Here is a 118,998-nt window from a genome sequence, read left to right as displayed (position 1 = left end):
ATTGTTGGGTACAATAATTGTCCATGTTTGGTAGAGCAATTGCAACGTGGTGGTTGAGTTGTTGTATTGTTTAAAAGATTTGAGTTGCAGCATTACCACTAGCTATAGTTTTTGATAAAACATGTAAACGCTCGGTAGTAACTAAGTGTACTTATGTTATTTAACAATTGCAATCGCATTAACAAACTGTGAAATACTATAGCTTTCGATTTTCGGTCTATGACTATCAACATATAACAAACCTCGTATGTCTATGAAAGTTGTACATCTATGAATTATGTTACCTATATTGTCATAAAATATTCTTCAGATGTCTATTATAACATAAAAATTAACTCGAAGTTGATCACGCTCCAAATATAAAATAAAAGCACAATAACAATATAAAGTATGCTTAAAAACCAAATTCAACCTTCAAAAAGAAATCAAAACATAGACATTTGGTATAAGATCCCCTTAATCTCATCAAATATAGAAGAGAAAAGAAAACGCTTGTGAAGTTCTTGTTCTTCAGTTGAGTTATTTTGCTCTCCTTCTTCTCCTTGCTTGCGACTACTTCTTGTCTCCAATCCGACAATCTCTTTTTTTTTTTTTGTATTGGGGCATCCATATATATAGCAAATGGCCAAGACTCTAAAATAGTAGAGAATTTGTATATGAAAATTTTCATATTGAGGTGTGTTGGGTGAGCAAAAATACCCACCTCAGCGCAAGTTGCAAATAAAATCTTTTTTTCTTCATTCGGACACGTTGGGATGATCGATTTTCTCCACCCTAGGGCGGTCTCCTTGCAACTCATGATTTGCTTTCTTCATTACGTATTGGGGCGAGCAAAAATGTCCGCCCTAGCGCGGTTTGCTCGCAAATTTAACCAATAATTTTATTCTTTTTGATCAAGTACACATATAAATTAACCGAACATGTTAGAGATATACAATATGTATAAATTAGGAATAAAATAGATAAAATGCAGAATTGATGCATACACTTATATAATAATTGATTAAAAATAACATAATAAAATATGCAAAAACGGCCCTTATCACTTTTCATGGTTACTTGATCCGTCGATATGAAAAAAAAACATAGAAGAAAATCTTCTAAAACAATTTTTACCACATTGTCTATTACACCAATAATGAGTTACCACATATATCAGATTTCAACTAATTTGATAACTATATCATAATTTACATCAATAAAATAAATGTCAATACTGTAGGAAGTGTTACAAATGATATTTTCCGTTAATAATGCTTTGTTCAGCATTGACAAATAATGCATTTTGTATAAAGTTGTTGAATCTTGTTAATATCATTATTTCCAATTTTTCTAATAATAATAATATTATAATATAATTTCACATTATTTTATATTATGATATTTTTAAAAAAGAAAGAAATAAAAATTATTGTTTACATTTTGAGTCAAATTTAAAAATTAAACAGTAGAGAAAATGTACATTTATTTGGGGAAAATTGATAAATTAGTCGTATAAGTTTACCATTTTTTTTTGGTCTCTTAGAGCACCCGCATTGGTGGGTGTTATAACACCCACCACCTCATCAAAAATCGTAGGGTCCACATGCCACATACATTACATTAACACATCTATTCTCCCACATTCATTTTAACATTCACACTCATTATTTGTAGGTCCCGCTGTCCACTCATTTATCTTATTCTTACTTTAAATTAAATATATTCAATTTCAAATTTTTTAAGAAATTTGAATTATTATTATTTTAAACTTCATCACGTGTGTGGGGCCCGCGTTCAGTGACGGTTTGTGAAAATCCGTCACAAATAGTGACGGTTTTTCACAAACCGTCGCTAATTATCCAATTTTTTTTAAAAAAAAACTGACACATGGGAGTTCAATTTGAACGCCACACACCCTCTCTCATGTGAGTGGGAGTTATAACGCCCACTCACATCACCCATTTAACACCCATTGTGGGTGCCCTTATCATTGCCACATTTGGTTTGCATATGTTATATTTTTATTATTTAGACATTTGACCATTGTTTTTACCCAATTTCCACCATGGTTGCTGAATTGACATTTTTTCTTGGTGACATGTAAATTTTGTATTACGAATTTTTGTCACATCACACGTAATATGAAATTTAATATAAACATCACATTTTATATCTCATATCCATCGGCATCTACTTTTATTTAGAAGAAGCAAATCTCTAAATTTATAAGAAGAATAAAAATTATTTTACACGAGATTATGATATCATCTGTATATGTAAATGTGGAAAAGAGCACAATTAAGGGTTTTTGAACAAGTGATAATTCAGGTAGAAGAAACTATGGCAGCTGAAATTGGAAGGTGAATGTCTTGTTTTTCAATTATTTGATTTTATAGCTTTCTCGTACTTTTGATTTTTATAGTGTTAAACTAATTTGTTTGATGAAACATGTTACTTTCTATGACAGAGTGGTAAGTGTAGTTTTTTCGCATGAGAATATCCACTAATGTGTCGTAGGTCGATGACTATAATTCACGACTTGAAATAAAAATCGGTTTTGCTCGAAGTTTAAAAAAAAAACTGAAAAAAAGAATAAAAATTCGAAGTTCTTGCTTATTAGATAATTGTTGCTTTTTATTTTTGTTTGTATGAAAATAAGACACAACTCGAATCCGCATTTCTTGTAAAATATTTCTTTTATCGCATAAATTTAGGGATTTGTTTAAGAAAAACATATAATTTTCTATTTATAAGTAAGAGTAGTTCTCATGTGAGATGATCTCACGAATATTTATCTGTGAGACGAGTCAATCTTATCATTATTCACAATAAAAAGTAATACATTTTCATAAAATACGACCCGTGAGATCGTCTCACACAAGTTTTTGGTCTTCAAATATATGTTGATTAATATGAGAGAGAAGAAGTATTCACTTTCGACAAAAATTTGTGTGAGACGGTCTCACGAGTCGTATTTTGTGAGACAAATCTCTTATTTGGGTCATACATGAAAAAATATTACTTTTTATGCTAAGAATATTACTTTTTATTGTGAATATCGGTGGAGTTGACCCGTCTCACAGATAAAAATTCGTGAGACCGTCTCACAAGAGACCTACTCTTCATTTTCTATTCAATAAAAGTTGATATGTATATTAAATTCTATATTATACATTATATCGCAAAAATGCAAAGTTTAAATGTTACAAAGAAAAAATATTACTCATAGAAAATTGGGTAAAAAAAAAAACAAATATATAAGATAATGGACGTGAACCAAAATTAATAACAACATCGAACCGAAAACAAAGAAGTAACAAACATATATAGCAATTTATAAAATTTCCACTTTATTTTGCCGAAATATCCACCACAGTATTTTCGTAAAAACCGAAGGGGGTGCCTTGATTCTAGGTGAACGAGATTCAACACAACTCAATCGTAGTCAAAGGTAGCCCTCTCCTCTGCCGTCCGCCTTGTACGGTGACCTCGGGGTACAACTATCATATCATCCCCTGTTACAGGAAAAGAAAGAGACCCGCCTGGGGAGTTTCGAGTTTCATCCCAAATTCATGCGCGTGAAGTTATAGTTGTTGGTTTTGTGGAGTATATATCGTGTATCTCGTATACATGGATAAGGTGTACGGCAAGCTGCGGAATTTGGATGCGTACCCGAAAATCAATGAAGATTTCTTCAGCCGTACGCTCTCCGGTGGTGTTATCACACTCGTCTCATCTATCATCATCCTCGTACTTTTTGTTTCTGAATTCAGTATGTCTTCTCGAACTTGTCTAATTCAATGTTCTTATTTTATTTCTTTTTCTTTCATCCTGTTGATGTTTGAGCTTCCAAGGTCTGAATATTTCTGGGTTGCGGTCGTATTATGTTTTACTGTTCAGTTTCTTGGTGTATATTGAATTTTGTTGGGTGGTGGTGGAAGGCATTTAAATGAAGCGTGGAGTGGGAGAAGCCAGGGTTAATTTTATGGAAAAAAGGGATTTTGGGTGACTGGTATGTGTTTAGAAATTGTTAGCTATGAAGTAGATCCCTTTTATTTTTCTTAATTTTAGCAAGAAAACTCGTGTACTCGACCCATGAAATTACTTTACAAGAAGTAGAAGATGCTAGTTTTAAGTTACTGTATATACTTGCCGTTTTCTTTTATTTTGTAACATGTCAATTTGTATTGAGTTGACACAGGCGTGCTTGAGTTGTATAATTTTATCTTATTATCAGTGCTTAATTATAGGATGTTACCCATTCCATCTATTTCAGGGTCTCCATGTATTTCAACCTATTCCATTGCAGCTAAATTAAGTGTGTGAATGAAGATGCTAAATCCGTTGTTTGCTTATAAAACTAGCAATGGGGTGGTGTACAGTGCAACTGAAATTATTTGGGGAGTGACTCGAACAGATAGCAATTTAGACAGCTCTTTAGTAATTGGGTAATAAACATATGAGTTATATGATGATAGACGCTATGAAGTTTGGCCGGCTGCTTCTAATACAAAGTGATTAACTTGTTTATTAGCTTGATGGGAAGAGGTGTTTCTGGCTCTTGGTAGCGCATAAAATGCTATTTAGGTCAATGAAGAGACAAATGATCTTTGCGATCCATGTGACTCTGGAGTGTGGGATCAAATATCGTGTGGATTTACCATCAGTTGATTCTGTTTGAGCTACACCATTATGCGGACAGGGCAAGACATTAATTTATTTTTCATAAGAAGGCATATTAAGACACCTTTATTGGTTAAGAAAAATACGATCTAACAAATGATTCTTCGTCGTAAACTACCATAATTCATGAAGATTCTTGTGCTATGCTTTTTTGTAAAAATTTTTACCTTCAAATTTTGTTAAGATCATTGCTCGTGGAAAACCCATTAATTTTTTGATTGGCTTTTCATGCATATGAGCTTTCTATGGTTTGTGTTTGCATAATACCGAGATCATACTATCGTGCATATTTCTTACAGAATCCACTTACCTTGATCGCAAGCTTGGAATCAATTCTTTCAAAAGTTTCATTATTGCTTCTATACTCTCACGTATACAGCATATCTATTGGTTTCTTATTGCAGGATTGTACCTTCACACGGTTACAAATACAAAGCTAGTAGTTGACACATCCAGAGGAGGAAAATTGCATATTAATGTAAGATAACCGTGTAATGGCTAACATTATAGAAACTTAATCCCCAAAATTGAACACTATTCTTGAGTTTATTTCTGTACTTGTAGCATAATTTTGTCTATTTAAGTGCTACGAGGTAGTTAAGTCACCTTAAGATTTTTCTATTACTCTGTTATGGAACTAAAAGACTAAGTTATTTGTTGACTTTATACCACTCCTTCCCTTTATTTAAGCCATGGACATTAGCTTCATACCTATCAATAATATTTATTGATGTACCGCTTAATTTAACTGCAGTTCGATGTCACTTTTCCTGCCATTCCATGTACATTGCTGAGTGTTGATGCCATGGATATCAGTGGGGAGCGACATCTAGACATAGTATGTATGCGTATGGTTCTTTCCAGTTTGTTTTCAATGTCTGTGTATCTTGTTTATAGTGTCAAGCTAACTTTCTTGGCTTTTATTTTAATCTCAAAACATTTCTGCTAACCTCCTGCCAGCTCCCTGTTATTTCCATATATTGGTTGCATAATGTGCTTCACTGAACCTGCAGAGACACGATATTTTCAAGAAAAGAATTGATTCTCATGGCAATGTGGTAGGGGTGAGACAAGATGGCATTGGTGCACCACAGGTTAGTGAAAACATAAAATGCATCCTTCATTTATCCAAGTCACGATCTTGTTTCTCTCTTTTATTGCACTTTTTTTCTTCGGTGTGCTCGTAATTCCTTGTGTTATGATTTATTTATCCTGTCATGGTTTTTGTATCAGTTGATGGATTAGAGTCCTGTACATGTTACTTACCATGGGGAGGAATTATGAATGTCATTTAACTCGGCATAATTGGTGTGTCCTGCACTGAATGTTGATTAGTAACATTTTCTCATCGGAGTTTCTGTGTAGGACTTGTAAGCCTTGTGGCTACGTGCCAATTATCAGTCCCAAGGGAAATTGAAGACAATTAATTTCTGATCCAGCTAGTCAGAAAATAATCGACTCTGCAAGTTTTTGTCAATTATCGGTCATAATTGGTGTTTCCTGTACTGAATGTTGATTAGTAACATTTTCTCATGGGAGTTCCTGTGTAGGACTTGTAAGCCTTGTGGCTACGTGCCAATTATCATCCCGAGGGGGATTGAAGACAATTAATTTCTCATCCAGCTAGTCAGAAAATAATTGACTCTGCAAGTTTATGCCAATTATCATTTCGGTGGGGCGTCAGAAGTAACTATTTTCTCATCCGGTGGAATGTAGAAGTATTTTATTGGACTACTTAGCTTTCTTTTTCCACTCATAAGAATTTCTGTGAAAGCTTCACCATAACAATGTTGTTAGAACTTCAAATGTTTTACAGAGGCATCCGGAATCTTTGCATTTGTCCTGTTCGCTTAGCCTCTACTTGTGTTATCTAAACATATATTAAGATCGAGAGGTCTTTGAATAGACAGTGCTCTCTCTCTCAGTCTTTGAATAGACAGTGCTCTCTCTCTCTCCATATAATGTTATCTCTCTCTCTCTCCATATAATGTTATCTCTCTCTCTCTCCATATAATGTTATCTCTCTCTCTCTCTCCATATAATGTTATATCTTTGCAGATCGAGAAGCCTTTGCAGAAACATGGTGGTAGGCTTGAGCACAATGAGAAATATTGTGGATCATGTTTTGGTGCAGAAACGGTATTTCTACATGATCTGTTTATTTATATTTATGTTATTTACTTAGCCAGGGGACTGTATGTAGGATATTACGCAATTGGGCAGAATTCTGGAGCTCTGATGTCAGAAACTAAATCTTGACCATACTTTTGGGTCCTCATCATTTAAAAAAAATTCGTAATCATTTATTAAAAAAGGCAACTAACTTCTGATAGGGAAATAATTACATTTTCATGCTTCAGCGTGTCTGGTAATCAAGTGAGAAAGCAAACCAAAGAGCTTAATGAAATTTAATAGTTAATACATGTTCTCTGTTTTCGTTTTTGATGATTGTTGAGACACCGAGGAGATTCAAATTTTATTCAAATGTTTCTGTTTTTCTTTCTTAAAAAAAAAAAAACTGTTCCAGGCAGTGTAAACATAGGTGCACTGAACTATACAGATGTAAATCTTAATTATCATTATTATTTTTTTCTTTTTGCAGTCAGATGATGAATGTTGTAATTCATGTGAAGAAGTTCGTGACGCATATCGAAAGAAAGGCTGGGCAATAACAAATACAGATTTGATTGATCAGGTTGGAGGAACACCAGATTTGATGTTAACTTTTTCTAATTGAGTCATTGACAATTTTTTTCGTCTTTTTAAATAAGTTGGAAACTGCAATTTTTTTTTCAAATAAATGCTGTAATGAAAAAAACGAACATGGCATAATGGAATCTAATTCAGACAGGATGCTAAATCAGTGTAATTGATATTAAATTTACCAGAATACTCGCCATTGGATTTTCTCGTTGGCTGTCCGAGAGAACTGTCATGTAGTTGTCATGAGCGTTATTTCACTTTTCAAACGCTTGGGCTCTAAGTTATATGTTGATTGAGTGTCTTTTTTCAATTGTCTTTTATCACTGTCAAACGATGAAACACGTTGGATCAGTAATCACCATATTCTATCTATATGGAAGTGCCTTATGCTGTTTAGATTTAATCCGAGGCTAAACCTAAAGATGATCATGTGTAGTTGCATTTGTGGAACTAACTTGAAAGCCCAACCATTCTTATATTCTTATCGATTCCTCCAATTTTTCTCATAAGAGGTCATTTTTCGATTATGTGATATTATTTTAACGTATATAGTGCAAAAGAGAAGGCTTCGTTGATAAAGTAAAAGAGGAACATGGTGAAGGATGCAATATTCATGGATCTCTGGAAGTTAATAAAGTGGCAGGGAATTTTCACTTTGCCCCTGGTAAAAGCTTTCACCAATTGAACTTCCAGCTACTAGATCTCCTCGCTTTTCAAATAGAAAATTATAATGTAAGGAACTGCCTAATTTTTTTGTTTAGTTTATTATGCTCTCATTTCAACTTTTCTTCCTCTCCGACCTCCATGTCATAGACATTGAATTACTCGCTTTTAGTTTCTTTTCAAATTTGATCATAATACAGATCAATTCACTGCTTTCATGGCATTCCATGCAGATAAGCCACAAGATCAACAAGTTAACTTTTGGAGATTCCATTCCTGGAATTGTTAATCCACTAGATGGGTAATCGAACTTACATGCAGGCCTTTATCTAGAATCTGAAATTTTTGACAATGCGTTAGCGTTTTGAATTGAGCTCAAGAAGGATTAATATTTGACCTGAATTTCTCAGTTTTATGGTCTTTCACTTTTATATAATTTATAATTGATAATTCATTTGTTTCATGTGTTTTTGCATGTCTTTTGGTGTGGAGAAATGTCTTTTGATGTGAAAACTACAGAGACAAGAACATTTTTCCCACCTAGAACCCTTACTAACACCATGAAAACCTTTATTGATACGGATGGTTGTTAAGGTATTGTGTACTTAATATTTTTTTTGTAATCATTAATCATTTCTGTGAATATTCAGTGTGCAGTGGCTACAAGAAACCCCGAGTGGAGTGTACCAGTATTTTATCAAGGTCAGTGACCCGACCTCGACCCGAACCCGGCCTCTTATATGTTACTCCCACCGAATGAGATCACACACTCTTACACGTCCTTGAAACATGTATCAACGTTTTGTTTGCATGTTTGTTGACAAGAAGTGATTTTAATTGCTCTCTTAGATTTCTGATGACCTTGATCCCTTGAACAGATCTGCTGACTATTTTGGTTAAGGATACCCATGATTGCCTCATTGTAAACCAATCACTATCATGAAATAATATCAATTTTACTCTAATTAATTGGACATTTCATAGTTCATGATCCCCCTTCTCCATTACACTCCTAAATTAAGGCTTATTAGAACATTTATTAAATCTTCTGTGGTAGGGATTGGTTGTGAATATAACTTGTCAAACCATTCTAGTTTCCCATCCCTCTTCCTTTTCGTTCTCAGCGAAATTTGGTGCTGGAAAGAAAAGTGGGATGTATTTTTTACTTTTGCTGCTTTGGAATTTGCAAGAGTTCAAATGCTTGTAACATCCCTTATCTGAAGGATTTAAGAGCTTGCATGTCTAAGTTTCTTGTGGGCTTTGCAGGTGGTTCCGAGCATACACACTAATATTAGAGGTCATACTATTCAGTCAAATCAGGTACTAAACTTTTCAACAATTCAACTCTTATTCGATATTTAAGTCAATGTCTTTCATGTCATGGGACTGTTTGTATGCATTCAGTTTTCTGTGACCGAGCACTTCAAGAATACTGAAATGGAGCTGACCAGGTCTGTACCTGGGGTTTTCTTCTTCTATGACCTGTCTCCCATAAAGGTAAGCTTTATTACATAACTACAAAAATTTAATTAGAAATCTAGGCATTATTTTGTAGAAACTTGATTCTGTTCCTGTACAATGCGCCATTCTTGCCCAGGATGAAGCACTGTGTAGACCCTGAAAGGTTATGTATTCTCATCCATTCTGAGAAACTATTTTTGTGATTTATTATGCTGCTGAGCGTGATGCATAATGACTAGATAGCACACATATATTTGGATTTAATAAATATAAATTATGTTGCTCTTGGTGTTTTTTATAGCTGAAACTAAGATCCTTTAAGGTATACTTCTTAACTAACTAATATACTTTATCATAACCGTGTATATTATTGCAGGTTACTTTCACAGAAGAGCATACATCATTCTTGCACTTCCTAACACATATCTGTGCCATAATGGGAGGTATTTATATCAGTTTATTGCTTGATTTGCATCTCTTTTCTGCTCTATCTAGAGATAATTGGTTTGACGACTTTTGACCAACAGCTACCTTGTCTGGTTAACTTTAAGTTTACTCCCTGTTTGTGTGAGTTGTAGGAGTATTAATAGCCTCTTTATAGAACACAGTTGTACACCGTATCTCTCGTCTTCTGATCTGAACATGGAGCTTGCAACTCTTCTCCCCCACATGTTCTTTCCTCGAACTATGCCCATACACTTTTTATGTTCCTCTAAGATCAGTTTAAGTGTTTTGTAGATACACTCCACTTCCTATGAACAAGCAAATTCCGTCTCCATACCTATTTTAGAGGTTAACAAAAGCAGAACTTTAGCCCTTATCTATTAAATTCAATAGCTCATTGAAATGTGAGGAAAAATAGCTTCCTCCTGTTTTTATCATCTTAACGAAATTCTGATACTTAAAGCCATCAAGTCTCCAGCTTAGGACATACTTAATGAATTCTTGAAAGGATGAAGATTTATTTCCCTGGCCATGTATCTTAATTGATTCTTGAGACAACCTAGTGTTGTAATTCCTTGTATCGTCATTTTTCCAGGTGTATTCACGGTTGCCGGAATACTGGATTCTTTCATTTACCATGGTAAGAAGGCACTGCGGAAGAAACAAGAACTTGGTAAACTCAGGTGAATGCTAAACATGAGATTTCATTGAACAAAGAAAATGTGCAGCTAAGAACACCACATGGCTTCAATTGTGTCAGTTGTTGAAAGAGGTCTGTACCCTCATGCTCAAAAAGCAGAGCATGAAGGCTTACTCGAGTAGGAGTCTGAATTTTTTTAGGTGTTTTAATTACGTCTGTTTTGGTCTTAAAATATCTGCTTATTTTATTGACGCTGCAGTTTGTAAAATTTGCCTTATGGCATATGCCAATATGAGTTATCAGTTATCTATATTAGTCGGACACTACTGACTAGCTTTCTGGTATGCAAGACACAACTAATTGATTGGAAAATAGTTCTAAGCTTTGTTTAATCTTGGTGAATAGTTGCAAAAAAAAAGTTCCATATATTTGGGCTCGAACTCGAAATCAGTTTTATGATATAAATTGATGGGTTAGGAAGTCAATTCAATATGTTAAAAAATTTTTTGTTTGATCAATTGATATCTGAATGGATCGATTCACTATCCTTGATAAATATACATGTACATCCTTAATATTTTAACAAGGTACATTGTACTCATTATAAACACGAAAGATGGATACTACAAAATCAGAAGTGTAGAATTCAAGATGCCAATATCTTCTTAGGCAATGGCTGCAGGACGATATAAAGGAAAATGACAAATATATACATAAAATTATCCCCACATAGACGTTAAAATTACGAGTGCATTTTACTTTTTTCCCATCCAAAAATTAGTGAAAATCACAATTTCTATGTGTTTTTTTTCTCTCCGGAATCATTGAGGTTGTATGTACGAAGTGTTTACCTAGAATTTTTATGACTTAATCATAATGTGGTGATAGGCTGTAGCATGTAGATTATTTTCTCCATTATGGAAGACGATAATTTCTACAACACTGAATTATATATTTGTAAAGAATTCCCGGCATCCCTAAAACCGCTCGCCTGAGATTTTCTGGATCCATCCCTCCCATGAATTATTTCTCACTTCCTATCATGTTTTTCTTGAAGAGAACTACAAAATTCACAGAATACTAAAGCGGGAACAATCTTCATTCCAAGATTGAATTCTTGGGGAAATTAACTGAAAGAATGATAAGAAAATCCATGAGTTTTTTTTCTCTACATCACATAATCTTTTTACATAACATTACGCAAGATTGAAGAAATTACAAGCCAAGTGCGCCAAGGGGTGTTTTCCCTTGTCCTGCCTCAAAATAGAAGATCAGCATAGCCAACATTGCAATCCTAGCATGCTTAATCTCAGCAAGCTTCAATCTTTCGAGCTTTTCGCCATCCGGGATGTAGACTCCATCCTTCAATGTACCAGCAACGCCCAACGGGTCGAAGAATTTACCACCAGGGTAGCCCTGTTCCCCGGTAGAATTGGAGAAGTTCTCGGCAGTTCTCGACCATGGTGTCGCCCATTCGACGGATTGGGACTCGGGGTTGAAGAAGTCGACCCATCTTTTGCTCTCAACCCACCCCATGAGGAGAAGCTGGGTACCGAGCAGGGTGCCGAAAGAGAAGGGCGCCACCGCGCCAGGGGCGGCTCCAGCCTCGAACCAGGGGATGCCGCTCCATGCTTGGCCAACGAAGATGCCGACTACAGCCACCATTGCCCACCTTCCATGGATGAGCTCAGCTTCTCTGTACCATTTCAAGAATGCTGGATCCTTCCCTAGACCCAACGGGTCGAATCCATAGTCTCCAGCAAGCCTGCAAATCAATTCATTCATAAGAATCAATTTCATCTGAAGCACAAAATAAGACCAGTGGCATCTCAAACAAAGCACTTACGAGCCATCAAGCCATTCGGGGTCAACGAAGTTGCCGCCGCCTCTAACACCGGGTAGCCAAGACTTCTTAGCAGGGGCTGCAGCCACTACACTGAGTCTCTTGGGAGCTGCCACAGCACCGCCGCCAACTCTGGCGGATACGGGAGCAGAAAACAAGGCCTGGCTCTTCTTGCCACCGGTGAGGAAGGTAGATCCTAAGCCATTAACCAATGCTGCTGAAGTAGAAGTCATTTCTGTCTCTGATCTCCTCCTCCTCTAGGTTTGGTGTGCGGTTGAGAAATAAAGTTTCAAGAATGGAGTAAAGACTTAAAGGGATGTTATCTGCAGAGGGAAATCAAAAGAAGCGTGGCAAGAGCAGCCAACTAGGATAGAGGATAGATATCTGACCAATCACATGAGATGAACAACTATTGTTTCATCCGACCTATGAAGTAGTGGACCTGACCATTCTTCCTTCTCTCTTGGGGGATTGCTATTAGTATTTCCTACCCACACCAATCAAATTCCACAAATATTTTCAAATTGGGAATATTATTGATCCTAAAAAATGTCTCAAACTTATGTGATTTCATTTACAAATATTTGTAAATTTAAGTTCAAGATCTATTTTTTAATCTTATGCTCAACAATGAGATCTTTTGTCACACAATATGGGATTATTTTATATCATGCCTGAAATATTTCTTCTCCAATAATGTGGTTATATATTAGTCTTTAGATCATCAACGTATATATCAACTTTCTTAAATATGGGAATGATCCACGTGATCTAATAATATTGAAATAGGGAAAGAAATATTTCCGATCTAAATCTAATAGGTGTAGCATAAGATGTAAATTATTATATAACAGACTCTTAGACATATTATAGTGAAATTGTGATTATGTTAAAAAAAACTAAATTATTAAAAGTTTAAAGAAAGTTAAGTGTATTTATTCCATATATATGAAGCATCATGCATATGTTAAAATTGTTTTTGTTCTTGTTCTAGTTCTTGTTTTATTTGGAACCTCTTTTTTTTTCCTCCTTTTTTGACAAGAAAATTAGTTGCGGGTTCTTAAAATTTTCAAATGGCTAAGGTACAAAATTAAAATTTATGAGAAATGATTTTTTTAAAAAAAATAGTTTAGTGTCTTTTAAGTACTCATAGTATTTCTAATTTCAAGTTTCTAAGTGATTGGAATGTCTTTAAATTATTGATATTTGACTTCTGCTCTTTGAATTTGAATCTCTCGAAAAAAATAATGTGTGTATATCTATATATATATAAAATATATATAAAGAATTACTAGCTCTCTTATTCTTTATTTTTGAAAATATCCCTAAGTTTGCGTTTGAGGCTATGAATTTCAAATCAATGGATTTCGATCATAGTTTTGTTATTTACAATGAGATAATAGATTAAATCTTAAATATATATATATTTGTTTACACATTATAATTATTATTATAAAGTAGAATGGATTTCAAATGACATCAAAATTGACTGAACTTGAAATACATCTTAATTAACACGATACTATAAAAATATTCAATTAATGAATTCGAAATTCACGTTATTATTTATCTAAACAATAAAAATATGAAATTCATAGATCCAAAGGCTAATTAATATATAACAGGTGGAAAGTAAAAAACAAACACAGAAGTCCACTTATGGTTATGGGCTAAAGCAACCGAAAGTTGGTGGACAAAGCGTGCTTCCTGGCTCTTCACCAAATACACGCTTTTAACCTCATCATTTCATCTACTTAAGATACGCTTCATGCTTCCCATCACATCTCCGCAAATCATGACATATGCTTGCCCTATATTCTTAAGATGACTGTCCTCGAATTTCTCTTCTTTAAAACTCACAAATGACCTTACCAATAAGGATGATTTGCAGTAACAGAAATGCACAATTTTTTATATATTTTTTTAAAAAAATAGATGATGCAATATGACCTCATAGTTATGTATAAAGGTGAAATGAGATCTATTTTTTTTAAAAAAATTAATTCTTGGAAATGACTCTTACTAATAAGTGGTGCTGTAATATGATCTCATAATTATATTGCATACTTAAAAAATGACAACTATAAAAAAAGGGGTGGCACGGCAAGAAAGTAGGAATCTTGCATTTGCTCTTTTCATAAATCTAATTAATTTTGCAACATTGATTAATAAGTACTGCCATCATTATCCCACAAAAGCATATGTATTACATGTGATACTAACAAAGTTGGAACTTTTGGTTAAGCACATCGTCAAAGTCTAATAATAACGATGTTGAAATAACACAAGTTATTAATTAATGTCATGTCGATATTTTGAAATGAATCCGAGTTACCATAAACTAGATGATATTCTAAACTTAATTCTGATGAACCGTGTGTTGTCACATCGACACTTGTCACATTAATATTACGCATAAGTTATGAATTCTTGAGTATATGATTACGTATTGCCCTAACAGGTCGCGTTCCCATAAAATGGACCAATTTGAAAGCTTTACTTTCCTTTTGAAAAGTTAAAAACCAATTGCCCCAAGGCCTACTAATCATTTGCCGCACACTCATTCCCTCCACGTTCAACTTTTTTCACATCTTAAAATTGACAGTCAAAGAGCAATGCGCACAAATTATTTTTAAAAACTAAAACTTTATATATAATTATTGATAAGAATGGAGAAAAACATATCTTTTCATGCCCTAATCTTAATTAGGTCTAAACATGTCTCGAATAAGAGATAAAATATGAAGTACTTTTTTTAAAAAAAGTGCCATTTATGATTTGATTTAAAAAAAATTTCGATTCCCTTCTCAAATTCAATATCTGATCTTGGGGTATTGGAGAGATGGCACATGCAATTATGGTGCTCATAAAATATTCCCACTTCATGCAGCTAAATAATTAGTCCAAATGACATGCATGTGTAACTTTTATTCTCTCTGTAAATGTGAAATTTTTTTGCATTTTTAACAAGAAATCCATACATAAATTGCACGCAAATCACGCGATTTGGCTACTTTCCTTTCACCTTTAATTCAACTTCCATTTTCTCGCATACACAAATCAAGAATGGCAGCAAGCAGCAGCGTTCCCTTCTTCTGCATGCTGTCTCTGTTCGCACTATTCTCCGTAGTCTGTTCCGCGGCACAGGTGGCACCGCCGCCTGCTGTGGACTGCACGAGTTTGGTGTTGAACATGGCCGACTGTTTATCCTTCGTGATGGCCGGAAGCACCCTCAAGAAGCCGGAGGGAACATGCTGTTCTGGACTAAAAATGGTGCTCAAGACAGACGCTGATTGTCTGTGCGAGACGTTCAGAAACAGCGCACAGCTTGGGGTGACTCTTGATGTGAAAAAGGCCTTCACCTTGCCCGATGCTTGTCACGTCTCTGCTCCCTCTGTCGGTAACTGTGGCCGTAAGTTTCATCACCTTCTCAAGAATTCAGTGTATTTTAATTTGCATAGAAATTTACATGTATTTTTGTATCGAAGTAACTCAGCTTCGTACATATTTCAACATCCGTCACTAAAGAATAAAAAAACACGAAGTACCCTTCAAAATCACAATATAAAATCTTCAGCCAATTCCAAATAGCTCGGTATAATTGTATTTATCACTTAAAATCGGGGTCATATGTAGTTTCTATCGATCTGTTTATGTAGCCACAGATTCATTCATGCATGCATTATATTCTTTTTCACGAATTAAAAAAACAACAGTTTCTTGCTTGCCACTTGATATTTTCTTGTCTTCCGCTCCACAGTGAGTAACGACACTGCCAGCGGTGGTGCTGCTCCAGGTATACACGATGTCTATGGAATCCCTTTTCGGGTTTCTTCTTATCCATCATTATATATATTCATGTACAAGGTCTTAACTAAACCTTCTGCCACAGCTCTTTCTCCGTCGGCATCGCCGTTGTCTCCTAGTTTCAGTGGCAGTCTTGGAGCAAATGATGTTTCTCCTACGCCGGTTCCCGCAAGCTCGGGTTGGTCAACGGCCAGATCCTCCGTCATGTTTCTCATCCTACTCAAGATAACCGTGCTTCTTGCTTTGTTCTGATTCCATATTTGATTCCTTTTGTTTTTCAGAACGAGAGAGATTTCATATATCCGTTATTGTGATGTTTGTTGATTAATTCATGACATGTTCCCTAAAATATTATTTTTTGCTTTCATTTTTTTTAATGTTCCGTGAACTTGACAATTATATATTCGGAGGTATTTTTAGAAGTTGACGTGAGGTACACTTGAATTGATATTTGTGAGAATAATGATGAGCAAGGCAAGAAAATACTTTAAAATATTATGAAATTATAAATCAACTATTGATACGTTGAAAATTGTTAAAATGAAAAAAAAAAGATAGAACGGAAACAAGACATGATTTGATTGATATGACAACGTACGTGATTTCATTTTAGAAAATAGGAAAAATAAGCTTTAAAAAAAAAAGTAAACAGGGAAAAATATATTTCCACAATGAAACCAAACTCTACGTGTGAATGTCGAAATCTCAAATTAATTGCGGATCTCAATTAAGTTTTTTAATATATGAGCAAAAGGAGCTATGCCTCCTGTTTTTAAAGTAAATATATATATAAAATATATATCCAAAAAGCAAAAAGAAAGATACAATTATGCAAATAACCATATTTACATATCATTTATAAGAAAATTTTCATAATGCTCTGAAGTAGGACCAGGCTACAAAAAGGCCAAACCTTTCAACTTTGAATTTGAAAAAACTATGAGTCAAATTCTCTTCTTGAAATTATAATATCAAAAATAATAATAATAAACTCAAAACAGTGACACTGTAACACATGTTTTGCTAATATAGAACAAGAACTGAATAGGACAAAGTCAACGTGGGGGGAGACCAATGCCCGAAACTGGGGCCGCTGGGCAGCCATTTTTGCTTTCACACCAGCTAATTTATGACCCATTTTTCGTTGAAACTTCTTTTACCAGTTCTGTTCTTGAATTTTTCAGTTCTCTTAAGAGCTTCTTTGTGTAAATTTATTTATTGTATTCATCGGACGATTTTCTTGGAGGATATAGTTTAGCGTGATTCTTGGATTCATTTATTCAGTTTCCACGTACTTTGTTTTCTTGGTTTGGAGAGAGGTGGATCGGTGAGTAGAATCTATGTTTGGGAATTCCCATGTTGTTTTCTTGATTCCTGAACGGTATATGTCGATTCTTGATTGTTATTATTTTTCTCTTTATTTTGGGTGTGTCTGGTTATGGATCAAAATGTCTTTAAACATCTCGCAGGTTGTGGATTTTCTGCGGTGTCATTACATGGTAGAGATTTGGTCTTGATAGGGGAAGGTCGAGGTGTTCTTTGATATGGATATTTTCTGCTGTTTCAACTCACAGGTAAGGCCTTTTTTCTCTGCTGTCTGTTTTTAAGGTTTATTATGTTTCATTTGTACTTTTGAGATTCATATAATCGGCTTTTGGGTGCTTGCATGATGTGGAATCGGATGAGAAATTACTTAATTTTGCATTTTAAGATTTAATTTTGTGGGATTGCCTCCTATCATGTGTGTCTTGTTTTCGGTGATACTAGTTTGTTATGGAATCTTCGATCATACTTGTAATTTGTTTTCCTATGCGTCTAGATTAGGCAAAAACTCGTGCATGGGTCGTATTTTGTGAGACGGATCTCTTATTTACTTTTTATGCTAGAGTGTTATTTTTATTATGAATATCGATAGAGTTGACCGTCTCACAGCTAAAGATTCGTGAGACCGTCTCATAAGAGACATACTCTCTAGATTAAACTTGCATTTTCTTTCTGTTCTTTTTAATCCCCTTTAGCTATTATATTTTATGTTATTTCAGTCCGAAGAATGAATGATTTTCTCTCATTTCTGTAAAAAAATTTGAATCGGTTCTTTTTTCTCTATTCAACAGGGTTCTAAATATGGCTCGGGCAAGGGAAGAAGCAACGTCGGGCATGCGAAGTATGGGTTCTGTTTAGTAAAAGGGAAGGCAAATCATCCCATGGAGGATTACCATGTGGCTAAATTTGTACAGTTTCAAGGTCGTGAGCTCGGTTTATTTGCTATTTATGATGGCCATCTGGGAGATAGTGTGCCAGCATACTTACAGAAGCATTTGTTTCCCAATATTTTAAAGCAGGTTAGTTCCTTGTTTGAATAATTTATGGAGTGATTGGTGTTGCCATCCATAGAAATAAGTATTACTTGGGCTTGACTTTGCTGAAAACTCGATTTTAAAAAAGCTTGATTCAGCCATGCTCGAGTTGAGCTTGCCCGGTGGGCGTGTGACATTCTTAGTTTGAGAGGTGCCTATTCTGTGGACCTTGCATTCGGTTTCCAACTGTTGTATCTATACTGATGTCTTAAATAGTTGGTTCTCATCAACTTATCCGGCTGTATAAGACGCGGTTAATGGTTGTACTTCCACATTCTTGAATGATTCCAGGAGGAGTTTTGAGTTGACCCTAGCAGGTCTGTAGCAAAAGCATACGAGAGAACGGATCAGGCGATTCTCTCACACAATCCCGAGCTGGGTAGAGGTGGGTCCACTGCGGTCAATGCGATTCTTATCGACTGCAGACGGCTTTGGGTGGCCAATGTTGGAGATTCACGAGCAGTGCTTTCCAGGAGGGGACAAGCTATACAGATGAGTATTGATCACGAGCCGAACACAGAGAGGGACGACATTGAGAACAGAGGCGGATTTGTCTCTAACATACCTGGTACTACTGGTTACCTACGACTTGAAAGAAGAAATGGTTTATATTATACATTTCTTTTTTGTTGGCTGGTTATCTATTTCTCCATCGTGTTAGCGGAGTGGAAAGAAGGGGAAAGGAGGATATTGGAAAGCAAATCTTGATTTGAAAATTTTCTTTTCCGTCAGTTCTCCAAACCTTCGATTTTCCTACCTAAATTTCTTATTTCAACGAGTACATGTAGAACTACTATTTTCTGGTTTCCCCGAAATTTAAATTTCCTTGTGAAGAAAATTTATTATTGGGTTTCAGCAGAATTTTACAGATCTTGTTGGGCGTGTTCCATTTCTTTATGCTCCATGTCACTGGTGTGGATTGTCTTGAAAGTTGGATGCTGTCACCGTAGATATAGTCACGAAACTTGTACTGATAACATTTTGTAACAGGAGATGTTGCTAGAGTGGACGGTCAGTTAGCAGTTTCTTGTGCGTTTGGAGACAAGAACATAAAATTGCACCTACGATCCGATCCAGATGTCACCAATGCTGATATTGATAATGAAACTGATCTCCTTATTCTTGCCAGCGATGGCTTGTGGAAGGTCTTATCCTCCACCCCTGGAGTCTATTATCCTCTTCCAAACTTTAGATTTATCAATCCTAAGACTCATATTCAATCCATTTCCAGGTGATGTCGAATCAAGAAGCTGTAGATGTAGCAAAAAAGATCAAGGATCCACAGAAGGCAGCCAAGCAATTAGCCACAGAAGCATTGAACAGAGAGAGTAAAGATGATATCTCATGCATTGTCGTACGCTTCTAAATGGAGTCTTTTGTACATAATTATAGTTACTGGAGATGCAAGATGGTAGGCTACAGGTGTTTCAAATGCCAGAAACCAACCCTTTTAGGCATCGAATTCGAAAAATACTGCCGACAGCACTGTCAAGTCTTGTCTGCTTAACGATTTGACGTAAACGCTCGTATTATTATGCTTGGTTCAAGCCATTCTTTGCTTCAGTGTGTCGTTGGATTGTGAAGCTGTTTGATCGACCTTTGTAATAAAGTAGTTGTGATGTTGTTTCACTCCTCTGTGTAGATTTCAACATTATTTATCTGTAATTTGCTTGAAGAATATGAAATTTGGGTGTATTTTCTGTCATAATCTAAATAGGATGAGATCTCGATCAGGGATTACAATTTTCTCTACGGGATTGGAGCTCAATGGGAAAAACCCGAAACGGGGACGGATATCCTCGATTTTTTCGGGTTTGGGTTCGGGTATTTAAAATAAATCCTCGATATAATTGGGACGAGTATGAGATTACTATCTTCGTCTTGAATCCGTTCCGAAAATAATATCAATAGTAAAATAATAGTAACATTAGTATTAATAATATAATAATATTATTATTTTTTAAAATATTAATAATAATAATAATAATATTAATATTAATATTAATATTTAATAATAGATAATCTTAAGTTTTGGTTTGAGAAAATTTTATTTGTCATTGTTTTGTCATATTAATATTTTTGAAACGAGGATGGAGGCGGGGATTGAAAGTTGATCTCCGAAGTTTCGGGTTTGGGAATTCTCCGAACTCAAAAAGGCGGGGATCGAGACAGGTATGAGGATGATGATGAAATTCGGGGATGGAGATGGAGATGGCAAACTCGCCTCCGTCTCGTCCTATTGTTATCCCTAATCCCGATTGTTTGTTTTATTAAATATTATGTGCTTTTTAATTTGCTTATGCAAGAAGATGTGAGCAATGCAGTGTTATTGAGAATTTCTTTGAATCAGAAAATTAATCTTCACATATATTTTGCTTTATAATGTTGGAGAAGTCCGCATGTATTTTTATGTTCCACAATTTATATGGAAATAAACCAACCCAAATGTATTTGAACATATGCGGCATGTCTGTTATATACATGCTTATATTATTACTCACGTGTTTGTCGCAAAAAAATTTAAGAAAATTCCGATCATTTATAGCTCATCCGACACCAAGATCCTGAATTTGAAGTGATATTTAGGATTCGAGATCAATCGTGACAACTAACAATCCCTCCGCAACTCTCCAAAAAAAATTAATAATAATAAATAATATTGTGAAAATTCGGCAAGTGTTGGATCTAACACTGCGTGGGCTTCATTTTAATGGGCTTTTTTTAAAGCCCAAACAAAAAATTAAAAAACAGAAATTCCGACCTGCCGGATACGAACCAGCGACCTAAGGATTGCATTGACAACTACAGTCCTCCGCTCTACCAACTGAGCTAAGGTCGGTTACTGCTGACTTCTGATCTCTTTATTATTAATAAATATAGTAATATTTATGTTATAACCGTCGGTTAACAAAAAAAAAAAAGAGGAAACTTGAAATTCATATTTTTGGATTTAATTTGCAAGTTTATATGTGTTATCATAGTTATAAAAAGAACATAAACGTTTTTATTTTAAAATTTAAGATTAAAAAAACATTGAATATTTGTATGGTAACAATAGGAAAATTTGACGTGTCTGAATTTTAATTTTAATTTTATTAAATTAAATATACCCAAATATATTATTTCGTCCCTCTAGATTTTTCAAGTTTTGATTAGTTTATCCATATATGCAATTTCTGATTCAATAAAGAGGTAACCAAAATTAATTATCAACTGCTTCGTAATCATTCATAAAAAGACAAAAACTTGTGTGAGACGATCTCACGGGTCATATTTTGTAAGACGGATCTCTTATTTGGGTCATCCATGAAAAAATATTATCTTTTATTGTGAATATCGGTATGATTGACCTGTCTCACAAGAGACATACTCTCATAAAAGTTAAAAAGGTCAAGCCACAAAAAAATTTATATGTAAAATTTTACAAAATGAATTCTTATCAGAATGATAAATAATTATTATGTGTTCTGGAAGTCAATTATTATTATGAAAATAAATAAATTATTATTATTAATTATTAATGGGAAAAATTTTAATGGGGTGAGAGAGGCTCGAACTCTCGACCTCAGGATAACTCAGAAGCTATGAGACCTACGCGCTAGCCAACTGCGCCACCACCCCGTTGTGATTCTTTTATGATCCATTTTTTTCTTTATATTAGTATTAGAAGCTTTTAGATTCACTCTTATATGACTTTCAAGATATAAATATTTCCTAAAACATATTGTAATTTTAAGAATTTTGTATTTAACTGATTCACAAAATAATAAAATAAACAAGAATTTATTTAAGTGACGAATCTCGACTTCAAAATCTAACGTTTCTCTGAGGAATGTATAAAACACTACTACACGTATACTCTCATCAAAGAACAACCTGAATCTCCAACGGCTCCCAACTATCCTTAGTCACGTTCACTAGCCGCGTCACGTTCCGATCGCTACAAGGATGGGTGAACGTCAAAGTATAGTCTCCATGAAACACCAGAGGCTGATAAACTCCTTTCTTGTTTGTTGCCCCCTTCATATTTGTAGTTCTCCATTCTCTAATCAATCTATCGACCATATCGCCTAATGGGAAGTTCTTGAAGTTGTTGTCGGTGAAGCACATACGAGCGCACCCTTTTGCCAACTTGTTGAAATTCTTGTCTTCTAAGCAAGTTTTGTTACACCCTGTAGGTTTCCATCCTGCCCACAGAACAATACCTTCAACAGCTGGATGTGAGAAGACCTCCCGTAGGACCTCTTCCAACTCCATGATCTATAATCAAGTTAGCAACTGGAAATTATCAGAAAGAACCACTTTGATCCTTGTTTTGTTTGTTATTAGCTACATACATATTCAGGTTTCAAGTTCTTTTTGGAAGAAATATGAATGAAATCAATGTAGGTTAAGATCAGGAGTCACCTGATCAGGGCCTCTTTCGGTGTCGAGTTCTGTGAGCCATATTGGCATTTTGGTGGCACCAAGCACGTCCAAGGCAGCACGTACATAAGATATGTTTAATCTGTCATATGTAAAATGACCTTGCTGTCCCAGCCCCACCACCATGTTCTCATTTCCGGGGAAGGATCTAATGCTTCTAAGCATTTCCACATACATGGATGGACTGACCTCCATATCCAAAGGATATTCAAGCGTAGCATACTCGTTTAGGTACATCATAGTCCCTGGATCCAACGCCTGAGCGAGCTTGAAAAACATAGCCGACGCGTTCGGCCTCATCTTATCTTCATAAAACGAGAAGTGAATATTCTCATTTATTACATCCCATGATGCTAGTTTGCCAGCATATCTAGACATAACAGATCCCATCCGATGAACAGCTGCATTGAGGAGTTGTCGTGGAGAAAGCTCGTGAATCCATGGGCTGTTCATCATTGGCTTATCCCAGAGAATGGTATGCCCACGAATAGGAATTTCGTGTTTCCTAAAGAAAGAAATCATGGCATCTGGGACCGTGTAGTTTTCTTTCCCGTTTTCTTTTTCCGTATAGTACCATTTGAGCTCGTTGTTGAATGACGTTACGGTGAAACGGCGAATAAACCATTTCTGATAAGCTTTGTTGTCAATAATAGCCTCGGTTGTGGATGCACCTAGCAGAAAATGAGGCTTGATTTGGTTTAAGGTGACGTGTGCACCTACAAGCTTTTCACCTTCCTCGTTGGTAACACTGATTCTGAGTTCCCTCTTCCGATTCTGCACATAGAGTAGCATTTTATCAAACAGGTGGAACAATAAAAAGAACAGAAAACCATGAAGGCTTTTTCACATCAAACTCATTAAATTACCCACCCTGTCGATGCTTTTACGCTGATGATCTCTCCACTGTTTCCTGGAAAAATCTTTTAAAGAAACATTGTCTACCCATAATTCAACACGCGTATTGTTGCTCTGTTTAAACACAAAAATCGCCAAACTAAATGGGGAAAGAGTCCAACATAAAATTAAAAAACATCATCATTCAAAGCGCGAAATTCGAATTCCAATCATGCATACCAGAAAATAAAGCTCTGCATTATAATCTTGATAAACTTGGAACCCTCCCTTCAGCATAGACCAGCACCCGGCTCGAGCTAGAACTGATCCCACAACTACACTTTCTTGATCTGAGACTTTCATAAAAGCCGCAACCTTCTCTCTTCCTTTACTAATTTGTATCCAGGCTGTAACTTATTCGACGAAAAAAAAATAAAAACTATGAACACCAATTGAACTAATGAATCAAATTAAAACAAAATTTTCCAAAAAAAAAAATCACCACTAAAAGAGTAGAGAACATCTTTCTTGAGCTCAAAAGTCTGCGAGAAACTATCACGAGGATCATGTCTATTGGACGCCACCAAGTAATCATTCCCCGACTCGGTTTGCATGATTTCCACCTTCGTCCCCTCTCCGGACACGTTCCACCCCTGCATTCCGAAATCCATCTTCGGATTCTCGACAAACCCTCCTCCATATTGAGGACTCAATGGTTCCTTCAAGCACTGAAAAACCCAAAAAAAAAAAAAAATCCACCGTGTTTACTGTTTTAGCGGTTCTTGATTTCAATTTCGAATCGGGAATTCTTACATCGATGCTGGCAGTGTAATCGTATTCCCAATCCGCTGACACTGAGCCTGAATCGAGGGGGATTATATGTATGAAATGGGATCATGAGCAAATTTCGCCATTAGAAATGGAAAAAATGGAAAATTTAAATTTAGTTTCTCACAAGGAATTGATGTCTTTGGAGCGCACGAATTTTTATCTGTGAGACAGTTCAATCTTACGGATATTTACAATAAAAAATAATAATTTTTTATGGATGATCCAAATAAGATATTTGTCTTTTAAAATACGATCCGTGAGACCGTCTCACACAAGTTTTTGCTTTTGTAAGACAATCTCACACAAGTTTTTGTCTTTATTGGCAAAAACTTGTGTAAGACGGTCTTACGGATCATATTTGTGAGACAGATATTTTATTTGGGTCATCCATGAAAAATTATTACTTTTTATGCTAAAAATATTACTTTTATTGTGAATATCGGTAGAGTTGACCCGTCTCACGAATAAAGATCCGTGAGACCGTCTTACAAGAGATCTACGAACTTATAAATCAATTTTTTTTTATGCGGACTCTATATCAGTATCACATCAAAAATTAAAAAAAAATTCAATTTCTATAAAACTTTCTTCAAAATTACAAACCTATCGAACAATTATTTTGTCATATCCAACCAAATAATACATCAATTCACAATAAAACAAAAATTACTCGGATATTATTAGATTTTTTATTTCAAACCTATAATTATATATTATATTAAAACATATATATGCGCTTATACAGATTCTTACCCAAAAAATAAACTTTTATATAAAATATGATGTTAATACAAACAAACCTGCAACGAGCAATGAACAAAAGATGACAAGTTTTACGTATTGAAGGAAGACTCCCATTTTGCCCATTTACAAGTGTGTTTCGATTGATTCTATTATAATAATAAAGAATGTAAAAAGTAAAAGATGAAATGGGTTAATAAATATTTTTTTTAAAAAATAGAGTAACGGCGAAATTAAGAATTTAATTAATTGGTTCATTTAATTAAGTCTTTTTTAGTATCAAACAAAAGGTTATATACAATGAACGGTCCGGATCACTCCACATGAGTGATCCGGGCCCACCTCCCTGTAAAAAAAAAAAAAATTGGCTCGAAAAAATCCGAGCCGTTGGATCGACCCCTGCAGGCAGTGCCCGCAGGGGTAGGGTCGAGCGAACCCTTTGTTAGCCTTCTCATTTTTTCTTTCAAAATTTTTAGACAAAAACTTGTGTGAGACGGTCTCACATGTCGTATTTTGTGAGACATATAAAGATTCGTGAAAGCGCTCGAAATAAACCTATTCAAATCTTTATTGGCCCACAATTCAAAAATTTAAATATTCATCATGATTTTATTTACATGCTAAATATTAATTATTTAATTAAGTTATATTTTATTGATATTTTCACAAGGGTTATGAATTCGAGATGGATTATCGGATAAAGATGATAAAAGTTTATTTTTGAATTTTTTGGGAACATTTTTTTAAGTGCATAGACTCTTTCATTAATCCTTATTTCTTGGGTTAATTCTTCAGCAAACTTGAAAAGCACGTTTGAAAAGGGGTTTAGCACTATTCGTACAATACTAGACTTGGTATTTTTATATAAACTAGTTTTCACCCGTGCGATGTGGAAAATTATTTTATTTGATAGATTATTAAAATTAATATGTATGATAATTTGTTTATTTTCTGTGACTTTTTATCAAACTGAAATGTTTATTTTCCATATACATATAGATCGTAATAATAAAATACTGAATAAAAAAGTTTTTTTTATATTTTGGCTGAAAATTAATATCATGCTTGTATTAGACAATGAATGACATGATGTGTTTATCAATTATATTGCATTCACATAGAGATGTCAATGGGGCGGGTATGGCTAAACCCAAGACCCGTCCCCATGAAAAAAACTTTGACCCATTACCCACCCCACCCCAGTTAAATATTCTTCGGACCCGGCCCACCTCGAATACGAAACGGGGCCGGGTAGACATGGAAGACCCGAATTTTTTTAAAATAAAAAAAGTAACCTTTCTTCTCACATAGCTTAATTATGAAACAGATAAATCTTTAAATACAACATTGTGGAAAATTAAGTCATGTATTCGACCACACTTAATAATAACAAACAAAGTATTTTCACGACTTAAAGAATTACATAAAAAAAGAGTTACTAGCTCTCCAAAAAAATCTTGACATCCCCAAAAATAAGTCATAACATAACTTAAACAAATCAATATAAAATCAGCGAGTAGGCAATATTTCAGACACATTCTTCGGGATCATCTTCCTCTTCATCAAGAATGATAGGACAAGTTGGTAAACTATTAGAAGAATTAACTACAAAATTAAAGAGAGAAAGTACATTGAAAAAATAAAAATGTAATTACATTTCAAACTGTAAAAAATGTAATTTAAAGAGAAAAAATACAATAAAAAAATTAAAATGAAAATACAATAAAAAAATTAAAATAAAACCGTGATTTATTTATCTTTCACCTCACCCCACGACAATCTTCGTGAGCACATCAATGCCTCCAAAGTCGTTGAATTAAGTCTACTAAGATGAAGACCAACTATTCTTCCACAATTGCTAAAAGCAGATTCAAATGCAACAGTTGACATAGGAATTGCTAAGACTGTTATGGTTGAGGCGGGCTACTAAAAAAATGAAAATTAATAAAACTAAAATCCCAAAGTATTTATATTCACATATATGGGACGGGTATGAGACGGGTATTATAGGACCCATGACCCGTCCCATACTCGGATGAGTCTGAAAAGTTGGACCCCAGACCCGCCCTATGACCCATTTAGTATGCCCAAACCCGCCCCATCCGCGCGGGTCCATTGCGAGTCTGGGTAAAACCCGGACCCATTGACATCCCTATATTCACATATAAATTTATGTACTATGTACAAAACATTAACTGTAACAAAATAAAATGATAAACAAGATACAAACTTTTAATGTGGTTTTAATTTCAATAAATAATTTAAATTAAAATATAAATAAACTAAATGGATTATAGATCATATAATATGAAAACAAAAACAAATTACAAATTTTGAAAAAAATTCCTCAAATACAACATTTGTCATTGAATTTTTCGCGTTGCTATTACTATCACATATCAAAATTTTTAGACCATTAGGATTCGTAACTCTGAATACAACAATGTACAACTGACCACGACTAAAAGCAGGGTTCTTCAAAAAATTTCTACATGAGACAATAATTGCCCCTGATTTTTGTTGATTGTAATTGCACATGATAAATCAAATGATACTCTCTTCGTTGGAATTTAAAAGAAAGCTTTAGATCAGAAGGCGTCAATGACATTCTTGGAATAATCACTTTATGACATGCATTACTTCCAGTAAGAATTTTTCCTTCCAAAACATGGTTTCCGAGCATTATCACGATCAATCTACCATTGCATGATCCAAGAGAATGATTTATGTTCCGCATCAACAAACCGAAGTTCCAACATTCAAATTTAACTCGTGATTGGGTACTCCAGAACATTTTATTCCATTTAAGAATTCAGGAGTATGCACATCATTCAGTAGATCAACATTTCTATCTGAGTGACACATCGTATCAGAACTTAAATACAACATTCAATCTGAATGGTTATAGATATCGTGTATTCATTTATGGACTGAACGGCATCAAGTGTTGTTGCCAAAATAGCTCTTTGTTGAAAATATGCAGTATTGTTGATATTATTGTCTAAAGACGGATACATGCTCTCAATTATTGCTGCAATAAAATCATTGCAATCTTTGATAAAAAATTCATCAGGAATATCTCTTGTCGCATAACCATTATTTCGTCCTCCAATTTTTCCATCTCCTAAATTAGCAATCCAATTATGAACTTAAATTTTGTAATATAAATAGGGCAAAAACTTATGTGAGACGATATCACGGGTCGTATTTTGTGAGACATATATCTTATTTGGGTCATCCATGAAAAATTGTGACTTTTTATTGTGAATATCGGTAGAGTTGACCCGTCTCACGTATAAAAATTCGTGAGATCATCTCACAAAATTCCTCCTCTCCTCTATATATAGAGATTACTTGTTGCGTACAGAACAATTTGTCAATTGACGTTGAGAAAGACTGGCGAGGAAAGCGATCCGAGATGGAGACCACTTATCCACCCATTTTATTTACGTTTTGAGTTTACGAATTTAATTGATAAGATAAGATAGTACTTTCAATTTTCGTTTATGAATTGTCAAATATATTACTTTCAAGATTTTTATTATGACGGTGACGACGAGATATCTATATATAGCAATGCACTGAAAATTTTGGTGCAAAATTCTATACATCAAATTCCTAAAGTTTCGGTCATTAATTTTTTTAAATATATATATATATATATATATATATATATATATATATATATTAGGACGTTTGATATTCATAATATTTATTTATGACTAAATAAAATATTATAATTTCATTTATAAAAATCCAATAAAATATTAAATTTTGTTTATTTATGAATGTCAGGATTTAATTGCCTCACATGTAGGGATGTAAACGAACCAAACCGTTTGTGAGCTATTCGAAGTTCGATTCGATAAAAGCTCGTTTGAGCTCGTTTAATGAGGCTCGTTAAGATAAACAAATCAAACTCAAGCTTTACAGTATTCGGCTCGTTAGCTCGTGAACATGTTCGTTGGTAAGTTAATAAGTAATCTTTTAGATGAAAAAATGATAGTTTTGATATTTGATTTATTGATTTTGCATATTATTTATGAAATATATAGAAAAATCTATTAAATTTATTTATTATAATAAATTTACAAATTTTAATAAGAATAATATATTTTTCTTTAAATATATAATTTATTTTTTAATTAATTTAATAAAAATTTAAATGTATAATTAATATTTATTAAGCTTGTTTAAGCTCGATAAAGGCTTGAATAAGCTTGTGAGCCATGTATATATTCGTTAAATAAAGCTCGAGCTCGACTCAATTATAAACGACAAAGCTCAAACATTCAAGAGTTCGGCTCGGCTCGACTCGATTATATCCCTACTCACATGGCGTTCTCCAATCATATCATGTGACTCTCTCTATATAAATAAAATATTTATATATACAAGCATAAATTTTTTAATTTATTTGGCAAAAACTTGTTTGAGACTATCTCACGAGTCGTATTTTATGAGACGGATTTCTTATTTGGGTCATCCATGAAAAAATATTAATTTTTATGCTAAGAATATTACTTTTTATTGTGAATATCGATAGGATTGACCCGTCTCACAGATAAAGATTCGTGAGACCGTCTCACAACAGACCTACTCTATTTATTTATATCAAAAACTTGAAACGAACAAGTTTTTTAATGTTTTAATTGATTTTAAAACCGATCCAAACACGTAATTTGGTTTAGCTTTAGAGTATGAACAAAATCCTAGATAATGTCAATTGGGAGAAAAATAAAAGGTGTACACAAAGGCTTGAACATTTTAAATACATGTTTTATTATAATTTCAAATCATCACACATGCACGATACAAAAAAAGGCTTGAAAATTAATTAAAATAAATCATTACATATAATCTCTGTGATTATTCTATTAATTTCATATAATTTATTTATTCTCTACATCATCTTTGCAGAGTGCAAAAACACGATTTTAAGCTCCCTACACAAGTTACGGCGAAAGCGCTTCTTTAATCAACTTGTCCAAATTCAAATAAGAAGAGCCTTCCGGTGCGGTTGCCTCCTCTGCTTTTCTCTTCCAATCCAACGCTTTCTCCTTCATCTTCCTCCCCTTCTCACCGCCCACCAGCTCTCTCACTAGCCGCTCCACTTCATCTCTCTTCACCTTGTTATCGATCTCCATCCCTATCCCCCATTCCTCGCAGCTGTACCTGCAGTTTGTTTGCTGCTCGGCGAAAAATGGCCAGCAGATCATGGGCACCCCGTACGAAACGCTTTCGATGGTGGAATTCCAGCCACTGTGGGTCAAAAACCCCCCGATTGAGGGGTGTTTCAACACCTTCTCTTGGGGGCACCAGCTGATTACCAAGCTTCTATCTTCTGTCTCCGTGGTGAACTCAGGCGGCAGAATGGCGGTGTCTCCTGCGATTATATCCGGGCGGATAACCCACAGAAACGGCTTCTTGCTATTCGCGAGCCCCCATGCGAATTCGCTCAGTTGTTCAGCTGTCATTACTGTTGTGCTTCCGAAATTTATGTAAACTACCGATTCGGGTTCTTTGGAATCCAGCCATTTGATGCCGTTCAAGTCTTCTTTCCATAAACTTGAGCTCATGGTATTTAGTCTTTCGTCGTGAATGTGATTCATCATCAGATGTAAAGGGCCGATGGAGTATATATTTGGTCTGTACATGCGGCGGAGTGCTGTGAGAACGTTTGCTTCGAAGGCTTCGAACGTGTTTAAGATCACTGCTTTGGCTTTTGGGATGGCTTGAAGTTCTTGGAATAAGAAATTAAGCATGATGTCTTTTGGATCGGTTGTTCTGATGAAGGAGGGGAAGTCTCTCAATCGGAAGTTTTCTGCCGCCGGAAACCAGTCGATTACTGTTTCCATGTAGCCGTTAGTTAGTTGCTCCACATCTGGAAATCGAACGCACATGAGTAATTTAGTAACCGAAAATATATAAAGTTCAAATCTTTGATAAACTGCAAATTACCTTTGAAGGGTACATATCCTTTCTCCACGAGTTGCGGATACTGAGAATACGCTAACAAACCACAAGCACTAGTGGTCCACAACATCACCTCCGGCAACCCGAACCTCTCCGCCGCCTTCATGGTGAAGCTCATAACCCCGTCGGAGACTATAACACTCACCGGCTGCCCTTCTCTGTTGAGCTCCGAAAGCAGGTTGCAGAAGGGTTCCAGACAAGTAGTTGAGGTGGACACACACAAGGACGGGATGTCCTGAATGGACTCAGCGTCGGAATGCGGGAGACCGTCTGGGATAGTAGCGAACTTGAATCCCGGCAGGCCGTCCAGCGCGGCGGGGCCTCCTGATTTAAGGAGGCGTCGGTGGTTGTACTCCGTGTTGACGAAGGTGATACGGAAGCCTTTGTGATAGAGGAGCTTGGCCAACTTGAGCATGGGGTTGATGTGTCCCTGTGCTGGGTAGGGTATGCACACGGCATGGCCTCTGCTTTCATCTCCCACCATTGAACCCATTCTTTCTAAGCATTTGAGATTGATGGTGGAGGCATTTCTTATTTATACTGGTGCTAGACGCATGTACCGTGTCTATTCGGTAAACTTTTGAAACTTATAAACGACAAATGTTTTTTCAAATGAGGTTGTGTAAATAATAACTACGATTTTGTTTGTCTGAATTTAAATATGAGTTGGTGGTGTGATGTGTTTGAACTTGTCAGAATTTCAAAAAAAGATACAAATCCAATTTGGACACTAATTTATCTAAGAGTCGATGAAAGTAAAACAACTGTCGTGATGAAGCGATGGCGGTGGGAAATTGCCGTCGAAGATTTAAGAATTTTGATTTTATTAGGTTCGATCTTTTACTTTTGTTGTAATATATAATAATATTCTATACGACAGATAAAATAATGTGGCTACCGCAATTTTGGAAGATTGACTCTTGAAGTTCTACTTCATTTGACCAACACATGTTTTGGATATTTCCGGGAGGATCTCTTTTAATAAAATAAGTCTTTTTAGAGCAATAATAATTTATTTATATTATTTACATGTTTTATTTTTGTGGAAACATGATTTAATCCGAATAACTTTAAGGAAAAAAGCTTTCTTTATGTGATTTATTTGGTCAATAGTACGTCAACATATTATTGGGTAGTCAAGTTGTACGTCTAGGAGTAACAATGACATCAATAATTTGCAAATTATTACCCATTTGACACATGGAATCTTATAAATATGACTAACTATTTTTGGCACGTGGATATATTAAATTTAATATAAAATAAAATCTTTTTTTTAAAATAAAGTCTATTTTTGTCCGTGTAATTTTTCCTTCACCTACACTTTTGTGATGTTTTTTCCCTCATTATACTATGAATAAGTATTATTATATTTTTTTTTGAGATTTTAAATACTAAAAATTAATTTGGTATATAAATAATTAAATGAAATAAATATTTGAGAAATCGGGGGAAAAAATCCTAATATTGATATGCGTGTCTTAATTTGTTGACGTGTTTTATTCATTTCGAACATCTATTACTTTAACGATAGAAGAACACATTCAAATTTTGATATTTAAGAATGCTATATATTTTAAGTAATTTATACGTAACAATTTTTCATACGCAGTTTTATATGACAAAATGACCGATACATGAAATTAAAACACACGGCGAACAACCAAAGAAGACGTTAGACCACAGCAAATTGCTTGTTGATAAGAGATTTGAGCTCCTTTCCATTGCGCAAAAACTTGTCTGATACGGTCTCACGGGTCATATTTTGTGAGACGTATCTCTTATTTGGATCATCCATGAAAAAATATTATTTTAAAATCTACTACATTTGTATTAAAACCGTCGCAATTTTTAAAATAATGACGGTTTTTGGCGACGATTTTCTGTTAACCGTCACTAATAGCGACAATTTTTGGTTAACCGTCGCTATTAGTAATAGCGACGATTTTAATTGTCTATAAATACTCGCATTTTCGGTCTATTTTCCTCCACATCTTCCACTTCTACAATACATTTTCCTATCTTGTACGATTTTAGTTTCGATTTAGGGTAATTTTTTTAAATTTCTAAGTGGTAATTAAGATTATGAATTTTATTAGCTTAGAAAGATTAAAAGTTTTTTTGATTAGATTTATTAAATTATAAAAGTAATTTTTTTATTTTACTTAAAAAATCAGCGACGGATTATGTCACATTAGTGACGGTGTTAATCTAAATAGTCGCTAATTAGCGAACAAAAACGTCGTTACTTAAACAGTCGCTAATCTCAAAAACCGCCGCTAATTAGAGCTACGACAACGGTTTTAAGTAACGAACATTCAACAACACTGTCAATTACAACAATTTTAAATAACCTACGACAACGGATTTTTTTCGTGTTTTTGTTGTAGTGTGACATTCCCGATTAATTTTCTTGATAAATTTGAAAGGAAGTGCATCGTCAAACCTGGTTCCTAATACAACACTCTGAGCTCGAAGGGCCGTAGCTGCAACCTAAACACGCTCGTCCACTATCCATCCACCAGCAACTACAGGAGTATCACGATCACGAACAAGATCGACTACTCTTGGTAGCAAAGTGATTAAGCCTTCCCGATGTGTTCCTGTCATAAGTAGGTGATAATTAGAAATGCAATGAAACATTGATAAGTAATCAAGAATGACGATCTGAATAAATTAGTTCATGCCACAAACTTTGCATCCACATACGTTTTTTATAGTAAAATGACAAAAACTTTTCATCCGCAAACTTTTAACACATATATATAGATATGTCCACAATGCATGCTCATCTTGTGGGAGAACACCAGGAAGCAATATGAGAGGAATCGATAGAACAGACGGGCTATCACTCCTATCCGGGAAAAAAATTCAAATTCTACTCATGCCCCTCCCTCCCCGATGTATATAAGATAACCCCTGACAACTCCCATAGCCCGTGAATTTTATATATGGGTCTATCCGACAATAGGAAACCATACTGCAAGTTCTTAACTTCATAAACTGATGCCATTTCTACGTTGACAAGGCAAAGTTTACATCGTCACAGCTTCCTAAGATGTGAGTTGCAGATGGAATCAAGCGGATGAATGTTTCAAATCTTCTAACAGAATCATATTAAATGGTTGAAAATAGTAACGAAATCTTTAGATTACATACATAACGAGAAAAAAACGCTCTAGTACCCGACCAATGATATGCCCTCCAACTTCCACTCCTTGAACAAGTATTATTCCATCTACACACCAATGTCAACAACTTTCTTTGCTTCTTCAAAGCTTGCAACCTTGACAATAATAGCAAACAAGGGCAAAATCTCGAAAAGAATTTTTAGAATCCAGTTATAATCACCACTGATTCAGACTGTTAAAGTGTGAAATAACATATTCAACTGAGATCAGCATATGTACATTAGAATCTAAGTGACAAAACGTGACTCAGACAAGAAAGCCTATCCACAGAAACCCCAACAAGCTCAAATGGATACAAAACAACATTTTGAACTGAGATCAAGATGCGCAGCCATGGATCCAGGTGCTGGGCATAGCCACGAGGTAAAACCAAGGAACACCGATAAATTGATAGTTGACGATTAAAGAAAGGCTATTTAAAATAACTTACTTGCGGTACAATCTTCACCCCAGCTTGATGAGCCCGAAGTACAAGATCTTGCGAACATTCACCCCAGTAAACCTGTAAAACTGCGACCTTTTCATCCAGTATGGCTCTTATGTTTTGTTTTCCTCATGAGGAAATGCTAGAACCTCGCCCACCCCAAATGGTTTATTTGTCACTATTCTAGTCTTCCAAATGAGCTGTGTCAAATGATCTGGTGCCTCCTTTTATTCAAATCAAATTTTAGACAAAGAAACTAATAATATCTAACCGGATGATAATCATAACCCATCAGAGGAAATCACAAGTAATTCGATGCTGAATATCACAAGTATATATTCACTCAAGGTTCTAGTCTTCCTACGATAATCTGGAGTGGTTCCTGCCTTTATGTAAATCAAACTAATAACCCACCAGTCAAGAACATTTAACCATCATTAAATTTACTGATAATTAGGAGCAGAAATTTCAAGCTGGAAAGAGACCATCTTTTTATTAAACGAACACTGGAAACTCTATGCTGAGACGAAAAGACATACACAATCGGGGTCCCGAAGGAAACCGAGGCAACCCGAATTAGCAACAAGTTCCGGGCCCGAAATATCCGGCCCTAATGGCGCCTGCACTATCCCAAAATCAAATCCAAGAATTCCTCTCCAAACCATGTCCGACATCAAGAATTAGTCTGCACTAAACAAAGCGAGACTGAATTGAACCATTTAAAATGTGATGGGCTAATTTCAGATACTCGATGGGTTGGCCCAATAGTGCAACAAGGCCCTTTCTTCTTTTTTAAAAATAAAGATTCACACTTGATGGGTTGGCCCAATAGTACAATCTTCGCCCCTAATTGATGAAATTCAAAATTTAGTAAATATCCAAAATGTACTCAGAATAATTCAAAATTGAAAAAATAGATTATAATATGATATTTGTGTATGATATAAATATCTAATTCTCCAATAAATATAAAAATTCATAATGAAAACCAAAAATATATAATTTTATTCTAGAAATGGCAATGAGACGAGACGGGGCGGGGGCGAGGTTGCCATCCCCGTCCCCGAATTCCATCCCAACCCTCATACCCGTCCTGATATCCACTTTTTTGGGTTCGAAGAATCTGCAAACCCGAAACTTCGGGGATCAACTTCCCATTTCCGTCCTCCTCCCCGTTTCAAAAATATGAATATGACAAGACAACGACGGATTCAAAGATTTTCTCAAGCCAAAACTTATTATTATCTATTATTATTATCAGTGGTAATATTATATTAATATTTAAAAAATATTATTATTATTATATTATTGATACTAATAATACTATTATTTTATTATTGATATTATTTTTGGGGCGAGTTCGAGGATGATGATAATAATCACATATCCGCCCGAATCCGTATCCAAATCCAAAAAAATCGGGGATTCCCATCTCCGTTTCGGATTTTTCCTATGGGACCCCAAATCCGTAGGAAAATCAAATCAATCGACGTTCATACACTGATGACAAATAGAAATTTTGAATACATACAAAATAAAAATAATCAACATTCAAACACATTTGACTGTTCCCATCTCTACACTCTCTCCCACAGCTGTCTCCCAAGATAAAAAGACACAAACTATGACTTTGATGTTCACATTTTCCAGGAGGGGCGATATTAGATTCTTTCGTGAAAAGGATATGTATAATAAAGTTGGGATATTTTCTTATTTAAAAGTATCCAATTTTTTTTTAAAAAATTAAACATATATAAAAATCTTTATTTTTATTTTTTTAAAAAAATCAATGTTTTGTGATTTTTAAGACTTTTAACTTAAATCTAGGAAAAACTATAAATAAGGTTAATTGATATTCATGTATTCGATTATTGATATTTGTTATCTTTTTTTAAAAGTAAAAACTTGTGTGAGACGATCTCACGGATCATATTTTGTGAGACGAATATCTTATTTAGATCATTCATGAAAAAATATTATTTTTATGCTAAAAGTATTACTTTTTATTGTGAATATCAGTAGGGTTGACTCGTCTCACATATAAAGATTCGTGATATCGTCTCACAAGAGACCTACTCTTTTTTTCATAATAAAAACATGGGGATTAATATTTTTACATGATTCGATATTGGCCAATAACATAGCTTTGAGATCGGCTTTATGTGATATTCTGCAAATAATTTTTATTTTTGATTGGGTGAATTGATTTGGTCAAACTAGGCCGACACAAATCGTGTCGCATTCGAATGATACTGTGGCGATTAAACAAAGCAAGTGGCTACCGATTTCTAACAAGGTTAAGTTTCATCTTTTTATTAGGATATAAAAAACAAAAATACTGAAATTTTATTGAGTAAATTATTAATTATAATTTTTTAATCAATATTTTACTTACACACATTACAAATAATGTTAAATATTTTTTACCAAAGACATCAATTTTTCTAAATATAAAATAAGTTTTATTTTTTAAATATTAAAAGTATAGCATTATTTTCACACAGATACACACATATATATAACTACTCATATTAACTCATAATATTATACTTTTTTTGATAATTTTTACAATAAAAATCTTATAATATCGACATCATCTTTATGTTGTTTAAAATAAGTTCATCCAAACACTTTAACAACTTATTTTTGAAATAAGATCTCACAACTTATATGTTCCTAAAAAACTTATAATATATAAAAGCTTATAAACTATTTTAAATAAGTTTAATCACCTTAAACTTGTAAACCGCACATATAAGATCGCTTCTTCCTTGGTTTTAATATTAAGACTTAGATCTAATTCAATTCCAAAAACTAACTCAACGAATGATGATTGTCCAAATCAATATATACAACTCTTATGGATTTTATCAATCGATATAGAACAACTAACAATTGGATGATATTTTCCTTCTGTTTTTTTTTTTTGTGCGGGTTTTAATATTAAATAATATGTATGATTCAATCCAACCATCTACATTATGCTAAAACAAAATGCAAATTGCAATATAATTATCATGTTAATCTTGATTGAATGGTCCACACCCTTGATTAGAAATATATTTAAAACACAAATTTGTCCCTCTTGGTAGTTTTACATGCCTAAACATAGCATTAACACGTCTAGGTGGAGGCAATTATTTGCAGAGAAAAGTAGATACCCAAACTTTTTACTATAAACGATACGTATATTGTTTTCCAATAAATAAATTTCATACTTAATTTCTATGCAATTTAATTAGCCTGAAAATTACTTTTTTAATTAAAAATAATGTATTTATGGAGAGCAACAGATCATGTACTATAATAGTGTACCTATAAATTTCTTAAATATAAATGATTCACCTCAAATTATTGAACGTTTAAAATTAAAAGTGTAAATCTCTTGTGAGATGGTATCACGAATCTTTATCTGTGAGACGGGTCAATCCTACTGATATTCACAATAAAAAGTAATACTCTTAGCATAAAAAGTAATATCTTTTCATATCAAAAAATAAAAATCGTGAGACCGTCTCACACAGATTTTTACAAAATTAAAATATCCCCAAATTCAAAGTCTTTATACAACAAAATCGGTTACGAGTCTCGGCCGAATCCGGAATTTGGGCTTTTTTTCCACCTCACGAATCAAATCAATTTATTTGTACAATAAATACGATTTATTGCTAAAAAAAAACTAAAGAAATGATTTTATTTTCATTTTACTTCTCAGAATATTTATTAATCTCTATCTCAAAATCATAAACCATCTTTACTCCCATAGAAATCTAAAATAAATAAAAATTATACCCAAAAAATATATTTCAATAGTGATAAAATTCAACATCACTGAACTCGTTACATATAAATATAAATATAAATTTAATGTAGATCACTGGCTTCCTACGAAAGGTAACAATGAATCTAATTTAAACAAAATTAATAATATTTGGTGGGGACCACTTCAAAATTGCCTCGAGGTACGCAACAAGCCTCTAGCTTTGCCTTGGGGGGGGGGGGGGGGGGGGTTTCATTACCAACCAAAGAGAGGCTTTGTCCTTGTTCATCAGTATTAGGTTCACCAATTTAGTATTTTTAGTTTAATTATTTTCATGCCCAATTTTTTTATTAAAAAAATAACCAATTTTGTATTTTGAAATTTTAGTTAACTCGGGAAAATAAATTTTCAAAATTAATTAATTATAAAAATGCATAAAACTAAAAATAAATAATTTCAAAAAATAGACTATCAAACGTATAAAAACATGACAAAAACTTGTGTGAGACGATCTTACGAATCGTATTTTGTAAGACGGATATTTATTTGGGTCATCCATGAAAAAATATTAATTTTTATGATAAGAGTATTACTTTTTATTGTGAATATCGGTAGAATTGATCTGTCTCACATATAAAGATTCGTGAGACTATCTCATAAAAGACCTGCTCAAAAGACATAGGATACAATACACAACACGCACACGATAGGCGACGGAGGTCAAAACCCGCCATTAATTAGATCACCACCGTTGACTCGCTACCTCATCTCCCATCCTGGCAACAACCCACTAAAGCCAATCAAATATATCCACGTGGCAGATCATAAATTGACGTCCCACACCTTACAGCTGTCCCCCCTCTGTAACACTCCTGGCTTTCCAGGTATAAATACCTACTCGTTTTTCCAATCAAGAACAAGATTGTTTCGGGAAGAAAATTAAGTATGGCTTCCAATTACAGCTTTGCCATTGGCGTCTACGCCGTGTTGTTTTTCTTTGTTTTGGCATCCTATTCCATGGCGGCGCTGGTACAGGAGGCGCCGCTTGTGTTGCAATATCATAAGGGGCCTTTGCTGAAAGGTATTGTAACTGTTAATCTCGTTTGGTATGGGAAATTCTCGCCTGTCCCACGATCGATTATCGTCGATTTTCTTCAATCCCTCGATGCCTCGACCGCTGTTCAGCCGTCCGTTTCTTCTTGGTGGAAGACGACGGAGAAGTACAAGAACGGTGGTGACAACACCGTAGTCGTCGGGAAGCAGATCCTCGAGGAGAACTATCCTCTGGGAAAGTCCCTTACGAATTCACAGATCGTCAACTTAGCTGCCAGAGGTGGGTATGGTAACGGAGTGGTGAACGTGGTTCTCACGGCGGCGGACGTAACCGTCGAAGGCTTCTGCATGAGCAGGTGCGGAACCCACGGGTCGACACGTGGCGCGACCCGGTTCGCGTACGCTTGGGTGGGTAACTCGGCCACACAGTGCCCGGGGTACTGCGCGTGGCCGTTCCACCAGCCGGTGTACGGCCCTCAAACGCCGCCGCTCGTGGCACCGAACGGGGACATCGGAGCTGATGGGATGGTTATTAACCTGGCCACAGTATTGGCGGGCACGGTCACGAACCCATTCAATAACGGGTATTTCCAGGGCCCGCCCACCGCGCCGCTGGAAGCGGTAACTGCTTGCACAGGGTTATTCGGTTCTGGCGCGTACCCGGGATACGCAGGCACTGTGTTGACGGATAAAACAAGCGGGGCCAGCTATAACGCGCATGGGGTGAAGGGTAGGAGGTACTTGTTGCCGGCGATGTGGGACCCTAAGACGTCGAGATGCTCCACGTTGGTTTGATGAACTGGGACAGTACCAGATTTGTCGTATATTTTGTGTGAAAATTTTGTATTTTTGTTACCAAGAGAATGTTAAGAAAATGAAATACCATAGAAAATAGAGTGATTTGTTATTTACGCGGATATGTTCTGTATTTATGAATATAGTTTTACATGTTTGTTATTTTATTATATATTTTTAAATAAAATCACATCACACACACACAATTATATAAACTCCGATCAAAGGGATGGTCACGTGAATTTCACCTCTTTCGGGTCGTCACGCAAAAGACCCTTCCGACGAGCTAGACCAAAGGCTCTCTTAAATTTTTCGTTGTATCGACTCATCTGGTTAGGGGTCTGATATTTTCTCTGTGAATATTTAAATATTGGTCCGGAGGAAGTACTTTTAAAAGGCAAGCAGTGTTGGGTCCTCGGGAGACCATTTTGTCGTCCTTTGGTGGGTGAGATTCTCCCTTATCGCTTACGAGGCCGATTCTATTTACTTATTTATCCATGCTATTGATTTCTAAAAAGTTCTCTAATGACAGAAATTTGTGTGAGACGGGTTCATGGGTCGTATTTATGAGACGGATTTTTTTATTTGGGTCATATATGAAAAGATATTACTTTTTATGCTAAGAGTATTACTTTTTATTGTGAATATCGTTAGTGTTGACTCGTTCCACAGATAAAGATCCGTGAAACCGTCTCACAAGAAATCTACTTATATATTATTGCTTAGTGTGGACAGCAGTTAATTATCTGATAAATATTCAATCTATTTTTAAAAAATGCATGTATTGTTTTCATATGGATTATATACCAATAATTGGCGGTGTGAATAAATAATTCGCATGGAAATCCAAAGTTTGGATAGTGATGTTTGGAGTTCAAAATTTAAAATACGCCCAATTATTTGAGCAACTTTCAATTCAAATATGAACGTCTCAACCAATAAAAATTATTTTCACTATTTTCGAAACAAGTACAAAAAACAAAGAATACGTGTCTTGTTAGACGGGCTCACGAATTTGTATATGTGAGACGTGCCAACCCTATCGAGATTCACAATAAGAAGTAATTATCTTAGCATAAAAAGTAATAATTTTTTCATGGATGACCCAAATAAGAGATCCGTCTTACAAAATACGACTCGTGAGACCGTCTCACGTAAGTTTTTGTCAAAAACAAATTCGTGGTGGGGTTTTCATTATTCAGTGATAATAAAAGTTGTACAGTTTTCAGTCGATCAAAGACTTGATTGTTTAGTTAGTATACATATCCACGGTTGATCCGGCTTCGAAAATGGTCAAGATTTCAAAGCAACACACATGATGTATGCTATATAGAAGGTGTGCAGACCAGAGGGGAAAAAGGTCGAAGATTTCAAAGCAAATTCACAACATACACTAAGCAACATGAGTAGTATCACCGAAAGCTTCATCTCTTTAAGACGGGAAGAAAGAATGAAAAACATCTGATGGTCGAGAACATATCCCTAGAGGATGGACTTTTGAGCATGTAAGGCTCAGAAGTAAGGGCTCTACCAATATCCGTAAGGAGATTGAACAAAAATATACGTCGATAGTTTTGCCAAAAGAACAAAAAGCAAAAAATTGGAGGAAATTACAGAAACAGTTAAGATGTCAGAGTAAAAGATGCAAGAAAGAATGGCTCTACCCATATCCGTAAGGAGAATAAACATAAGAGGAGCAGCAATGAATGGTGTCCTAGGTTGAAACCCTGTGTGAGGGTTGGAAAGTCCGGGGTGGAATTGCTTCATGCCAGGAACATTGGTCCTCTTGGCTGATACCTGAAACAGTATCAAAATACTTCAAGAACAAAAATGGATAACATATCAATCAAGAAATGATAGTAATACAATGTTTGGTGTTCAACGATATTGCTTTACGAGCCCATGGATTGAAAATGCCTAACAAACAAATGCAAGACGTGGCCTGACTTTCAACAGTCGGCCATGAAGTTCGGATTCATTAAGATGTAGAGCTTGTTCAACTGCTTCTGATATAAGAAACTCAGTATATGTAGATCCCTTCGGTTGCCTAAACTTGTTAGTCGAACAGTTACTCTATTCACATGCCCACAAGATTGGAAATGCTGCTGACCTTCCTATGGACTACATGCATAATCTACCTAGAAAATAATTTTCACCCATAGGTTTAGCATCCAGAAAGGAAGGGGAAAGAGGAATCAACCTAAAACAACAATAGAACTAGTAAGGACTATGTATTGAACCCTGTTAAAGCTGAAGCAGGCTGTAAGGTGTACAAAGATGGGACAAATCCAGTCACACAACTGCTGTCGGGTTAAGAGATAAGGAGTGAGACATTATTGTGCAATGCAAACAAACTCAGAAGTGGTTGTAGTTAGAGACCAACTTTCAGATCACTAAGCATATATATCAACATCTCTATGATGACAGGAACATAAGAAACAATTTGCAATCACGTAATTCCATAAACTGCAATAATCAATCATACTTTTTTATAAGTAAAACACCGAAAGGAAAAATTTAAAACTCCTGTCATAATGAGTTACTAATTCTAATACTATAGTAAAGTTGGTATTGTAAAGTATATCTACAAACATGAAAACGAATTGCCAACAAACACTGATCGAGAATGCACTTCTTCCTTATTTGTTTGACTGGCAGCGGCAGGATCTGTTTCAATAAAATCACCCGGATATGTATAAAAAAGAGGCTCTTGTGAAATACAGGAATAAAAAATTAGTTGGTAGTGTTCTTGTACTGCACAAAGCTTTCAATTACACATTTAATGTGGTCAGAAATCCGTCCCTCTTACAAAAAGTTACGGCAAAAATTTGTGTGAGACGGTCTCACGGATCGTATTTGTGAGATGGATATCTTATTTGGGTCATACATGAAAAAATATTACTTTTTGTCGTAAATATTAGTAGGGTTGACCGTCTCACGTATAAAGATCCGTGAGATCGTCTCGCAAGAGACCTACTCAAAAGTTACTGCTCTAAATCAAACAGTTTCCATTCGCATATGAATCTTGGCGTGAAAGTTTTAATATTCAGAACTCACAATTTGATCAGTCAATCCCAACCATTACATATTAGGGGAATTATTGTAAAACTAAACCATTGTTATTTATTATAATTATCCAAAACATTTTTTTACATGCTAATTTATATTCCACAAAAGTGCATAAAGAAAAATGCATTATTCTAATTAGATTTTTAATTTCTAAAAAATATATAATTGTTGTGAAAAAATAACATCCAAATAAATAATAAAAAATGTCATCAATTTAAAAAAATCTAAAAAAAATAATATTAGAATTTAAAATCATGTAAATAAATACAAATTTATTTTGAGATCGTGTCTAGATCAATTTTATGATATGAATTTGCAATCCAATTTGACTCATAAAAAATATATTTTATATTGACATGTATTTATTTATTTATTTTTAATGTAATATAGGCTCGTAAACTCTCATAAACAAATACCATTTCCCCCCGAACTCACTCCATCGATTCCTTTGCCACCTGCGAACAAATGGAAGACGAAAGTGAGCGCAGCAAAGAAATGGCGGGATTCTTGATCGAGCATCACTTGGACCAGCTGAAATCCATCATTCTCTCATTTGATCACCGCCTTCACTACCCTCTCTACGTTGAGTAAGTTAAGCTCAACTCATTTTACCCCTCGAATATCATTTTTTTATTACTACTAAGAACACGAAGGAACAGAGGGTGTGGAAATCTCCATTCAGAATGAATTTATGTTCTATGTCCCGTATTTACGGTACTTACCTATATAAAGGACGAATAAAGTTACTTGAGGTCAAGAAATTAACTTCCCAACTACTGGCAAATCGCCAACCAAGTGTAAAAATTTTACCGCGCGAAGAAATCTATTTTTCTTTCACAAACAGGTTAATGAGTGTTGATATCTGTGAACCAATCAGTTAATTTATCTTTTGGGCAGTTATGCTGAGTTGATGGATGAAAATCCACCCCTAGCACATCTCGTTTTCTCGCAGCCCGCTAAATACTTGGCCCTTTTCGATGAATCTGCTATCTGGGCTCAGGTATATTCGCAGTCTTATGTCGGAAAATCTTTGTACTGGTTTGCGGAGCTGAGAGTTTGAGATATTGACGAACATCCCCTAGTTATATTTGCAGCAACTGATCTAATATCTCTGTATCAGTCGTTTCCTGAAATTGCAGTCAGTTAATATTTGATATTTATTGTTGGTTGGTTCTTCATTGTCTGATAACAATAGCGGAGACTAGAATATTTGACTTCATATTTTGAAAAAGGCCCCATATTCATAGAGTTTGAGATATCGACGAGCATTTTCATATTGTCTAGTTATTATTTCCTATTTACTCGAGCTTTTAAAGCTAGTGGTGTTCTAACACTCATAAATTAATATTCGAAGGTAGAATTGTAGTTGGCTTACTTCTCCTATATGCTCGGCTTTCAAACTTTTTAGGCTTGTGATGTTGTAACGCACACAAATTATATTTACATAATGGGATGCCACTTATGTTGTATTTTTACTTTATGTGTTATTTTAAACCTGTAGAGAGTAGTTTTCGAGGATTTCCAGAAAATGGAAAATGCGAGTGTTAAGGATTTTGTACATATTCGTATCAATGTCTCTGGTTCTCCTCTAGAATACCCTGGTTAGTTTCTGATTTTGTTTTTAGCATGTTATAAATTTATATTGAAAATATCTCCACCAGATGTTAATCTTTCATGCGTTTATTTTCTTTCTTGGCTGTCTAGAAACTTTTCCTGGTATTGGACGTGTGAGAGTTAAGCACCAGGGGATTCTTCTTACTCTTGAAGGCACTGTAATTAGGTCCGGAGCAGTCAAGATGATTGAAGGAGAGAAGATTTTTGAGTGTCGAGTATGTAAACAAAGGTCTGATTTCGATACTTTCGCAATGCCTGATTTATTTAGACTATAATAGATCAAATTAATTGCTGACTCTCTTGAAACGTTTCTGCCATCAATCTGTACATCTCAACTAGTTTTCTTTTGCGTGAGGCCTAAATTTGGCAAACTGGTTGGCCTGAACCGATGAGAGATTAATTACAAATGGCTTCATTTGTATCGATGAAAAATATTTCTTGAAAGCATTATTCTCAAGTGGATAGTTACTAAATTTAATGGGGTCTCTTGTAGATTCAAAGTTTATCCAGAAGTGGAAACCAGAAATTCCATACCCAGGCCGACATTTTGCCCCTCCCAGGTCCGTCATACACACCATCAAATTGCACCTCACACATGCATTAGCTCAGAAAGCTGCAGAGATCCAGTATTTTATCTGCAGCTGGAGAACTGCTAGCTTTTGCGAGGTTACTATTGGTTGAAAGAAGTCATGTCTTCGTGTTTTGCAGTTTTCCTTCTTGATCGAACATAGTATTATATGTTACAGGCTTACTTCTGTTTCTTTTGATTTATTTCCCTGAATCAATCTCTAGTAGAAGGATCATTACAAATCTGAATATTTGTAAATGCCAAGCTGGACTGTGTTCATCAATGTTCTCTGTTGGTGCTCGAGCTTAGCTGTTCTCCTCATGCTTTCAAGAGTTAAATAGTTACTAGGAGTCTTGTAGCAACATTATGAGATTATTTAAAATTACATTATTTTACTTTGTAATGATATGATTTGTGTATCAGAAGTTGAGAAATTTTATGTGATAACCTTCCTTGGACTGAGCTAGCAAGATGAAATATTTGAGCTCTTAAAGCTTGGGAGAGAGATTTAACTAATTAGAGTCGGGATTTAGCTTACTTTGAAACGCTAACGTCCTAGATCAACTTGATTGCTTCTTATTGAATATGAGTTCGCCGGCAATGTTGGTTTGGATATCTAAATATATCATAATATCATGATTTTGTTCCATGTAGAATTGTGAAAGCTCACGGTTTCAGACGGTAGAAGATAACAAGACATGTCATGATTATCAAGAAATTAAAATTCAAGAAAGCACACAGGTTTTAGGCGTTGGAGCCATCCCACGTACAATACCCATTATCCTGAAAAATGATCTTGTTGACACAGTTAAAGCTGGAGGTATGGGTTGTGACAAATACTCCTTCCTTAAGTTTTGTTTCTCCTAGGATATATTGTAGCATTTAACTATACTATGCTTCAATTTGTTATTTATTGAGAAATACATGAACAACCCAGTTGCATGTACTATCCTTTTAAATAAAGGAAACTTGGTATTTACTGAGAAATACATGCACAACCCGTGTTTATGTTTTATCCATTTGAGTTAGAAGTGAGACAAATACTATACGCTCACATTGATCTTCACCAGATTAATCAGAAGTGGGATAACACTGTAGACAGTACATGGCTGAGATATTTATGGGGAAATATGTTTCAAAATTCTGACAGTGTGCGACATGTGTGCGTTATACAAATATGTATTTGTCTGAAGTAGCAGCACATGGAAGAAAAGTAAAGGTTCACATGCAGAAATTGAAGAACCTTAACTGTTTGGAAAGGTTTGCGGATGGGAGAAAATAGAAATAATTGAAAGTAGATTTGGCCTTAAGGATGTAAAAATGCAGCAAGTTATAAGCCGATATGGATGCTGTGAGTGGTAATATGAATGTTATGTTTAAGACGATTGGTAGCTTTTGTATTCTGGATGGTATTGGCTTTCTGTATGCTTGATTTATGGTGGCAATAATAATTAGATCGTGTACCTGAAAGAGAAGGTAAGAAAAACATTGCAGCATATAAACAGAGAAAAGGAGAATGAAGAGAAACATGATAGCCGGATAAATCACCTTGCGGAGATTGAAAGTCTTAATGATGATTGACTCTATCGAGGTGGACTATAAGAGGGATCATATTCTAAATGGGAAATTGCCATTTCATAAAAAAATGGGATCATATTTGAAGAAATAAGAGCATGACAAGAAGAATAAAAGAAAACTTTATTCTGTTTATTTTTTCATATCCAAGGCTATTGCAGAGTACACTTAAATAGCAAACACCACAAAATCATTTCTAAATAAAACCCCAATAAGTTGGGAGAATATCTTTTCTTACTAAGCTTAATTTAAATCAAATAAAATATTATCCTAATTTATTCCATAAAATCAGTTATGATTCTATCAAATCAACAATACTCACATTTGAGTACATGTATGTTTTCCTGCTTGTCATTTCAAAACTATGATTTGACTGGAGGTCTACATTTTATTGTAGAATAATTACATATTGTTTTCCATCTCAGATAATGTGACTGTTACTGGAGTTTTGACAGCAAAATGGTCATCAGACGTGAAAGATGTGCGATGTGACCTGGATCCTGTATTAATTGCTAATTATGTGAGGTAACTTGTTTGGCTCATCTTTTTTACTATTATCTTTTGGTTCAAATTTTACAAGATGTTTAACGTGGCTTCCATAGTTAGAGGAATGACTGACAAGCCTATCCTGTCTGATGGTTCTTGTTTAGATGAACTCAATTTCCCCATACTATCTCACAATGCATCGTGAATTCAAAGCTAATATTAATGACCGTGTATTATCTTCTTGATTCAAGCCATTCTTTTACTGAACTTAAGGTACAAATTATGCTTCCAACTTTGACCTCTTGGAATAGTTTGATGCAGCTGTCCTAATTTGAATACAAAACTCAAGAGTTGTAGGTCTGAGCAGTTTTGGCAGCCAAGTTATTAGTTACTGCCAAATTGTAAGAATATTAAGTGTCAAGTGGATGATTTTTTAGGTTTCCTGATTTCCATTTCTTATGTAATGTAACAATGCCTCTGGTTTTCCCATTTATCATAAATATGTTGATAGAACTGTTAACATCTTCCTGTTGGCCCTTCCATTTAGATTCCCCATATTTAGCTACTAGCTTTTGGAATTGTAATCGGTGAAGGATACACATGCAATATTTTGTAGAATTATGCCCTTCCGTAAGTCGTTATTATCACATTGTCTTATGAGTTGGATCTGCCTTGGTCTGAAATCTTTTCAAATTTTTTACGTCCGTTGCTAGGAGAATGAATGAGCTGAAGTCAGATATTGATATCCCGGATGATGTTATTGCAAGATTCAGGCAGTTCTGGTCAGACTTCAGAGATACTCCATTAAAAGGTAATACTCAATGAAGATCAAGTAAAAATAGAATCAGTTCAAACACTTAATGAAATTTTAATTGCTTTGTCTAGGTCTCTTTTTGACTGCATTCTCTTTATCCATTTCTAAATGGTTCAGGTAGGAATGCAGTCCTACGTGCCATCTGTCCCCAAGTTTTTGGACTCTTCACTGTGAAGCTTGCAGGTTTGTCTTGTTGATGGTTATTGTTGGAGGAGAGTTAAATTTTAAAATGAAAAGATATTTACTTACTTGACCTTGGCAATTTAAGATGACCTTTATTCATCTTTCTCTACTAAGTAGAACTCATTTTTAAAAAGTGTCAGCAATGATGTTTTCTCTTATATAGTTGCACTTACACTTATTGGAGGGGTTCAACATGCGGATGCTTCTGGAACTAAAGTCAGAGGGGAGTCTCATTTGCTTTTGGTTGGCGACCCTGGTAAAATTTAGAACTATAGTAAATGACATGCATTTGGGCAAACCCAACATGCCTTCCAAGCTTTTTGGTCATCATTCTAGTGTGAAACAAAAGTTGTGATGTCCTTTAGAACTTGTGTTGCGCCTCAGTTAGTCCTGAATTTGGAGTTGTGCTTGGATAGTCTCAGAGAAGTTTTTTTTTTTTTTTGGCAAACTTCCGTGTGTCTAATACATTTGATCAACTAGGCACCGGAAAGTCTCAGTTCTTGAAGTTTGCGGCTAAATTGAGCAAACGATCTGTTATCACTACCGGGTTAGGAAGCACCAGTGCCGGACTGACTGTCACTGCTGTCAAGGATGGAGGTACCACGGGCATGTCTTCTGTTAAATTTCTCTTGGAGCTTTATTTGGGATTTTTACCAGTATGGAAGCAGACTAGGAAAATTTGAGAATATCAATAAATTAGTAATTTTTCTTCTTTACACAATTTTGTTGAAGCACATTTGAAAACTTATTTTCAGGGGAATGGATGCTAGAAGCCGGTGCCCTTGTATTGGCAGATGGAGGTCTTTGTTGCATAGATGAATTTGATAGGTACAACCTCTCATTTTAAATTTATCTTCTTATAGATCCAAATGCTATTGATTTCACGTAACTTGGGAAAGATTTGTTGATGTTAGTAATTAGTACAAATGTGAAAAACAACAATTTCAAGTAATTAGATTTAAAGTTTCTAATGCCATTTCTGAAATTTCAATTTTAATGTTAGTATCTCCATTTAAACCGATTTCCACTGTTGACAATGTAACAAATTTCCTCTCTTTTTATTTGGTTTGATTAAATATCTATGCAGTATTTGTCACATTCTGTTGAATGTATTATGTTTCACAAGGGAATCACACTCGATGTTCTCACTAACACTTATTTGCTAGTATGAGGGAACATGATAGGGCAACCATTCATGAAGCTATGGAGCAGCAAACAATAAGTGTAGCCAAGGTATTTTTTAAGCTCCAGGCTGCTGCAAATGGGTCTTGGATAATATGTTTTTGTGACATCAAAAAATTATTATTCTATTTATCTTGATATATTTTTTAAAACAATTCTTTTTCAAGTAGGTATTATTGCAGCAAGGGAACATTATGTCCCTCAGTGTTTCAGTGTTTCTCAAATTTAGCCTCTTTAAGGGAGGGAAAAATATTTTAGACCTTCACTAGCTTTATAATCTACACATGTCTAAGCCAGAGAATTTAAATTACCAGGCTGGTCTTGTCACAACTCTCAGCACGAAGACAATTGTTTTCGGTGCAACAAATCCAAAGGGACAATATGATCCAGATCAATGTATCCTTCCTGTAAACCCTTGATATGATAATATAGAAGTCAGATAAACATAATGGTTTGTTCAAGTACTTTTGTCCTCCCAGTCACAAGATTTCAATCTTTAACGCATGCTAGCTCTGTCTGTCAACACCACCCTTTCTGGACCATTGCTCAGCAGATTCGATATAGTTTTAGTCCTCTTAGACACGAAGAATCCACAGTGGGATGAAGTTGTTTCATCTCATATTCTTTCTGAGGTAACATTTTCATGCAGTGGTCGATAATTTACCTATGCTTCAACATAGTATTAATTTGACGTATCTAAACTTTGCATGCTCTTCCATTGTCTCAGCATACGGAACCTAGTAAAGGTGACTGTGACCAAAACTTGTCCGAGATTTGGCCTCTCAACATGCTTAGGAGGTAATATTTATCGAAACCAATCAGCATTTTAAGGATCACACTGATATCGACCGTGTTGGTGCTTCCATTAGAATATAGCATCGAAATGTCATAAACATCTTAAATGCATCTGCTAACATGTTGATTTACTGTATCGCTCATGCTCATACTATCGGATCAACAATGTTATTTTTTCACCGTACTTCTTTACATTTAGTGCTTTTTGCTGATTGGTCATATCCAATTGCTGAATTCATATGATTGCATCTTAGTAATGAAAAAAAACATCTTGGGTATAAAAATAAGAACGCCTTTCTTGTATCTTTATGATGTTTTGGGGGGTTCAAATGAACAATTTCCTTTGATGCAGCACTGTTTTAAATTTGTTCACACACGGAAGAATTATAACATGACAATGGAGCATAATTGATATCCAGGTACATACAATTTGTGAAGGGTTACTTTAGGCCAGTCCTTACTAAGGAGGCTGAAAAGGTTATATCTAGCTACTATCAACTTCAAAGAAGATCAGCCACTCAGAATGCAGGTTTTGCATGTGCTAAACTGGACACTTCAAGACATTTTCATTTCTATTTTGTTGAGGTTGTTTACCTGAAATAATATCACAGCGAGGACAACTATTCGCATGTTGGAAAGTTTGATACGACTCGCTCAGGGTACCGTACTCAATCTAATAGATCTCTATTCCCAATCTGTGGTTCCATCTCTCTAACTTGTTAATTTGTTGAAGCGCATGCGAGATTGATGTTTAGAAATGAGGTTACTCGGCTGGATGCAATCACTGCCATCTTATGCGTTGAATCATCCATGACTACATCAGCTATTGTGGATAATGCTGGGAATGCATTGCACTCCAATTTCACAGAAAACCCTGATCAAGAATGTATCCTTTTGTCCTTCCAGATGGATTCTTAAAAGGACCGCACAAGATATAAAGCTCCAGGAATGTCAAATACTGAACGTTGAATATTTGAATAGTGCCATTATGTATGAGGTAGTTTATTCTTGACTTGAAGTGCTACAGACGCGAAGCAAGAGAAACTAATCCTCGAGAAGCTAAGCTGTCTCGACGAATTTCCTCACACAAAGATCACAGTGGGTTGAAGTTGCAGAAGAAACACGAGGCTGGTTGGTTTTCCTGGATTTTGTGCAAATGGTGATCCTCAAATAACTTTATCTACTACTCGACTAAATTGGCAAGTTCAACCGTTCTTTATCATACAACTTCTTTAATCTAGAAAACATCTTTTTTTATAAATCAACACCAGTGGGTTGTTCCAATTCAAAAACATTTTTTTCCATAAATTAGAGTCCAGATTACTTTGTTCGTGAATAGTATATTTCGAGCTTTTATTTTCAAGTAGCTCGCGAACATATTCAAATATTTTGAGATGAATTCGAGCATTGATTCGACTAGAAGTTGAGCAAAAATATTAAAAAATTTCGAGCTTTGATAACTCACTGTTTGGAATTCTGGTGCTAGTTTATTGTGATTTTTGTGAGATTGAAACTGTAAATTCGGAATTGATGGAACACAGCCCAGTTTTGATAACTTGTAAACCTAAGGATTTAAGCATATAGTAGTTATATGTATATTAACTTTGATCGTTTCAAATTCGAATTGCCTAACAGCAAAACTGTGTGACATTCGAAGACAAAGAGGCTCCACTCCAGTAACATCAAACTCGAGTTTCGATAAACTGACTGAGGAATACTCATATGGTATGTTTGGTATGAGTGATCAGTAAATGATAGATTATTAAACTCATGTTTGTCTTATTTTTTATGGTTCCAATTAATCAAGAAGCCCATGATAAAAAAAATCTATTTGGGTGAAAAGAAATCCCATTGTTTTGGGAGGATTTAGAATCCAATTCTATGTTAGGTATTTTTGTCTCAACAACAAAAAATGTAAAATTTATCATAGTCATTAAAATTTTACCAAACAAAACATTCTTCATCACTACACATTATATGTCCTTACCTTAAGTTTTATCATCAATCCAATTAGTTATTTTATCCTACACACCAAACATAGCCTGCATATAGACATGGCCTAAACATGAACGACATGTCTTCTGATCCTCCACTTCCAGTCTAAAATAGTGTTTCATCTCGAATTGGATTTAGTGGTTGGGATTGCCTTTGTGCATGGAACTTGCTGTTAGTATAGTTTGCAAGAAACAAAAGGATCCCTACCTGCATTTCACCAGTTGCTCCATTTCTCATAATATGGCACTTCACAGACATCCATCATCTTTGCTCGATCGCTCGTGCATAATGAAATTGTAGAAATATTCTGATTCAAATCATAATGGTGCATATTTATCTACATTATACTATAATTACAAAGAAAGAGACTCCTTGTGGTCTTATCAATTCTTATTCGCGAAACTATTACATAGTTCAATTTTGTGAGAGATATATTTTATTTGAGTCTCTCATGAAAAATATTATTTTTTTATATATAAATATGGACATGGTTGACATGTCTTACAAATAAAAATCCGTGAAACCGTCTCGAGACCTAATATTTAAATATATCTAGTTTTATATGATGTTCTATTAATAATCATCTATTCTGTATTATAATAGTTGAGGAGGTTAGAAAAATTGTTTGAGGAGGTCACCAAATTTTTTTCTTTTTTTATCCTCTTTTTCAACACAAAAAATTCTTTCTTTTTTCTACAATAATATTATTACATTTTTTTTATTGAAATTAAGTTCAATAGAAAAATATTTTTTTTGTCATACACAATAATATGTACAAACACACTAATTATAATATTAATTTCAAATTATAAATGTCCAATATTCATTCTTTAAATTGATTAAACAATATTTCAAATTATGTTACATGCAACACGTGTGCCTCAGTCGCTAGTATTTATTAAAAATTCAAGGATTCAAGAGTCAAACTTTGATGTTATCTTATTTGATTAACTAATTTATAATAAATATATAAAATAAATTCGAGCTTCTAATTGGCAAGTCAGGATGGCCGAGTGGTCTAAGGCGCCAGACTCAAGTTCTGGTCCTCTAACGAGGGCGTGGGTTCAAATCCCACTTCTGACATTTTCCTTTCTTTTTTTTTTTCTGATGCATCATTTTAAATTTGTATCCATTTTTTCTTTATCGATTTTCGGTAAAAGCTTAAACCTTTGCTTGGTTGATGCCGAATATCGTTTGAATCGTGTGCTGTTAACTATGGCAGCTGCAATCTTATTCTCCACTCTTTCTCGGTAAAACCTTCATTTGATTTACCATCATCATGATTTATTTCTACTGAATTGGCTTAAATTTCTCTGTAGAAATGCACGTGGATGCAGGAGAATGTCCTTCAGACCCTTTTCTTCAAGCACCGAAGCTATCATAATCCATGGAGAAAAAAACGCAGATGGTTGCGGGGAAGAAGAAAAAAAGGATGATTTGAGGAGTAGAATTTTCAGGGTTCGGCTCCCAAAGAGAAGTGCCACCTACGTTCTACAGAAATGGGTCAACGAAGGTCGCGAGATTACAGTTTCTGAACTCAGAAATATCTCCAGAGATCTCAGCAGATCACACCGCTACAAGCATGCCCTCGAGGTCTGTAATTGTTCTTCTATAAAAAAAAAAAAGGAGACTTTTGTGTGATATTAATTGCACGGGGTATGCTAAGGTGAAATGTGCTTTTGTTTGTTAATATTGATTCGGTTCCTCAAGAAAATCTCTTGTTGTCTTGATTTGTGTGGGCAATATGTTTGATAGAATGATTGACAGAACATGGTTCGGAAGGGTGTCTTGCTCTGAGTTTATAATATATTTGTAAGAATCTGGAGGATGGGGATTGAGCTAGTGCAATGTGTGGCTGTCACCCTAAAACAAATTTCAAAATTTTATTCTGTGAGTCTAGTACTTTAACTGGACGAGGAGAATCATCTTTCCTGGCAGATTTTTGTGATAATTTGATTGGTTTATCTGATGTAATCTCGTTATCTTTTGAGTTAGTGGAACAGAATTGTAAAATCGGTAGCTTCTTTTCAAATTGCTGTCGGGTGCATGTCTTTGTTCCAACATAAAATAAACTTCTGATATTTTATTGAGTACCTGCTCTTTAAGTTCAAGATGTGATGCCTTCTGCTGAAGCTTGAAAATATTAACTCATTTGATGTTAAGTGTTATATAATCTTGCAGGTATCTGAGTGGATGGTCAGTCACGAGGAGTTTCAGCTATCCGACTCAGACTACGCATTCCGTGTTGATCTGATGACCAAAGTCTTTGGCATCGAAGCTGCTGAACAGTACTTTGAGAGGCTGCCTCCATCGGCAAAAACTTGCGAAACCTACACTGCTCTCCTCCACTCTTATGCAGGATTGAAGCTGACTGAAAAGGCAGAGGAATTCTACAAAAGAATGACAGAGGAGGCAAATCTTTCCTTGAGTGCCATCACTTACAACGAACTAATGACTTTATATGTGTCAGTGGGACATTTTGAAAAGGTACCTCAGATTATTGAGGAAATGAAACGCCAGAACATTGCGCCTGATCTTTTCACCTACAATCTTTTGGTAAGTTCTTGTGCTGCATCTCTCAACATTGATGAGGTGAGAAGGGTTCTTGATGAGATGAGTCGAGTCTTGATCCAGGGTGTAACAAAAGTTGGCTTTGATACAGGAAACTTGCTGACATATACATCATATCTGGTCGTTTGACAAAACTGGATGCCAACGCTGTGGTTGAAAGTGAAAAGGATATTACACAAAGAGAACTGATATGTTATGATTTTTTACTCATTCTTCACGGTGGTTTGGGGAACAAAGATAAACTTGATCAAATTTGGAAACTTTCAGTATGACGAGGCAAAAGTTGACCGGCAGAAACTATGTTTGTGTTCTTTCTTCATATCTGATTCTTGGACATCTGAAAGAGGTGGGTGAGATAATTGATCAGTGGAAGAAATCTTCAACTCCCTCATTCAATAGCTCCATGTGCGGTAAACTTCTCGAGGCATTTAAGGACGTCGGGCTGACAGAGGAAGCGAAAAGTTTTCAGAAGTTGCTTGGTGAAAAGGGGTGTGTTCTAATGGATGAAATTCAATGAGGGTTGTGGAAAATTCCCAGCTTCATGTGGTTATTGCGGCATAATTTTAATAATGCTTGATATCCAAGAGGAATTATAACCTCAGATCTTGTGTTTTACGGTCGTAGTTCATTCTTATTCATGTCGAATGGGACTCGTATATTACAATCGTTTGCACCTGGGGTTGATGCCTTGGAGGTGGCAGGATCAAATCCATCACTTTCAGTTTCAGTTATCAAATGGACTGGCTTGATTTTTTTGGACACAAAGAACAACCTCCAGTCCCTCTCTTTTTGGCAAAGCACAATGAAGCAAAGACACATTACAGAAAGCACTTCGAGTTACCTTCTTGTAATTATGATGAGATTTATAGACTCTTTCTATTTTTTTTAATAAAAAAAATCATGGGTATCACCACTACCAAACTATTTTAGGTTCGATGTTGATGCAGGCTTTGATATTAGAAACAACAAATTTAGTGTTGGGACGGTGGTGCGTAATACATTGGGACATGTTTGTGGTGTGCAAGCTAGCTTTATCAGATGTCTAGGTTCAGTTACTTGTGCGGAGTTGTTGGCAATCAGAAGCGGGATGAACTTATGTCTCCGGATTGGGCTATCAAATGTTTGTATATTTTCTGACTCATTGGAAGCCGTTAGGATGGTCCTTTCACACGTAGAAGATCTTGGATCTGCTGGGGTTCTTGCCTTGGAAATCCAATCAATGTTAGAGCTTTCAAATTTTCATTCCATCAAACATGTGCGACGAAAGGCCGTCGAAGTGGCTCACATTTTAGTTCGCAAAGCTTTGTCTTGTAATAGCTCCATTAATTGTGTTAATGACGATGTATCATTGTGGCTTGTATACATTGTATCTCGGACTTCCCGAATTAATGTTATTATAGTTCATTTCAAAAAAAAAATTCCTCAACGTAAATTTCGTAACACCTACCCCCATTGAATTAGGATCCCAAAATTATACATGTCAAAACGGGCTGACGGGACGGGCTAGCCCGCAACCGCCGCAACCCGCCGTTAGGCGGGGCGGGGCGGGCCAGCCCGCCATTTTGGCGGGCCTCTAAATGGCCAACCCAGCCCAACCCACCTTGGGCCGCGGGTTATGCGGGCCAACCCGCTTATTATTTTTTTTAAAAAAAAATACTAAACAGTATTAAAATAAACATAGAAAAAAAATATATTTCAGTCAAATAGTTTCATAAAAAACTTAAAAACATTGAAATAAGACATTGAAAGCATACAACAATCAACATAATCCATAAAAAAATGAAGTGCTTATTCTAATTCACACAAGATTTCATCGTACACATGTACAAAAAATTAACTCATGTAATATCACCAACCGTAAATACAATGCAACCTTTAAATATGAATTCCAAATCTTTTTTTGTATACATTTTCTCCAGTTTCTTAAGGATTTATCCTCACAAGAAAACAAAAATTAACGATCTTAAGGGTTTGTCCGCACAAGGCACCTAGCTCTTACCATCCATATTTTCTTAAAAAGTGAGAAACATTGGAACATAACAGAAAGTCAAGGAAACAGACGGTTGTAAATTTCAAAAAATATTATGTGTTCAACAATACACATAATTACTTTATTTAATAAATTATTTCGATAATTCTGGATTAGTTCGAGTTAAACATTAAAAAAAGAGAGGTGACTGGAGAGTTAACATCTTAAAAAAAAATAGAAGTATAGAAATTTTACGAGAGTGATTGAAGTTAGGCACATGAGAAAAAATAAGAAAGAAATAGGAATTTTTATATAAAACTTAAAAATATAAAATTCTACCCTAATTTGACGGGCTTAGGCACATGAGAGAAAATAAAGAAGAAATATGAATTTTTATATAAAACTTAAAAATATAAAATTCTATTCTAATTTGGCGGGCAACCTAAACGGGCTCAACCAGTTTGGCTCGCCTCCAAACGAGCTGCTATTTTATCAACCCAACTCGCTCAATTTTTATGGCGGGGCAGGTCCGACCCGACGGGCCTGACCCAATTTGACAAGCCTACCCAAAATATGGACCATTCATATTTTTGTCCAAATTTGATTGGCCAAAGGCTCTAAAATCTGGGCCATCAAATATTTTATGGTCATAAAAGGGTTATCCGATGGTGGTAGTCCTACTAATTGGAACTATGATTTGTGATGAATTATTATAGCAAAAATATCAGACATAATGAATGATGACTATTCTTGACATATAATCTGACCGCTTCTTTTAACATAATGACAAATAATTGAATTATCAAAATTTAATATTTAGAGAAAAAATACAATAAAATTGAAAAGTTCTATTTTATGTGGATTTTTTTACTGTTTAATATACTAACTCGTTCAAAAGATTTGAAAATTTTATATTAGCATTAAATGAGAGGACCCGGATAAGATCCATTTCAAATTATTGCTTTTTTTAAAAAAACATAAATTTTTAAAAATTAAAAGCAAAATCTCAATGAAATATAATTGGTGTTAGATTCTGACTCCAACTTTACCAAGGCCATGTGGAGCTTTGTCACTTCAGATATCTCATCGAGACATATTGGTCCTCCGTTTATTGGCATAGGCATATTCCATAATAAAATTGACACCTAAGTTATTAGAAAAATCTTTAATCGAAATATAAACTGTGAGAGATTAAAAAAAAAAAAACTCATACTGATGGGCACAAGCACCCGCGCCATCCTTTCCGTTGGGTTGACATCCGCTATGACGATGCGACATAAATTATATTGGTACAACTTCTGTTATAAATTACATTTTAAAAAAATTTCATGGGTGGTTCTTATTTAAAATATATTTTAATGTATTTATAGTTATTTTGAATTTTTCTATTTAATTGCTTATATAAATATTTATTAGCTGATCATATATAGGATAAAATATAGTATTGAAATATTTAAATTGATTTCAATTTTTTTTTCTTGTGCAATCTAAAGTCAAGGTTTCAAGTTTTATTATCAATCTTATAAGTTATTTATATATATAAATATTTAATTTACTCTAATCTTAATTAATGTAAAGTAATTAACGTAATTATATATATATATATATATTTGAAATACACTAGGCTATGTTTAATAAAGTTATATGGTGATATAATTTCCAGAGTGAATGTTTGTCATACTGACAAAGAATCTGTGGAAAACATTAAAACTGGACATGTGATTGGAAGCTTCATATACTTTCTTTAAAATTTATTTTTGAAGAATGTCAAGGTGAAAAATATAAAAGAAATTACCATTTCAAGAAAGAATATGAAAAGCTTGCAGTTTTGGTTTGATACAGAGTATCTGAATTTGATGGCCCTCTTTTTTTCATCATTAGTGAAAAGATACAAAAACAGTGTTAGCCAGCCCATTACTCACAGCCTTGAAAATCAGTGCGAAACCCGACAATTTTCAGATAAATCCAATCAGATCATGTGGATTCTTCCCCTTCTACTTATCATCATCTACTAGTGGTGCTGTGCTCTCATTTTCCTCTGCACTTTTTGTAGGATAGGGGCATTTTCTTGAATAACTTCTGTTGGTCTTTAGTTTTAGTTCGAGTCTTCACTATGTGGGATTCAGAAAGTGAAGCTGGAGGGATTCGAGATTATAGCAATGGAGTCCTGCCATCAAGCAAGACTGGAGTCAAAACTGATGGGTTTGAGCAGAGAGGGCAATCTTGGTAAGTAACGCTAATTTTCTTCGATGTTGTGGTATATTTTTGTGTAAAACTTACAATTTTATGTAAAATTTGTGTGAAGGATTCTATGTCTCTTGGTGTAATTGATGTGTATATGGAAGTATTATGTTTTATATGAGTTTTTATAACATAACATATCTTTTGTTTTGGTGGGGTTGAGAAGTTAACTTATACTGAAAATATTAGAACTTGATGGCTTTTTAAAATGGGGTCTTTCTGTGATGTTGTTGACAATAGGTATGTTGCTACTGATATTCCAAGTGATCTTTTAGTTCAACTTGGAGATGTTAGTTTCCATTTGCACAAGGTAGATGTTAACTCTTTCATTTTCACATTTTAGTTTCCGTAACACTTTTATATAAGATTGAGTGATGTTCAATCTTTCTTCCTGAATAGTATCCTCTTCTTTCTCGATGTGGAAAGATGAATCGAATAATATATGAATCGCGGGACGAAGAGTTGAACAAGATAATCCTAGATGAGCTTCCAGGAGGTCCCGAGGCCCTCGAATTGGCAGCAAAATTCTGTTATGGAATAGCTGTTGATCTAACAGCAACGAATATCTCCGGTTTGAGATGTGCGGCGGAGTATCTTGAAATGACGGAGGATTTAGAAGAAGGGAATCTTATATTCAAAACAGAAGCTTTTCTGAGCTATGTAGTTTTATCTTCTTGGAGGGATTCTATTGTAGTGTTGAAAAGTTGCGAAAAATTGTCACCTTGGGCGGAAGATCTCCAGATTGTGAGGAGATGTAGCGAGTCTATTGCTTGGAAAGCTTGTGCAAATCCTAAAGGAATAAGGTGGCAGTATACAGGAAAACCCCCAAGAGTTTCTAGTCCGAAATGGAATGAAATGAAAGATTCTAGCCCGAGTAGAAACCAACAAGTGCCGCCGGACTGGTGGTTCGAAGATGTTTCCATTTTGCGCATCGATCATTTTGTTCGCGTTATCACTGCCATTAAGGTGAAGGGTATGAGGTATGAACTGGTTGGAGCTTCCATTATGCAGTATGCGACTAAGTGGCTCCCAGGGCTCTTAAAAGAAGCATCTGCATCAGGCTTTAGTTTGGGATTAGGTTCGGGATTTGGGTCTTCAGTCGAAGAGGGAAGTAATAGCACCGACGTAGATATAAGTAACAGCAGCTGGAAAGGGGGACTGCACATGATAGTGGCGGGAAATAAAGAGGATACACCAATAGTTCAGGCCAAGGATCAAAGAATGATCATTGAAAGCCTCATAAGTATAATCCCACCACAGAAAGATAGCGTTTCATGTAGTTTTCTTCTCCGGTTGCTGAGAATGGCAAACATGTTGAAAGTGGCTCCTGCTTTGGTTACTGAGCTTGAAAAACGAGTTGGGATGCAGTTCGAACAAGCCACATTGGGTGATCTACTCATGCCTTCTTACAACAAGAACGAAACCTTATATGATGTTGACTTAGTGCAGAGGCTTCTGGAGCATTTCCTGATTCAAGAACAGGTGGAGAGTTCGAGCCCCCACACGCAGTCATTTTCTGATATGAAAATGTATGATGGAGCTCAACGGGGGACGAATCCTAATGCGAAAATGAGAGTGGCAAGGCTTGTCGACAGCTATCTCACAGAAGTATCGAGGGACAGGAACCTGTCATTGACGAAATTCCAGGTCCTGGCTGAAGCCCTACCTGATTTTGCTAGAACTTGTGATGATGGATTGTACAGAGCTGTTGATTCCTACCTAAAGGTAATCATTTATATGTCAAAGTTCATGCATATTATGTTCAGCTCATATTTATCGTAAAATCTAGTACATTTCAACACACCGAAAGTAATTACCTGCAAAATTGCGACCTAAATAATTTAAACAGTATAACACCCCAAACAACATGTTTTGATTCACTATGCTCCATATGGCATGGACATTTGTTGTTAGCGGATATCATGTCAAATCGAATTTTTGTTTCTTGAATTTGCAAATGTTTAATCATAGAAACCAAATTTTATCAATATTTGCTGATAATTTTATAGGCGCATCCAACATTGACTGAACATGAAAGGAAGAGACTCTGCCGTGTAATGGATTGCCAAAAACTCTCAATCGACGCTTGTATGCATGCTGCACAAAATGAACGACTCCCTCTCAGAGTCGTCATCCAAGTCCTCTTTTCTGAGCAGGTGAAAATAAGCAACGCCATAGCCAACAACACTTTAAAAGAAACTGGTGAATCCCAGTATCAGCCCTTGATATCCAACAGAAAAACTCTACTCGAAGCAACGCCACAATCCTTCCAAGAAGGATGGACTGCAGCGAAAAAGGACATCAACACACTTAAATTCGAACTTGAGACTGTGAAGGCCAAGTACTTAGAACTACAAAACGACATGGAAATGTTGCAAAGGCAGTTCGATAAGGTGACAAAGCCAAAATCAAGCTCTCCATGGAGTAGCGGATGGAAGAAACTGAGCAAACTTGCAAAGATTGCAGAAAATGGTGATGATGGAACTGATCAGGGAACAAATCCAGAACAAAGAAAGGCACCAAGAAGGTGGAGGAATTCCATTTCTTGAAAAACCAGTCTTAAACTAAGACCTCAGCAGATAAATTAATAGTTCAGCTCTGTGTTGTAAAATTTTTGTGCTTCATTTTCATTTTTTCTTCTAAGACATTTGTTTCTAAGATAGGTGATTCAGAAACTAGTAACTATATTGTTACCATTGTTTGATGTGTGTTCTTTGATTCACCTCATTAAACTGTGTGGTTCGAAAGAAATATCGTTTGATGCACATATAACACTTGTAGCTACACACACACACACACACACATATATATATGTATATATATACATGTATATCCCAGACTTTGTTGTATAGAACATCACAAAGCCTGATTTTGTTATGAAAGTGGAGATGATTGGAAGTAGTTTTGGCGAATATGCCCCAAAAAAAATACACCACACATGCAAAGCAAACAGGTTAGCGAACCCACTGTCATGCTGTCTACTACAGCTATGTATCCTTGGCCTTATTCTGTTATCTTTTATGGAGCAAGGAATTGATATTAATTATATGTCACCCAATAATTGCACATTTCTTCTTTGGGGAAATAACATATGGTAAAAAGTAAGTTGAACAAATATACCTCAACATGTTTGAACTGAAACAATGGCTACAAGCTATACTCTTACTCCACACATGCTTTGAGTTGTTTGTGTCAGCAAAATTTGTCTAAAAACTGTCTGCAACTCTTTACATGATACAGACGATCGGAGTTGCACCATAATATGCTATGACATGTATAGTGTGCACGATTGTTGGAAGCACGGTTCTTCAGCATGTCCGAGTACCGTGGTGACTTATCGAACATAACGAACCGTTCTGATAGCTCGGTTCTACAGTTCAGGAGAATGACTTTAATATGTAAAAACGATTGTTTTATTCCAATAGTGTTAAAAAAACATGGCTTTAAATTTTGACAACATGCGTTTGGAAAGTAGTGGGAAAATGAGAAGAATGAAGTATGAAGAGACATGGCACTTGAGATTGTGTCTGAGACAGGTAAGGAGACAAAAGATGCGCAGCCCACAAGCCATGATTGCCTGTATAGGCTTGAAACTTTATTATTAAAACATATTGCAGAATGGGTTTTAATTATGAGGAATAGATGCACTTATTTCAGTTTCTTTTTCATTTCGATGCTAAATATTTTAATCTTGAGTATTTTAAATAAATTGATAATATCAATAAAAAAAATTGAAAATTTGAATAATTAATTGGTTTTATTATTATAATTTTTTTTTTTGTTTAATCATATATTTAAAATATGATTTTTTTTGGGGATTAAGTCAGATACCACTACAACAGACAAATGGCAGCTAGGTTGTGCTGACATGGTAGTTGTGATTGTCATTTTCATAATCATAATTTTTAATAATTAATAGTAATAATATTAATTCTTTTTTTTTCCCCCTTCAGAAATTATTACCTCTTAGCGTTCATATGCAGTTGTTGGAACAACCAGTTCATTTGCTAAACCTCTATGATTAAGAGAAGTAATATACAATTTTCCCCCTAAAATTGTAATAGTTAGAAGCTAATGATGATAATTCCCTTTTCAATCCCACCAATTATCCCAAGGCAAATAACCCAAACCAAACATAGCAATAATAGTCATTCATTCCTAGTCAAGATCTCCAATCCGCTCCTCTATGTGGAGAAAAGATTACATTGAGTCTATATATAACATTATCCCAACTAAATAAAAGTAATCAAAAAATTTCAAGAAAAGGCCACATGACAGCACACACCACAGAAAAAGGCCATTTAAAAAAAAAAAAAAGACCACAAGAATCAATAGAAACAGAAAAGCCAAAGAAAAGCAGAAGAGAAGTAAATAAACAGCTCAAACAAAGACTATATAATAAAGAACACTCCATAGTCAAATTTATACAACAAACACACAACATAACGATACAACAAGAAACAGGACAGATAATACATGCATGTCCCCTCGTAAATACTGCAACTTATACAACACAAACCTCACAAGTGGAAACCAACAAAAAGATTTGGTAATGGATCTCTATTCCACAAATTCATGATGAATCTTGGGGGCGCGGGTCCACCTTAGACTAATAGCTTGACTTAGTGATTGAAGACTAAAGATGCAATATTTTCAAGGGAAAACAGTATTAAAGCAGGAAACAATTGAAAATGGAAGGTGGGTCCCCTACTCACCAAACACGCATGCTCTTGATCCATGGAGTTATTTCTCAACAATCGAAGAAAGAGGCACCACACCACTATGCTTTCATATCTACCACACTTTGCTTTCACCCCTAAAAAGTTCCAAATACAATCATTCAAGTCAAGAGTGTGTATTATAGCCCCTTTTTTCTTCACCACCTCAAGAGTTAAAAAGCACAGATTTCATCCCATTAGGCTCCCCTTTTCTTGGCCCACACCACATACCAATGCACTAATAGGGTGAAAAGCATGGTAAATGCTGAAGTAGGGAGAATTCCCACCTTGCTACTTTCATTAAGTTTATTCGAACACACGTAGTAGTTTCTTCTTCCAGTCGTCTCTCTAAATAGAGTGTCAAGGAAAATAGGCAAGTTTGCCATTAAAGTTGGAGTGACCAAGAGATTCGGCCTCGAGTTTCATGAGTTTCAAGTGAGTAATAGCTTTGTCAATTATGAAAAGTGGATCCTTACTCTTCACCCCAGGGATGATACTCTCTAGGATCTTTAATGCCTCGCGGACTTTAATCTTCTTTTCTCTCTTGCTGGAGTAGATGTCATCAGAGCAGTTTCTCATACCGGCATTACTTGATTCCTCATCGTCCTCGTATCCATATGAACTATCCAGTTTCGTGGTACTTTCAGTACCCACCAATGATGGTTGCTTCAAGCCACCATCAAGCAATTTTCGCCTTTTAGGCAAGTAATCAGAACTCGCCACTTCTTCGTCAAGTTTCTCAAATAATTTGTCCTTCCCATGCACATCTTGAGTGATATATGGAGTATGCCCCGTGCTAGTAACTTCATCATTTTCACCATCATCATCATCCTCATACTCCTCTTCACCATCAGAGTAAAGCAAAGCATCGATTTCTTCGGAATCTTCAAGCATCTCATCTTCTCCATCAGTCAACTGATTTTCATCCCATTTTTCTTCCCTGGGATTCACCAAAAAATGCTCGACTACTTGAGCTGCTGGTTTTTCGTGCGAACCATTAGCACAAGCAGGAATCTTGGAGGCAACAATCTGATTTTGGTGAGAAAAGGGGGAGCTAAAAAACAATCTAGTTTTATTTCCAGATTGGTCGAAAATCAGAAACTTTTTTTGAGCGCAAGTGGCGTCAATCGGTTTAGCTGCGACCCCAAGCCTGTTAAGTAAGCCGCATTGGGAATTTTTGGAATACAGGTAACCAGTACCATGTGGCACATCACAATTCAGAGGTGGCAGTTTTCAAGAAAGCGTCAACTGCATCTTGATGCCCAGCATTTGAACCAGGTAAAATAGAAACTGAAAATTCTGGCAAAGAAACATTGGCAGTACATGTGGAAGGAGGGATGCACTGGTCCAGCTGTAAAAGGGGCAAGTGGTCCAAACCAGGGGAGTTCGAAGCAGAGAACTGCTGACAAGTATGAGACTCTTTGACCATAACCATCCAGTCAAAAGAGCAACCTGGCACACAAGATTTGTCAAAAGGCAAACCTGGTGGCATGATTGAAATAGTCATTACAAAGATAAAAAAAGAATAGCGATAACTTAAGTGCAATTACCATAAAAATATAGATAAACATACCAGGATAATACTTGAATTTAGTCTGCAAATACAACAATTTTGGGTAGGCTAACAAAAACAAGAAAAAGGAAAGTGTGGCTAGCTTGATGTGGACACGAAAGCTTGGAAGCAAAACTACGTTACAGGTTTCAGCAAGTGACGGAAGTACTCAGCCTGCAACAGTCAAAGAACCAAGCTCAGTTGAATAAGGCAGTATCGAAATAGAATTTCAAACACACGAGATCAAATATCATAGCCAGAACTATGAACTAATCATGAACGAACCTGACAATTCTGCAAATGTCGAAAGCATTCTATTACTCTAACTATGATGGTTGTTCTCCCAGCAATCCCATTTTCATGTTTCAGCGCCCTAAATCTCGTCCGGCCAGCAGCTTGGCACACCATAACTCCTTTTGACACTTTAGCTGACTTCAGAAGACAAATTTTGGATGCAAAAATGATGGCTACAATCTAGATATTGAGAAAGGGCAGGCTAAGCTGAAAACAAGCTTGAAGATGTCTAGTATTTGCTGTTTAATAATAAAACTGACTGAAATAAAACAAAAGCTTACAGAGTTAAAGAAGACAACTACAATTCAAAGTAAAGGTTACAATTGGCTCGTCTAAACAACTATTTGGCGTTTGAATCTTTTGGCTTCTGTTATAGGATAAAGAAAAAACAAGTAAAGAGAGGAAAGTGATTGGATCCCATGGATGACAAATTTGAAGGACTACGTAATAACGAGGATAAATTTGATAGAAAACTAGCAACTTATAGAACAACCCTGCAGTACAGATTCAATGAGATAAAATTGTGAAAAACATCAGTAGACAGACTCGGACCCCGCATAATGTCCAATTCCTAAATCAAATTGAGAAAACTGCAGTTGAATCATGAATGTTCAAATGTTGATACACCCCTAGCAACCTGAAATAACAGAAAATGGGAATATCTGTTAGGCACAATGAGAGTGCTTAGCATATGTAATAGGCACAAAAGAATTAGAGAGACTCATAGTAGAACATTTGTAAATCAAAAGGAGTAAAAAAAATTATAGAGACCACTTTAAGTATGTGAAAAACCGACCTTTGCAGAATTTTAAAAAGAGGAACTCAACAATTTATGAGGTGAGTAACTCCAAAATTTCTTACCGTTTTTCTTCCTCCCGAGATCAAATCTTAATCTTGCATTCTCATCCAAATTTAAAAGAGAACCGCATATCAAGTCATCTTAATTACTTGACATGACACCGAAATTATAGACATCACACCACTTTTTCAAGTATTCACACATTCATGAAAATGACAGCATAATCCGTCTATTCAAGAGAAAAAAAAAGAGCTTTAAGAACCAGTTACTTGAACTGGGATGAACGTCAACAAATCTGTGATATACTTTCACTGTGAGCTATGTCCTAACGTTTTTGCTTCAATTTACCGTAACTACCGACAAAATCAACATATATGGAAGATCTCGGAAAGATAAAAAAGGAAACCATAAAAATAAAACCAAGAAACAAAAAAAGACAACAACAAATCTTGACCAAAACGAGGAGAGATTTCCCAGATCTTATAGATCATCATGAAGAGATTATAAACAAACTGAAAGTGAAAGCCACAAAAAAAAAGTAAGTATATATCAAGAATCAAGAAAATCGATAAACGAAAAAAGACAAAACACAGAATCTTGAGAAGGGTCTTCAGACAACTTACAGATCGCCTAGCAGAGTCGAAGATCCTGAGATTTCTGAAGGGTTTCAGTTCATGTGACGAATGGGTAAGATGCAGAGGAAAGGGAGGAGAAGATAAACAGTGTTCAGTGGATAGCAGTTGACAGTAGGCAGCAATAATAAGGGGTTTGTTGTTATCATAAAGAAATATTATTCCCGCTTTGCCCTTTGCTTCCTAAATTGAATATAAACTCTTTTTAAAAATTAAAAAATATATATATTGAAAGGATATCTGGAAATGATTTAATTTTTTGTATTGAATTTTAATTTAAAATTATTAAAATAGATTATAAAATATATAAAAATTTAAACGGTGAAATTTATATGAATGGATTTTGAATTTTAAATACATAAAAATAATTAAATAAAATTAATAGTATGAAAAATAAAAACATAAAATGTATCTTTAAAAAATCAAATAAACAACCTATAAACAGGAAAAAAAAAGAAAAAAAAAGAGGGGGGCTAATATTTTTGTTAGTAAACTGGTTTAATTTTTTGAAATTTGTACTCTCAAATAGAATATTTTATGCCCTTTGTATTTACAACCTAAAAAATAAAAGACATATTTTTTTGGCATTATTAGACATGATCAAGAGCGTAAACGAATCAATTGAGCAGAATATCAGTAAAAACATAATGTTTGTATTCGTCTCAAATTGAGTATATTTAAATTTGAGTTCGATTCAAAACTCAAATTTTCTAAATTTTTTACTCGAACTCGACTCAAAGTAAAGTTCGAGAGTTTATTCGTTTAGAGCCCTACAGATGATGATCACATGATCAATATTTAAGGGAAACACACACACACACACTTAATACACTAATTAAGTTCAAGCAGGTCTAACGACCCCAGATTTAATGTGACATGATACATATAATAATGATAATAATAAATTATGGTGGTGTGAAAAATAATTTAATAACATAAATAAAATAATAATATCAGCATTAATTAGACACATGGAAGATGTATAATCCGATTTAATCATTGACTTCTGAAGCGAAATCACACAAGTTTGGTTGACAAATCTCGAAGCAAAAGTTAAATTTTAATATTTATACATACTTTTTTTTTTCCAAAATAAAAAATAAAAAATTGTTCATCTTCTTTATATTTCAATGTTGATAGGACGACTATTTTTAAACACAAAAGTTCGTGGCATGTTCTGATAATAATATCCAAAATAACATTTATTTTTAAATATGTTCATTTAAATTAAATATAGTTTTGCAATTTAAAAAAGTTGAGTCATTTTACGGATTATCTTACGATGTATTTGGAATCAAATGTTAGTTTTTGTATAATTAACATGTATGTCGATTTTCATAAAAATTTGAAATTAAAATAAAAAAGATGAACACCGTCTATGTAAAATAAATAACATCTATTTTGCACAAATTATTAAAACAAGACATGGCTGACTGACTAGAATCTAATTGAGGACACTGTTTCCCCACGGTTAAACCTCAGCCTCCCATGTTGGAAGAAACGAGAATTCATCATTTTTACCAGTAAAATGTTTTGGAGTTTTGGAGTTTTGGAGCATTCCTTGATTCCAGCAATCAAACATGAAACTAACACCACACACAAGTACAGCACCAAATCTTAAAGAAACCACCTTTGACGCCTTGCATGCATGCAAATCCGTGCGCTCCTCTATTCCCCACACCGTATATATTCACACCAATCACCTAATTTCTGTTCATTCATTCATGATTTGATTCGATCGATTCTTGTCTCTTCTCTCTGCCACCGTCTTCGCGTTGGCCAATCTTTCTGGTTGATGGTGGTTGAGTTTTTTTTTTTGAGGATGTGATTTCTTGATTGTATGAAGAGGTAGACCCTTTGATTTCGCAGAAGAACGCATCGAGAAAAATAATGGAAATTGCGAGGATTAGAGAATTGTTGCTCCTGTGGTGTAGAATCCGAAGTTCCCGTGTCGCTCTCGTGGGTGGAAATCACACAGCTGCCAGATTTAGTACTCGCTAGAAGTTTTCTCCATTGCCGCGCTTGATTTTCTTTCTCTTTCATAATTGATTTGTTTTCACTCCTGGTGTTAAAATAAAAAAAAAGGAAAAGTAGGCTATTTTCACAGCGATTCGGATCTAGGATCTTTTTTTATTATTATTTGTTTTGGGGTTGAAGATGGGGTATTTGGCTCGTGGGTGCCGAGCCAGGATTGGCGTGAATGAAATGAGTAATGTGGGGAAAATTGGGTTGAATTCTCAGACTCTTTTGGTGATTAAGTTTCCTGATTCATGGGTTTTGCGTATCTTGTCGAGATCTCTGTTCTTGGCGCTGGTTTTGATGGCATTGCCTTCGCTTGGCTATGTGATGAGAACTTCCACTTCCAATTCGGACACTACAACTGCCAACAGCTTCAAGATTTTACCGGTTCTTTTACGCGATTTAGTGGACGAAGGGCTTATCATGAAAGGCCAGAAAGGTCTTGTTTTAGGCGCTGGAATTGGCGAGATTGATAAAGATTTCGAGTTCCTGAGAAATCGTGGCATTGATTTGGTTGCCGATTATGACATAAAAGCTGCGAGCCAGGTGTTTGATTTTTTATTTGTGAGGAGCCTCAGCGGAATTGAGTTGATCGATCGATCTCTTAAAGAGGGTAGCATCGTGATCTCGCAATTTGGGAATGATCCCTCCAACGAACTGCAATTTCTTGGAAATTATAAAATTGTATACCTCAGGAGATTCGAGTACACTGTGGTGGCAATGAAGAAAGTCGGGGTGTCACCGAATGGTTCTGCATTTCCCCCAACGAGACAAGTTTCTTACGATGATGACACAGCGTCGGAGGAGGAGAAGAAAGCTGCACTGAAGGGATTGGAGGACGCTTTTCTTGAGCCGCCTACAAGAGCGCTGTTGAGGAAAAGACCACGCTTCACATCAAGAAAGATCAAGTTTCTACCTGATCTGTTGAAAGATTCTTTGGAGGTGTATCCCCGGCGAATGTTCATATCCGATGACACAAGTGCATTAGACTGGTTTTACAAGAACTATCCCATGAGGGATCAAGAATTCGAGGTCTATGACATGGAGATCGTTGGCCACAAACACAAGAATGACAATGGTGGGATCCTGCCTCAAGAAACAGGAGTGTCGGCTTGGTTAACGAAGAACGTAAGGCAGAAAGACTACGTCGTGATGAAAGCCGAGGCGGAAGCCGTGGAGGAGATGCTCAAGGATAAGACCATATCTCTTGTGGATGAGTTGTTTCTGGAATGCAAGAACCAATGGCAGCATGGAAATAACAAGAATAAAGGAAGTAAAAGAGCTTATTGGCAGTGTTTGGCATTGTATGGAAAAGTAAGAGATGAAGGAATTGCTGTCCACCAGTGGTGGAATTGATTTATTTGAAACACTTGCAGATTGTTCCAATATTTTTTCCTCAATTTTTTTATGGTTTTGAGTTGTGTTTCTCCTGATTTTAGAATGCTTGCTTGGTGATGTAAATTATAGAAAGAAAGAAATTAAGAGTGTTAATGTCTTGTTTCTTCTGGTTTTCGATTCTTGGTAGTGAAAACTGTTTATTTTCAAGTTTAGTCTTTTGATTTAACTTTTTTTTTTTTTTGGGTTTTACTTTCTGGATATATGTGCATTTTTCTGGTTAATGACTTATATTTTGCAGTTATTAAGTTTTTTTCTGGGTGTTTATATGACTAATATGAAGCATGTCAGTCGGAAGTAAAAATATGATATTGATTGTTGTGATATTTTTGTCTGATTAATCTATGTGCATATAAAGATTCTTGATAAGCATAAATAAAGTGAATTTCTTCTGATTATCACCAATATTGAATATTTTATTTTCTTATCACAGCCATTGCTATTAGTTAAATTATTTATTTTATTTCAAGTAATTGTTTGGATAAATAAAATTATGATAGTACTATCCAACAAGTTTCATGAACTATTATATGAATTCGATTAAATAATATTTGAAACAAAACAAAAATATAAAAATTCAGATAAGACGGTATCACATATCAATTTTGTGATAGAGATCTTCAACCCGATCCGATTTATGAAAATTATTATTATTTATTCTAAAAATATTAACTTTTAATTTAATTATGAATTAAATCGACCAGTTTCACCTAAATAGATTTGTAAAACTGTCTTGGCAAAAACTTGTGTGAAACGGTCTCACGGGTCGTATTTTGTGAGATGAATATCTTGTTTTGGTCATCCATGAAAAAGTATTACCTTTTATGCTAAGAGTATTACTTTTTATTATGAATATCGGTAGGGTTGACCCATCTCACAGATAAAAATTCGTGAGACTGTCTCACAAGAAACCTACTCGACCGTCTTATCATATACATACTCAACAAAAAAATTACTTTTCATAACAAACGAACAAAATATTGCGTGAAGAAAAAATTGTTGAATTTTTTAATCTTGATTTTTGTTGTTGTTAGGATTTACGAAACTTTAAATTTGTAATATATACTTTTACTTACAATTATTTATTTATTAATCCCAATACTATTTAATTGTTCGTATGTAACTACGAAATTATCAAGTAATTTCACATGATCTTATATGAATTTAAAAACTATTAGAATATTTAAATAGTTTTTAATTTTTTTTAAAAAATAGTCAATAAATAAATTTTTAAAAATTAACATATTTATGAATTACTTGAGCCTTCTCACCTATTATTTCAACTATTCCGTTAGAATTTATCAACCTCTTCAATTTCTCATAAAACATTTATTAATGAGTCTAGTACTACTACTGCTACTAATAATAATATATACTTCTATAATATAAAATTAAGTTTGAAACACTAATAATTCTAACTTTAATGTGATGATGGATTTTTTTTAAAATAGCAATATTATCTCTTTAAAATTATAAAAATATTTTATTTTCATTTAATAAAAAATTATTTAAATATCTATTTAAATATTTTTTTATTTTTATCATTATCATATCTACTTTCTTTTTTTTTAAATATTTATTTAATTTTTATCCAAAATTTTGAATTTTTAAAAGAATATATTATTTTTAATATAAAATTATTATAATAAAACAATAAACGAAAAATAAAAAAAATTTAACTCGTAAATATCAAATAGTGTGTGCAAAAGATCTCTAGTAATAATCGGTATTTTTAAAATCGGATCAGATCAGTTGGTTCGATCAAGAACCGACCACTGGTCCAGTCTGAACCTATTTTCTAAACCATTTAATGGTCAAACTTACAAGAATCGATTAGACCAATCATTAACCAATGAACTAGTAAAAATCGACCCGATCGATTCACAACTTTTTATTTTTGTAAATTTTTTAGAATTTGATCATTCTCTTATATATATATTTTAAAATTTATTTTTAGTTTTATATATGATAATTTGGATTTTAATTTTATTAAAAATATTATTTTACCACTATTACAGCTTATTTTGATTTATTTTTTTCTACATAAATAGATAAACTTATATTTGATTTATATATATACATATATATGTTGTTTTAATTTTAAAATTTGATAAATATATTTTAGAATTTAAAATATATTATATTATATTATATAATAGTTTTTCGATCCAACCGTCCGGTTGAAAGATCGGATCGTCCAGTTGAATCATTTTTATAACATAAATTGATCCGATTATAAAAACATAGATATCAATAATAAATTCGGCAATCTCAATGTACATATCACTCCAATCTTGACATAAAAAAATTGACATCACTTCTGATATTTATTCTCATAACAAATTAATTAATATAATCAGTAAAATTAATTTTTACAATACATTAATAAATAAGATAACAGGCGTGCATTTTAATCTTAAACTTCTTTTATCATGCTTGTGACTTTTAACTTTTATAGTAAAGTTCAAGAAATACTCAAGTAATTGTCAACCTTCCACGAAAAAAGTTTAACTAATTCATACAAAACATGGAGAAATTAAAAAGATGGTGTAACATATTTAGAAATGAACAAGTAAATCTAGCATTCCTCATTCTCCACCGTGTGTTGATATAGTTTCAAGAGAGCACACTCGTAAAATTTGCAGTAAAACTACATACAGCAGACTAGCACAGCAGCTCCACAGGTAAAAGACATTCTACAGAGAATTTTAATACATTGATAGAACCCAGAGAAAATTTTCTTTAGGGGTTCATATATGGAAAAAATCTATACATACCAAAATCATACATATATACAACAATGATGGGTAACTCCCAACGGGAATCAAGGGGAAGGCCAACCGAGAGAAATGAAGCGTCCAAAATTGGTAACTAAGAAAAAGGGCAGTGTATAAAATCTATTGTATGTGGTTTGTTCAATCAATCCCAGCCTCTGCTTCCCTCAAGTCTTCATCATATTGATCTAACAAGTAGTCACAGAGCTCAAGAAGTTGGTCTGCAAGAGGAGGAATACCTGGATTACGTCGATCGTTGTATCTATGAGCATTAAACACAATCTGACACACATCGTGCCTAAAATCATCACGATTTTTGTACTCCATTCTCCTAACTTTGTCCCTAATTGTTGCCAAATCCATGGGACGGTCAATGATGTCTAAATAATCAGGAGCTTCTTTCTTGGACACTGGCTTCACAAAAAGGAAGGATATCTCTTTTCTGTCTTTCAGTGTCTCCACAATGTTTTCCAAGATGTTTGACAAACCGACCTGCAAATTCAATTGAATGCACTGAATGTAAGTTTGTTATTCAACTTAAGAAAGACAACTTCAGAGAATGAAAACCACTCACCTCCCCTCCCCTTCTCCGTTTAGACGGCTGGGGGTACTCCGGAGCATGCTTTACATACTCTGAGGGCGGCCTCCTCAGCACCATTCTGTCTTTCTCGGGTATTCTTCTGTCGTTTCTTCTCGGAGGAACGTCGTCCGAGTAATCACCCATGATTTCATGGCTTCTCTTTTTTGCCTTCTTTGCCCTTGCTGTCGCTTTTTTTAGCTCTTCTTCTTCTTCCCTTTCTCTTCTAATGCCATTTGCGTACATCATTATGTATGCTGGCTGCTCTTCAGTGTTCCTCACCTTTTCTAACCTCTTGGATCTTTCTTCCTGCTGTCTCTCAGGCTTTCTCCTTTTCTCTTCCTCCCACCATTTGTTACTCTCTGCACCTCTTGTCCTAGACGGTTCTTCATAAAAGGTTTTGATTTCATGCTCCTTGCGCATATCAAAACTTGACAATTCAACTATCTTCTTCGTTTTCCTGTAGTCAAAATCCAAACTTCCATCCAGGTAACTATCATCTAAATTAACTATCTCCTTTGGTTGTTTGATAATAATTTTCTTGCGATGCTGGTCTCTATCAGCCTCCACCGGAGGCTTTATCACAATGGAGGGCTTATGAGGTTCGACCAGCAAATCTTCAGGTTTTGTTTTGTTTGAAAATATTATTTTATTGACTTTGACAGTCTCTTTGTTTCCTGTATCGTAATCTGATATAATCTGTTTATCCGAGCCTTGTGACGTTTCTGAAAACTTGTCAGTAGCACCACACTTGACCTTGAGAGTTTTTGCCTTCGAAGTAGGTTTATCATCTTCTGTGACGTCAAAACCAACAACCTTTGTCACATTTTTCGGAAAAATATTCCTTGAAAGAGATTTTTGCTGACTCGACTCTGCTTGATCTATGAAATTAGATTTCGCAGATAACTTCCCAAGATCTGTGGTTTCCACTCGTGTTTCAGGATCTTCGCCGTACTTGGGGCAGTTCTTGTTGGTCCTCATATGACCAAGCTGGTCAAGAAAATAGATAAGGGTATAATTCAACGTTCTTGGCACAAACCTGACCACAATAAGTCAAGAAAAACTGTAATACATAGCTGCTAGAGACAAACCTGACCACATGCTCCACAGACAAAACTCTCTCTTGCGGATTTCTTTTCCTTGATCACCTATTTTTCAAGTAAGAATTTCATATCAGTTGTGCAACACATGAGATAAATGAAGACATTCAAGGAAAAGATAATTCAGTAATCAATATTGTAACCTATCTAATATCCAGAAGCAACACTGATTTGAACAAGACCAGAGTATTCATATAAATCCATTATTGTTTCATCAGACACACTATTGGTTTCTTACACCGAAACCCACTCCAAATCCAACCAAATGTGGGGAAAAAACCCTTGGCCCAATTAAAAGGAAGAAGGTAGCACTTAAATGATTGGTATCTGACGATCTATATTTTTTAAAAATTCTTTCTTGTTGGCATAAGAACTCTTTTACCCAGTAAACATAAAGGATCACCGTGCCTTCTAATATCGTCATCTGTACATCTCAGCAAGCCTGTTGTCTTGCGTTGCTGCAGAGTGCACCCACATTCATTATGCAACTAGCCTACTAAGCCTGCTGTCAGACATTTCAACTTCTATAAGGAAATTTAATTCAAATGACCATTGATGTATCTTCTTTTTTATTTTTATATTTGATACATTAGTAGAATAGAACACTAGTAAATGATAGAGATTATAATTATCACTTAAATATTTAAGAGGTAAAATTTTCATTTGTACAGGAAAAGTACCCTATAATCAAGCAAATGTAAACCTGGCTCCTTCTATACTAGGAAGTACAAGATAAATAGCGCTTCAGAGTTCAGGCGAGTTCTGAGTAGAAGGCAACCAGACTAATAAGAAACTAGACAGATCAAATGACTTTTGCATAGCATATTGCAAACACTCACAAGCTAAATCCTGATCTGCTCTATATATAAATCACAGGTTAGAAGGAGCAACTTACATTCATTCCATCTGCCAATATTTTAACTTTTTTATTCAATAATCCCATTTGTTCGATGTCATTTTTCTTCTTCACTTTTACTTTCCCAGGCAGGTTCATTCTAGCAGAAAAATCCATCTGAATCAGAAAATAAAGAATATTGTTAAGTTAATCATCAATGATAATTGAACCATATTCGAATAATGTCATTAATATTCAGTGTTTGACATGGGGTACTTATCAATCGACCACCTTTTGCTCCTTAATAAAATTATCAGTTGGAATAGAGAGTCCCTCAGTTTGAACATGTCTTCTAGCAGCAGCATTGCTTTTTTTAACTACATCAGCATGATCAGGAGCATATTTTAATTTAGAGGCCTGTCCAACTTGCACTTCTACTGCTCTTGTCTTCTTTCTGTTTTTTCGGTCAGCTTCATCCTCTGCAAAATAGTTTTTATGATCAGATGTTGCAGTCTGAGATAGCCAACACTCAGACATCTATCCAAATTATAGCTAATTCAGAGATGGATGTCCAAAACCTACGAAAACATAGAAATTATTCCACCAGAATTCAGTGCCAAATTTTTACTGAATTAGACAGACACCATTGTCTTTCTAATTACTGTAACCAAACTACTTTCACTGAAAGCAATATCAGCGGTCCATGGGCACCATTCAGAGTTCAAAAGCCAACGGTTTAGCGAGGGAATTCAACAAGAATGTCATTTTTACATAAAAACATAAATGAATGAGGCAAGTGTACTTCAAGCATGGGAATTGTCTTCAGGGTAATAGCATCCTGTCGCTGCAACGAACAGTTTTACATTATTCATATTGTCAACAATAACTAATGCTCATGCAGTCATCAAAAAATTAAGATGGCGATTGGCTGCACTTTCATCTCAATTCAACTCAAAGGTTATGAAACTAAAATTTAGTGGAAAAATATTTAAACATTGTTTGGAAAAATATTTTGTAAGTAGATGGAAGTGTACTGATGTTTTTTGAGTTGAGTAGAGCTTAACAGCCCAAACAAACATGGCTTAAATTATGCATCAGAAATGTTCTTGTAGATTAAGAAATCTATAAAATTACACTGCCAGATTTGATGAAGAGGTACTAAAAGCATCCAATATTAATGAATTCAGAAAAAAATTGTACCATCCATTAGCATCCTGCACAATTCTGCTGCTTCTGCAGCCTCATCTTCGATCACTTCTTCTGCCTGAGTTTGAAATGGGCGTCTTCTCATTTTTAGGCTCTTGACACCATCAACAGTGTCATGCTTAGATTCATAATCACTGTCTTCGCCCTCTTCACCTTCTTCTGCATCCAGAAGATTTTCCAGATCCCCGGCGAAAGAATCCAAGTCACTGTTAGCTTCCGATTCACTCTCATTCTCCTCACCATCACCAGCACAAAGACTTTGAACTTGTCGATCCCATATTTCTTGACATTTTTCTCTAGTTTGCTGCTGAAGCTGCAAAAAAGACATACGTTGTCCTCTAGCGAATTTGCTTACTGTTGTCGGATCAACTTTAACCCCTGACGCAGCTTGCTCACTAGAAAGCTTGCGTATCAAAGCAATTCGGTGCCATCGAGTTTGTTTGGCAATCTGCTCCTCTGGAACATTGAATTTGAGGAGAAGCTGTATATAAACATGACATAGTTACCATAAGCTTAACTTTATGAACACCATAAACCCATTATCATAAAGTAACAAATTCACTGCCACATCCCTAATCATTTTACCGTGAAGTCAACGAGAGAAGTAAAAGAATCCAGGCATTTGAGAAAATCATTTCATGGTTTCAACCTTGTACAAGTATGTCTGAACAATTAACTGTGGATACTGTTTGATGGACTTTTAATGGTTAAGTACTGATGCTAGGTCATATGGCAGAAGTGCCATCAGAAATTAAACTCTTAAATATGTATTCTAACAGCACGAACACAATCTTCAATCTGATGTTCCACTTGCCATCTTAGCCCCCGTGGACTGATATTTAGCATGAAAATTAAGAAGCAGTGCAAAAGGTATATATCTGCTTGAAAAGAAGGCATCAAATGCATTTTAATTCAAATAAGGATAGATAGATGTACCCACAAGGGAAATGAAAAACATAAAGATTTCTTGAGCACCAGTAATAACAACATTAAAAAGCTTAATAGTTGAGGTTACAAATTTTTGTCTCATACGTTCAACATTTACGAGCAGTGCACTTGAAGGATTTCAAAAGAACAATTAACAAACCTCTCTCGCAGCCTCCATGCTCAATCTGCGAAGATCAGCATCTGTTCCAGTCACAGTCGATCCCTTACCAACAACTGGCTTCTTTTTCACCATTGAATTCGAAATTGGAGCTTTCGGAGTAGCACGGACATAACTGAAACCTAGGCCTCTTCCTGAAGGGTCACCAACCCCAGTAATCTCAAGGCGCTCGATATTTTCTCTATCCTGAATATGGAAGAGCAGCAAATCATTTATATATGATTGTAACAGATAAAGAAAATAATTTAAATATAAAAATCGTGCAAGTATCTTTATTCAAAAACGGATCAACGGGAACAGCATCTTAATATCTTTTCAAAAGAATAATAAATACTACAAATTTGATAAAGTCACTTTATCCGGGGTGGTCTATATCAAGAATTGCTTAATGATTCAACGGTCAGCCTGCACACTGTGACAATGTGAATAATTACTGCTCAAATCAATTTAAATAAAACAAAACGAGAAGGTAAAACATACATAATTTCCGATATTCTATGAATAACTCTGGTGGACACTTAATGATTTTGGTTGTCAAAAAAGAAACGGCAGGCCCTAGACATACTTCAACTATATATTACTGAGGTCACACAGCAACTGGAGTGATCCAAAGGTAAACCAAATCTAATCACATGTAGACCAATCAGCAATAAGCATTGCCGATTCAGATACCAAACAGTTTCACCCAAAGTGCAAACAAAGTTATGTGGCACAGAACAGTAATTTAAGCATCCTCTTAGAATTTATATAGTGGAACTTAGAGCATTAAATTTACAGATCATGAAATCACAAATTCTCATGCATGTAACCTGAAATTCGTTTTGGTACAGTTAGACATATTTGGTTAAAAAAGATGTATAACTTTCAGTAGCAGAATCCCTTTTGCAACTTGCACAAAAAACAACGGATATCATTTTGAGATTTCTCTAACAACAAATTTCCTGACATTGGAAGAAGAAAAAAATGTAAGATGAAAGAAATATAGCTATTACATGTGTTAATATTCGAAGATAATTGCTGTTGCATAATCCAGGAATCTGATTTACATCATGTTATATGACCATATGACGTACTGACACAAGTAGCCAAGCAGACAGTAAATAAAAAAATCCATCAAAGATTTTTTGTGGAGACCGACCAATACACAGAAGACCAAATAAATGAAAAAGATGACAGCTAAACGGAAACTAAAGACAGAGCATAGTTTTCACATTGTACAGTCAACAGAGCCTCACTGATAGCTAATTGCTGCATGTTACAACCCGATAAAAAATCGGAGTGACGCAAACTCTAACTAGTTGAAATTTCGACCTAACACAGATGATGATGAATGAACACAATTTGATCTTAGGAACGAGCAGCCAACCGCGCGGGGATGGGGAATGAGAGAGAGGTTGAGGTGAGGAATACAATTATAGACATAGATTACCTGGTTTGTACAGGAAACAAAATTACTACTCAAGTTCCATGGGGTTATCTGCAGCTCCCTCTCAATATGTGATGCAGCAGCCAAAGTAATTGCTTCATCCGGAAGCTGATTCATTGCAGATGATAGACCTGTGGGAAGAGTCAGTCTGGAGATTCCCAATCGCTTTAGTCTGTATAAGCCAGCTTGCATCCTCTCATAAGCACACACCTACGCACATACGAAAAAAAACAGTAACAATAAATAGACAGTACATTGTTTCACTAATTCAAGGCTTTTATTTGCAAGGATCTGAAATGAGATCAAGTTACCAAGTCATAAGCCTTTTATTCTATTCTCTTTCTCCTTCCAACTTTTTTAGGCACCCAAGTCTCCTAAAATTATTACCCTCACAAATCTTATCTTACAATGCAGTAAATCCAAATATGCCGAACCATTTCATCATTTGATTCCATCAGACACTTTCCAAGAATTTCCAAGTTAACGACCAACATGTGCAAATTATACAAGAATTGGAAATACACATCTTAGCTACAGGCATCTTGCTCAGCCTTTGCATGCATTCTTACAATATAAGAAATAGAACACCCTTTTGCTTAAGTCAAAATCAAAAAGCTTTCGGATATAAATTATCTTATATCTGGCATAAAGCCCTTTTCTAAGATAAAAATGATAAATTCGTGATAGATACTCACATTTTCAGGTGTAACCATCCTTCTTAGCTCTTCCTCTGAGGGAATGCGAAAATTACGCTTCATAACCCAAAGAAAATGTCCATTTGCTCCTCTCTAGTGGCATATTTAAAAAAATGATTTAATTATACACATGGAAATTGACAACAATGAGAATATTTAATTAAACTTAGCAGCAATATTATTAAAATATGTGCAATTTCTTCGTTTTCTCAGGTTTTATACTTCACAAATGTTTGATTACTTGATAAGCTACATGTTTCCTTTTTCTTTATTTCTTTGTTTTTTCCTGGGTGTGTGAGGAAGAGAGGAAGACATTGCACATAAGAGTGGGGAAAATCAGATGCAACTTCAAGTAAGTCAAGCAAAAAACTACAGCAGGACTTGGACCTGAAATTCAGCACAATTTTTCAGTCTCTTCCGAAGAAAGGCTTCAGACAAGCCAGGAAACAATGCAGATAACTCATCAGCACGCATAGAAGGACGCAAACCACGTTTTTCTGCTGCACGAAACTCGCGATACATGTAAACCAATAACCTGTTCATAATATAGAACTGAACAACTTTCGACCCAGGAGACATAACCTCCACATGAGGCTCCTACAGATAAACAACACAAACAAATAAGAATACAAACATCATAAAAAATAGTTGGACAATTTTTAATTTCTTATAAAACTAAAACGAGAAAAAGCACAAACAATTTTCAAGAAACCCTTGAAAAGTATTATAAGTCAGCAGTGCACCCAAGACAAGGATCGAGATTCCTAATCTAACATTAGTTGAATTATGTCAACAGCAAGTACTAGAGTTCCCCATCATCTGGACACTCTCACTCGTGCATTTCAAACAAATCAATCTGCTGCCAGCATCTAAGTAGGGTCGTGAAATATTGGGTGACAGATCCATCGCCCTGTTTTAATTCATGAAGTCGACTCTCCATTCCCCACTTCATATCTGGTTCATGAAATTCCTCTCAAGGTTTTTGGTTGTTCAGAATTAGTACACGTACATCAACATAACCACATTAAACTTGACCTCCAAGCAATCAAATGCGTTTTTTTTTGTTATTCTGCAGATAAAAAAGGGTACAAGTGTTATTCTCCCATCACCAAGAAATTTTATACCTCGATGGACACTACATTTTTTGAAAAGGAGACATTCTATCCCATTTCTTCGATTCAAGGGGAGCCAGAACTGTGTGAATCTCATACTTGGGAACTCGACACACCTGTCTTGTCACAATTAGAACCCGTTACCCCAATCCAAGTCCCTCTTCCATACCCGAACCAAACACAACACCTGCCATCACTGATTCACCAAGTCCACCTCTACAAGTTTATGCTTGGAGGAAACCACACCATAAGGAGACTCTTCAACACCCAGAACAGATTCAACAAAGCCCTGACTTGACCTCGGAGCCAAAATCCATTGAAAATACACAAGGTACATTTAATCCTAATTGTGATACTTCTCCAATGATTGATCATGATGATGATAGGACGGTTGTATTAAGGAGTGGTGTTCGATCATGCACACAACATCCTATATGTCACTTTGTTCCTCTAGCGAAATTATCACCTGCCTTTCGAGTTTGTGTATCCAGGTTAGACCAAACTCGGATTCCATCAACTATCTAAGATGCTCTCCAAGATCCTAACTGGAAGGCTGCTGCATTTGAAGAAATACGGGCTCTTGAGAAGAATAATACATGGATTCTTACAAAACTCCCTCATGAAAAATAGACATTTGAACGCAAATGGATCTTCTCTGTAAAACCCAAAGCTGATGGGAACATAGAGAGGTTCAAAGCTCGGTTAATGACAAAAAGAAATTCAGTCATATGGCACTGATTACTAAGAAACTTTTGCTCACGTTGCGAGACTTAATATCATTCAAGTTGTTCTCTCAATTGCAAATCTTTTTATCAACTTGATGTAAAAAATCTTTTCCTCAATGGGGATCTAGAGTAAGAAATTTATATGGACATTCGTCTTGATTTTGAGAATGAATCTACGATCAGTAAAGTATGACAATCGAGGAAATCATTATATGGTCTAAAACAATCACCTCCCGCATTGGTTCCACCGTTTTTCAAATGTCGGATCACACCTTATTCATCAGACACTTGGGAGAAGGAAAGATTATTCATCAGACACTTGGGAGAAGGAAAGATCTGGTATTCTCTATTTACATTGATGCTATTGTTCTTACATGAAATTCCAGTGAGAAGATGGTGCATACAAAGTCCCTTCTCTAAAAGGAATTTGAAATGAAGGACATTGAACTTCTTAAATACTTCATGGGAAAGGAAGTGGCAAGGTCATCTCTAGGAATTTCAATCTCACAAAGGAAAAACGTGCTAGACCTGTTAAAAGAAACTTTTTTTTTATAAGAAACATAATAATATTATCGATATGTGATTGTTTCCATTACATGAAGCGGACTAGTGGTCCACTACCAAGAAAGAGAAAAGCATTCACTTAACAATACACATAAGTCCAATCTCGTAGAAGATCAAGTATCAAAAAGTCCTGAAACTCTTTATTAGATCCAATCTAGTTTGCTATTTTGATCTTGATTTTTTCCCAACATTCTTCTGTGCTGTCTTCCAATTCTTCAAAAAATTTTCTATTTCTCTCTAACCAGATTGCCCAACAAATTCCATGTATCACCACTCTCCAAAATTTTTTTACCTCTTTTGCCGAGCATTTGTCCAAGATCCGTATTAAACAAATCTTGTGTTGTTTTTGGCACGACCCAAACCAGTCTCATTTCTTCCAAAGCCCTAGCCCACAATTCATTAGTGAACTTACAATAAATGAGCATATGATCTTGTATTTCCAAATCCTTACGACACAACACCCACCAGTTGGGGCAAAGAGCACATTTAGGCCATCTCTTTTGCATTATCTCGGATGTCGGTAATTTTCCTAGGGTTGCCGTCCAGAGAATATCTGAATCTTTGTCGGAATAGGAGTTTTCCAAATTATATGGAAAAATTTGAAATCTTGGGCACGATTATTTGCGGAAAAGAATGATTGGAAAAAAGATTTGACTGTGAACTTCCCGGACGGATCCCCTCCCACTCTCGAATATCATCGACCTCTTCCACCAATCTTACCCTCTCCAAAATGCCTAAAAACGAAGACAACTGAATGATCTCTTCCTCTCGGAGAGATCTTCGGAAATGCAAATCCCAAGAAAAATCATGTGACGAGGTATCAAATGCAACAAAATAAGATATTGGCAAATTACGAACCGAAGAAATCTGAAATAAAGAAGGAAACATGTCTCGGAAATCCTCCCAAAACCTGATTTTTGTACCCCCTCAAACCACTAATCTCGGTAGTCAGTGATAAGTCGGGTAAGATCTAGAGATGAACTTCCACGAACATCTGAACGTCACATTCAGTAGCCAAGCCCGCATCCCATCTATTTTCTTGTAACCCATACTTACTCCTTATTATTCTTTTCCACAACGGCTCATTTTCAACGTTAAACCTCCACCACCATTTTCCCAATAACGCTTTATTTCTCAAACAAATATTCCCGATACCTAAGCCACCTTTCTCTTTCGGTCTACAAACTTGTTCCAACCCAACCATATGACAATGTGGTTCACCTTATTTCCATCCCACAGAAAATCTCTCATTATTTTCTCCATCGCCTCCGCTATTCCTTTTGGTACCTTGAAGAGGGACAAGAAGTATATAGGCAAAACATTCAATACAGCAGCAATCAATGTTACTCTTCCCCCTTTGGACAAAAAAGCCTTTTTCCAAGTTGCCAATTTTCTAGTTATCTTAATCATGATAGGTTCCCAAAAAGACACTTTTAGAGGGTTACCCCCTAGAGGGACTCCCAAGTATTTTATTGGCCATTGATCCCTACGACAACCAATCCTCTGCGCTATCTCTTCCTCTTCTACTTCTTCTTGATTTAAACCCAATAAAGCACTCTTGTCCCAATTGATCCTCAATCCTGACATATCACAAAATGACTTCACGACTTGCACCAAAAAGCTTATGTGTTCCTCCCTCTTAACAAAAAACAATGTATCATCCTACAAACTGGATATGCGATACTTCCACATTTTCTCGGCCCACTTGAAACTCTTGGATTAAGTTTGCCTCTTTTGCTTTGTCAATCAATCTTCCCAAAACATCCACTACCATATTGAACAAAAATGGTGATAAAGGATCTCCCGGTCTAAGCCCTCTATATGCTTTAAATTTCCCCCTCGGTCTCCCATTAATCATGATGGAAAAAGAGACATTAAATACGCATCCTCTTATCCATCTTCTCCATCACTCCCCGAAACCCTTTTTCCCTAATACGAAATCCAAGAAATCCCATTCAACATTGTCATACGCTTTTTCAAAATCAATTTTCAATACCCACCCTTTTTTGTTTTCCTTCTTCCATTCTTCCACCAACTAATTCGCAATCAGACAACAATCCAATATTTGCTTTCCCTCAATAAATGCATTTTGAGATTCTGACAATTTATGTGACAACACTTTTTTCATCTCCTTGTAGCCAGCACTTTTGTTATTATCTTGTATAAGCTCGTTGTGAGGCTAATGGGTCTGAAGTCTTTAACCTTTAATGAGTCATGTTTCTTTGGTATCAAATATATACACGATTCATTAGTCATCCCGTTTATGATCCCCCTTCGTAATATATCTCCCACACGTGCTCTAATATTGGATTCCCTGTGAGTGTTGTCAGTCAATTTATGAATAGGCCTACAGAAGACCACATGGATGCAGTATACCGAATTCTAAGATATCTCAAAGAAAATCCAGATATAGCGTTGTTCTTCAAAAATTCTCAGTTCGAGACATTGAAGTGTGTAGTGATGCTGATTAGGATGGATCGCACATAGAGAGACACTCCACTTCAGGATATTGTACATTTTTTGGTGGAAATTTAGTAACATGCGAAGCAAAAAACAATTTGTTGTGGCACGCAGCAGTATTGGGGCAGAATATCGAACTTTAGCTTATGGGATATGTGAATACTGCTCACAGAAATAAAGTTTGAGGAAGGACGACCCGTGAAGGTTCACCCGTGATCGAACAAAGCATGTTGAAGTGGATCGACATTTACAAGTGAGAAGATTGAAAATAAAGTCATTGAGCTTATCTATGTTCTCACATGCAAACAACATACGTATTGACTAAGGCACTCCACAGGCCTCGTTTTGAAGACTTGAGTTCCAAGCTGGACATGATCAATATATACGATACAACTTGAGGGAAGTATTGGGTATCGTATGAGAGTTTTTCTTATTTGAATAACTAGCTGGATATGACAGATTAAATTTGTTTTAAAATTTTCAAGATTAGGTATTAGTAGAAGATAAGAATCCTTCTTCAACTAGGAAGATAGAACTCTATAAATAAGAAATTTGTATTCTTTATTTTTCTAACCTAATGAAATCGGTTTTTCAGCCTATACGCTTCCCTTCTTTAACTTCAATCTCATCTTTTAATAACAATTCATCTGGTTTTGATCCAATATGTATGTCGATTAAGAAATCAAAAGAATATACTTTCACGATTTTACAGAAAAGGAGTTGGTTTACCATGCATCCCAATAGTCATGCGATGAAGCAATTTTCCCAGAAAGCAACAGAGGAAAAACAGACGAAAGACTGTATAACTCACATTTTGGAGATATCAAACAAGACGGCTGACAGTTTACTTTAAAAAATATAGCAAGAATGTCAGAATAACCTGTTGTCCAACAACATCAATCCTGTCAATGCGTCTGATAGACAGTTTACCCTTCGCAGACCTCACCAACAGATAATCAGTTGATGACACCTTATGTTGAAAAATGGGCGCTTTATACATGTTAGTTTCGAGGCACGACTGCCTCGAACCAGCTTTTAAATCTCCAAGAAAAGGGGATTTATCAGCAGGATCAAGGATGACAACACTCCCCAACTCATTATTTCCATTTCGAAGAAAGGTTCCTGTTTGATCACCGGGGGAAGATTTTTGATAGTATGTACAGAGTCTTGCACCCATCCCAGGATTGCCTAGAAGCAAAGGTCTTTCCTCACAATACCTGTATTGCATAATAATCAACAAAAAGAAGACAGTAAGCTACTAAGGGTATTCGAAGCACAAGGGCAACTAACCAAAGCTTGTATTGAAGAAAATATGAAATGAAAAGCATAATAGGTAAGTGTAATTCACTTATAATTATTCCACGGGGATTTTGCAGTAAATAACTTCCAACCTTTACAACCTCAAAGAACATTACATAAAAGGAACTAGAATCCAAAAAAATTTGCATGGAGCGGCCACTCCCCCCATAAACCGTTAAACTCCTAATTCTATCTGATCTCTGTCTTTTTTCCCCATCTTCACTCATCCATTGATCTCAGCCAAAGACTCGCGCTATTGTCGTTCTAATTGAATAAGAAACACCCTCAATGACTTCGAATCAGGCAGTGGATATTTAGTATTAATTTTGTCAATAAGTTTAAAAAGTTGCCTAAAACCAAGATCCAAGTTCATTAAACTGATGTTAGAGACAGGTGTCAACATCTTATTATGGTTCACAAAAGGTGGGGCAATGATGCAAAGACTCAAGCAATAGTTTGGTAAGGAAACCTAACTTGGGAGCTGGAATAGTTAAAATTGAGTTTGTTTCAAAGTTAACTTAGTCGTGATTAATTTTGTTTGGTTTAGGTAATCTTGTAAACTCAAAAGGTATTTTAGTAAATTTTATAGGCACAAGGCTGGCGTTTCTCATTTCAAGCCCTGTAGTGCTTTCGTAGAGTCTAGGTTGAGACTAATAAGGGTTAGTTTTATGATTACTACTAACATGTAATACCTAGCTGAAACATAGAAATCGCGAGCCTATAAATAGTAAATGGAATGCATAAAATTTGTCTAGAAGTTTATTTTATGCAATTAATGTACATCATGTTGATAACCAATGACAAAATTATATGAATATCTTGTGCAACCAAAACCTCATTCAACATGATCAACTATCATTGAAAATCGATTGAACTTGTGTTTTTAAAAATGACATCATCATAAGCATTCGTCTGGAACTTGTGAATAAGTCACTTCCAAGAAAACCAAAATTTAGAAAACATCATAAAAAAACCATAGAAACCAAGACCTACATCAGAAATATACAATGGGAATAAGCTAAAACCTAAAACTAATGGGGTTTTGTCGCAAAAGTAAAACCAATCATGACCTTTACAGAAAAATAATACAACCCCAAATAGACAACTCAAGAATTTGGGCAGAAAATATTCTGCCAATCGAACAGTAGTTTCATTCATATGAATACAGAATAAGCTGAAAGAAAAATACAAAACCATGAAAGTACTTGATAACTTACTCCATTAAGAAAACATGACCATCTTTTACTGAGAGATCAGATTTTTTCTTAAATGCTCCAGGAGGACGTAGAGACTTATTTTCACCGGGAACCTTTTGTGCCCTCGGCAACAAATGTATTTTTGTTCGAATAAGATGCAACACTGAGTTTGGCCTAACATTTTGCTCAGCAAGAGAACTGTTCTCTTCAAGCTCTCTCCCAGAATGAAATATTCTCACTGGCTCAGATAGTTTAAAATCTGTACACAACAGAGAGAAAATTCATGTTTCTGTAAAGGGGATAGTGGTGGGACTAAAGTGCGCACATTAACCAGTACATAAGCATCCCGTCAAGTAACAAGGCATACAGAAGATAGGCATTATCACTGCGGACATTAGAGGAACAATATACCAAGTTTTTTTGACGCTTTAACCTTCACATTGGAAATGATCTCTTCAGCATCCACATGAAGTTTACTCCCTCTTCCTCCCAAACTTTTCATTATGATTTTCATTGTGCCATGAGTGGTTGGTTTCACATACTCCTTTAATGGCACCTCAATATCATGGGGATACCATAAAGCCTTTGGCCGATGAAAATTGGCAATATCTTTGCTGCAAAAGAGCAATTGCTTCACAATACCAGAATGCAAAGAAATGAGGAAAAAATGGTTTCGAAAAAATGAGAAAAAAAAAATGGTTTCCAAAAAATGAGAAGAATTTTTATGGTAAATAAGCGCAGTAAAAATTAAAATGTGCACACTACACAAAAAGCCAAAATTAGAAGAAATTATTCAGGCAAACCTAGAGGCATATCAAAATTCAGTATAATGGCATCAGAAAGTAATGCCAACCTAATGTAGTTGATAACGTATCACTGTTGTAATAAAAAGCAAACATATGGACTTTGGAATTGTTTAAAATCAGAACCATCTGATCTATTGTTGAAGGGAGAGAGAAAAGTAGAAGTTCGATACACTCAACAATGAAACATCATATCATACATTAAACAAGTAACAACAGATAAAAGTGCCTTCTTACTTGCTTAGCTTCGCTTTCATTGTCTGTAGCTTCTGTGCAGGTACTGAATGCAAGACTTTGAGTCCATGAACCGTACGTTTTTTGGAATGTGATCTCAACTGCTGCGATGATTTCCTGATAGAATAATATTTATCATTCGAGATATTGAACCGCCCAGCTGATGGGACTCCATGACCTAGAAACTCGGGCGAATCCCCACTTGGTAAAACAGAACGGGAAATAATCATCGCCCCTGCATGAGATCGGAGATGGTTAACGTCCTTGGAATCTGGAACTTCAAAAAGCATCTGTTCATCTTGGAGATCAAGAATAAGCTTAGGCTTGGCAAAAGACTGATTTGACTCCCATACAATGTCATCTAACCAAGAACCTTCCATTAAAGTTCTGTTTTGCAGACTAAGGCTAGCAAAACACTTTATGGCATCACTGCCTTTTGTCTCAGCAGCACCATCTTTTGCCCCTTCCACGTTTGAACTATCTTTATCTAATCGAGACTCTAACCTTAAGAGTTGGGGATGATATCTGCTTTCCGTGATGGAAAGGTTTGAAAACTGGGAAAGTTCTTCAGAATTAAAAGGCTCTACGCTTACGCAACTATTCTGAAATGAATCATGATCCATATCATAAAGTTCACTCCGAACTTTCGACGCTTCCAATTCTCTATCCTTGTCAGCAAGTGAGTCGGAATCAGGTCCAGAGAGCTCACAACTCTCTATATAATACCCACTTGCAGATGGAGAATTATTCCAAATAATTTCATCTTCCCAATCTTGCTGATCAAAAGGGTAAAAAATGGGTGACAAAGGTGAGTTCCATTCTGGACCAATAGAAACTGATGGAAGGTTTCGCAATGGTTCAGAAGAAACACAACAGTCCTTTCTACGGTGATCAAGTCCCACAGCCATTGTTCCAGTTCCTCTACCAATTCCAGATTTCATTAACTCCCTCCCATCATCCAATGAGGCGAGCTCATCTTTAAAATGAAATGGTTTCATCCAAGAAATGTCTCGGCAAGGCGCCTTTAAATAATTCTCTTCATCTTCCTCGACAATCGCAGAGGCTTGAAATGACTTGAATTTCTCTGTGAACAGAATAGTTGCTGTGTTTTAGAGCACCATTCAGGTTAAACAAATCAACAATAAATGTAAAGCAATACCAAATTTATCACATTCACACAGCTAGTAATAGTGAAAAAGCCAATTTAAATGCCAACAAATTTCAGCTCAGAAACATGCCAAAAAAGATTACATTGTCGTGTAGGTCAAGAAGACAGTTGAACTAAACCATGCATACCTTTAGGAATCATATTTCTGCGGTCTCTTCTCTCTGCCTTTTTTATTGGATCATGAATGCCAAAAATTTCAGAAAATCGTAATATGGCCTTTCCATCCTCTACATAAAGAACAGGAAGCATCGGAGACCGATCACCATCAATTTGCTCTTCAGAAACAATTGTGTCCTGCTTGGCCAAGTGCAAAGACGCCAATTAGGATACGAATTCCTCAAACAAAGAGCATAAACTTCCTGGAGAAACACAAATTATGATACAACTAAAAGAAGACAACAGATGATGTGTTATCCTGCAGTGTTTTTCACCATAGATCACTATATACAGTCGCACATACGTCTATTAAAAATCAAGGAAAGCTGACATTTAATTTCACTTTCCAACTACCATAAACCAAGGCATATCTAAGTATCTAACATGAGGTCATGTTTTGAATAATGTGGGTTTGGAACGACTTGGTATTCCAGGAAATTTAACATGTTTTCATTTATGCTGGCATTCGATTGGCTCAAAGGGAAAAAAAAACTCTGGTGGAGAACTTTTTTACGTCTGCCACACCAAAACACTGGCTAAAGGAAAATACTGACGAACCCATTCACATAACAAGCTGCTTAGACTAAATGCACTTCCATTCAATTAACCTTCTCTATTATTCCAATTTCAATTTCAATTCAATTTCAGTGGACCAGATACAGAAAGACATTTTTCTTTTCACTTTAATTGAGTTCTTTTGAAAAACAATCTTAAACAAATGCCTCACCAACCACATAAACCTAATTAGGTCCACAAAAGCAGATCTCTACCACAGATTCTAATAGGAAGTCCTAGAGAAAAGCCTAAAAATGAGGGTTTAAAGACAGGGACAAAAGTTATGCTGCCCCTACATACTTAAACTAACTAAAACCTAACCTCTAATAATATTTAAAATTTATTTACCCCAAAATCACTCTTTAGATAATATATATTCATAATCATGAAATAACTAAAAGATACAGGTATTAAAACCAATCCCTCTTCTAGCACGTTGAAATTACTTGCCCAAAAACTCACCCTAATTTTAGATAAAAACATGGAACAAAGCACATTAAGTTTACAGCAATGAAGTTGACAAAAACCATATAACAAACTGGCAGTGTTCAAACGAAGTGCTAATGCCACCACCAGTGTGAGGCACAAGTTCCATAATCAGCCATGACAAACAACTATAATCAAGAATATCGTACAAGCAAAAACAGCAGCAAAGGAAACAAAGAAAGAATCATTTACAGTGATAAGATAACTCTAGTGCATTCTCATGTAATGGCAATGGATCCACTAAAACAAAATGACAACCAAACGGGGTCTAGCTTGTTCTAGGCATGTCCAGAAAACAAACACTTGCGTGTTCAGTATCCAAACAACTCATGCATCAAAGAAGAAATGGAAGTATGGAACCACATTTTAACAGGTGAATATTAGCTGTTGATGGTAAAAAGGCTACTGGTTGTCCACTTGCTGGAGAGCATCCTTCTCCGAACTCCAGAAGCAAAGAAAGCAAGGACGTAACGGGAACAATTTGCCATTAAGACATCTTCCATATCATATTATTTTAATAGAAACAGTAGAGGTGTGATTGAACAAAAAGTTCAAAATAGTAAATACCATGTGGAAAATATAACCACAAAAAAAAACACAATTGTTGGATATTTCAGCAACAAGCCTTAAACGGAAAGAAAAGAAAATATAATTTAGGAAGACATCCTTAATTAGGAATCAAATTCAACATACATGCAACTGACCTCCTCAGAACCTACAATATATGTGTCCAAATTTTCCATTTCATGTTTATCCTCATACTGAATAGCTTCAGCAAGACTTTCTCCTTGAGAAAGCTCTGTACGACTGTGATTCAGCTTCTCTGTAAGAAGAAAATAAACATAAAAAGGTCTTAGATTATACACATTCACTAAAACTACAATTAAACCTCATATATTTCCTTCTATCTCCAAGCATCAAATATTTTCTCAAAACATGTACCTCTTCCTACTGCTATGAAGTTCCAAAAAGTTAATTTCACATATGCAAGCAATAGTAAATCAAATATGACCAAATTACTCGGGGAAAAAATTGTAATATATTTTTGACTAATCTATCCACTAAAGAAACAAAAACATGTGCTAGTTGGCTTTTTGCAGCCACCAAGAACCACTTTGATTAATAATGCCAAGATAGAACAACAATTCAGCCCCGTAATTGGTTTGCGTGCTTCATTTACCAAAGTTTTGATCCAGGGTTTTATCGCAAAAGCAAACCTCCATTGCAGAACCAAATGGCGTCCTATTTCCTCCTCTCACGTAATAACCACACAATGATTCGGTTAGAGATGACCACACTGTTTGGTCAACCAACTTGTTAACGGAGAAGTAAAACAATTATTCGGCTACCATTCATTAAGTTCATCGTGATTTAATTTAAAGGACGTAAAAATGTCTCTAATCAGTAGAGGGATTATCGGATCAATGCCGCATCTTAAATTTTTTATTTCGTAAAAATCTCTCTAATCAGTAGAGGGATTATTATACTCGTACTCTAGTTGCACTCTAGCAATCGACTAATACCCCATCTTAAATTCGATTATTACACTAGGACAAGGATCTTTTAAAGGAAAATTGTCGAGACCGTCACAAAGATCTTCCGGGTTATTTTGAAGGAAAGTATCTAAGAATGCGCCAAAGGTAGAATATTAGAGCACTTATTTCTCCTAACTAGGGCAAGGGACAATATTAGAAATTTGCACTTTTGTAGCCTGACGATTTGGGAAGTGAAAATTTAACTATTTCACTCCTTTTCTATTCATTTATAATGATCAAATAAATATTATAAACTAAACTGAAAGAAAATCCATAAGACATGCATAACATCAATTCTTGGTATTCACCACCTTGCCCCATCTGCAAGGCTATCATGTTTAGATATACACGAGTACGAAATAAATAATAATGATATGTTGAAAAAAAGAAATAGTAATATGATACTGATTTCCAGTTAAATTGTCAATGAAAGTAAAACCTGACGGAGAAAAGTGTCGAGTTTCATCATTGTCCACTGCCATGGCCTGCTTTTCCAACTCAGCCTCATCATCTTCATCGTAATTTTCATCATCAAACACAGAAGTTGCATTCTCCAAAGTAGTTACTGAAACTTCTTTGGAAAAAAAATCCTTTTTGGGCAACAAATAGTCCTCCTCCGTAGCAGCTTGTACCTCTGGTCCTTCATACTGCTCATCAATATCTTCATAATCAACAGCATTTTCTGCCTTCTTGTCATAATCTAATTGTCATGGGGAATGAGTGAAGGAAAGCCATTCAAAATCAGGCAACTATACAAACAAGGACATTGCCTATTGCATTAATTAAACCTCGACAAAGCTAAAAATTCCAAAATTGATTATGATATCCAACATCTTGCTCTGGATAAGACATCACCGCTACAATTAAGTACATATAGCTCAACATAAGCTATAAGAAGCATGAAAGAGCAGGAGAATTATGTACATCGAGTACAATCCAAGAGACGCTTCACCACACAGCATGCTAAGCAATGAATCACAATGAGTTATTCTCTACCACATCATGCATGCAAGGGGGGCCTACTCTTTTACAGATTGGTTGTTCAAAACAAACGATGGAATTAAATGCTTGAAAATGGCCATTGATTAGTTATCTAAATTGTAACAGCTGCACCCTGACACCAAAAGTCTGGTCTTTTTTCGGGAACAACACTGGATGACTTCTTCTTATTTTACGAGAATATATAACACCACTAAGAGATCTTGATGAAGGTGCTGGAATATTTTCCATGTAAAATACCTAATCTAAACAAATTACATACGTAAATCAGTAGTTTTCAGATAGACTGTAACTTTAGGCCCCAACGAATCTATAAAACCATATCTAATGAGATCTATTTCTAGTACCTGAGGACCAGGTAGGAGATTTCACCTGAATTGAGCTAAAATTTATTGTTCGAATGACTCATTGACCTCATAAACGAATCTAAATCCACAACAATTTAAATACTTGTACGACCTAATTATTTATAAAGATATCATAAAATAAACAGAAACGCGAGTCACAAAATTTGGCCAGGTTTTTATGACAAAAAGATCACCACCTTACTCTGATACAATGTATGTGTACAACACTCACGCTTTGCATTGCAAAGCCATAATCTCTTTATGATCTGTCTACATTATACAAATCCACAAATTATTCAGTGTAACACAACTTCTTCACAACCTGTGCATAACTATATTTTTTTAATCAACTATCCTTGGACCATTTAGATGAAAGAACCAACTAGTTAAAATTAAAAGCAATCAAATGTTTCAACACATACTTATATAATAAACCAACAAGGTAAGTGCCTAGACTCGAGACTCGGCGAGGTTCGCCTTTGCGCCTATCACAAGCTAAGGTGTAGCTCTTTGATGAAGTGTGTGCCTTAACCATAAATCCATCTACATATTATACTGATCTTCAATTTTAAAACCAGTATAATTTTATCCACTGCAGAAATTTAACTTTGAATTATATTATGTGAAGTAGATAATGCAACTAAATTTTAAGCCTCGAAAACTAATGAATAATCAAGAACATTTTTAAAAAAAACAACCATATTTATGAGAAAAGGAGTAGCCATATTAGCTGAAACTAAAAAATTGAGTCTGTGGTACCTCAAAGTGCAGACATTACCTTGATCAGTGCCATCAGATGGTGTTTGTGGTGATTTTGTGGAGAGCTGAAACAGAAAGGAACAATTGTTAGATCAGAAAATTCAAGGGGGAATTCTTATGAACAATAAAGATGACTGAATTACCGACTACAAATCAAAGGCCCTACTATCCATGACTGCATTCAAAACAACGATTGAGATATGGATGGAAACCCATACATCTATCTCTGTCAAGGATTGACCAAGTTTGTCCGCCAATGCAGCAAGATGCTCCTTTGCATCCTGAAATGAACAGTCAGCATTTAGTCATACTTTGCACACAAGCACAAGCACATGCACATGCATACATAGAGAGAGTGAGAGAAGAGGCATGACTTGTTTCAGGTATGATTTCAAAGAAACAACTTAATCAGCTTTGCGACATCAAGCATGATTCTCCACTTGAACTTCGAGTTACATGATTCGTTTCTGGTATGATTTCATAGAAACAACTACTGCTGTTTTGGAATAATGATTCAACTCAATGTTCTGTTTCAAACTTCTTGTGACTTTTGCATGAACAGCTTACACTACTAGTTTCCACAAGCCTCTGACTGATAGCAGCATAACGCCGAATATTTGAATGCATGGGAACATTTATTATTTTTAACTCTAAAATTCAGTCATCTCTGAAACAATTTGTAATTTTTTTTTCTAATAAAAATCTTTCCACTTGGGTTTATATATGACTGCTATGTACCGCATGCATTCCTAAGGCAATGATAAAACTTTAGTTTTAGTATATCACCCATAATCATGCATGCAACAACCAATATACACAACATATTAACTAATGGGGTGAAAACAGAAAGAAAGCAACATGTTCTTTATCATCTACTATATTCTTTAGCTTTAGTGTAGACTGGGCCAACAAGGTCGCAAATAAATGAAGTACCACCTCATCAAGGTAATCAACATCAAGATCGCCGGAGTTGTCGACATTCCCAAACATGAATCCCAGAAGGCGGTTTCCCCCAGCACCTTCCTCGTACTCATCCTCATCATCTTTGGTGTCGGAATTTGTTTACCAGAGAAAGAGCATTAGAAGATGAACAACAGACAAACATCTGTAGAGTGTTAACAGCACTAGAGAAGAATGAAAGAAGTTATCACCTATTTCTACCTACCTACTTAGCTGATACAAGTACATATACGAAAAATCTAATAAATATCATAGTTATGCAGATATCATGTTTGCTTATTGCCTCGTTCTGAATATAAGAATTTCCCAATAAAGCTAATTCACTCTGAATCGTGATCGATACAATAAGTAGATAAATGTAACCATAACTTGAATGTAGTAACATCTAACCATAATAGTAATTCATCTACATCCTGAAAAGTAGTTCATTCGCCATTTCCTCACATGTCAAAAGAATAACACCAAACATTGCTACCGAGAAAAATGGAAAATAATATCAATGAAATCAAATAAACAAGTTTTGTAAACCACTTAAACAAATCATGATATCTTCTCTCGCGTGTTACCAACATTTTTTATACGTGCAAGCAGAACCCTGGAACTAAGCGAGGGAAAATTAACTGTTCCACCGCTAGGTTAATTAACTAGCTGCTCTAGGGATACCGACATAATTATTAGTAGTTGTTGTAACCAGAAGTTAATTATATCTAGAATTCAATGACCAATTGTTGTTGGATATGAGAGATGTCTGTGCTTGTGCAAGTATATTAAACAGGAAGTATAGAAAGAAATTCATCTTTAAATTAAGAACAATAAAGTTCAAAAATCATAAGGTATAACCAAAAAGTTCTAGCGCGTTCCAAATTCATCGATCGACAAGCTAAACAAAACTAACTGAACTACAAACCTTCATCACGTCCATCATTGGAAGGGTTGTCAGAATCATATCCCATGTGAAATAAAAACTACTGCAAAAGCAAAAGGTTCAGTACTTGAAAAAATTGATGGGCCATAATTTAACAATAACAAATGAATTTTCAAGGAAAAACAAGAACATTGCATCCCTAAAATTATATCAGAAAGATCTCAACAATGAAAAAAGATTTGGAACCAGGATGTTTTTGGAAGATCAAAAAATGCAGCGACCATAATTAATAACCATCTAATTGCAATTTCCGGCTACTCAATTGATTAATAAATATTTAATTGTGTAGATACCTAGTTCAAGAGAGCTTGTTAATCACATATTCATATCTGACAAAAAATCAGACCGTTCATTGATCCAAGATGCAAGAAGTTCCTGCGTTTCTAATTTTCCTTTTAAGGTGAAAACTATGTTTTGTAATACTATTGTTGCGCCAAACTTGGCATAAAATATCACCGTTATCCCCATTCTTTCTATTCATTTACACGCTCATTCCATTCAGCAACATGGATGTCAGAAGTCTTTCACATCCGCCCCTAAATTATACCTACCTCGATCGAGTGAATCAACAAAGATAGCTGACAGACACATACTAAAACTTCTTCTAACAAGTAGCACTGAGATATTGATACAAATTACTTCCAAAAAACCAAACAAAAACCCTCTAAGCCATGGTTTGTTATTTATACATGAATAATAATTTCCAATTTTGCTTGACCGAATTAAATGTCCAACCCATCTCTTGCATTCGTAACCCCCAAGGAATCACTCGAATCCGTCCTCAAATGAAACACGCACGAAAAAGACTAGATGATACAAAGTGGGAAAACTTAAAAAAAATCCCATGAACCTCTTTTTTCCTACGAACGGGTCAAATAAAATCTCAAAATTTGTAGGTTGAGGCTCCAACGATAAAGGAATCTTGCTACAAAACTAGAGAAAAATTCAAAAAGACTCGAATTTGTTTGCTCAATTTCAAACAAAAAGGCAAAATTCAAAGTCGTTCCGGTACACCATATCAAGAAGGGGCAATTATTCCATTCACCCACTGAATTTAAAAGGGTAATAAATTGGAAGAGCTGTAGTCAGAAAACCAACCCGGAGAACCTACGCGGTGATCAAGACTGTAGCTTTTTCCCGTCACGATTCAGAGTGAATCAGCTTTATTGGGAATTCTTATAGTCAGAACGAGGCAATAAGCAAACATGATGTCTGCATAACTATGAATGGTTTGGCACAAATTACCTGGTTGAGGTGGATTCCGAGCTGGAGCTGCACGAGGAGCTGGCCGTGCAGATCTTCCTGTAAAGCCAATTACGCAGGTGACGAGAAATGGACTGTTCTTAAAATTAGCACTCAACATTAAATGGTTCCCAAATTAATCTATACCTAATCAAAACCATATATAGAAATGAAAATGCACATCTACTTATTATACTGGTATACTATGATGTCAAGTGGGAGACTGTAAACGTAACTACCTTAACGCGTCGAGCGTGTAATGCCGTCGACTGAAACATTACAATCGAATAAGTACTCAAGTTCCGTTTCCAGTAACAGATTCAAACCAGCAATTGAATAATTCTCACACGAAACAACACATTTATCAAAAATTTAAAAGAAAATATTCTCAGAAAAACAAAGGTATGTTGGATTCATTATCCACCCTCTTTTTCGGGAATGAATGTTTCCCCAAAACCAAATGTTTCAATTACATCTCCAAATATAATCACATATATATACACAAATGTAAGGCTAAGCACAACAGCCCGAAACACAGAGCCTGATCCCAATTAAATCCATTAAAAACCTAACCCATAACCAACGAGAGTGGAGAAGAAAAGATCTACCCCAATCAATTAAACGTGGAAAATATTAGACGATCAAATAACTGCCAACCAAGCAGTCATTATTCCAAGAAGTACAAATCACACATCTAAATATTTCCGAACCAAAAACCCTGTACACTCGCAATCAATCGAGAGTAGAAAATCCCAAATGGGTTAAGAATGGTCGCAAACATAAATTATCCGTAAAAGTCAAACCTGTAAAATTGTTTCGTATCATATATGTATAAATCTAAAAGAAAATGAAACAAAACAAAGGCCGAGTCAGAGATCGGACCAATAGTGAGCCGTACGAGAAGATATAGAGTAAAAGAATCAGAAAATCAACCTCCGGAGCTGCGGCGAGGCATTGTTTCTTTGAGGTTTTTGGGGCAGAGCAAAGACGGAAATGAAGCTTCGATCTCGGTGGCTTGAAATGTAAACCCTAAATGAAGTGAAAATCAGAATCGTATAAGCTTATTCGAAATTGGAATTGCAGTGATAATACGTGTCAATATATGAATGGCTGGTTAAGATTTTTTTTTTTAATTTTCTACTTTTATTGTTGATGATTCCGGTCAAATCCATTCAATGGCCGGGTCAATCCAATCATTCAGATTTGTAGTCTTAATCATTTATAGTTGTCTCTGTACTAACTAATCATGTGTTTATATTTGTGTATATCTTATTTAATAATTTAATTTTAAAAATCATAAGTATTTTGATTATAGTAATTTTTTATTTTCTTTTATATCCGTAGTCATACGATTAGTATTTCAAGTTGGCATTTTGCTTAACAAAGTAAAAAAATATGAAAAAACAAGAAATTTATAAAATTGAAAATAGTTAAGAAAAAGATTGAGTTGGTATTAAAATACGAGAATTTTAATAACAAGTCTCAAGTTGGACATAATGTATTTGTTAATCTTAAAATTTAATCATAGATCTACTCCATAAATAGGTTATTATAAATTCTAAAATAGAGCATTCATATTTAAATCAGGACAGTGGTTGTAAGGGTGTCACACTTAATGACATGGTTGACGTTAATGGATTTACGAACGTGACAACTTTAACTTAAATATTAGTTGTATGATGAACCATTAAACAATTGATAAGAGAATTTAAAATCTTAGTGTAATCAAATAGCTTTGAAAACTCGTTAATGTAGATTGGATTTCAATATATATATAACATTTTTTACTTGAGAATTTAGTTGATATATTTATGAATTTTGTAACTTCGAGTTTTTGAGATATTTAAACACGATAATCAATTTAATTCGCAAGACAACTGAATAAATGATTACAATGAGAGACTAATAAAAGAAATCAAAGTATATCAATAGAAATTGTTTGGAACTCGTATTAAGAAGAAAACGCATGTCAGCAACATGTAAGCAAAAGAAATTAACATGGAGGTGATAGATGTATTATAATTATGAGAAAAATAAATAGTAAATATATAAAGTAACGAAGTGGAGATAAGTTTTCATATACGTTTATTTGATTAAGCATAATCTAAAACTTATAATATGTCTACACACATGGACTACTACTAAGTATTTTTGATACTATAAGGTAAATGTTTTATTATTCATTTAATGTACATGGTTGTTTTGATGGAGCTAGTTGGTATTTAGAGTTGTCTCAATGTTTGTTGCACAGTCTAGTATGAGCAAGAGCTTTGATTCCATGTTAAGCACTCTTCGTAAGATGATGGTACATACTGAATTGAAGTAAAATCTTCTTATGAGTTCTTCAACTTTTTTCTGAAGTAGATAGTTGTATTGAAATTGTCCACAGTCGATACATGTATAGTAAGGAATGTTTTTCATTGAATTTGGTTGATATATTGAACATGTAATTAACAAAAGGATGTGTATTAAGAAAATAAAAAATAGAAAGTATGTTTTTTTCCCTTTGTATCCAAGGAAAAAAATCACATCACTCGATCAATCTCATAACTTTTCTTTCATTTATAACTTTCACGAAAATGACAATCTTGCAATTTTTTTTCTACAAAAAAATTAAATAATATTGTAAATTCTTACACCGCAACCTAAAGTGACTCGCCATATATCATCACAATTCGAAAGAGTTAATTATTAAATCTTAGTTCTGTCTGGATTAGTAAATGATAATATTAATTCCACCAAAATATTATTGTCTTGTTCACTAACATAAATTTCAACGCGTATTATGATCAAGTTTAGTCTTCTCATTACGTAGAAAATTATATTTTCAATATCGTAATTTACACAGTTTTTTATTTTTTGTTTTATTTTTTATTTTGTAATCAATAAATTTACGATTTAGTCTTTAACATAAATATAGTTTCAATTTTAGTAATTTGTTACTGAAATGTTATCGTAACACTGAAAAATAATGACTAACGACAAAATATATACAATATAACCAGTGTAAATATTCATTATATCTATTTGAATATTTGTCATTTGAGCATAAACTTAGAATTAAGGTACTTTAGGTATCATATAGAAATGAAGGTAATGATGAAAATCAAAACATATTATTTTTTAACCGTAAAAACATTTTTATATAATATTTGCTCAAACGCATATTTGTTCTTAAAACAACTTTTAAAACTTTTGTAAAAAAAATTAGCTCGCCGAGTTCAAAAACAACTTTAGAGTTCGAGTTACACTTGTTCCACTCATCCCAAACACCTTGATTTAAAGCCAAAACAATATACGAACGCTCAGATTTGAGTTCTTGAATTTGTACAATTTTTTTTTTTAGGAACTTAGATTTGAGTGCCTTATATATTTTCCTTAAAATTGATGCACAGTAGTTTTGTTACACTAATTTGTTTTCACCAATGAGGTAATATAATTATAGAAAAAAGATATGGTTTTTGAAAAATATGTTGATCATTTTTATGCATGCTACCCCGTTAACCCAAATTTAAGTGACCGAGGCCAGCACAATGCATTATTATTATTAGGTCCACCAAGTGTTTTTTCCACGTTTCATCACCGTTGAGTCGCTCTCACTCCCCATTTTTCCAATAACCAGGGGTTAATACGTCCTTTTCAATTATAAGGACCAAAACTTCAATATTAATTCCAAAAAAACACAGTAGAATCTTAAATTAAATCCAATTATTTGAAAAGATGGATTTTTATTAGGACATTTGAAATTTATTATATTTTGCATAGTTAATGTGTAAATAAATTATATAATATAGATTTAAGATTTCATATGTTGTTTTCAAATCCATCTCATCAGAATACGAAATTTTATAGAATATTTCAAGATGAACTTCGAATTCATTGAAATCGAATGAACTCGAGGACTTCTCGTCGGTGTCTAGTAAGTTTAATGAGAAGGTAGATCACAACTTTAAAGATTTCCAATACTTGGAGGACTTGAGGTGAAATTACTATATTCTCCTTTGTTATAATCGATTGATTTTATAGTAGTAATAATAATAATAATAATGCATTGTGCTAGCCTGGTCACTTAAATTTGGGTTAATGGGGTGGCATGCATAAAAATAATCAGATTATTTTCCCAAAACCCATATTTTTTTTCTATAATTATATTATCTCATTGGTGAAAACAAATTAGTGTAACAAAGTACTGTGCATCAATTTTAAGGAAAATATACAAGGCACTCAAATCTAAGTTCCAAATAAAAAAAATTGTAAGAATTCAAGGACTCAAATCTAAGCGTTGTATATTGTTTTTAAGGAAAATATACAAGGCACTCAAATCTAAGTTCCAAATAAAAAAAATTGTAAGAATTCAAGGACTCAAATCTAAGCGTTGTATATTGTTTTGGCTGTAAATGATCAAGGTGTTTGGGATGAGTCGAACAAGTATAACTCGAATTCGAAAGTTGTTTTTGAACTCGCAGGCTAAATTTTTTTACAAAATTTTTATAAAAGTTTTAAAAGTTGTTTTAAGAACAAATATGTGTTTGAACAAATATTCGACAAAAACGTGATTTAAGTTGATAATTACTTTTGTATCATAAAGCATATTTAAAAGCAAAATGTATGATTTTGTTGGACTAAAATTAATATTTTAAAAAAAGTACACATAAATTACTTTCACAACCAAAAACCCTACAAACTAATTCTTTTCGTCAAAAGCTCGATCTTACCATTTTTCATACTAAAACACTCGATTTATCAAAACTCGACAATCTTTTATTTTCCCTAGTTTGCCCTTTGATCATATGCAAACAGAAATTCGATCAAAAGTATAAATAACAATTATAATCAGGAAAGCCACACGACCATAGTCGAAAATACTGACCAGCCCAATGTTGTAATAAAAAAATTATTATAAGTTCGATTATTTTTTAAAATATTTTTTTCATACGAGTTTATAGTATATGTATAGTTTGCCTAATAAGTTTATCACATTAACATGATTTGCAAACTACTGTATTAACTCATAGTTTATCTATTACTCATCGAAATTTAGAGTATGTCTTTTGTGAGACGATCTCATGAATCTTTATCTGTGAGACGGGTCAACCCTACCGATATTCACAATAAAAAGTAATATTTTTAGCATAAAAAATAATATTTTTTCATAGATGACCCAAATAAGACATAAGTCTCACAAAATACGATCGTGAGACCGTCTCACACAAATTTTTGCCCGAAATTTAAAGTCTACTTGTTTCACCTTAATAAAATAATAATAACAAATAAAAATTTATATAACGATGTCTGTCCAACAATGGTCAGTCCCCACAACACTTGATATGGGCAAGCTGCATTAATCATGTTCGAGCAAAAATCGTCCACCACTTGAATCATTTTGCTGTTATAGTCAAGATCTGCGGAAGCCTTCTTCTTCTCTCTCTTACCCGTCTAGGGTTATTGCTATCTTTCTTGAATTAGCTTTCCCTTCTGCAAGTCAGGTGATGTGATGACTTTTCCTTGAATCAGCAACTGAAAAAGTTTCTATTTTTACTCAAAAATATGTACTGCGCGCCGATTCTTGCTTAAAACCCAGAAAAACTAGCTATCTAATCGATCCACTTCTTTTGCTGTTATTGTACGTACAATATCATATATATATATACATACGTGAAAGATTCCATTTCTTGGCTGAATATATATAAGGGTTTCAGTTTTCACTGCTTTCGATCGGATTTTGTGTTGTACTTGAAGATATACCTTCAATTTTTTAAGCCAGAAACCCATTACCTTTGGTCCTAATTTATGTTCTCTATGTAATAACTGGATATATATATATATATATATATATATATATTTGTGCTTGTATATAAATGGGTTTCTGTTGGTTTATGAATTGAACAATTTTGCAGGCGAAAACTTATAAAATGGTGAGACAGAAGATTGAGATAAAGAGAATTGACAACTTGACAGCGAGACAGGTTACGTTTTCGAAGAGGAGAAGAGGGCTTTTCAAGAAGGCTCAGGAGCTCTCCACTCTTTGTGATGCTGAGCTTGGCCTCATTGTTTTTTCAGCTACTGGGAAACTCTTTTCTTTCTCCAGCTCCAGGTCTCTCTCTCTTTCTCTTTCTCTCTCACACACGAACACGCACACTTGCGTGTTGAAAATTTGGAAAACCCTGATGTAGCTTTTGGACAATATATAATACAGATGAAAAACCATTTCTTGATTTGTTCCGCAATCTTTGGTCAAGAAATGGAGAAATATACTGATATTCTATGCTTTGATATGTATTTTGTACATGTTTTGATTTTCTTATGGTGCGCATGTTCGTGTGAATATAATGATATGTATTTTGTACATGTCTTGATATATAATATACATGTCTTGATAGATTTTGTACTTGAAGAAAAGTTATCATAGTACTGGTGATGATCTAGGGATTACATCAAAGTAAATCTGATAATTCAATTGATGCCTTTACTAGTAAACAAAATAGAGAAAAACTATCATCTAAAATGGAATATCCTATTATGTTAAGTTGTCAAGAAATAGTTAATGAAAACGAAATCGTGTCTGAATCCATAATCACCGACGATCCATGTGGTCGTTTAAAGGACAGGCCCTTTAATTTTCTCTCTAAGTTCTGCATCTATGATTGAATATATATCAAAATAGAATCAGGCTGATTTTGTGTCGGATATGATAATTGAAGGCAGAAATCGACTTTTTCTAGCAGTGATTTTATGGAGCAACAGTAAGCACTTCAAGCTCCAATACATATGTATGTAAGATACAAGCATATATATTACACATACATATACGTTACATATTTATTTAATAAATTCTATCTTATATAAGTGTAGTGTTTGGGATAGCTTCTAGGAATCACTTATTAGATTTTAGTCACATGAAAGTGCTTTTGAGTAATTGTAAATGACGGCTTCGGTTTTCAGCTTCTATAACTTTTATCCAAAAGCTAGAAGCAAGAATGTGAAGTTTTTTCTTGCTTCTATATTTTTTAAGATTTAAAATTACATGTTGACATTTATATGAGCAAAATATTTATCATATTATCTTTGCTTTTTAAACAATATTTTGCATTTGTATATAATTCACATTTCCAGATTTTTTTATACATATTTTTGTGTATTTATACAAATTTTGTCATTTTTTATATTTTTATTTTTTTATAATTTTATATATTTTTTCAAACATTCATGTTATTATCGATTGACATGATACTCATACAAACAATTTGCTCATAGAATGCTTTAGATATTTAGTAGTCCCTTAGTGATTAAGTGGATCTACAAACATGAAGCTTGTTTCAATGTATTCTAGTATAATTTTTAGCAACGAATCTTTTTCTTCAATAACGTAGTACATTGACATATATATAGTTTGACTTCATCGGGTTTCTGTTTCTTTGAATACGGAATTATTGGTTTATTCACAAAATAACTTAAGGTCGCACTTGGATAGAATGATTTGGATTTGAGGAAGTATTTGATTAGATGATTTGAAATGACTTCATATTGGGATGAATTTGAAATACACTCCAATAACTCAAAAAATAACTATTTTGGCTTTGAAATTCATTGTCAAGTAGATTTGCCAAAACAATCCAATGAATTTGTTATTATGAATTTGAAATTTATAACTTCAAATTCATCTATCCTTCCAAATGCAACTCAAATGACTTTTCAACTCTATATATCCACTCTGTATTATGAACGTCCATGACAGATTCTTATAGTCGTCATATCCATGCTTGGTCGCCTCATAACATATCATAAACTTTGGTGTCATGGTAGAAGAGACTACAAGAGTCCTGTACAGCACTCTGCCTCGTCTATATAGGACATCCTCTATTTGTTTTCTTAGAAAGTGGAAAAAATAGGACATTGGGAAAAAAATGTCATTGCATATCGAAGGGTACAATTTGCACTTCCTTTGAGAGGTCAGAACTCAGGGTCCATGTGATGAGAGTACTACAGGCACAGCTGTGTTCTAGAGCATTTATAGTTACAAACTTCAAAAAGTGGATCTCTTGATTACAATTTAGCAAAATTTTAATTCTCTTGTAATTATCAATTTGGGATTGAATGAGATAACTAATTGTGCTTATGATAATCATGATGTAGGGATTTAGATGTCATTTGTATATGTCATTCACAGACATTAAACATAATTTTATGTTATATGATAATATCAAATATTTATCGCAACCCTTCTTTTAATTTTCACCACGTACGGTTGGAGTTAATACGAGTTTATGAGTAAGTTTCTTACGAGACCATTTCACGGGTCTATATCTATGAGACAGTCGACTTAAGTCATATCTACTATGAAAAAGTAATATAGTTGGCATAAAAAATAACATTTTTTCATGAGCTAGATCAGGTTGGAGATTCATCTCATAAAATTGACTCGTGAAACGTTTTTACAATAGTTTTTGTTCGAGTTTATTATGTTTTAAAAAAATTTATTGAGAGTTTATTTTTATTTTCAATATATAAAAGAAATTAATTGTGTTTTGCATTGAAAATGACGTGTGTACTAAGAATTGGACATTACTATTTGTCATTTTCTCCTAGGGGAAAAGTCATAATTAGATCTATATGATATCCTAATAATACATGTTTGTTTTCATTCATTATCCTCGCATGATATATATACCAATCAACGGCACGAAAGTAAGTGATTAGATTGAAAATTCAATTATTTTAAAAAAAATCTCGGTGGTCAGGGGAAGAAAATTTCACTATATCAATCTTAGTCATATCTTTAATTTTGTAATATTTTCTTACGTAACACACAGATATGACACCGATATGTCTTGTATCTTGTAAAAAATATGGAAAAATGACTAAAACTTAAGGTTGACAGTGTATCGGACCAAAATAACGTAAAGATAATTAAAGATATAATATGAAAAAACAATTTTTCCTTAAATTTATTCTATTAATGGTCGTTTTGTCTTGAAGCATGACACAACTCATTCAAAGGCATAAGCTGCTGACAGACAAGTCCAACAAATTAAGCCAATGGCCGACTCAAGAAGATCAGGTAATAAAGTTCCCATGCACCCTTTGCCCTATCTATCTAGTTTTAACATACACTGCCATATATATGAGTTTTACTGCGAAAATATGGAACGATTCTTTTATGTTTTTTTTAACCTTTTAGCCTGAAACTAAAGGCAACGAAGTGCTGAAGAAGGAGCTTATGGAGAGGACTATTGAATTACAGTATGAAATTCATCAAGAATTTGTTATATATCTTTCGATGTAGATGTTTTGATATTTCTCCTCTTTTGTTTTTCTTATTTTTTTTTTTTTGCAGGCGACTCAAGGGAGAAGAGCTTCAAGGACTTGGGCTGGACGACTTGATCAGACTAGAAAAATTGGTCGAGGGAGGATTAAGCCGTGTCGGAAAAACAAAGGTCTTTTTTTTTGTCCTGTTTCTTCTTCGTTTTTTAAAATAACTTGTTGAGTCTCATGCGGCAAAAAATTCCGTCCTATTTCTTCTTCCTTCTCACCAAAGTTCTTGTTAAATCATACGTACATAATATCCAAGTCTTTGTACGTGTTGCAGAATGACATGCTTTTCCAAGAGATAAGTCTGCTGAGGATGAGGGTAAGTCTGAAATGACCTAATGCTATGTTTGTTTGCAATTTTGGATTAAACTTGACCATTTCATGCACGTTTGTACCTTGAATCTCTATCCATTATTTACATATGAAATCAAATAATTTTTATTTTTTTCTTCAAATGTAATAATTAAAAGCTAGAAAAGCTATATATATACATATGCATGTCTGTAACATATGATAAAATCTGAGAAAAAATAAGTCATCTTCTTCTGCTTACCTCCTGTTTCTTCCGCTTACGACTACTTATACGAGTTTCGTTTCAAACAAACCTCAGGAAATGGAACTAGAGGAAGAGAATGCAATGTTAAAACTACAGGCAGAGGTTATCGATCCAAATATAAATTAATTACATTGGGCCCTTTATTAATTATTCATATTTATTAAGTGATAATATATAATTAACATATTTTTAGATGCATGATTTGGAAGGCAAAAGAACTGCACCAAAACAAGGAAATTCTGCGGAATCATCCATTGTCAGTCGATGACAGCAGCGAGACTCTCCTTAGGTTGGGGTAAGTCCATACTCCACGATATATACAGGGACGAATCCAAGAATAAAAGTTGGGGGGACTTGAAGTCAATATGATAAGTTATATATTATTAAAAAAAAATTTACATTATATCGTTCAACGAAGTTGTGCCCTACGAGATTTTAAAACATAAAATTCATCAATAATAGAATTTACATCAATATGTGTAGCTAAATCTCGTTCAATATAGAGTGTCAAACAATCGGCAAGAAAGTCATCCTCCATTTTATTGCGAAGTGCCGTCTTCACATGCTTCATTGCTGAAAAAGCCCGCTCAGTAGTGGCAGTAGACACAGGTAATGTCAAAACAAGATAAATCAATCTAGTCAACATAACATAAACACTTGATCGTCCACTCTCGGTCAATTGCTGACACAACTCAACAAGTGTAGAAACCTTTAAATTCTGCATCACATCAAGTTTATAATGTATCAATTCATACTCCAAAGCAACAATTTCTTGATCTGTGAAATCTCCAGGATAAAACTTCTTCGCAAGCTTGCAAATATCATCACTGTTAAATGAGTCAAATGAATTTTTAGGATCTAAAGCTGTACTAAGAGAAAGAAGTTACACCGATGACTCATTGAACCGAGTATTTAACTCCATCAAAATGAAATCTATTGCTGCATTAAAAACATCAAAGTGGTAATGATGTTCTATTGTAGTTTGCCGACAGGAACGTCCAATCTTATATAGACAATCAAGGTCAGGTACATCAATTTCATTTCTTGAGCAAAAAACTTTAACTTTCTGAAGAAATTCATTCCACCCACATTCTCTAAATTCTTGAAGGCAAGTTTTGGTAGTAGTGACAAATGTGATAGCAGTCAAAATGTCTTGAGATTTTCTTTGAAGAATTTGACAAAGAGTATCTGTTGTTCTCATAATTTTATACATTAAGTGCAAAATAAACACAAATTCAAAGCTTGCCATGTTTCTGTAAATCCTCCGAACTTCAGCCTTAACTCTTCCATTTGGAGAATAATCACTGAGAACTTCAAAAACTTTGCAAGTTGCAGTGTACATACCTATCAAGCTTTTTACCGAATCATAGTGAGAACTCCAACGAGTAGCTCCTGCTCGTTGCAAATTACCAATCTGGTTTGCACCACTTCCAGAATCACGTTCTCCAATTGACAACATGTGGCGCCCCAAACCTCGCCACGTAATCATGCAACATGTGACGTCATATGCATAAAATTTTTTCTTTTCGACGACGTAATAATATAATGCATATACGACAAAATAATGTCATCACCACACCATCTACGTCAGTGTAGCAGAAACAGTACAATAAATACATACACAACAACTCAAATAAGACAATAAGCTATATTGTCTCTATCTACTACCAACTACAGGACTGTTTGACTAGACACACCTAGTCCTTCACCACTATCATGTCTCACGCATAGTCCTGTAATATGCCCAACAGAAACAGCCCTCAAAGGGTGAGCATATACAACAATCATCATCGTAATACATAACAGTTATATTAACAACATAAAATATAACTGAAATCATAATAGAAATACCCCCTTTGCCGTTTCTGGACAATCAGCCAACAACAATCTCAACAACATCACAATGCAACAACATCGACGATACGTCGCACCCCAACACCGGCGACAGCAATATCGTCGAACGAACAACAACATCGACGATACGTCGCACCCCAACACCGGCGACAGCAATATCGTCGAACGAACAACAACATCGACGATACGTCGCACCCCAACACCGGCGACAGCAATATCGTCGAACGAATAACAACATCAACGATACGTCGCACCCCAACTCCGGCGACAGCAATATCGTTGAACGAACAACATCAACGTGACAACATCAACGAGACGTCTCCCAACAACGATAACCAACAACATCAACAATAATAAACAACAAATATAATATCAAATCACCCAATTCCGGTGATTTATCATTGTTCAACGCAATAGTATTCATCAATACTAAACAATAACAACATATGCTCGTACGTCAACACGTACCTGATAATCGAGTATATATACAATCTGGCTATTTCTTTGATCCTGAGGCTTGTGATGTATCTAAATAAGTCAACAATAAATATCAGATCATTGTCACCGTATCAACACAGTTATAACACCCTCAATATATAACATCAAATAGCCCAACAACAATTAATTCAACAAAATATAAAACTCGATTATAAATTCGTATTGTTCAATAATTTAATATTCTGGTGTATTTAATTCACAATATTACCATCAAATACACCCTAATTAATTTAACATCAAATAATAGGCTATTTTACAACATCCGTTAAATTACGAAAACTTTATATCAACGTGTAGCCTATACTTCGTAGACTCCGAATATATAATCAGAATTAATAACAACTGACAAACAACCCTCCAATCTCAATTCAACGATTAAAAATCCCTAATTAAAACAAATTAGGAATAATTCAAAATAACACCACTATAATCTTCTCTACTTCGTTAAAATCATACACTACTCAACAATATTCAATTTCAGTATGATTTAACAATTTATCAGATTTATTCCAGAAATCGACGAATTTCAAACATCACCAAAACTATAAAATTTATACCTCAAATCGAAGACCTCGTGTCAACGATCTCAAAACTGAAGTCGGTTCGTCGATTGGATAAACCGATAAGTTCCATGATCGAAAAGAAAATCTGAAAACTCTTTTCTCTCACCTCTCTGTTTCCTCTCTGTTAATTCTTCTGGCCAAAATGAATGAAACTCACGTGAATGTGAGTTTCAAATTTATCCTCGTTTCTTTTTTTTAATAAATATTATATTATATTATATTAATAAAATAATATAATATAATATTTAAAATTTTAACACCGGTATATCTTTTGGACCAGTCAAACGACCAAATTTTCCAAAACTCAAAACATGCAACTTCTATATCTTTTGGTGTTCTACGTTCTATCCAAATTTCAAATCATTTGGACTTCATATGACCAAGATATCACATATTTCTATCGTTAAAAATCATTAATTATTTAGTAATATCACATTACTAAATCCATAACTTGTGATATTTACTTCAGGCATTACACAACATATACTCAATTTCATTTCTTTGTGCAGTATGTAATTCAGCAATGCGCTTAGTAGAAGAAGTGACAATATTAACAATATTGTCCAAATGAGAAAAGAATTCCCAAATAACACTAACATCCTTAGCTGCAGAAACCAATGTCAGTTGTAAACGATGTGTAAAACAGTGGACATAGTATGCATAGGGACAATCTTTGAGAAATAATGTTTGAAGTCCATTCCACGCTCCACGCATATTGCTAGCACCATCATATCCTTGGCCTCTGATTTTCTTAACATGGAGATCATGATGAACAAGAACATTTGATATCTCATTTTTCAAATTCATTGAGGTAGTGTCACTAACACTTTTGATGGCAAAAAATCCTTCTGTCAAAATCCCATGAGTGTTCACAAACCTCAATATAATGGCCATTTGCTCTCGTTTAGATATATCTCGGGCTTCATCAACAAGAATACAGAAGTATTTATCTCCAACTTCTTCACGAACCATCTGTCGTACTCTATTGGTCATAATATGTAAAATCTCTTTCTGAATTTCTGGAGCGATATATTGGGCATTTTTTGGAGCATTCTCAAGCACAACTTCATCAATTTCTATATTCATTTTTGCAAAAGCCTTCACCAATTCAAGAAAATTTCCACGATTAGATGAAGATAGAGATTCATCGTTACCTCTAAAAGCACAACCTTGAAGTGCTAGCCAACGAACAGCTACAATTGAGGTGCTCAAACGCAGACGATTTTTCTCTTTTTCCTCTTTAGATTGTACATGCATCACTTTATCAATATGTTGTGAGGGCCTCATCAAATTTTCAGCCCTTCTCTCACACATAGTATGAGGTGAAGAAGCTGCAGAACCAATATGGGCAAGAAAAGCACATGTTTTTCCTTGGTTTACCCTTTTCCAATTGTCAAATCCTTCATTGACCAATGCCGAGATATTAGATGAATTAACATCATTCAGGAAAAGAAAACAATAGAAACAATATGCCTTATTTGTTGAAGGCGAATACTCCAACCAATAAAATTTCTGAAATCATTTTTTCTGAAAACGACGATTCTAGCTTCCAAATTTTGTACCTGGATACTCCAACATATCTGGTTGATAAGGCCCCATATTTAGATATGAACGTCTTATCTCATCTCGTACATTAACATGATATTCACATATCTGTTTTTTTTTTCTCGGATCTCGTTCAATAACAGTAGACGAAGACTGATGATCGTCTCTAGGAGAGGAACATGAAGGAATTTGGATATTGGGAAATAGAAGACTTTCACTGGATTGATGTTGCATTGTAAGGACCGTAGGAATTGAAGTATCTTCACTAGCTTGACGATCTCTCTTCTTAAAGAAAGAGGGATATCAATGTTTTTCCTTTCTTTGCAGCAGATTGATATTCATTTTGAAATAGTTCAATTTATAATCCTAAACAAGAATAAAATAATTATTAAACAAATAAACAAGTAATAGTCAATCAACAACTCAACAACAAACAATCAAGAAACCACAAATCACACACAGAGAAGCTATAAAAAACAAAATAAAAAATGTATAGCCGATTCTTACCTGGATTGTTGCCTTGCCGATGAGCAATTCGATTTCTTCGGGAGTCCGCAATTCTATTCTGTCGCTAAAGGGCTTGAGACTTGGGAGAGAAATTTTGTAGAATTGAGGTGGGGCGGATCAGAGGATATGGGATGAATTTGGTCTCATCCTTGTAAATGGATGGGACTTGATTGGACTAAGACATTGATGTACGACGGTTTTTGAAAAAACCGTCGCTATTAGCAACGGTTTTTCAAAAAACAGTCGCTAATAGCGATTGTTATTAGCGACTGTTTGAATAAACCGTCACTAGTAGCGACTGGTGTAATTAAAACCGTCGTCGATCCACATCGGCGACGGTTTTACTAAAATCGTCGCAAATATTAGCGACGGTTTTTCAAAAACCGTCGCTAAATTATTAAAAAAGTGGGCTGAGCTACAGCCCAGTACAAGCTCTAGAATACATCCGTCTCTGCATATACATACATGCATAGCATCTTAGAACACTATTTATTACTAATCAGATTGCAATATATTATCTACTTATTCTGTATATTTAAAATAATGATACTTTTTAGTGAAATGTGTTGTTTGATTTTAGTAAACTTTCAGTCATTTAGATACATTTAATGCGAGGTTATTTGAGAATTAAGCATTTTCATTGAACTTGTAACTTCTGTTTTCATTCACCATTTCATTCATTTACATGTTATTCCATATATCTAAAGAACTTATGCTTGTTTTAGTTAGCCTTGTGCTTAGATACACGAAGCATGCATGCATGATATTTCTAACATTCTCCCACATTTATTTTAAAAAATATTTGTTTGCTAAAACATGTAATGCAACCCATTGCATTATGATATTTTAACAAACGAGTGTCATTTTTTAGACACTATGAAGATAATGTCATTTTTCAAAATTTTAGTCGATTTAAACAAATGATTAATGGATTCTTATCTTTGCAGCTTGCCTGACTTAAACTCTTAGGATGAGACATATACATGTCTATGGAGAAATGGATTTTTGCATTAAACTCCTTCATTAGTTTATAGTATATATGTTCTTTGCTAGCACACAATTATCAATTATGGTCGTGCTTGTATTAATGTATTTCTTCATGTATAAACGATGTATTAATACTTTGACACTGTGCTGTTTAATAGGTGGTAATAGAATATTTGAAACTAATTATAAAATTGATATTTCAAAAAAAAAAAAATTGTGAAATTTGAAATTAATGCCATATTTGTTAGAGGAAATGATGGTTGTACGTATATGTGAACAATAGTTAATGATATATATACTTAGTGCAAATAAATTATAAAAATGCAAAAATTAAAATTTATTTTAATTAACATGGCTATACTATTAATCGCAATAGTCGTTAATCTGTAATTAATATAATCTTAAATAATATATTTTTTTGGTAATTATATTAGAATTCAACAAAACTATTCATAGTTTTTATATAATGAAATATTTCGTTCTTATTAAAATTGTAGCCATTTGCAAATTTGGAAGAATTTGTTAAAATAAGAACTAAATTTTTTTTTAAAAAATAAAATTTAAGCATGTCTTAAATTAAAGTGTGGGGGCCCGTGCTCCTAATTAATCTTTAATGACAAAACAATCAGGATTTATTAATGTAAACAGCGAAAGCGATTAAAGATTTTCCTTTTGGGCCAATAGAAATTTCGACATGACCTTCCCGTAAATAGGATATCCCAAAAATTTCCAAACCACACAAACAACATTTATATACTCGAAATAAAGTCATAACATCAATTCACAACCCTATAGCCGCACTGGCCAGGACTAAACACATATAGAGCCGGCAAGGCTCGATCACACAACTATCAATACAAAACATCGTAAAAATAACAGTACAGCTACACGGGGCATCTCCCCGGTAAATGTATAACTCCATAATATAATATATATATATATCTGGGAACTCTCAACCATGACTCGACGATTGGGCACCACTACCTGACGCTCCACCAGACGCGTCAAATCCTCCTGGATAACCTGATATGACATCAAAAACAACCACAACATAAAAAGAAACGAGGGGTCGGGCCCCAGTACGACGAACCAGTAATATTACGACAAATATAACTGACATGAAATAAAATCAAGTAAAATACAATGAAATACAATGCAATGCGTGTCGGTAACAACAAAATAATGGATACCAAAGCGGAGTCCAAATGAAACGCATCAGCAACAGTAACAGTGGCCACCCGTGCCAGGACTGCAGCAACGTAATATCATGCCGCCGCTCATCCATGCACGTAGCATCGAGGGTACGGGAGCAACCCGCTCAGCCCTCATGCAAGTCACCAGGGGTGCTAATCCTACCCACCCACTCCATCGATGACGCAAAAACTCGATAGATCAATATCAATAGCAATCAAAGGAGTCAAGGCTCGAAATGTTATGCCACAATAGTATCAACTCAAATAAATGCGTGAATGCAATCACGTATTCACAGAAACACATAAGGCACGCCACAACTCATTACAAAGTACTTAACGTCATTTCACATAATATAGACGTCATAATAAAACAGTTCATGCGTACCTCAACTGACTTTAATTTACCACAAAATATCTTAAATCCTCAAGAAAGTCCGGTAAATGGCAACTCAGACAAATCACCTGAATATTAATTTAAATGGTCTTATCATCATATAAAAATTTCAGAACCATTTAAATTCACTAAAAATCCAATTTCAACAATTTAGGCATTTTAAATTTCTAAATTCTCAATATTCGACTAAAATACCTAAAATCAATTATTTCTATTTTATCGTCGCAAAATATTCTTTTTTAGCTTTAAATGACGCTAAACTAATATTTATGCGACTGCGATAAATTCTAGGTTCACCATGTTATACCTCCAACTTGCACAATTCCGGAACCTACAACAATAACCCGATAATTAATTGTTGGAACTCAAATAAATCAAAATACCCAAAATTCGAAACCCTAAAATCTGAATTTTACCTCTGAAAGTTTCGAATCTTGTTCTACGCTTCGAATTCGAGCTTTAAACAACAGAATCTAATGTTTCCTCCCGATTTTCCGGCGAAATTAGGCGGCGGTCTCCGACGGGTTTACGGGAATCGCGATTTTTCTTAGCAAGGGTGGTATCAATGGATAGCTCTCATCGAGAGGATTCCGAAACTATGCTTATTTTCGAAAATCGATGACCGACGGTGGAGTTACGGGCGGTCAAAGGCGGAAGAAAATTGTTTGACAAAGAATGAAATGTTTCGGCAGAGGGGAGAGAGAAAACGAAGATTCTCGTTTTTTTTTAACTTAATTATATATTATTTTAACTTAATCCAATTGGGCTGGTCTGGGCCTTGAGACTTTTGGGCTCTCACATTCTCCCCTACTAATATAAGATTTCGTCCTCGAATTCTAGTATACACAGCAATTATACAAAAGTGTTTTACAAATATTTACCACTGATAGTACATAGGAAAATCAGAATACATGGAATAATTTATTACATTTTCAAACAAATGAGGCCAATCCTGACGCATCTTAGACTCTAATTCCCATGTAGCTTCTTCTCTCCCATGTCTACTCCACTGCACCATAACCAGTGGAATCGTCTTATTCCTAAGTTGCTTTTCTTTACGATCAAGAATTTGAACTGGATGCTCAACATAGCTAAGGGAACTATTCCAACTCCACCTCATCAGTCCTCAAGACAAGAGAAGGATCCGGCTCGTACTTTCGTAACATAGATACATGAAACACATCATGTATCGCAGACAAACTCTGTGGTAAGTCCAAACGATAAGCCAAAGTGCCAATCCTCTCAACAATCGCATATGGACCAATATAACGCGGAGCTAGCTTCCCTTTGCGCCCAAATCTCATAGTACCACGAAACGGTGATACTTTCAAGAAAACCTGATCGCCAACCTGAAATTCTAAAGGCCTACGCCTTTTATTAGCATAGCTGGCTTGACGATCCTGTGCTGCTTTCATTCTTTTTCTAATCATTTCAACCTTCTCTTTCATTTCTTGTATAAATTCTGGCATTGACATCTGTCTTTCTCCTACATCTTCCCAGCATATCGGAGATCTACACTTTCTACCGTACAAGGCTTCAAATGGTGCCATTCCGATGGTTGCTTAGAAGCTGTTATTGTAAGAGAACTCAACAAGTGACAATGATTCCTGCCAACCACCCCTGAAATCCATCACGACTGCTCGCAACATGTCCTCGAGTGTCTGAATGGTCCTCTCAGACTGACCATCTGTCTGTGGGTGATATGCAGTACTCATCGCCAACTTTGAACCCAATGCAGATTGCAAACTACCCCAAAACTTCGAATAAAACCTGGGATCACGATCTGACACTATGGTTACAGGCACACCATGCAATCTCACCACATGATCGATGTACATTTTTGCCATTTTCTTATAAGTACAAGTACGATCACAAGGAATAAAATGGGCTGATTTAGACAATCTATCAACAATCACCCAAATCGCATCACAACCACGATTAGAACGAGGTAGGTGTGTCACAAAATCCATAGCAATGTGCTCCCAATTCCACTGTGGCACTTCAAGACTATGTAACATACCACCAGGTCTCATTCTCTCAGATTTAACCTGTTGGCACGTCAAACATCTAGCCACAAAGTCAGAAATCTCTTTCTTCATACCTTCCCACCAGTAATGGGATTTCAAGATATGATACATCTTTCTGATTCCAGGATGAACACTGTGTCGACTACAATGAGCTTCTCGAAGTATAGCTTCTTTTAAGTCTATCAAATTTGGAACCACAAGTCTACCATTATAGCGTAGACATCCATCAGAAGCAACATTGAACTTGTCTGATTGACCTGTCTGAGTCAATTCTTTCAATCTATGAACATGTTGATAAGTTCTCTGTGCTGCTTTGATTTTAGAAACAATCTGTGGTTCAACTTGTATAGATGAAACTATAAAGTAGTCGCCCGTAGACTGATAAGTCCATCCTGAAGTTCCCAAATGCTCATGAACCTTTGAAATAGTCAAAGATGCCAACATTTTAGGCTGAACCTTTCTGCTCAAAGCATCTGCAACTTGATTCATTCGCCCTGGTTGGTACTGAATCTCACAATCAAAGTCCTTAAGTAATTCCAACCATCGACGCTGTCTCATATTCAAGTCGGACTGTGTGAAAAGATACTTCAGACTCTTGTTATCAGAATAAATCACAAACTGTTCTCCGTACAGATAATGACGTCATATCTTCAATGCAAACACAATGGCAGCTAACTCCAAATCATGAACTGGATATCGAGTCTCATGTGGCTTCAACTGACGAGATGCATACGCAATCACTCGTCCATTTTGCATCAAACACAACCCAGTCCATTTAGGGAAGCATCTGTACAGACAACAAATCCACCTGAGCCTGAAGGCAAAGCTAGCACTGGAGATGTGGTCAATTTTTCTTTCAAAGTCCGAAAACTAGACTCACATTCTGCAGTCCATACAAAACGTCGATCTTTCTGTGTCAACTGGGTCATAGGCCTAGCTATTCTAGAAAATCCCTCAATGAAACGCCTGTAGTACCCAGCTAATCCCGAAAAGCTTCGAATCTCAGACACATTGGTTGGTTTAGGCCAATTGATAACAGCTTCAACTTTACTAGGATCAACAAATACTCCTTGTGCAGATATAACATGGCCTAAAAATAAAACTCTGTCCAACCAAAACTCACACTTAGAAAATTTGGCATACAATTGCGCTTCTCTGAGTGTTTGGAGAACTAATTTCAAATGTTCTTCGTGTTGTTTCTTTGATCTGGAATAAATCAAGATGTCATCAATAAAGAC

At 34.9% G+C, this 118,998-nt stretch overlaps 13 protein-coding genes, 3 non-coding genes and 3 pseudogenes across 22 annotated transcripts; 10 read left to right on the top strand and 9 right to left on the bottom strand.

Moving 5' to 3' along the window:
* The first annotated feature begins 3,328 nt into the window (after window positions 1–3,328).
* LOC142530403 (uncharacterized) lies at window positions 3,329–10,950 on the top strand. 2 transcript variants are annotated; one of them, XR_012816149.1, is made up of 13 exons: window positions 3,329–3,754; window positions 5,070–5,143; window positions 5,420–5,503; window positions 5,679–5,759; window positions 6,724–6,804; window positions 7,268–7,360; window positions 7,921–8,100; window positions 8,265–8,332; window positions 8,682–8,733; window positions 9,298–9,351; window positions 9,436–9,655; window positions 9,869–9,935; window positions 10,532–10,950. XR_012816149.1 is itself a non-coding variant. In XM_075636234.1 (13 exons), exons 1-13 carry the CDS (start codon window positions 3,613–3,615, stop codon window positions 10,621–10,623), a joined length of 1,161 nt encoding a protein of 386 aa, XP_075492349.1. In that variant the 5' UTR covers window positions 3,329–3,612; the 3' UTR covers window positions 10,624–10,950. The 2 variants fall into 2 exon arrangements, 1 of the variants encoding a protein (XP_075492349.1); XM_075636234.1 differs by having other exon boundaries at window positions 9,436–9,528.
* Window positions 10,951–11,657: 707 nt separating this feature from the next.
* LOC142530957 (chlorophyll a-b binding protein CP24 10A, chloroplastic-like) lies at window positions 11,658–12,716 on the bottom strand. Its single transcript, XM_075636904.1, has 2 exons — window positions 12,423–12,716; window positions 11,658–12,341 (listed from the first exon to the last, which is right to left on the bottom strand). Exons 1-2 carry the CDS (start codon window positions 12,650–12,652, stop codon window positions 11,792–11,794), a joined length of 780 nt encoding a protein of 259 aa, XP_075493019.1. The 5' UTR covers window positions 12,653–12,716; the 3' UTR covers window positions 11,658–11,791.
* A 2,424-nt stretch (window positions 12,717–15,140) lies between these two features.
* Window positions 15,141–16,648, top strand: LOC142531132 (non-specific lipid transfer protein GPI-anchored 11-like). Its single transcript, XM_075637188.1, has 3 exons — window positions 15,141–15,831; window positions 16,180–16,215; window positions 16,312–16,648. The coding sequence occupies exons 1-3, from the start codon at window positions 15,486–15,488 to the stop codon at window positions 16,476–16,478; spliced, it is 549 nt and encodes a 182-aa protein (XP_075493303.1). The 5' UTR covers window positions 15,141–15,485; the 3' UTR covers window positions 16,479–16,648.
* A 601-nt stretch (window positions 16,649–17,249) lies between these two features.
* On the top strand, window positions 17,250–20,311 carry LOC142531226 (putative protein phosphatase 2C 10; annotated as a pseudogene).
* A 1,027-nt stretch (window positions 20,312–21,338) lies between these two features.
* On the bottom strand, window positions 21,339–21,422 carry TRNAY-GUA (transfer RNA tyrosine (anticodon GUA)). The gene is given in 2 exon segments: window positions 21,339–21,374; window positions 21,386–21,422. It is a non-coding gene; the product is annotated as a tRNA-Tyr (tRNA).
* Window positions 21,423–22,119: 697 nt separating this feature from the next.
* On the bottom strand, window positions 22,120–22,204 carry TRNAM-CAU (transfer RNA methionine (anticodon CAU)). The gene is given in 2 exon segments: window positions 22,120–22,155; window positions 22,167–22,204. It is a non-coding gene; the product is annotated as a tRNA-Met (tRNA).
* Window positions 22,205–22,348: 144 nt separating this feature from the next.
* Window positions 22,349–25,540, bottom strand: LOC142530714 (endo-1,4-beta-xylanase 5-like). Its single transcript, XM_075636527.1, has 7 exons — window positions 25,474–25,540; window positions 24,656–24,702; window positions 24,345–24,570; window positions 24,083–24,249; window positions 23,879–23,977; window positions 22,991–23,782; window positions 22,349–22,843 (listed from the first exon to the last, which is right to left on the bottom strand). Exons 1-7 carry the CDS (start codon window positions 25,538–25,540, stop codon window positions 22,448–22,450), a joined length of 1,794 nt encoding a protein of 597 aa, XP_075492642.1. The 3' UTR covers window positions 22,349–22,447.
* A 4,648-nt stretch (window positions 25,541–30,188) lies between these two features.
* On the bottom strand, window positions 30,189–31,911 carry LOC142531669 (7-deoxyloganetin glucosyltransferase-like). The gene is made up of 2 exons (XM_075637890.1): window positions 31,376–31,911; window positions 30,189–31,298 (listed from the first exon to the last, which is right to left on the bottom strand). The coding sequence occupies exons 1-2, from the start codon at window positions 31,881–31,883 to the stop codon at window positions 30,370–30,372; spliced, it is 1,437 nt and encodes a 478-aa protein (XP_075494005.1). The 5' UTR covers window positions 31,884–31,911; the 3' UTR covers window positions 30,189–30,369.
* Window positions 31,912–33,809: 1,898 nt separating this feature from the next.
* On the bottom strand, window positions 33,810–35,725 carry LOC142531534 (uncharacterized; annotated as a pseudogene).
* Window positions 35,726–39,669: 3,944 nt separating this feature from the next.
* LOC142531192 (protein EXORDIUM-like 2) lies at window positions 39,670–40,766 on the top strand. The gene has a single exon (XM_075637263.1). The coding sequence runs from the start codon at window positions 39,711–39,713 to the stop codon at window positions 40,611–40,613; it is 903 nt and encodes a 300-aa protein (XP_075493378.1). The 5' UTR covers window positions 39,670–39,710; the 3' UTR covers window positions 40,614–40,766.
* Window positions 40,767–44,096: 3,330 nt separating this feature from the next.
* LOC142531546 (putative DNA helicase MCM9) lies at window positions 44,097–52,298 on the top strand. 3 transcript variants are annotated; one of them, XM_075637719.1, is made up of 20 exons: window positions 44,097–44,269; window positions 44,580–44,682; window positions 45,184–45,283; window positions 45,387–45,525; window positions 45,790–45,856; window positions 46,519–46,684; window positions 47,865–47,964; window positions 48,639–48,736; window positions 48,857–48,922; window positions 49,086–49,178; window positions 49,403–49,519; window positions 49,678–49,750; window positions 50,089–50,155; window positions 50,419–50,500; window positions 50,615–50,736; window positions 50,832–50,902; window positions 51,319–51,428; window positions 51,511–51,558; window positions 51,633–51,785; window positions 51,927–52,298. In XM_075637719.1, the coding sequence occupies exons 1-20, from the start codon at window positions 44,148–44,150 to the stop codon at window positions 52,004–52,006; spliced, it is 1,977 nt and encodes a 658-aa protein (XP_075493834.1). In that variant the 5' UTR covers window positions 44,097–44,147; the 3' UTR covers window positions 52,007–52,298. The 3 variants fall into 3 exon arrangements, with proteins under 3 accessions (XP_075493834.1, XP_075493833.1, XP_075493835.1); XM_075637718.1 differs by having other exon boundaries at window positions 51,319–51,437; XM_075637720.1 differs by lacking the exon at window positions 44,580–44,682 and having other exon boundaries at window positions 44,143–44,269; window positions 49,403–49,528; window positions 51,319–51,437.
* Window positions 52,299–53,893: 1,595 nt separating this feature from the next.
* TRNAL-CAA (transfer RNA leucine (anticodon CAA)) lies at window positions 53,894–53,977 on the top strand. The gene has a single exon. It is a non-coding gene; the product is annotated as a tRNA-Leu (tRNA).
* Window positions 53,978–53,985: 8 nt separating this feature from the next.
* LOC142531685 (pentatricopeptide repeat-containing protein At5g09450, mitochondrial-like) lies at window positions 53,986–56,186 on the top strand (annotated as a pseudogene).
* A 3,057-nt stretch (window positions 56,187–59,243) lies between these two features.
* LOC142530871 (root phototropism protein 3-like) lies at window positions 59,244–62,407 on the top strand. Of its 2 annotated transcripts, XM_075636755.1 has the most exons (4): window positions 59,245–59,660; window positions 59,916–59,985; window positions 60,075–61,400; window positions 61,685–62,407. In XM_075636755.1, exons 1-4 carry the CDS (start codon window positions 59,548–59,550, stop codon window positions 62,222–62,224), a joined length of 2,049 nt encoding a protein of 682 aa, XP_075492870.1. In that variant the 5' UTR covers window positions 59,245–59,547; the 3' UTR covers window positions 62,225–62,407. The 2 variants fall into 2 exon arrangements, with proteins under 2 accessions (XP_075492871.1, XP_075492870.1); XM_075636756.1 differs by lacking the exon at window positions 59,916–59,985 and having other exon boundaries at window positions 59,244–59,660.
* A 1,640-nt stretch (window positions 62,408–64,047) lies between these two features.
* Window positions 64,048–67,819, bottom strand: LOC142531640 (transcription factor SAC51-like). Its single transcript, XM_075637853.1, is given in 5 exon segments — window positions 64,048–65,620; window positions 65,622–65,875; window positions 65,967–66,119; window positions 66,231–66,876; window positions 67,662–67,819. Coding segments are annotated over 2 exon segments (1,074 nt in total). The 5' UTR covers window positions 65,829–65,875; window positions 65,967–66,119; window positions 66,231–66,876; window positions 67,662–67,819; the 3' UTR covers window positions 64,048–64,753.
* Window positions 67,820–69,827: 2,008 nt separating this feature from the next.
* LOC142530712 (uncharacterized) lies at window positions 69,828–71,045 on the top strand. The gene has a single exon (XM_075636526.1). It carries the CDS (start codon window positions 69,828–69,830, stop codon window positions 71,043–71,045), a length of 1,218 nt encoding a protein of 405 aa, XP_075492641.1.
* Window positions 71,046–73,620: 2,575 nt separating this feature from the next.
* On the bottom strand, window positions 73,621–99,360 carry LOC142531885 (transcription initiation factor TFIID subunit 1-like). The gene is made up of 22 exons (XM_075638156.1): window positions 98,978–99,360; window positions 98,331–98,468; window positions 96,137–96,243; window positions 95,419–95,481; window positions 95,220–95,265; window positions 93,535–93,795; window positions 92,265–92,383; window positions 90,492–90,657; window positions 89,199–90,279; window positions 88,570–88,772; window positions 88,180–88,417; window positions 86,544–86,880; window positions 81,190–81,399; window positions 80,803–80,895; window positions 80,111–80,317; window positions 78,664–78,867; window positions 77,571–78,057; window positions 76,662–76,849; window positions 76,431–76,547; window positions 75,527–75,583; window positions 74,433–75,425; window positions 73,621–74,350 (listed from the first exon to the last, which is right to left on the bottom strand). The coding sequence occupies exons 2-22, from the start codon at window positions 98,446–98,448 to the stop codon at window positions 74,000–74,002; spliced, it is 5,646 nt and encodes a 1,881-aa protein (XP_075494271.1). The 5' UTR covers window positions 98,449–98,468; window positions 98,978–99,360; the 3' UTR covers window positions 73,621–73,999.
* A 4,271-nt stretch (window positions 99,361–103,631) lies between these two features.
* LOC142531002 (MADS-box protein AGL24-like) lies at window positions 103,632–114,337 on the top strand. 3 transcript variants are annotated; one of them, XM_075636975.1, is made up of 9 exons: window positions 103,632–103,813; window positions 104,225–104,421; window positions 107,304–107,385; window positions 107,506–107,567; window positions 107,662–107,761; window positions 107,914–107,955; window positions 108,247–108,288; window positions 108,386–108,487; window positions 114,107–114,337. In XM_075636975.1, exons 2-8 carry the CDS (start codon window positions 104,240–104,242, stop codon window positions 108,458–108,460), a joined length of 585 nt encoding a protein of 194 aa, XP_075493090.1. In that variant the 5' UTR covers window positions 103,632–103,813; window positions 104,225–104,239; the 3' UTR covers window positions 108,461–108,487; window positions 114,107–114,337. The 3 variants fall into 3 exon arrangements, with proteins under 3 accessions (XP_075493090.1, XP_075493088.1, XP_075493089.1); XM_075636973.1 differs by having other exon boundaries at window positions 108,247–108,294; XM_075636974.1 differs by lacking the exon at window positions 103,632–103,813 and adding an exon at window positions 103,833–103,950 and having other exon boundaries at window positions 108,247–108,294.
* Window positions 111,462–113,557, bottom strand: LOC142531590 (uncharacterized). Its single transcript, XM_075637782.1, has 2 exons — window positions 113,449–113,557; window positions 111,462–113,405 (listed from the first exon to the last, which is right to left on the bottom strand). The coding sequence occupies exon 2, from the start codon at window positions 112,419–112,421 to the stop codon at window positions 111,573–111,575; it is 849 nt and encodes a 282-aa protein (XP_075493897.1). The 5' UTR covers window positions 112,422–113,405; window positions 113,449–113,557; the 3' UTR covers window positions 111,462–111,572.
* Window positions 114,338–118,998: the final 4,661 nt, after the last annotated feature.

Source organism: Primulina tabacum, chromosome 17 (genome assembly GCF_025594145.1).
Source record: "Primulina tabacum isolate GXHZ01 chromosome 17, ASM2559414v2, whole genome shotgun sequence".
Classification (NCBI taxonomy): Eukaryota; Viridiplantae; Streptophyta; class Magnoliopsida; order Lamiales; family Gesneriaceae; genus Primulina; species Primulina tabacum.
Note: the sequence above shows the minus strand (reverse complement) of the source record. Positions and strands in the feature narration are given on the sequence as shown.

Bases quoted from the DNA above. Each gene is read 5' to 3' on its own strand.
- LOC142530714 (XM_075636527.1), bottom strand. From the start codon at position 25,540: ATGGGCAAAATGGGAGTCTTCCTTCAATACGTAAAACTTGTCATCTTT. The intron at 24,571-24,655 runs GTAAGAATTCCC...TGGGTTTTTCAG, and splicing joins ATTACACTGCCAGCATCGAT to TGCTTGAAGGAACCATTGAG. The intron at 23,978-24,082 runs GTATGCATGATT...GTGTTTAAACAG, and splicing joins ATGCAGAGCTTTATTTTCTG to AGCAACAATACGCGTGTTGA.
- LOC142531669 (XM_075637890.1), bottom strand. From the start codon at position 31,883: ATGGGTTCAATGGTGGGAGATGAAAGCAGAGGCCATGCCGTGTGCATA. The intron at 31,299-31,375 runs GTAATTTGCAGT...TTCGATTTCCAG, and splicing joins AGGATATGTACCCTTCAAAG to ATGTGGAGCAACTAACTAAC.
- LOC142530712 (XM_075636526.1), top strand. From the start codon at position 69,828: ATGGGGTATTTGGCTCGTGGGTGCCGAGCCAGGATTGGCGTGAATGAA.
- LOC142530871 (XM_075636755.1), top strand. From the start codon at position 59,548: ATGTGGGATTCAGAAAGTGAAGCTGGAGGGATTCGAGATTATAGCAAT. The intron at 59,661-59,915 runs GTAAGTAACGCT...TGTTGACAATAG, and splicing joins GAGCAGAGAGGGCAATCTTG to GTATGTTGCTACTGATATTC. The intron at 59,986-60,074 runs GTAGATGTTAAC...CTTCCTGAATAG, and splicing joins TTAGTTTCCATTTGCACAAG to TATCCTCTTCTTTCTCGATG.
- LOC142531590 (XM_075637782.1), bottom strand. From the start codon at position 112,421: ATGTGTGAGAGAAGGGCTGAAAATTTGATGAGGCCCTCACAACATATT.
- LOC142531885 (XM_075638156.1), bottom strand. From the start codon at position 98,448: ATGTTGAGTGCTAATTTTAAGAACAGTCCATTTCTCGTCACCTGCGTA. The intron at 93,796-95,219 runs GTAATGTCTGCA...CATGACAATTAG, and splicing joins ATCTGATGGCACTGATCAAG to ATTATGACAAGAAGGCAGAA. The intron at 86,881-88,179 runs GTAAGTTATCAA...TATGCAATACAG, and splicing joins GGTCATGTTTTCTTAATGGA to GTATTGTGAGGAAAGACCTT.
- LOC142531002 (XM_075636973.1), top strand. From the start codon at position 104,240: ATGGTGAGACAGAAGATTGAGATAAAGAGAATTGACAACTTGACAGCG. The intron at 107,568-107,661 runs GTATGAAATTCA...TTTTTTTTGCAG, and splicing joins GAGAGGACTATTGAATTACA to GCGACTCAAGGGAGAAGAGC. The intron at 107,956-108,246 runs GTAAGTCTGAAA...AACAAACCTCAG, and splicing joins TAAGTCTGCTGAGGATGAGG to GAAATGGAACTAGAGGAAGA.
- LOC142531132 (XM_075637188.1), top strand. From the start codon at position 15,486: ATGGCAGCAAGCAGCAGCGTTCCCTTCTTCTGCATGCTGTCTCTGTTC. The intron at 15,832-16,179 runs GTAAGTTTCATC...TCCGCTCCACAG, and splicing joins CTCTGTCGGTAACTGTGGCC to TGAGTAACGACACTGCCAGC. The intron at 16,216-16,311 runs GTATACACGATG...CTTCTGCCACAG, and splicing joins CAGCGGTGGTGCTGCTCCAG to CTCTTTCTCCGTCGGCATCG.
- LOC142530403 (XM_075636234.1), top strand. From the start codon at position 3,613: ATGGATAAGGTGTACGGCAAGCTGCGGAATTTGGATGCGTACCCGAAA. The intron at 7,361-7,920 runs GTTGGAGGAACA...TAACGTATATAG, and splicing joins ATACAGATTTGATTGATCAG to TGCAAAAGAGAAGGCTTCGT. The intron at 9,352-9,435 runs GTACTAAACTTT...GTATGCATTCAG, and splicing joins ATACTATTCAGTCAAATCAG to TTTTCTGTGACCGAGCACTT.
- LOC142531546 (XM_075637718.1), top strand. From the start codon at position 44,148: ATGGAAGACGAAAGTGAGCGCAGCAAAGAAATGGCGGGATTCTTGATC. The intron at 45,284-45,386 runs GTTAGTTTCTGA...TTGGCTGTCTAG, and splicing joins TTCTCCTCTAGAATACCCTG to AAACTTTTCCTGGTATTGGA. The intron at 50,737-50,831 runs GTAACATTTTCA...CCATTGTCTCAG, and splicing joins CATCTCATATTCTTTCTGAG to CATACGGAACCTAGTAAAGG.
- LOC142531192 (XM_075637263.1), top strand. From the start codon at position 39,711: ATGGCTTCCAATTACAGCTTTGCCATTGGCGTCTACGCCGTGTTGTTT.
- LOC142530957 (XM_075636904.1), bottom strand. From the start codon at position 12,652: ATGACTTCTACTTCAGCAGCATTGGTTAATGGCTTAGGATCTACCTTC. The intron at 12,342-12,422 runs GTAAGTGCTTTG...ATTGATTTGCAG, and splicing joins CCCGAATGGCTTGATGGCTC to GCTTGCTGGAGACTATGGAT.